This window comes from Mesoplodon densirostris, chromosome 4, assembly GCF_025265405.1.
Source record: "Mesoplodon densirostris isolate mMesDen1 chromosome 4, mMesDen1 primary haplotype, whole genome shotgun sequence".
Classification (NCBI taxonomy): Eukaryota; Metazoa; Chordata; class Mammalia; order Artiodactyla; family Ziphiidae; genus Mesoplodon; species Mesoplodon densirostris.
Window position 1 is genome coordinate 75,533,494 of NC_082664.1, and position 130,545 is coordinate 75,664,038.

General features: G+C 53.0%; 10 protein-coding genes and 1 long non-coding RNA gene across 23 annotated transcripts; 7 read left to right on the forward strand and 4 right to left on the reverse strand.

The window, feature by feature from the left end:
* Positions 1–4,284: 4,284 nt before the first annotated feature.
* Positions 4,285–13,412, reverse strand: NFATC4 (nuclear factor of activated T cells 4). Its single transcript, XM_060096374.1, has 10 exons — positions 13,195–13,412; positions 11,002–12,097; positions 9,486–9,648; positions 8,688–8,887; positions 8,221–8,393; positions 7,602–7,742; positions 6,626–6,681; positions 6,218–6,344; positions 5,441–6,022; positions 4,285–4,707 (listed from the first exon to the last, which is right to left on the reverse strand). Exons 1-10 carry the CDS (start codon positions 13,292–13,294, stop codon positions 4,640–4,642), a joined length of 2,706 nt encoding a protein of 901 aa, XP_059952357.1. The 5' UTR covers positions 13,295–13,412; the 3' UTR covers positions 4,285–4,639.
* A 16,686-nt stretch (positions 13,413–30,098) lies between these two features.
* Positions 30,099–32,245, forward strand: RIPK3 (receptor interacting serine/threonine kinase 3). The gene is given in 7 exon segments (XM_060096066.1): positions 30,099–30,255; positions 30,491–30,544; positions 30,546–30,624; positions 30,760–31,074; positions 31,575–31,720; positions 31,842–32,058; positions 32,108–32,245. Coding segments are annotated over 7 exon segments (969 nt in total). The 5' UTR covers positions 30,099–30,235.
* Positions 32,246–32,966: 721 nt separating this feature from the next.
* On the forward strand, positions 32,967–34,202 carry LOC132488335 (uncharacterized). Its single transcript, XR_009531736.1, has 3 exons — positions 32,967–33,062; positions 33,206–33,266; positions 33,823–34,202. It is a non-coding gene; the product is annotated as an uncharacterized LOC132488335 (long non-coding RNA).
* A 944-nt stretch (positions 34,203–35,146) lies between these two features.
* Positions 35,147–50,698, forward strand: ADCY4 (adenylate cyclase 4). 8 transcript variants are annotated; one of them, XM_060096376.1, is made up of 26 exons: positions 35,147–35,246; positions 35,532–35,736; positions 37,407–37,604; positions 37,718–37,879; positions 38,490–38,639; positions 39,081–39,229; positions 39,306–39,417; positions 40,143–40,270; positions 40,406–40,564; positions 40,819–40,951; positions 41,137–41,310; positions 43,844–43,887; positions 44,023–44,109; positions 44,288–44,357; positions 44,682–44,779; positions 45,451–45,535; positions 45,642–45,779; positions 46,426–46,536; positions 46,801–46,985; positions 47,177–47,270; positions 47,741–47,899; positions 49,177–49,323; positions 49,621–49,728; positions 49,846–49,960; positions 50,282–50,406; positions 50,491–50,698. In XM_060096376.1, the coding sequence occupies exons 2-26, from the start codon at positions 35,578–35,580 to the stop codon at positions 50,641–50,643; spliced, it is 3,243 nt and encodes a 1,080-aa protein (XP_059952359.1). In that variant the 5' UTR covers positions 35,147–35,246; positions 35,532–35,577; the 3' UTR covers positions 50,644–50,698. The 8 variants fall into 8 exon arrangements, 7 of the variants coding, with proteins under 7 accessions (XP_059952359.1, XP_059952361.1, XP_059952360.1 ...); XM_060096378.1 differs by having other exon boundaries at positions 47,186–47,270; XM_060096377.1 differs by having other exon boundaries at positions 35,551–35,736.
* Positions 50,699–53,585: 2,887 nt separating this feature from the next.
* Positions 53,586–55,674, reverse strand: LTB4R (leukotriene B4 receptor). The gene is given in 6 exon segments (XM_060098197.1): positions 53,586–53,806; positions 53,808–53,970; positions 53,973–54,392; positions 54,395–54,712; positions 54,715–54,787; positions 55,408–55,674. Coding segments are annotated over 5 exon segments (1,044 nt in total). The 5' UTR covers positions 54,779–54,787; positions 55,408–55,674; the 3' UTR covers positions 53,586–53,727.
* Positions 55,675–58,910: 3,236 nt separating this feature from the next.
* LTB4R2 (leukotriene B4 receptor 2) lies at positions 58,911–59,984 on the reverse strand. Its single transcript, XM_060098198.1, has one exon. It carries the CDS (start codon positions 59,982–59,984, stop codon positions 58,911–58,913), a length of 1,074 nt encoding a protein of 357 aa, XP_059954181.1.
* A 2,547-nt stretch (positions 59,985–62,531) lies between these two features.
* On the forward strand, positions 62,532–65,037 carry CIDEB (cell death inducing DFFA like effector b). 2 transcript variants are annotated; one of them, XM_060098199.1, is made up of 5 exons: positions 62,532–62,587; positions 62,904–63,048; positions 64,176–64,325; positions 64,564–64,754; positions 64,905–65,037. In XM_060098199.1, the coding sequence occupies exons 1-5, from the start codon at positions 62,547–62,549 to the stop codon at positions 65,035–65,037; spliced, it is 660 nt and encodes a 219-aa protein (XP_059954182.1). In that variant the 5' UTR covers positions 62,532–62,546. The 2 variants fall into 2 exon arrangements, with proteins under 2 accessions (XP_059954182.1, XP_059954183.1); XM_060098200.1 differs by lacking the exon at positions 64,176–64,325 and having other exon boundaries at positions 62,547–62,587.
* Positions 65,038–65,439: 402 nt separating this feature from the next.
* Positions 65,440–71,612, reverse strand: NOP9 (NOP9 nucleolar protein). Its single transcript, XM_060096383.1, has 10 exons — positions 71,278–71,612; positions 70,611–71,063; positions 69,435–69,545; positions 69,046–69,187; positions 68,108–68,300; positions 67,331–67,471; positions 66,795–66,920; positions 66,393–66,629; positions 66,074–66,179; positions 65,440–65,723 (listed from the first exon to the last, which is right to left on the reverse strand). The coding sequence occupies exons 1-10, from the start codon at positions 71,522–71,524 to the stop codon at positions 65,566–65,568; spliced, it is 1,914 nt and encodes a 637-aa protein (XP_059952366.1). The 5' UTR covers positions 71,525–71,612; the 3' UTR covers positions 65,440–65,565.
* Positions 71,613–71,672: 60 nt separating this feature from the next.
* On the forward strand, positions 71,673–79,700 carry DHRS1 (dehydrogenase/reductase 1). Its single transcript, XM_060098201.1, has 9 exons — positions 71,673–71,951; positions 72,423–72,596; positions 73,791–73,934; positions 74,077–74,156; positions 77,519–77,651; positions 77,963–78,109; positions 78,649–78,718; positions 79,048–79,128; positions 79,312–79,700. The coding sequence occupies exons 2-9, from the start codon at positions 72,447–72,449 to the stop codon at positions 79,446–79,448; spliced, it is 942 nt and encodes a 313-aa protein (XP_059954184.1). The 5' UTR covers positions 71,673–71,951; positions 72,423–72,446; the 3' UTR covers positions 79,449–79,700.
* A 17,007-nt stretch (positions 79,701–96,707) lies between these two features.
* Positions 96,708–102,562, forward strand: RABGGTA (Rab geranylgeranyltransferase subunit alpha). Of its 5 annotated transcripts, none has more exons than XM_060098206.1 (17): positions 96,708–96,780; positions 97,095–97,149; positions 97,332–97,442; positions 97,822–97,946; positions 98,139–98,377; positions 98,586–98,789; positions 99,102–99,185; positions 99,274–99,356; positions 99,446–99,547; positions 99,650–99,755; positions 99,849–99,900; positions 100,072–100,160; positions 100,291–100,379; positions 100,472–100,588; positions 101,223–101,336; positions 101,591–101,678; positions 102,346–102,562. In XM_060098206.1, exons 2-17 carry the CDS (start codon positions 97,147–97,149, stop codon positions 102,492–102,494), a joined length of 1,755 nt encoding a protein of 584 aa, XP_059954189.1. In that variant the 5' UTR covers positions 96,708–96,780; positions 97,095–97,146; the 3' UTR covers positions 102,495–102,562. The 5 variants fall into 5 exon arrangements, with proteins under 5 accessions (XP_059954189.1, XP_059954186.1, XP_059954191.1 ...); XM_060098203.1 differs by having other exon boundaries at positions 102,354–102,562; XM_060098208.1 differs by having other exon boundaries at positions 98,139–98,326.
* Positions 102,563–105,298: 2,736 nt separating this feature from the next.
* On the forward strand, positions 105,299–118,993 carry TGM1 (transglutaminase 1). The gene is made up of 15 exons (XM_060098202.1): positions 105,299–105,317; positions 105,992–106,297; positions 106,446–106,634; positions 107,613–107,861; positions 108,257–108,375; positions 108,483–108,590; positions 109,015–109,189; positions 109,562–109,700; positions 109,827–109,930; positions 112,505–112,593; positions 113,105–113,258; positions 113,366–113,647; positions 113,784–113,944; positions 114,278–114,414; positions 118,780–118,993. The coding sequence occupies exons 1-15, from the start codon at positions 105,299–105,301 to the stop codon at positions 118,991–118,993; spliced, it is 2,445 nt and encodes an 814-aa protein (XP_059954185.1).
* Positions 118,994–130,545: the final 11,552 nt, after the last annotated feature.

Genomic DNA, 130,545 nt, shown 5'->3' on the forward strand with positions numbered 1-130,545 from the left:
TATAGATCTATCTATATAGATATTTATATAGCTCTATTATATATTCTATAATATTATATATATATAATATTATGTAGATATAGACATGGATATAGATATATGTAAAATGAGCGTGAGTTCATACTGATATCCCCAACCTGAATCAGGCACCACAGGGTTTCTCCTAGCCTTCCAACCCACACCATGATAACCAACCCCTGCTTTCTCTGACAGTGAGAAACGTACCTCACTACAATTTATTTACTTACTGTTCAACACTAGTATATAGGTTAAGTAGCTTCAGAATCATTAACCTGTAACAAATTTACCAACTATTATCTGTACATATGATTCCTTTTGTCTTTAGCCTTACAGTACCCAGTCAAAACATTGTTTCCCCAAATTACTGATTTTAGCTCCTTCCCATCCACCACCACCTTTTCCATATATATTCATAATACATTTAGATTCATATATTACACTTTGCATTCTATCCTAGGATTGAATGACTCTTTAAAAATTTGTATATAATTAATTTCCATCTGTGTAGAGTTCTATAGATTTTGACAGTGGCACAGAGTCATGTATTCACCACCGTGAGATCACACAAAACAGTTCCATCACCCTGAAAATTCCCATGTGCTATCCCTTTGCAGTCAACTACTCCATGTTCTCTAAGCATTCCCCCTGCAACCACTGATCTGTTTTGTGTCTCTACCACTGTGCCTCTTCCAGAATGTCATGTAAATAGAACCACACAAAATGTAGCCACTTGAGTCTGGCTTCTTTCACTTAACAAAGCGCATTTAATATTTATTTATATTGTTGCATGAATCAATATTTCATAAATTTTTATTGCTACATAGTATTCCACTGCTTGGATGTACTACAGTTAATCTGTTCACCTACTGAAAAACATCTTGGTTGTTTCCAGTTTGGGTTGATTATGAATAAAACTGCTATAAACATTTGGGAACAGGTTTTTGTGTGGACATAATTTTTTATTCACCAGGGTCAATATGTAGGGGAGAGATTGCTGGTGGTATCACATGGCAAGTCTATGCTTAATGTTATAAGGAATAGTCAAACTGTTGATATGTCCTTAAGTCTCTTATAGTTTAGAGGTTCCTTCCCCATCTCCTATTTTTTCCCTTTTCTTTTCTTGGGATGTTTTGTGGAAGCAACCAGATGCTGAGGCCACTAAAACCAGCTCCCAAAAAAGCACCAAACCCCTGCGCACTTCCCACATCTGGAGTTTCCAGGAGGTACATGAGATGCCACTCCTCTGCAGCCTTCTTCCCGACACTTAGAAAGTCTGGCAGGGGGGTGCACCGAGGCATCACAGAACTGCTCCAGGCAGAGCCCAAATCCACCTGGAAGGCTACCCACTGTGCCCTCCCCATGTGTCTTAGAGGTCCAGAGATCCAGCCAGAGAAGGAGACTCAAAAGTTCTGGGGCAGCTGCTCCTGCACCAGAGCTCCAGGCTGCCCCAAGACCATCTCAGATTGTCCATGCAGCAAGACAGAGCCAAGGAGAGGGGAGAGGTGATCTGCAATGTCAGGAATGTGTGTGCCTTTCCCCTCCCTTAAGTACACTTTTCCAGGTGACCTTCCACCCAGAGCAGCCCAGACTAGATCTATGAGAAGGGGGCAGGGAGCTGTTTCAGAGCCTGGAGTGGGAAGGAATGACCCTTAATTGACAGATGACTCTAGTTCTCAAACTTTCCTGGGCCGGAGAATCACCTAAGGCAGCGGTTCCCAACCTTTTTGGCACCAGGGACCAGTTTCATGGCAGACAATTTTTCTATGGCTGGGGGCAGAGGCGGGTGGTTCAGGCAGTGAGCAAGTGATGGGGAGCGGCAGATGAAGCTACGCTCACTCGCCTGCCTGTCGACTGCTCACCTCCTGCTGTGTGTCCCGGTTCCTAATAGGACATGAACTGGTAGCAGTCCACGGCCTGGGGGTTGGGGACCCCTGACCTAGGGTGCTGTTTAAAATGCAGAAACCTAGGCCTGCCCCCAGAGAATACAATTGAGTAGGTCAGGGGTTGCCTAGAAATCTGTATTAAAAACAAAAACAAACAATAAAATAAAATAAAACCAAAAAACCTCCCTAATGACTCAAATGCAAGTAATCTTCAGACCACACTTTGAGAGACCGTGGGCAAGAAAGTCTGTTCTGGCACCAACCGAAGATCCAGCCTCCTTCTCTTCCCTCTCCCAACTCCAGCCTCAGGGAGCTGGATGTCTGTAGGAACCTGGGAAGAGACAATGACCTTGGGAGTTGACCCACCCCCCTCAGGATTCTAATGGGAAGAGGGATTAGGCTTGTGAAGTATGGGTCCAGAGGGCAGAACAATGTGCTGGCAGAGCAGTCACAGGGAAGCAGATGGAAGCTCTACCCAAGGAAGAACGGTAAGGCAAATCTATCGTATCAATCCCAGCTCAAGCCCTACCATCAAATGGGAAAGTGCCCATTATCCTCGGATAACTAAGCTTCCTAGCATGGCTACAGGGCCCCTCAGAACCCAGCCCCTGCTTCCCACTCTGGTCCCCACTCACAGCCCCCCCACTTCCAGAACTTCACCAGTCCCACGAGTGTGCCGAGCCCTCGATCTGCTGGCCCTCCCTGTTTGCCTCTCTCCTCCAGGACACGGCCCATCTGGTGGCTCTGCCTGGCCTGGCCTTCCCCTACCCTCAGCCCAGTCAGTTCCCAGCCATGCTTCAGACCCCAGTCTAGAAGTCGCCCCTGAAGTTCCCTCCGACCCCCACAGCTGGATGCGGTGCCCCTGTGCTCTGCGCCTTCCGCTCCCCATATTACAATCGTTTACTCCCCCTGCCCAACACCTGACATACTATCTGTACAAGAAACATTTACTGAGTCGAACTGTTGAGTTATAATGTGTGTTTACTTACTGTCACCCCATGAGGCTCTGAGGTCCTCCAGGATGCACTGGCTGGCACTTAGTAGCTGCTCAATAAATGCCTGGCAATGAATGAGTGGCAGTGCTATGGCAGACAGTGAAACGTTCTGCCCTGGGAGGCAGCGAGTCCCCATCACTATAGCTTTTTATTCACAGAGGCTGACTCGCCGCCTGTCAGAGATCTTGGAGGGGGAGCTGAAGGGTGCTGGCCAGGACACGTGTGCCCTGGGTCCCTCCTGCTGTGGGGGATGACTTTAGTCCTGCTGGAGGGTACCTTTGAGAAGCAGCTATGGCCCAGTGAGCCAATCACCTGATATCAGTCTGGTTCGCAGCAGTTTGTGTTCAGGAAGATAAAGGAAATTCATTGCAAAGCAGCAGTGTCAAGACCAGGGGTCATTCTGGTTCTCCTGTCCTCCATTCCAGAGCCAGCTTCTGTCACACCCACAGCTGAACACACGGGCACTTGCCAGGCCTGTCTAGACACACTGGACATACCAGCCTTGAGGTGAGGCAAGTCTCCCGAGTACTAACACCCAGAATATCTTTGGGGTATGGCCCCCTGCAGGTGGGCCAGTGGTACTCAGTGCCTGCTGTATGCCAGGCTCTCCCCAACCCACTGGGGACTTGGCCCCTTAGGCAGTCAAGACATAGGGCAAACCAGGTTTCCAGGCTGGGCCTGTCAGTGGTGATATGTGGGTATACCTGTGGGAAAGGCCGGAGCTCAGGCAATGTCAGGGCATCTGGGGAGCTGCTTGGCTTCCTGCAGTCTACCTCTGAAACATAGATCTTTCCAGAATGTCTTCGCAGACCCCAAAGGTTGGAGAATCCAGAGTGTGGATGGACCCATGCCAGCCCTCCCTCATCTCCTACCCTGCTCCAGGGAGATAAGCTTCAAGGGCTTGACCTCCATGGGTTAGGATATCTGAGGGTGGGCTGGGGGCAGGAGCCCAGGAGTGCAGCGTTCAACCTGCTATTGATTAGCTGTGTGACATAGGGCAAGCCCCCTTCCCTCTCTGAGCCATAGAGTCCTCCTCTGTAAATGAGGAAGAGGGACTAGACTGGTGTTTCCTGACCTTGGCTATGAATCAGAATCATCTTGGTGGTAGCAAGAGAAAGTAACTTGAAAATACACAGATTTTCCCAAAGCTCCTAAAGGAAACTAAATCCCCAGGGAGGAGAGGTCTACAAACCCTGGCTCCCGACCTGACCCCAGTTAGGGAGCCTCTGGGACCCTTCAAACCCTCCCCACCCCCTTGCACTGATACTCTTTGGGATGCAATCTTCCCAGCCACATCCCATCCCTTTCCAGGTTCTAAGCCTCCTCTGGCCAGGGCTAGAGTAGGCTGCCCCATCTCTCTCTCCAAAGAGTTTTGGAGCCTGAAACACTAGTCAGCGAGCAGTTTATTACCCATCAACCTGGCCCCAGCCTCCCAGCACCGTGGTCTGTACACAATCTAGACACGGCCTTCACTCCCGGCAGTCCTCCAGTCCTCGCTCCCAGTCCCCACCCAGGGTCCACCCCCATCCCAGGCCTCCACATTGCCCCGCCCCCAGCCCTCCAAGGCAGCACCAGGCCCCAGGGGCCACACCTCAACTAGGGGAGGGAAGGGAGGGCAGGGGAGAGCGGGCAAGAAACTGGGGAAAGAGGAACCAGATTGGCCCCCAAGCCTCTGGAACCGCCACCCCAGGATGAAGGGCAAGTGGGCAGGGCAGGGGGGCGTGGGGGCCAGGCGATGGTTCAGGCGGGAGGCTCTTCTCCAGGAGGTGCAGGGAAGCCACTCAGGTCTCGGCCAATGATCTCACTCACTGTAAAGGAGGGGCAGTTGAGAGACTGGGCAAGGGGCAGGTCGCCTCCTTTTCCAGAGACCCCCAATCCATTCCAGGCAGGCCTCCGTCTAGGATGCCTCCAGGCTCCTCCTGCACTGGCTTCTCTACCACTGGGCCTCAGTTTCCCCACTGTGTCCTGACCCCTCCTCTCAATCAAATCTTGCTGAACTCCATCCACGTGGGTTCTCAGGCCCCCGTGCAGCCCCTTCCTGCTGGCTTGGCCTGCAGCGTCAGGGCAATCACTGTCAGCAGGGCCGGAGGTGGGTGTAGCCAGTGGGAGGAAAGAGAGGCGAAATAGGAAGGCTCCTCATCACCAATCCAGACCACTGTCACCAGGTTTAGGGGGAAGCTGAGGCAAGGGAAAACGTGCTTGGCTGGGACACCAGCAAGCCACTGCCCCTCTCTGAAATTCACTGCCTGGATCTGCAAATTGAGGGAGCTAGATTGAATGATCTTGCAAGTACTTCTAGCCCTGAGATTTTGTGATCTGGGGCCAAGGGCCAAGGCAGCAGAAAGGTTAGGCAGGTACTCTGTGCCCCCTTCAGAATTCAACTGGCCACACGCACCAAGCACTGGCCTCCTTAGGCCCTCCAGCTGGCCCTGAGGGACCACGGAGGCCCAACCTCTGGGAAGCCAAGCTCCAGCCCTCAGCAAACATGCAGAGCAATCTCTTGCACACACTCACACTCGCAGCCCCTGGTCCCACACCCACCTTCCTCCAGCGTGATACCCTGGATAGGGACACTGTCTCGGAAGCTGCTGCCGTAGCCACCCCTGGACTTCTCCTGCTCCGGAGCCCCCTCCCCAGGGCCATAGCTTGGCCCTACCTCATTGTATCCCTCAGCAGGTGGGGGGTGAACACTGCTCTGGGGAGTGAAGGGGCCTTCAAGTGGTGGGGATGAAGGCAGTGGAGGACGGAAGGGGGCTGGAGGAGGGAACGGCAGCCCCAGGGGAAAGGGGGAGCCCCGTCCTCCATAGGGGTCACTAGGGAAGGGCCGGGGAAGGAATGAGACTGGAGGTGGGCGGGCGCAACCTGTGGTACCCCCAGTCTCAGGGAACATCCGCGGGCCAGGTCTGTAGGATGGCGGGGGCCCCGTCTGGGGGTACAGAGGGGGCGTGCCATAGCTGAAGCCTTCTGACAGGTAAGGAGTTTCATAAGCAGGGTCTTCATGGGGATAGGAGGGGTAGGGGGGCCTGGGTGGTGAGAAGTCCATGTCAGAGCCAAAGTGGGGGCCCGATGCTGAAGGGAAGCCCCGGAGAGATGCGTCCGGTAGAGGCTCCTCCTTGAAGATCACTGGGCGGATGGGAAGGAGGACACGCTGGTGAGAGGGCTGGCAGTCTCCCCGCCGCACACTCTCCAACCCTAGGTCTCTTCTATCCCTAGGTCTCATCCCTCCCTTGACCCCTCACCATGGGGCACTGCATCCCTGTGCCCCTGCATCGGTCCCCACGTCCGTATCCCCCCGCCATGGGCTGTTCCAGAGCGCACCAGGCAGGAACTTGAAACTCTGGGTAGGACTGCGCTTCCTCCGCCCGTTGGAGACGTAAAAGTAGACCTGGACTGGCCGGGACACCCGCTTGTTGCTGTACTCAGGGATGGTCAGGGTCAGCGTCACCTGGGGAAGAGCAGAGGATGAGGCAGGGGGCCCTCAGGGATCTAGGTTCAGCCCAGCCCTTCCGAGTACCCTAACTCCACCTCCTGGCTTTTTCCATTTACAAAGGAGCAAAGTTCATTTCCTAGAGGTGTCCCTGCTTCCAGAGTGGCCAGGTTGCCTCCTCTAGAAAAGAACAGATAGCTGCTGGAGTCCACTCCCAAGCGCAAGGGAGCCGGCTGAGAATCTCCTGACTTCTCCCACCCCACTCTCACCCACAGGGGGGACCCTAGTAACACGGGTACCTCATTGCTCTGCAACCGGTTCACTGTGGCCTCCTCCTCCCACTGCAGCTTTCCGTCTGTGCAGGAAGAACAGGGAGCTCCAGCCCAGCCGCACGGCCCCTACCCCTTGCCCCGTGCCCAGGCCTCTGCCATTTCCCCTCCTGCTGGAGCCAAGGCCAGACTCAGAAGGTCCTGACAAGGCCTAGCTCACAGAGGAGCCCGCTGCATGTTTACTCAACCGAATAGGATAGGCAGGGTTTAAAATGGTCTCCAAGATCTAGAGCCACAAGCTGAGGCCAAGAGAAATGGCAGGGCCGGTCCAGGGACCAGAAACAACTCTGGAACCCTCTCACGCAACCCTAAACATTCCCTCCCATGACAGAGCTGGAAAGAAGTTCAAGGGTAGGAAAGGATCTCAGCTTGAAGGGAGGCTATGAGACCCCAAGTCTCATGACCCAGAACCTCTAACTCTGCTCTGATATGGTCCTAGGGCGCTAAACTTGAGGATAGGGCTGGGGCTTTGGGTGGGCAAGGTTGGGGAGAGCAGAGGTCTCAGGTTGGTGAGTATACCTGGGTCCCTCAGTCTTCCCTTCTCCACCCCGGCAGCTCTATTCTGGGGCACCTCACAGCCTCCTGTAATCATAGCTGTGCTGCCAGTCCCATAACTCAGGAGGGGCTCAGGGTCCACCTGTGAGGGTATAAGTCACCTCTTCCCTTCTCATCTTCCCCAGCCACATGGGGGTAAATTAGCTCAAAGCTGACTCCTCAATAAAAGAATGTATATTTCTTACATTTATTTGCCATCCTGAGCATTTCAGATGACTAGGGTACGCATGGGAAGGAGACAGTATAACAGGATGGGCAGTCTATCTGCCCCATTTTACAGATAAGGAAATTGAGGCGCAACTTGCTAGTTTAGAGACAGTGCCAGAGATCATTCACCCTCCCGTTCCAAGCTCTTCCTGCCTGCCCGCCCCCCCTCCCCATAGATACTCACCAGGGCCCCTCTCGATGAACACCACCTTGGAGTCTGGCAGGAAGTTGGAGCCAGTCAGCACTAGTTCCTCCCCTCCGGTCACGGAGCAGGCACTGGGGCTGTAGGCCTCCACCTGGGGCAGCTCCTGAGCTGAGCGCTGGGCTGCAGAGCAGTGCAGGAAAGGCCTGGCTGGCTGGTATGGAGAGGACAGCCTCCTGTGCCCCAACCCTCCCTCGAATAACTGTCACAGGGCCCTGGAGGAGCCCTCCTCAGAAGCAGACACACAAGAAAAACAATGGTCTCCCTGGGGTCACACAGACCATGTAAGGAACTGCTCCTGGGCAGAAAGAGAGAGATGAACAGGGTAGGCCTAAGAGCTATGCAAACAAATACATGGGGGATACCCAGGGGCAGATGGAGGACAGGGTTGCTCTGGTCCAACCCAGAGGCACAATCTGCAGCAGGGGCAAAGTAGAACACTTCCCCCAGCCCATCCATGATAGAAATAAGGGCTGGGTCCTTTACAGGTGTCCCCAGGACCAGCAGGGCACCGCACATTCTGCAGAGGAGATGGGCAGACAGACACACAGACAAGAAGTTAGCCAGAGACAGAGAGATGCTACAGGGCTTCTTTGCTCACAGCACTCGATGGGCACCGATGCTGTCTGCACCGAGATGACCTTCCCGCTGCCTTGGGGCACGTGTACCCTGAATACCAGCCGCACGCGTGTGTTCTTGCGCCCGATGTCCGTCTCACCCTTCCGCAGCTCAATGTCTGAATTCCGAAGCTTCAGGATTCCGGCACAGTCAATGCTGAAGCCAAGAATGGAAGGCAAGCCCTCCCAGCTGATGCCAGAATCACCCTCCATCCAAAGCCCTAAATGACCTTCTCTGGGAGACTATGGGGGGGCTATCTGAACCCAGAGGTGGCCTCTCCAGAGTGCTCCCCAGCCCCAAAGTCCTCTTCGAGATGGTGAGAACGCCTGACACCTCCTAGGGATGATGTCTAACTCTTCTGGGGAGAGGAAGAGTGGACCTAGCTTAGACCCCATGGAAAATGCTAGTCCTCAAGCCCGAAGAATAAAGGGAAGTGGAGTGGGAACCTACTTGGCTGCCATGTTGTTCTCAGGAAGCAGGGTCATCTCCAGCACCTTGGTACCACTGACTACAGCTTCGTAGCTGGCCGTGGCCACCATCTTGCCTGTGATACGGTGCACCTGATAGAAAGCGTGAGGTCGCAGGTTCCTCTCATCTGCCGTGCCGATGAACATCTGTAGGGTCAGTGGCTTCTCACTGTAGCCTAGGAGCTGGCAGAGGGAGACAAAGGCCACCCAGTTGAAATCCCCACTGTCTCATCCTTCATCCATCCCTAAGTTTTCAGTCCTCCCCTGGAGAGGAGTGAAAGATAAAGGATATCCTGGAAGGGATTTCCAGGGGGGGGAATGGGCACTAGTTTCTCCACCAGTTGTGGCGAAAACGTGGCCTGGAGTTCACAGTGTTATTCTTGGAATGAGGCCCAAACTGGGCTGGGCAAAGGGGAAAATCTTCCAAGGGAGACTGGCCCAACTCAACAGAGACAACCTAACTCCCAGTGAACTTTGGCCTCAGCCTGACCCCTCCCCCACATCTGGCAGGCCACCATTTTCCAGAGTAGACATAAGGCTGGTGTCCCAAGGGATGAGTGGAGCGGGGGTGGAGGGACAGAGGAGTAGAAAGTACATCCGGGTCCTTGAAGTGCACCCTTCCTCCCCCAACACCAGTCCCTCCCCCAGGCCGCCTGCAGGGTCATCGCTGAGAGGGAGTGTGGGAAAGGGCAGTGCCATGGGTCTGCACAGCTGGAGCCCATCTGCAGGGATCTGGGACTGGAGAGGAGAGAGGCTACCAGGCCTGGCTTCTGCCCCTTACCTTGACAATGGGGTGACCACCAGGGGCAGCTTTGACAGCTCCCCGGCTGCCCTCTGTCTCATAGTGGGCCCGGTGGTGGGCTCTGGGCTGCACCTCGATCCTCAGCTCCAGCTGCTCATACTGGCTGGGCAGAGGCCAGTCCAGCGGGGGGAGGGCAGAGGTCCTGGACAGAGACAGAGAGAAGAGCAGTGATCACCCGCAGCCTCACACCCCAATCAGGGCAGCCCTGGGTCCCAGCTCCCCAGGATGTGAGGGAGGAAGCGGCGGTGGGTATGGGAGAAAGAAAATTATAGCCGAAGTAAAACAGTCCACAAGTCCAGAAGCAGGGGAGATGGGGGACAGACCCCTCAGAGCCCCTTGAGATGAGGGTATATAAATGGGCACCAGGACTGAGACTCCCTTCTTCCCAGCTCTGAACACAGGGTCTGGATAAAGAGGAACCCCAAGCCCAGTTTAACCCCCAAGCCTGGATAGGAAGAGTCAAGTAAAGAAGCACAACTTCAGGGACTTCCCTGGTGGTCCAGTGGTTAGGACTCTGCCCTTCCACTGCAGGGGTCATGGGTTTGATCCCTGGTCAGGGAACTAAGATCCCACATTTAAAAAAAAAAAAAAAGAAGAAGAAGAAGAAGCACAACTTCAGACCAGAAAAGGTCTCAGAAATTAACCCCTTTGTTAATTTGTTAAACCCAAATAAAGAAACTGAGTGTAGAACGTAGAGGGCTCAGCAAGCCAGCAACTGACAGAGCCGGGACTAAGCACATCCATTCCCAGGCCAGCGCCCTTTCCACTAGCTGGGGCTGAACAGATGGGTTCCAGAGAGCTGGGGGTTACGGATCTGCAACTTTCCTGTAGTGAGCGCCCAGATACCCTAGGCCAGGGAGTCTCAACCGGTAATTGCCCCCAGGTGATACTTGGCAATGTCTGGAAACAACTAAGGGAAACTTTCCTGGATGGAGCCAGCTTGATCTGACATCCACGGTTTAGGATTATTGAAATGGACAAGGTTCTTTGAGGGTGAAAGGTGTAGAAGAACAGCAAGAACTACTTGGTTTAACATGAATTCTTTGACTTGCAAATACATGTGACTTTATTCAAATCTAGCAGGTATACTTTTAAGCCACAAGTCAGGCCCTAGAAATCGAGTTAGAGAAGGGAGGCTTCCTGCTGCCCATTGTAGGGCTGAAATCCAGCCCATGTTCCAGCACCGAGCTGGGGGTGGAGGACACCCTAGAGGAATTCTTCCTTTACCCACATGGTCCTTCTGGGGCTGGAGGGGCTTTTTCTAATTGATCCACAGGGAGTGACTGTCCTTTTGCAAATCATCTGTCCAAAGGGGGTGCGTTTTTAAAATTCTCCTTAAAACTGAGTAGTTTACCAGCAGCCAAGCTGGTAGCAGATTCTCTTTTGAAATGCCAAGGACACAGAACTAGGACCTTTCTTCAAACCCATCCCCTGGCCCTCCTGCTCCCTGGGTGAGATGACTGGAGACAGCAGTGATGTCAGACACAACCCTCACCTGAAGATGGGGCTGTGTCCCCCAGTCCGGGCCTTGGACCAAGCCAGTGGGGAAGGCACCGCCAGGTAGTCCATGCCGGCAGCCTCCTTCCGAGGACCCCCGGGAGGAGCCCCGGCCTCCTCTACTCCCGAAGGCAGCTTCCCATTGCACGGGGCAGGCTCCTCAGACCGAGGCAGGGCCACCGCCTGCTCGCTGGAAGTCCTCCGGGTCTTCTGGGGGATGCTCTCGGCTGGTGGGGCCCCCGTGTACTCAAAGGGGCCAGGGGAGCCCGGGTCCCGGACCAGAGGCAATGGGGGTGCTGGAGGTGGCTCAGGCCCCTCCTCCCCTAGGCTGCCTCGGCGGGACAGAGCTGGGGAGGCCGAAGATGGGGTTCCCGAGCTGGAATAGCGCCGCTTGCCACATGGAGAGGCAGGTCGTGGGGAAGCTGGGGTGGGCCCAGGAGCGCTGAGGAGTAGCCAGCTATCCTCTGGACCCCGGCCTCCAGGGCTCGGACCATACAGGCTCCAGGGGTCATCGGGGGTCCATGGCCTAGGGGAGGCCCGGGGTGAGGGCAGTGGGGAGCCCAGGCCAAAGCGGGAGGCCGCCTCATTTAGCTCAGACTCCACCTCGTCACAGGCTGCATACAAGGCTGCCTCGTCAGAGGCATCTGAGAAGAAGCTCCAGGAAGACAGGCTGCTGCTGCCAGGGCTCGGGCTGAAGAAGGGACCCCCGCCCTGGCCCCCTGCCTCTCGGTAGCCTCCAAAGCCTTCTGGTGGAGGGTAATCCCTGGGGGAGCCTTCCCCCCAGGCATCTGGGTTGTCCTCCAGCGCAGCTGGCGGGTCGGGAGTGGGAGAGATAGAGGTGATGCGGATGCTGGGACACTCAAGAACACGGCCTCCCCCAGCCCCCCCGGAACTCCCTCCCGGCCCCCCCAGCCTCACTGACCGGGCTGGCTGGCTCTCCCAAGTGCCAGGTGAGGGGGCCGGGCGGGGTGGTGGGGAGTGCATGCCAGGCCGAGGGGGTGGGGGCCGGGGAATGCCAATAGGGGCAGCGCCATAGGGAGGGGGCTCCCCCAGGCCCAGACGGCAGCATGGTGGGGTGTCCTCTGAGTCCAGTTCTGTCAAAATGGGAAGGGAAGGAGACAGAGAGAGGGATGTCACAGGAGTTGGGGAGAGAGAGAAGCAGGTGAGATGTCTAGGTTCCTTGAGCGGGCAACCTCCCAAGTCTGGTATGCTGCCCCCTCCTCAGCAAAGAGAGGTCTCTGAGATGCCCTTCAGAGCCACAAAGACAAAAGCAAAGTTGGCCTTGGGAAGGTGGAGGAGATGGAGCCAGACGTGTCAGGTCTTTTCCTACGCAGCGAACCTCACACTCTGAGCTCCTGGCCCTGGGACCTGGGGTACCAGACGGGGCGGGTCTCAAGGTAAGGGAGGCGGGTCGAGAGGGGCTGGAGCTGGGCCTGGAGGCGTGTTTAAGGAAGCATTGGGCTGAGCTGGGGGCGACTCACACATGAACCCAATTAGCAGCGGTTCCCAAACCCCCAAACGGCGCTGGCAGGAGCCCCAGTTGCCATCGCAACGGTGGCCAGGGGAAGGGGGGCTCCAGGGCTGTGATGACAAGGGAAGGTGGCTCCTCCCTCACTCCCCCCAATCTGGGGGCGGGGGTGCAGCGGAGGGGTGCCGCGCGCCGGCCGGGCGAGGGAGGGGGTGGCGCGGGCTGCGCGGATTCCGTGCGAGCGGCGGCCGCCGCCCCCGGCTCAATCCCCGCCATCTGCCTCTCATTGCGGCCAGACGGGGGAGGGGGAGGGGCGCCCCGGCTGGGCCTGAGAGCGCCCCCAGCCCCTGGCGTCCCGTCTGCGGGCCCAGGGCTCGGTCCCCAAGGGGCAAGCTCCGGAGCCCAATCTCCCCTTTCCCTGGCAGCGCCCGGGGCTCTCGGGACCGCTGTTCCCGCCCGCCCCGCATCCCAGTGACAGCCCAGCCGAGAGGCGGCGCGCAGCCAACGGCACCCCCCCACCCCCACCCCAGTCACGACCTAAAAAGGAGAAAGTGGTGCCGGGTCCCCAGCCTCACCTCCGCAGACCCCCGAGCCCCGCACCTCTCCGCAACCGCTGAGCCCCTCATCTCTCACCCCAGGCTCTCTGCCCGAAAGTCCCCAGACTCAGGATCCCTGCGCCCTTCCCTCACGGACCCCAAGACCCCTTCCCAGCTCCGCACTGACCTTCCCCCGACCCCCCCGCGCCCAGCGGGGGGGCCTCCTTTTCCTCCCCGAACACCAGCTTAAATTCCAGCTCCTCATCCTCGCAGCTTGCTGCCCCCATGGATCCGGCCAGAGCCCCCAGGTCCCGGTCTGGGTGGGAGGGGGGATCTCAGGAGGCTGCAGTATCTTGACCCGTGGCTCCCGCCCTCCCTTCTCTGAGACGCCCCCCCCTCCGCCACTGCCGCCTCCCTCCGGACGCCCCCTCGTTATTATAGAAACTTTTCCAAACTTTTTTCCCCAAACTTCTTCAAAGTGCCCCCCCAGCCTGTCTCTGATTGGCTGCCCGGGATGCTCCAGCCCCTCCTCCAGGGATGAGATGGGAAAACCACGCGCCCCTTGTCCCCCCCCGTCCCTCCCTCCCTCCCTCCCTCCCTCTCTCCCCTCTCTCCAGTCCCTCCTCCTCAAAAAAAAAAAAAAAAAAAAAAAAAAAAGAACAAAACTGAATTGGAAAACGGTCTCTCAAGCGTGGTAAGACCATAATGATGCCTATTGGCCCACAGTTGTGACAATCATTTCCCCGCAGGGAGCACTACCACCACAATCCCCAACTTAGTCTAAGTTCAGGGGCTCCGGGTCCGAGAGCCTTAAAGGGGCCACATCCTGGGCCCACAGTGTAGAGGGCCCAGGGAAGACACTTTCTGAAGAATTGTGCAGACAGAAACTAGCAAGGAAGGACAACCTCTCCTCCCCTTTTCCTCCAAGCCTAAGGCCAGCCAGGCTCTGGGGTGCAGAATGGCTCCAGGCTGCTCTGAAGAGGAGAAGTCCATTCCTTTGAAGACCCTAGCCTAAGGCCGCTCTGCCTAGGCCTTCTGGAAGCCTTTGACCTGCCGAATCAGGCCCTCCACCGGTCATCTCTCCCCCTCCCCCCAAAATGAAGAACATTTAGCGGTCTTGGGTCACTGTTCAAAGGTCCACGGCTCCTGATGGGCGAGGATCCAGGCCGGACTTTACCGCTGCCCTAGTCTCAGCCGCCCAGAGGGGCCATTAATTAGCCCCTTAGGGAAGTCGGCTCCCTCCTCCCTAGAACCGTAGTCTGGAATGAATCTCAGATCCGATGGCAACCCGCTCCAGCTCTCCTGATAATCCTGACCAGGTTTACCAGAGCCCCGCAGCCCAGCGACCTTGTGGGCCCCAGGGTTGGACACCTGTCACCTGTGCGGGAGGAGGAAGAAAGACTCGGACTGGAATTTCTAGGAAGGGCAGGCATGGTGGGGCCCTGTCGTGTGAGAGAGATTTAGATCGAGATTAGTTACTTGGACGCCGGACTGGAGTGGGGGGTGGGGGGTGGGGGGTGGGGGGTGGGAGGTGGGAGGCGGGTACCATTCCCCCTAGCAGACCGTAGGCTACAAACCTGTCTAACAAGCTGCAGCTATCTTTAATCTAAATCCCTCCGGCTCAGGGCCGCACCCCCAGCGGCGCCCCAGCCCTGCATCTAAAGGGTTAAGCGACGGCCCTCGGGTCAGACGTTTACAAACACTCCGCAGCCGGGGTGGGACCGCGCCCGTTACTCTAATGAGAAACAGGCTCGGCGGGGCCGGGAAAGAGGGGAGGGCTGGCCCGGCCCGGCCGGCCCGAGCTCCGCTGCGGCCGATGCGGCTCCCCTCCCTTCCCTCCCACCCTTCCTCTGGCCCGCCCTGGGGACCCCCCCAGCCCCGGGGGACCCCAGTGACGTGCGGAGCTGCCCCGGCGGCGAGCCCAGGGCCCAGACGCCGGAGGGGCGGGGAGAAGAAGCCAGGCGGGCGGGGAGGGAAGAATGTTCCGAGGCCGAGCGGGGAGGCGGCCTGGTTTGATTTTTTTCTTTTCTTTTCTTTTTTTTCCCCCTTCGGTTGGTCTCCTCAGGTTACATTTCCCTTCCAGCTTCATCTCGGAAATAAAGGAAGGAGAGACCCACGGGGAGGGAGAGCGAGGAACATCCTGAAACGTCCGGCCAGCCTCCACCTAAGAGGCGGGCAGAGGAACTTGGGAAGCGGAGGCGAGAAGGGCAGGGGTAGAGACCTCGACCCCGCTCCAGCCCCTGATCCCACACACGCCGCCCCCGCCCTGCCCGCCTCCGCAGCACAAGCAGACGTGCACATTCTTTTCAAATGTCATATTTCCTTTGATCCTGGGCAGCGTTTCTCCATGTGTCTGGCTCAGCTCCTGCCCAGCCTGCCGCTCCCCCCTCTCACCCCACTTTGTGTATTTTCCTGGAGGTCCCTCCCCGTCCTCCCAGCATCTGGAAGGCCCTGAAGGCTGGCGTTGGCGCACATTCCCCTGGCGACTCTGGCCTCGCCTTCCAGTGACTCAATTTCCCCTCTGCCGGTGGGGGCCGGGGGTGCGGGCGGAGAAAAGAGTTGTTGAGCGTAAATGTGGTATGAACGAGCTTACAGGCTGCTCAGAGCGCCAAGCTTCCCTCGGTGGGGAGTAGAAGGGGGATCCCCATGACTCTGAAAACCCTCGGATCTGTCTCGGCTGCAGCAGAGGGATGGAATTTATGACTTCTGCAACATCCTGCCAGGGGAAGAGTGGATGGTTGTAGGTTTCGTTTGCCCTACACATCTGCCCCCTGGCGACTACAAAGACTCAGCCGCCCTCCCTCCCGCAGGTCCGATTTCTCGCCCGTCAGCCCTTTGTCCTCGCTCGGCTGCCCCCTAGCGCACACACCTGAACACAGCTCCGCTTTCTCACCTTGTGTTCGTGGAGCGCTTTGACTTATGCTCTCCACTTTCACAAGCATGATTCAACGCCTTGGAGGTGGACTTTCTTTTTATTTCTTTTTTTTTTCTTTTCAGTTACACAAAATACCGTCTCCTTGTAAACGATTCAAGCCATACAAAAATATATAGTAAGCTTCGATTGCTACTCCGCCATTTTGTACAAATTTTTTAATCTATATACGTACACATGCCTGCTCTTTCTGTGTACTTCAGACCATGCTGCAAGCATATTTCTTGACTTTTTGTTTTTTTCGCAGTTAACAAATGGCTTGGAGAGCTTTTCCTGTCAATACATGTGCATCTGAAAATAGTAATAAAATCATCCAACTCTTTATTTGAGGTTAGTGACAGAGCTAGGTCTGGAACCCAGGTTTCCTGGGTCCTTGTCCAGTGCTAATTCCACTATACCACATTATACGTAGGAATCTGTCTTAGGGTGGGCTTTCCCCCAAAAATCAGAGCCTGAAAAAAGAATGAGATGCAGGTAGTTTATTGCGGAGAGCAATCACAAGGGACAAAAGTGGGGGGCTGGAAAGAGTGAAAGGGGAAAGTCCAAGGGTGTGATGTGGAGCTGGTTACCACCCTGAGCAACTGGAACATTGTCCCCCCTGGGCACCTTCTGTGGAGCCATACAGAATGTGATTCAAGAGATGGGATATTTGTCTGCTTGCCCTCACCCCCAATTGTCAAGAGTTGCCCCTTGTGTGTTAATTCCCTCACTCTTCCAGTCTTACACGAGGGTCAGAAAACTGTAGGTGTCCCACAAGGCTGCAGCAAAGAAGCCCCTGGGCAAGATGCAAAAAAGATAGGAGCTGTGCCTGTGAGTAGGTCCTGTCAGGTGACATGGACAAGCAGTTGGTTGCCACAGTAATAGCTGGAGTAAAAAGATGGATGGAGAGTAAGTGAAGCAATTAAAATGTGTCCTATACAACAGGGATCCCCAACCCCCTCCCCCGGTACCAGTCCTCGGCCTGTTAGGAACCGGGCCGCACAGCAGGAGGTGAGCGGCAGGTGAGCGTGCATAACTTCATCTGTATTTACAGCGGCTTCCCGTCGCTCGCATTATCGCCTGAGCTCCGCCTCCTGTCAGCATTACGGTGAGTTGTATAATTATTTCATTATATATTACAATGTAATAATAATAGAAATAAAGGGCACAATAAATATAATGCGCTTGAATCATCCGAAACCATCATCCCCCCACCCACCGCGTCCGTGGAGAATTGTCTTACACGAAACCGGTCCCTGTCACCAAAAAGGTTGGGGACCAATGCTATACAAGATCATTCAGTCAAACAAAAAATATGTATTGAGGAACCTCTATGTTCAGAGGCATTTCTAGGCATTGGGTACCTATATTTATAAACCATACTCCCAAGAATTGCCAGTTATTATCAGGCTGGAGATACATTTTGTACTTGACATCTCCCTCTTCCTTGCCCCCTAACTGTACAGAACTGTTTTATTCATAGAGTATCTATTTACCTATGTATCTATCTATATCTATATCTATATCTATATCTATATCTATCTACCTATCTATCTCCTTCCTTTGCATTCCCTTCATTGCCATTCCAGTTTAGACCTTGATTTTTTCTTAGACTCTCAATAACTGTATCTAACACCAATGGCATACTTTACACATTTGACAACAGAAGCATATCATTTTTAAACTCTTCTCTATAACAAAAAAATAATTTCAGTATTAATCATGATATGAAAAATAATAGCCAGAAAAAATGGAAAGAGTAATAATTTTCTTTTATTGACTTCCTATGCTCATATGTCTAACAAGGCCAGTAAATACATAGATAGATAGATAGATAGATAAAACAGTAAAAGACAGGAAAAGGCAACAGATTAATAATTGCAATTATTTCATATACTTTTATTTTAAATACAAAGGGAAAACATATACTTACATATTGGTCTGTCATAGAAATGAATTATAACATTACAATTTCTGTTCCAAGTCTTAATTTTTGCAAATTTGTCAGTGACTTTGTCAAAATTGATCTTCACATATGGACAGTATAGCCAGATTTGTTGATCTATCTCACTTATGGTTGATCAAAGGAAACTTTTTAATAATCTTAATTTGTTATTGAGATATAATCCACATTCTATAAAATTCACTCTTTTGAAGTGTACAACTCCGTGTACAGCTCCTACCTTTTTAGTATATTCACAAGGTTGTGCAACTATCACCATATCTAATTCCAGGATATTTTCATCACCCCAAAAAGAAATGCCTTACCTGTTAGTAGTCACTCCCCATTCTCCCCTTCCCTTTCTCCCTAGAAACCACTAATGCACTTTCTGTCTCTAGATTTGCCTATTCTGGACATTTCATGTAAACAGAATCACATAATGTTGCCTTTTGTGTCCGGCTTCTTCCACTTAGCATAAGGTTTTCAAAGTTCATCCATTGGTAATACGCATCAGTACATCATTCATTTTTATGACTAAATATTGATTTTAATTTAAAAATTTTCTCCACAGAAAGCAATATATATATTTAGAAAAAAATCTAAGGAAAAGATTGGCACAATTCGTTAAAAATCCCATTTCACAATAAATTCCAAAAATTACAATATGTCTTTGTTTCTCCAGGGTTGAAGCTAACAGCTTTCAGATGTCTCCTTCACTGAAAAATTTTAAACACAAAAACTTCAAGTTTTTACATAATGTAATAGTTTCTATTACTGCATAACAAATCACTTCCAAAACTTTGTGGCTTCAGAACACAATGATCATTTATTATCTCTCATGGTTTCTGTGAGTAAGAAATTCAGCAGTGAGGAAGGCTCCTATCTGCTCCACAATGTCTGGTGAGGGACTTGAAGGCTAGGAGCTAGAATTGTCACAGGTCTAGCTGTTGACATTGACTGGTGGCTGAGACTAGCTAGAGCAATTGGCTGTACCACATACATATGACTGTTCCTTGTGGCTTGGGATTCCTTACAAAATGGCAACTTTGAGAGAGAGCTCCAGGTAGAAACTACATCATTTTCATGACCTAGTCTTGAAAGTCACAAGCCCCTGGCCAGAATCAAGGGGTGAGAACAGAGACCCCAACTCTAGGTGGAAGAAATATCAGTTACATTGCAAGAAGAGCATGCAGAATGTGATAAACACATACACATGGTCATCTTTAGAAAATAAAATCTGTCACAGTCTAGTCATAACAATACACATCCTTCCCACACTCATCCCCTCCCCATAAGACCTTCAAGTCTCATCCCATCTTGGCACCAAGCTCAGGCACAAGGGCCCAGATCTCATCACCTAAATCCTGGACCTCAAGCCTGAGGAAATGCTGTGTAACCAACCACCCCAAAACTTAGTGGTTCCTTCCAGTTACATGTTATCTAATTGGGGGATAAAATGTAAATGTGAAATGCTACATGCTAATAAAATAGTTTAACAATAACTGGTAATTCAGGAGATGTAACAAAGCAATTCTATCAATAAGAGATGACTGGTTGGAAGCAACAGAAACTGGCTCCATATAACTTAAGCAAAAGAGGAACGTTTTGACAGGAGAGATCACAGAACTAAAAGAAAAGGAGAATCAGGCTTCAGGAAGGATGGGCATGTAGGAGCTAGACAGTAGTAGTTCTGGGGAGCTAGACACGAGGACCTGAGGCACAGTCTCTTCACGGTCCTGGACATTTTCAGTTCCTGGTGTGTACCAAGTCCTTCCCACTTCCAGGATTTTGCAGTTACTGTTTCTCCTACCTGGATGTCTCTTGACACACAACCTTCTTTGCCAAACTTCTATTAATCTCTAGATCTCAGCTATAATCTCACTTCTACTAATCTCTAGATCTCAGCTATAATCTCATAGCATTCTCTTTTTTTTTTTTTTTTTTTTTTTTCTTTTTGCGGTATGCGGGCCTCTCACTGTTGTGGCTTCTCCCGTTGCGGAGCACAGGCTCCGGACGCGCAGACCCAGCGGCCATGGCTCACGGGCCCAGCCGCTCCGCGGCATATGGGATCCTCCCAGACCGGGGCACGAACCCGTATCCCCTGCATCGGCAGGCGGACTCTTAACCACTGCGCCACCAGGGAGGCCCTCATAGCATTCTCATAGCAGTCATAACACATCTCCCAACTGTAATAATATAACTGTGTAAACACTGTTTAATGTCTGTGTACCCCGCTAGAGTATAAATTCTCTGAAAGGAACCTTGGCTGTCTAATTATCTACCAAAATCTTTTTTTTTTTACATTTCGTATATTTAATAAACACTAGTGGAAATAAATGAAAACCAATCAAATGAGAACAAGCAAAAGCTATTTGTTCAGAGCTTCCTCCAGCAAGGGAGTCAGCCACCCTCACTTGCATTTTGGCAGAGACTCAAAGTCAGGTAAAGGAGTAGGGAAGCTTTATTGTGGAAAAAAAGAAAGGCTTTGGGTATGACCTGATTGGAAGCTATTGGTATGGGGAAGCTGTAGGTGGGCTAACTGAAGGCAGGGCCTCCTATGTGATTGGTTAAAGATGCATTGTTTGGCTTTCTCTAGTTGGTCCTAGTTTGGAAGCAGGAACAAAACTTAGGGAAGCTGTCACTTATTAATCAAGATCTAGCTGTGTGGAGAAGATTGTTACAGGACTTAATTTTTGGCTCCCTAGGCTGGTTGCTAGAGATAGTGGTCTGAATTCCTGCAAGCCTGACATATATAGTAGGCTGGCTTCCTAGGCTGGTTACTGTAGATAATGGTCTGGGGAGTTGCTGTAGATTACAGGTCAGAGTTCTATTGTTATATGTGGTCTGGCCATTGTCCATTTGTATATTTAATCTCTCACATTTATTGAACATCTATTATGTGCCGTCACCATGCTAAGCTCTGGGATACAGAGATTGATAGAAAATATTTGTTGACCGATTGAAGAGTTGGTAAGAGATAGTGTTTTAATAACTAGGTGCATCTGTTAGAATTAGGTTTGGTTGGGTATGACATAAAAACCTGAAATATCAGTGGCTTAAATAAGATAGAAGTTTATTTCTCTCTCATATAAAGGCTCTACAGGTAAAAATTCAAGGTGTAGTATGTCAACGTCACAACTATGAGACTCCCAACTCCTTCCATCTTGCTGCTCCACCATCATTAGCATCCCACTTCATGGAAGACGGCTGCTCAAGGTACAGCCATCACATTCACTTTTAAACCAACAGGAAAACAAAGAGCAGAAGAATACACACCACTTCCTCCGCACTCCATTTATATTTACTTCCAATTGTCCAGAATTTAGTCACATGGTCACATATAGGTATAAGGGAGGCTGGGAAGTGTATTTATTCCAAGTGGACATATATTCACCTGAAAATATCAGGTTCTATTACTAAAGAAGATGGGAAGAAAGACTATTGGGGTCAATTAGCAGCCTCTGCAAACTAGAGAAATGGGACGTAGGGATTATCCATAAAATTCAGTTACTCATATTTCCTCTAATATGAGATATTCTTGGGCTTCCCTGGTGGCGCAGTGGTTGAGACTGCCTGCCAATGCAGGGGACACGGGTTCGAACCCTGCTCTGGGAGGATCCCGCATGCCACGGAGCAACTGGGCCCGTGAGCCACAACTACTGAGCCTGCGCATCTGGAGCCTGTGCTCCGCAACAAGAGAGGCCACGGCAGTGAGAGGCCCGTGCACCACAATGAAGAGTGGCCCCCGCTCACCGCAACTAGAGAAAGCCTTTGCACAGAAACGAAGACCCAACACAGCCAAAAATTAATTAATTAATTAATTAATTAATTAAGATACTCTTGACTTAACATGTAATTATTCTCATTATATATTATACAGAATGAATCAAGTTCTTTTCATAGTTAAGAAGAAGCAGCTTGGGTCTTCCCTGGCGGTACAGTGATTAAGATACCATGCTCCCAATGCAGGGGGCACTGGTTCGATCCCAGTTCAGGGAACTAAGATCCTGCATGCTGCACAGTGCGGCCAAAGATTTTAAAAAATAAATTAAAAAAAGATTTTTTAAAAAGAAGCAGTGGGGGCTTCCCTGGTGGCGCAGTGGTTGAGGGTCCGCCTGCTGATGCAGGGGACACGGGTTCGTGCCCCGGTCTGGGAGGATCCCGTGTACCGCGGAGTGGCTGGGCCCATGAGCTGTGGCCGCTGAGCCTGCGCGTCCGGAGCCTGTGCTCCGCAACGGGAGAGGCCACAACAGTGAGAGGCCCGTGTACCACAAAAAAAAAAAAGAAAAGAAAAGAAGCAGTGGGACTTCCCTGGTGGTGCAGTGGTTAAGAATCCACCTGCCAATGCAGGGGACACAGGTTCGAGCCCTGGTCTGGGAAGATCCCACATGCCACGGAGCAACTAAGCCCGTGCACCCAATGACTGATCCTGAGCTCTAGAGCCTGCAGGTCACAACTGCTGAGCCCACGTACCACAACTACTGAAGCCTGCGCACCTAGAGCCTGTGCTCCGCAACAAGAGAAGCCACCTCAATGAGAGGCCCAAGCACCACAACGAAGAGTAGCCCCCGCTCACCGCAACTAGAGAAAGCCTGCACGCAGCAATGAAGACCGAGCATAGCCAAAAATAAATAAATAAAATAAATAAATTTATCTAAATAAAAAAGAAGCAGCTTCATGACAGTCATGGTTATCCTATTTTAGGAATGCTGTCCACGACATCTACAGCAGCTATTCGGAGTCCTCACTCTGTTACCAGGGATACTTTTTTCTCAGGTCTCAGCAACAACTATGCTTCTCCTGAATCATCAGGCAAAAGTATAATTACCATATGATCCAGCAATCCCACTCCTGGGCATATATCCAGACAAAACTCTAAATTGAGGGCCTCCCTGGTGGCGCAGTGGTTAAGAGTCCGCCTGCCGATGCAGGGGATACGGGTTCGTGCCCCGGTCTGGGAGGATCCCATATGCCGCGGAGCGGCTGGGCCCGTGAGCCATGGCCGCTGGGCCTGCGCGTCCGGAGCCTGTGCTCCGCAACGGGAGAGGCCACAACAGTGAGAGGCCCGCATACCGCAAAAAGAAAAAAAAAAAAAAAAAAAACTCTAAATTGAAAAGATACATGCACCCCTATGTTCATAGCAGCACGATTCACAATAGTCAAAACATGGAAACAACCTAAATGTCCATGTCAGAGGAATGGATAAGAAGATGTGGTACATATATACAATAGAATACTACTCAGCTATAAAAATGAATGAAATAATGCCATTTACAGCAACATGGATGCCACTAGAGATTATCATACTAAGTGAAGTAAGTCAGAAAGAGAAAGACAAATACCACATGATATCACTTATATGTGGAATCTAAAATATGGCACAAACAAACCTATCTACAAAACAGAAATAGACTCACAGACATAGAGATCAGAATTGTGGTTGCCAAGGGGGAGGAGGAGAGGGAGAGGGATGGACTGGGAGTTTGGGGTTGGTAGATGCAAACTATTACATTTAGAATGGATAAACAACGAGGTCCTACTATATAGCACAAGGAATTATATCCAATCTCCTGGGATAAACCATAATGGAAAAGAATATTAAAAAAAAGAACTTCTCTGTGTGTATAACTGAGTCACTTTGCCGTAAGCAGAGATTGCCACAACATGGTAAATAATACTTTAATTTAAAAAAAAATAGGTGAAGATATGGAGTAATGTTGAAGAGATAGGAAGGAAAGTAATTTCTGTCTGCTCAGAAAAGTAGGAAGGAGAGAGGTAGTATAGTATAGTGGGAAGAACACAGATTTGGAGTCAGATTGATAGACCTGGGCTAGATTTAGGCTTCACCATTTCAGAGTTGTCTTTGGGAAAACTCCTTAATCTTTGTGTCAATTTCCTCATGTATAAAACGGGGGAACTAGTATCTACTTAAGGTTAGTGGCTGGATAGAAGTGTATGATGCATAATTACAGTGCCTGGCACATAATAGACACTCAAAAGATAGTAAGTAAAGCAATTTCCTGAGTTGGAAAAATTAAATGAGACTTGGTCATGGATCAGGTCCTATGAGAGGTGGGAAATACATTCCCTTTCTGATATTTCATTGTTAGTGTAAAGAAATGCAACTGATTTCTGAATGTTAGTCTTGCATCCTGCTACTTTGCTGAATTCATTTATTAGATCTAGTAGTTTTTGTGTGGAGTCCTTAGGGTTTTCTAAATATAGTATCATGTCATCTGTGTATAATGACAATTTTACTTCTTCCCTTCCTATTTGGATACCTTTTTTTTTTCTGATTGCTGTGGCTAGGACTTCCAATACTATGGGGTTTTGGGGGGGGGGTTGGGGGGAGTTTCTTTTATTTTTGGTTGCATTGTGTCTTTGTTGCTGTGCGCGGGCTTTCTCCAGTTGCAGCGAGAGGGGGCTACTCCTCATTGTGGTCCGCGGGCTTCTCATTGCGGTGGCTTCTCTTGTTGTGGGGCACGGGCTCTAGGCGTATGGACTCCAGTAGTTGTGGCACATGGGCTCAGTAGTTGTGGCTCGTGGGCTTAGTTGCTCTGCGGCATGTGGGATCTTCTCAGACCAGAGATCGAACCTGTGTCCCCTGCATTGGCAGGCAGATTCTTAACCACTGCGCCACCAGGGAAGTCCCCAATACAATGTTGAATAGAAGTGGTGAGAGTGGACATCCTTGTCTTGTTCCAGATTTTAGTGGGAAGGCTTTCAGCTTTTCACTGTTGACTATTATATTGGCTGTGGGTTTGTCGAAAACAGCTTATACTATGTTGAGGTATGTTACCTCTATACCCACTTTGGTAAGAGTTTTTATCATGAATCGATGTTGAATTTTGTCAAATGCTTTTTCTGCATCTATTGAGATGATTATGTGGTTTTTGACTTTTCTTTTGTTTATATGGTGTATTACATTGATTGATTTGCATATGTTGAAACATCCTTGTGAACTTGGGATGAATCCCACTTGGTCATGTTGTATGATCTTTTTTATGTGTTGTTGGGTTCAATTTGCTAATATTTTGTTGACAATTTTTGCATCTATATTCATCAAAGATAGTGACCTGTAATTTTCTTTTTTGGTAGTATCTTTGTCTGGTTTTGGTATCAGTGTGATGGTGGCTTCATAGAATATCTTTGAGAGTGTTCCCTCTTCAATCTTTTGGAAGAGTTTGAGAAGAATCAGTATAAGTTCTTCGTATGTTTGGTAGAATTTGCCTGTGAAGCATTCTGGTCCTGGACTTTTGTTTATAGGGAATTTTTAAATCACAGATTCTATTTCACTTCTAGTGGCTGGCCTATTCAAATTATCTGTTTCTTCTTGATTCAGTTTTGGTGGGCCGTATATTTCTAGAAAGTCATCCATTTCTTCTAGGTTGTCAAATTTTTTGGCATATAATTGTTCACAGTATTCTTTTTTTTTTTTGTATTTCTGTAGTATCAGTTGAGATTTCTCCTTTTTCATTTCTTATTTTGTTTATTTGGGTTCTCTCTCTTTTCTTCTACTTTTTAAAAAATATTTATTTATTTATTTGGCTGTGCCGGGTCTTAGTTGCAGCACATGCGATCCTCGTTGCACAAATAGTTGTTTTTTTTTTCTTTTTAATCTGTATACTGGCTAATTTAAGTGGTTTACTTTCCAGTTATGATTTTCTCCTTCCTATATCTTCTTGCTTCTTTTCTATATAAAGAAGACCTTTCAATATTTCTTTTAGGAGAGGTTTAGTATTGCTGAATTCTTTTAGTTTTTGCTTGTCTGAGAAATTCTTTATTTCTCCTCATATTCTAAATGATAATAGTGCTGGGTAGAGTATTCTAGGTTGCAGATTTTTCCTTTTCAAGACTTTGAATATATTTTGCCACTCTCTTCTGGCCTGCAGTGTTTCTGTAGAGAAGTCAGCTGAAAGCCTTATGGGGGTTCCCTTGTAATTAACTCTTTGTTTTTATCTTGCTGCCTTTAGAATCCACTCTTTATCTTTAATTTTTGCCATTTTTATTATAATATGTCTTGGTGTAGGTCTGTTTGGGTTCATCTTGTGTAGGACCCTCTGTGGTGGATAGTTCCGTGTGAGCTCAGACTCACCCAATGCTGGTGGGAATGTAAAATGGTACAACCATGCTGGCAAAATGTTTGGCAGTTTCTTCAAAAGTTAAATATATACCTATCATATGATTGAGCATTCCACTCCTAGATATTTATTCAAGAGAATTGAAAACATAGGTCCATACAAAGATGTGTACATGACATGTATGTTTGTAATAGCCAAAAATTATTGTCCATGAACAGGCAAAGTGATGAAGAAATTGTGGTACAATGAAGTACTGCTTGGCAATAAAAAGGAATAAACTACTTATGCACACAACAATATAGGTGAATCTCAAAATAATCACATTAAGTGAAAGAGGTCAGACAAAAAAGAATACATGCTATGTGATTCCATTTATATAAAATAGAAAATGCCAACCAATCACAAAGTGACGGAAAGCAGATTAGTGGTTACCAGGAAAGGGGAAATAGCATAGAAAGGCAGAGTGAAAGATTGAAAAGGGGCACAAGGAAGTTTCTGGTGTAATAAATATGTTCATTACCTTAATTGTAGTGATGGTTTCACCGACATATACATATGTCAAAACTCATCACATTGTACGCCTTAAATATGTGCAGTTTACTGAATGTCAGCTCTACTTCAATAACACTGTTCAAATATTTAGCTTAAAAAAGCTGATAGTCTTACTTGATTGATTCAAAGTCCTGCTTCCAGATTCTTTCAAAGGCCCTCATCCATAAAAGAAAGCAGCTGAAGGAGCATAGATCTGGGTTTAAAACCCCACTGTGCCACAAAGTTTTTGTATAACCTCAGGCTGGTTACTTAACCTCTCACAGCCTCTCAGTTTCTTTATCCATAAAATGGGACTAATAATTATCTGCCTCACAGGTTTGTTGCTAAAATTTGAATGAGATAAGAGATGAGAGAGCCATAGGTGCCCATATACATGATTCCCCATCTCTGAGAGAGTTAGATTCATTTCTGTTCACTTCTTTTCCCCTCCTTTCTTCTTTCTTTCCAGTCAGGGAGGGATCCTAGTCACAAAGACATTCAGAGGATAAACAATGAGGAGGAAACAGGGCAGAGGGCTTAGATTGTGTTCCCCTGAAAATAGCGCCTGAGACCAGAACTTGAGACTTCCTGGAGAGTGGTCCCAAGGGTCAGGAGGGACGGAGCAGAAAATGTGAGTCAGGGTAGGAGAAAATGCCCGCAAAAGGTACCTACTGAGCTAGCTCCTGTTGTGGAGCTCAGTCTAGCCAGAGGCCCTCGGAAGAACTGTAGAACACACCCCAGAATTGACCCTTTGAAAGAAAGGAGGCTGGGGCACTGACCCATGTCCTCCACTGAGAGGGTCACCCCCAGGGCATTAACTCTCCTCTCCTCTCACCACAGTTCTGTCAACTGAGGGAGAAAAACAGAGACAGGCCTCTTGGATGGGGCACTGGCAGGGTCGTGGGGCCATCCACCGCAGCGGCAGCTCAGATCAAAGGCGGCCTGAGAATGTATGGCAGGGAGCACCAAAAGCAGCCGCCTCAGGCCCAAAGCCCATCTTTGGGTCAACCATGTGACCTTCTCAACCTTAGACAACCTTACAGCCAAGAAGCTAGAGACTCAGGATTAAAGCCCGAACTCCTCTAGACCACAGGCAGGGACGCAACTGACCTCCTCAATCGCTCCCTCGGGACACTTGTCTGCAAGAGAGGAGTGAGAATACCTGATGGGTGAGTCATTAGAGGAGCCCTGGGAGGAAAGGGTGGGGCTGGGAATTTACCAGAAGGAAAAGCTAGCTATTTCACTGAGCAGCAGTGAAATCATTTTTCTCTGCTCTACCTATAGTGAATTAGAAATGTTCCTCAGATTGGAAATGCAATAATGTTGATTGTATTAATGTCTGTCACTTATTAAGCACATAACATGTGCCTGGAAATGTGCTGTATTATTTTATTTCATCCTCACACCAGCCCAGCCCTGTAGGTACTATAATTAACTGAAGCTCAGAGAAGTTGAGTAACTTGGCAAATGTCAAAGAGCTAGTAACTTGCAGAAGCGCAATTGAATCCCAGGTAGCCTGATCTGAGAGCCTGGACCTTTGACCATTAGGCTATAGTCAACTCCCTATGAGAGAGACAGAGAGAGACAGAGAGAGACAGAGACAGAGAGAGAGAGAGAAGGGGAAGAGAGGGAGGAGAACATCCAGCTGGGAAAACTGCCTTACCGGGATGAGAGGGGCTAGGAGAGCACAGAAATTAGATCATCAACATTAACTAGACACAGTAAGTGAAGAGAGAAGGACTCCACACTGATAGTAGAAGGTGCATTATGGTTGTTGTATGTGTGTGGACACTTGTCATTGATGGCTGCTCAAAATCTTTTTAGTCCCTTCATGCTAAGGTAGAAAAAAAAGAAGTTACCCTTTCCAGTCTCCCTTGCCTCGAGTGTGCAGACAGGCAACTTAGGTTCTGCCAGTGGGACACCACTGGGAAACCGGTGTGTGAAGAAACAGATGATAAACAGGGATTCCATTTGCTGGGGCAGGTGGCCCTAGACAGTATGGTTCTTTGCGAAAGCATCAGTCCCTCCACTTTGCTAAGGAAAAACAAGTGAAAAGAGACTTTCGACCTGCTTGGAACACTAAAGGAGAAGAGCATGCCCTGGGCACTGGAGAGGGCTCCCCAAAAAAGAATCCAAGAGGGCTTCCCTGGTGGCGCAGTGGTTGAGAGTCCGCCTGCCGATGCAGGGGACGCGGGTCCGTGCCCCGGTCCAGGAGGATCCCACATGCCGTGGAGCGGCTGGGCCCGTGAGCCGTGGCCGCTGAGCCTGCGCGTCCGGAGCCTGTGCTCCGCAACGGGAGGGGCCACAACAGTGAGAGGCCCGCGTACCGCAAAAAAAAAAAAAGTTTTCGTTGTTCATTTATTAGTTCAATTCAACAAATATTTACTGGGTACCTACCATGTACCAGCTTTCAAAGAGACTACAGTCTAAGAATTCCCTAAATAGGTTGAAAATAGCATGGACTGACTCCACAAGAATCCATGATGTGGATCCTGGAGTTCCAGGTGCTCGAGAAACCACAGTTAACTGCTGGCCACTTTTGCTCCAACTAGCAGGGCCCATGGACCACTGGACAGAATGGAAAGTTCACACCAAGGTGAGCACCCTCCGGTGAGCCCTGGCCCATGACCCATGAACCACAGGGTTGGGTCTCCCCAAAAAGAACCGAGTGCCTAAGGCTGGCTATATCTAATTCCACAACCTCCAGCCATGGTCAGGCCTTGGGCAGGTAAAATATGGACACCTTCTGTCTACCCTGAATCCTTAAGGCTCCCCTTGCTCCTGAGTTCTCCAGGGCCCTTGTCCAGAGTAAATGCTTGGCAAGAACATTTGTTAACCAGAGAAGTTGCATGGAGGATTTGCCGTTGGGGGAGAGGGCAGAGAGGCTCTGAGGTGTTTCCACTGCAGTATACACCACAATATCAGCAAAACTCTGGCTGGCCCAATTCGCCTAGCTGACCACAACACCCTGGGAGTGGGTCTTGGTCTTGCCAGCAGACAAATCACTACCAAGGGCAGGAATGCAGACTGTTGGTTGCTTCACACCTACCCCAGCCACCTCCCCCACCAGCTGAAGCCTATGTGAAAATAGCAAAGCTTGATGGTTCAGAGCCAGGCTTGGAGGTCAGTTCCACACACGCTTGGGCCAGGTACTTACACTATCCGTGCTTCCGCTTCCTCACCTATAAAGAAGTAACAAAAGCAGTACCTATCTCCTTAGGGTTGATGTGAGAATTACCGTAAGCTAATCTATAATATGTACCTCCTACACGGTGAGCTTTAGACACGTGTTAGCTGTGATCTTAAGGCAGCTGGGGGAGAGCGGAAGCGTAGGACCATAATGTCCTCCTCAGCAACATCTCCCCCAATCCTCACCATCCCAGGCTTGGCGGTGGAGCTGGGAATCCGGTGGGAGAAGGGAGAGACAGCAGCTTAGAAGGCGGTTGACTGTGGGTTCCCAGAAGGTAAGGACTCCTTCCGTGGCGCCCTGCATACCCAGTGACAGTGAACCTGGCCGTGGCACCCGAGGAACAGCACTAGCTTCCGTTCGGCACCCCACCGGCACCCCCTTCCCCCCGCCCCTGAGGGCGGGACTGCAGAGGCTTCCGTCAAAGAAGGAAGTGGTCCAGGCAGTGTAGAGAAAGCAACCCGGGAAGCGGAATCCGTGCAGTGGCCTGGAGACTGACCCCTCTCCCGGCCCCCAACCCCTCTTCCATGCGTGCGGGCTCGCAACTTCCAGAAGCTGCTCGCACCTTCCAGCCTGATGTCTTGTGTTAAGTTATGGTGAGTGGAGAGTGAGCTATGGTTCCGCAGGCCCCCCCCCCACACACACACACACGGCACCCACGGACTTGCTCACAGAACGTGCCAAGGCCAGGGCACAGTGGGGCTCACGGGGGAGGCTGGGGATTGAACTGACCAACACGAGCTGAGTCACGGGGCTTGGGGGGTGGGGCGGTGCGGGGAGCCGCGCGGCCTTGGGGCCCTGGCCAGCGGGTGATGAGGCCCCCTCTCTCAGACACAGCGGTACCTCAGCCCCGCTGGTGCCCATCGAGGAAGTGGAGAACCCCGAGTGCAGGATTTGGCGCTGTCTTCCGGGCACAGCACAGGACTTGGGGTTTGGAAGTGGCGGTGAAGATCGTGAACTCGTGAGTGCCCCGAGCCGCTTGCGGCGGGTGTCTGGTCTGGGAGGCTGGGCAGAGGAGGAGGGGCCGCTGCGTGGCAGGGCCTGAGTGCGCAAGGGAAGGAACTTCCCAGGAGGGAGCTCGGCTCCAACCTGCGCCTGAGTGCCGGCTGGCGATATCCAGGGAGGTGAAGGCCATGGCAAGCCTGTTTAACAATCATGTGCTGCCCCTGCTGGGGGTCACAAAGAAACTGGAGGGGGAGTACGTGTCTGGGCCGGCTCTGGTGACTCAATTCATAGAGAACGGTTCCCTGGCGGTGCTGCTACAGCCCCAGTGCCCAAGGCCGGGGCCGCTCCTCTGCCGCCTGCTGCAGGAGCTGGTGCTCGGGATGTGCTCCCTGCACAGCCAGAACCCCATGCTTCTACACCGGGACCTCAAGCCCCCCAACGTCCTATTGGACTCAGAGCTGCATGCCAAGGTCAGCGCATCCATTACACAGCCCAGCCCCTGGACGAGGTCCTGCCCCAGAGCTGCTCCAGCCCCACCCACTGGACAGAGGACCTGCTGCAGCCCTGTCTTCTGAATACCATCAGCATCTCCCTCTGGACACAGGGCTGCCCAAGTGTCAGGAATCATCCAGGAGCTTTAGCCCCTGCCATACCAGGTGATAGAGGCCTTGGCCAACATGGTCAGTTCCATGGGTCCACCCCACAGGGCCCTCCAAAGACCCGTGGCTGACCTAGTCCAGGAGACTCAGACCTTGACCCAGCCCCATGGAGCGGGGACCCAGACCTCCAACCAGGAGCCCCACTGGTCCTACCATTCCGCTGACCCTCAACATCCCTTTTACAAGGCTGGGATCATAATATCTGTGCAGGCACAGAAGGGCCCGCACCTTCTGTGGGGGAGAGGAAAGGATTCTGGAGGCTGCTAGGCCCTGTCCATCTCTGTCTATCTCCTCCTTATCTCCTTTTGCAGCTGGCAGATTTGGGCCTGTCCGCGTTTCTGGGAGGCTCACAGTCAGGGACAGGATCTGGGGAGTCAGGGAGCACCCCAGCTTACTTGACCCCGGAACTGTTGGCTGATATAAACTGGAAGGCCTCCATGGCCAGTGATGTCTACAGGTAAGGTACTCCAAACATACATCCCCAATTTCTACACCTCTCTGGGTCCTTCTAAGGGATCGTATATGGAAAGGAGTCTCGTCAGCAGTTGGGTCAGGCCTCAGCTTTTTGTCTCCTGCAGCTTCGGGATCCTAATGTGGGCAGTGCGAGCCAGAAGAGAAGCTGAGAGTAAAACTCTAGGCAGACTCTGGGATCCTTCACCTCAGGTGCCCCCTCCCCCAAACCCCCAATCCCGAAGCCCTCCTCTTCCTGCTTCTTCCTCCTTCTTTACCTGCTCAGGCGGCCCTACCCCTCCCTCACATCTCCTACACTCCCTGCCCCTTTCCGTGATGGTGCAGGTGGCCTTCATACTCTGAATGCCTTCTCCTCACACCCACACCCCAGTAGTGGGCCATAAATCACTGCTGCGGGAAGCAGTGTGTGAGAGGCAGATCCGGCCTGCATTGACTGAGCTGCCCCAGTCTGGCCCTGAGATCCTGGCTTGGAAGTACTGAAGGATTTAATGCAGCACTGCTGGAGCCATGAGCCCCAGAAGAGGCCCTCCTTCCAAGGTGCGCTGGCCACTTAGCTGGCAGTTGAGGTAGGCCTGGATCTGTCAGCAGGGGCTTTTCACTGGAAAAGAAGTTTTGCTCACCTGCCACCCACTCTGCCTTCTCTCCAGAATGCCGACCAAACACCCAGAAAGTCCTCGATCTGGTAAAGAAAGGAGATGAATCTGGTAAAAAGATGAATGCTGCAGTCTCCTCAGTGAGTGGCCAACGCCCTCACCCCACCTAGCAGCTGGGCAGGATGGCACAACGTGGCTCCCTTGACCACCCAATGACTCCCCACTGACCACTGTTCTCTAAGCCTTGACTCTTGTCCCCAGTGTCCCTGCCCCATCCTTGAGTTCCCAGGCAACAGATATGAACCAAGAGACTCCTCCCTTGGGTTTGCTCTGGCTCTCCCACCTCCATGCCCAGCCAGCTCCCCATCCTTGCAGGTAAAGGAGTTCCTGTCTGAGCACAGGGGCAGCAGCAGGTTGTTGTCTGTCCTCAAGCCAGGCCCGGAAAGTACAGAAATGGATGGCCCTGGGGCGACCACAGGAAGCCATGATTCCATGGTCTCTGAAATGATGAACCTGAATCTGGAGGGGTACGACAGGTCTGTTCCTGAAAAATGTACAAACCTTTCTGAGAGCATCAGGGCCCAGAGAGGGCAGGTTCAGCCTGCCTGGACAGCAGAGACCTCTTCAGATTCAACAGCCTGACCTCCTCAAAATCCAGAGACCTTATCTGTCAGAAACCAGAAGCCCAGCCCCACCTCAGCTTGGACCCCAGGTCCTGGACCCCAAGGGTATCAGGTGAGACATTGGTAGGACTAGGGGATGCACTAGGACTCCTGTGAATCCTGTCCCCTTGCTAGGGGAGACTTGGGGCTGAGGGGGTCTGCAGTAGGGGGACAAGGCCCAGGACAGGGGCCCTGAGAGCCCTGTGTTGTTTGCAGGGGGCTGAGAGACGTGACACCAACTGGCCTCCCAGGGCGCCAGGGCCAAATCCAGTACCAGGTACCCACGCCCCACTCCTTCCTCCTTCCTTTCCCCTGCTCAATTCTTCCACCAGCTTCTTCCTCAAGACCAAATATAGATCCAGGGTACTTGGGGAGGGGAATGAGAAAGGGCTAGAGGCCACCTAACCCAACTTTCTCATTTTATAAATGAAGAAACTGACATCCACTGAGGTCACACAGCAAAGCCTGGATTTGCCCCTGAGCCTTCTGACTTTCCCCAACACCAGCTCTCTGAACCCCTGAATTCCATTCCATGGTTGCCATGTATGCCCAGAGGGTTTCCCATCAGAAAAGACCCAAATATCAGAGTCTCAGATGTTAGTTGCCACTCGTATTGAGCTTCTGCAAACCCAATTCTGAAGGTGCAGCCTGAAGAGCAAGGCTGAAGGTACACCTTGACCCAGTCACTGGCAGGCCCGGAGACCCCACACTTGCATTTCCCCAGGGTGAACGGGAGGTGCCACTGCCTCTCCACCCTGCGGCTCCTCCTCACTTTGAGTCTAGAGTCTAGAGAGCGCTTAACCCTCCCACCATCATCACTCTTTTTCTTAAAGGGCCACGGTTTCCTACCATACTTCATAGCCAAGGGGTACAGATTGGAAACAACAACCATATGATTATACAAGGAAGAACTGCCTCATCCGTTCAGGGCCTGGCATCTCGGGGCATGGATAGGGGCCCCCAGCGCACCCCCCAAGGAATAGGTTCGAAAGAAGGACGGCAAGAACCCGAAGCCTGGAGTGGGCCACGGGGCTGGTATCATAATAGCAGGAATTGAAGCAGCTTCTAAACTGCCTCCTGGACTTGAGGCAGCTAGCCTAGACTTTCTCTGAGGGCCATCAGGCCTGCACCCGAACTGTCTTTGTGGCCCCAGGAGTCAATAAATGTGGAATTTTAACCAAAGCACCACGAACGAGGCTAAAGCTTCAGCCAGGGGCAGGAAGGGACGTGGATTAGAGGCGGGGGAGCTGACATCGAGGGAGTAGAAGGCACTTCGGTGTCTGGCTAGGGCGGGAAGGGGGATGCTGAGGGCTGTAGGTGGGCAGAGTTGTGGCACACAAGGTCAGGGCCCAGCTGGCGGCGGCAGGAAGGAATCCTGGAGGTCTGGCTCCTGGGCAGCTCTAATCTCAGGGCAGAACACTTCCTGTAGAGCAGGCCCAGACCCCACCCTAAACCAAACCCTGAGGACAGAGGCTGTGGTCCTGCCACCACCTTTTCTCTGGGCTGTGGAGACTTGGCAGTGGAGTCCTGGGGAGGGGGCTCGCCATGGGAGTTCGCAGACCCCAGCACTTCTTTGCCCTGCATGATGCCCCTAGTCTCTCGTAGGTCAGCCCCCATTCTACCACCTCCCTCTGCTGCATACACCCATGCACACATTGCTTCCGTGGAGGCACTGGAACCCTTTGATTCTCAGCTGGTGTCTGGGAGTGGACAGTGACGGCTCCACAAAGCTACACGCAGATGGGCCCCTCCCCTGGAGCTGGACACCACTGGAGTGTGGACCACTCAGATACGGCCACAGCGCTGCCATCTAGGCTGGAGGAGCAGGGAGTGATCGCCTCCCATCCTGACCTAGAGCCTAGCCCCTGTATGGCACCATCTTCTTCCCTGCATCCCTGCCAGCCTTCGCTCCAGCCCACCCTCAGTCTCCCCACATCCAAGGTTCTGAACCCATTTTGACATTTGACGCTTGGCTCAGCCCACCCCACCCCTTGCGTCTCCCCCGTGGTCTGCATTCCTCTTCCTTGAGGGGACAGATGTGGGGAGGCTGTGGAGTTAGCAGAGACAATCAGAGTGGGGGAGGAGGCCTGCGGAGTCCGGCTAGGGCACAGGAAGGGCCGGGCTGTCCCACCGGGGAAGTGGGAGGGCGCCGAGGCGCCGGGAGGGAAGTGCCTGTTGCCCGGGGCTCAGAGCTAATAGCCTAGCAGCCAGTGTGACTCCGAAACCTGCCCTGGGGTTAGCCCGTTCAGCTGCGGCAGTGAGTTGGGGGAAAGGGGGTAGCCGGGGCTCCTTTGCTTCAACCCTGTGCCCCAGGCTTTTGCTAGAGCACCTCTGCAGTCTGGGTTTGAGGAAGGAGGAGCACAAGATTGAGCAGTCCCTTCACTGCCAACTGGGAGAAGGCAGGGAGGCCACAGGGAGTGCCTGGGAGGAGGTGGGATAGCGAGGTTGGGAGGTCCGGGCGCAAGTGGCTTGGACCTGGTGAGAACGGCACAGCTGGGGCTGGCTGGGGCCTCAGACAGTAACCCACCCTGGCCCTCCTCAGCCCCAGGGGTCACCCCCAGGCGGTGTAGCTCTGGGCAGGGGAGACCATGGCCCGCCTCTTCAGTCCCCGGCCGCCTCCCAGCGAAGACCTCTTCTACGAGACCTACTACAGCCTGAGCCAGCAGTACCCACTGCTGCTACTGCTGCTGGTGATTGTGCTCGTCGGGCTCTTGGCACTGCTCGCTGTTGCCTGGGCCAGCGGCAGGGTGAGTGGGGGGGGGGGCAGGCAGGGAGTGGGGCTCTGGTGCAGGGTGCCTCATCAGGGACAGCGGGAGGGTCACTGCCTCAGGGGCATTTTCAGGGTTGGGACTTGTGGGTCTTCTTTTCTTTTCTTTTGTTTCGGCCGCGCCTTGCAGCATGTGGGATCTTAGTTCCTGACCAGGGATCAAACCCACGGTCCCTTCATCGGAAGCACGGAGTCTTAACCACTGGACACCACCAGGGTAGTCCCACGTGGATCTTCTTTTCAATGTGCTTTCTTGGCTGGGACCCGGGAACCAAGTGCTAGACCTTGCTAGGAACTGCAGTGACCCTGCACAAGTCACTCTGCCTCTCTGGGCCACAGTCTCCGGGTCTGCACAAGGAGATAGCTGAGCCCTCGATGCTTCTAATTTCTCTGCGGGTACTGACAGACCTCAGACCTTACAAGCTTCTGTGATCTACTGGTCCTAGAATAAATCCAACACCGGAATTTCCAGTTTTCCGGCGGTGCGGGGGGGATTACACTGGGCCCCATGGGAATCTGCTTCCTGGTTTTCTTTCCCTCTTAGGGGCCATAGGACAGTTGTACCCACAGAGTCCCAGAAGACACTTTACATCCCGCTCTCATTTAGTTCCGAAATGAACCCGTTTCCAGTTTCTTTTGTGGGGGGAAAGGGTATCTTCAATTCCACTTCTGGAAGTATCCTGCTCCAAGTTTTCTTTTCATATTTCGGAGGCAAGGTGGGAAAACCACTGGATGTGACCAATCCTTGCCCATCCTCCTCCAAGTCCAGGAAGAGGTGGGGACAGACGGTGGAGACCGGGGTGGGAGTTGGGGGCTTCTATGCCTTGAGGTGATGGCGAGATCCAGCTCCCAGGCAGGCGAGGGAGGTTCTGGGCGCCCCCCTGCCCAAGCTCTGCTCAGGGGGGCCGGGGGGGGGCGGGGCCTGAAACTCTGAGCCTTGGCCCCTGGCAGGGAATCTCCCCAGCAAATTGGCCAGATTTGGATACACTCATGCCTAAGTGCCTTCTGTGAGCTGGAATTTCTCACTTGCTTTGGGATCCCAGGTTGGGGTGGAAGGGGTGCTTTAGTTCCGAGAAAACTGAGTCTCAGAAAGCTCCTGGATTCACAAATGGCCAATATAAAGTTGGAGCCAGGTCTTCTGGGTAGATGGCCCAAGGTTCAGTCCCCCTGCAGCATGCCAGTGAGAGTAGGTTGAATCACAGGGGACTGCTGACTCTCCTAGCACAGGGAGATCAGGTCGGTGCTTTGTGACCACCTAGAGGGGTGGGATAGGGAAGGTGGGAGGGAGACGCAAGAGGGAGGGGATATGGGGATATATGTATGCATATGGCTGACTCACTTTGTTATACAGCAGAAACTAACACAACATTGTAAAGCAGTTATACTCCAATAAAGATGTTAAAAAAGAAAAAAGAGAGAGAGGGAGGAGGCAGCATCTTAAACTCAAAAAGAAAAAAAAACAGATTATCAGCAATTTCATGTGGTTCAACCTAATATGAATGGCAAGTGAAGGTGCCCTACCTGCTCTTCTTACTTGGGTTTGAAACAGTTTTCAGAACGGGTCTGAGGGACTGCCCACTCCTCCTCTCCTTGGACAAGCTCCCCAAACTCCACACCCCAATCTTGCCTCATGTACCCCCTCCCCCGCAGGAGCTGGCCTCAGACCCGGGCTTCCTGACCACTATGCTGTGCGGGCTGGGCGGCTTCTCGCTGCTGCTGGGCCTGGCTTCCCGCGAGCAGCGACTGCAGCGCTGGACGCGTCCCCTGTCGGGCCTCGTGTGGGCAGCGCTGCTCGCGCTAGGCCACGGCTTCCTCTTCACCGGGGGCGTGGTGAGCGCCTGGGACCAGGTGAGGCAGGCCAAGCAGTGGGGAGGGGACTCCCGGGCCTCCAACGCGCACCCAGGCCCCGAGGAGCAGCGCAGCAGTGTAAGCGTGCAACTTCCCGTGCCCGTCTCCCCCAGGTGTCCTTTTTCCTTTTTGTCATCTTCACCGTGTATGCCATGTTGCCCTTGGGCATGCGGGATGCCGCCGCCGCGGGTCTCGCCTCTTCACTCTCACACCTGCTGGTCCTCGGACTGTATCTTGGGCCTCAGCCGGACTCACAGCCCGCGCTGCTGCCGCAGGTGAGCACGCACGGAGCACAGGTTGAGTCCGCTGGGCGCTACTTGATACCTCTGGGCATTCACCAACCGTTTGATGAGCTGTGACTCCAAGGCAGGGCGCAACGCTGGGCGCAGGGTACAAACACAGACCCCGACCTTGCCCTCGTGGAGCTGGTACAGAGCGCAGCGCGATGCCTGCAAACACCAGAAGAGGGCTCTGGGCCCACGGGGAAGGGAGTTCGCCAGGGGACTGGGGTGGTGGGGACAGATGTGGATGACGGAACCATCACAGAGAATGTAAAAATTGGAGCTTGAGTCGTGTTGTGCTGCGGCGCGGGTGGGGATGGTGGAGTAGTATTCCCAGCAGAGGAAACGTACGTGCAAAGGTTTCTAGACCTAAGAGGCCGTGTTGGTGCAGGAGCCAAGAGTCTGCTTGGAGCGGGGTGGGGGGGGAGTGGGGGGGGGAGAAGTGCCCCCTATGGGTCCCACAGTGTGGCACCCGTTGCCTCGAAATACTTCAGTCTCTTAACTGCAGAGTCCTCCTCAGCCCTCTCAGAGACCAATCCAGCTACACACAGTAGCCCCCCGACCCCGGGGTCCAGCGCCCTCTGAGACTGACCCTTCCCCACAGCTGGCGGCAAACGCGGTGTTGTTCCTGTGCGGGAACGTGGCCGGAGCATACCACAAGGCGCTGATGGAGCGCGCGCTGCGCGCCACGTTCCGGGAGGCGCTTAGTTCCCTGCACTCCCGCCGGAGACTCGACACCGAGAAGAAGCACCAGGTCCGCTGGGCCCGGGAGGCCGGGAGGGACAGGGGCTCGGAGAGGGGAGTTGTTCAGATCACACAACCTGGCTCTGGAAGCTGAATGACTTTGGCAGGGTCGCTTGACCCTCTGTTTCCTACTTTGTAAAATGTGGCTATCGCCCACCTTGGAAGGCCGGCCGTGAGGCTCAAGCAAACTGAAGCTTGTGAAAGCATTTTAGAACATTGTGATACTAAACGAAGGGCTCTAACTCCGGTGTTGGTGCTGGAAGTTCAGTCCCTAAAGGTGATCAGTGCAGGGCAGGGGTGGAGCCAGGCTGTAGGTGGTGGGGAGGACCTGGGCCAGCGCCCTGGGAACACCTCTGGGGCTGGGGAAGTCTGTGGGCTCCTAAGGGTTTGGGGGGCTGAGGCTCCTGATTTTAGGGGTAGGAGTGTTGGTGCTCATAGTCACCTCCCCCAGGAACACCTTCTCTTGTCCATCCTTCCTGCCTACCTGGCCCGAGAGATGAAGGCGGAGATCATGGCACGGCTACAGGCTGGACAGGGGTCGCGGCCAGAGAGCACCAACAACTTCCACAGCCTCTATGTCAAGAGGCACCAGGGAGTGAGGTATGAGGAAGGATGGCAGATGGGAGGGAATGTGGGCTGAGACCCCAGCCCCACTGATGCAGTCTGCCCTGCCCAGCGTGCTGTATGCTGACATCGTGGGCTTCACGCGGCTGGCCAGTGAGTGCTCCCCTAAGGAGTTGGTGCTCATGCTCAACGAGCTCTTTGGCAAGTTCGACCAGATCGCCAAGGTCAGAGCGGGCTTCCTTCCCCACCTTCAAACTCCCCACCCTGGAGAGCGCCTTCCGAGGGAAAATCCTGACTTATAAGATCCCAGTCCCACTTCCAAGTCCATGTGGGCTCCCAGATACTCCACTGCAGGTAGGAAACCCTCTCAAATATCCCCAGGTATGGAACTGCTCACTGCACACCTCAAACCTGGAGAGACCTTTCGACATCCTCACAGATGCCCCAAACACAACACCCCCAAACAGGCTCTGAGCCCCAGCATAGGTGTCTCTGGACACTGCAACCAAATCTAGATAGATTTTTCTGATGCACTAACATTAGGAGGCCCTTCCAAGGGAAATCTCTGCCCTCTGCATCTTCAGCCCAGCTACCTTCTCAGTCCCCAGGGATGCCCCTAAGCAACTTAATCTTGGGTGTCCCCCCCAAAAAAACCCTCAATCCTGAGATGACTTTGATATGCTCAAATCTGGATACACGCTACACATGCCAAAGCTGGAGAGAGCCACAGACATCCCAACCTTTCAGAAGCCCTTCTGAGAAAGACACCCACATAGGAGACCTCAGCCAGCCCCGTATCAAGTTAAGAGAGTCCCTAGATCTGACCCAGACAGTCCCAACCTCAGAAGTTCTTCAGGAATACCACATTTGTTCCCACTTTTCCCAACTCCCTCCTGCCTCCTTTGACCACTAGCCAGGTGACCCCTCCCCCTGTACACCCTTCCTCCAGGAGCATGAATGCATGCGGATCAAGATCCTGGGAGACTGTTACTACTGTGTCTCCGGGCTGCCGCTCTCGCTGCCAGACCACGCCATCAACTGCGTGCGCATGGGGCTGGACATGTGCCGGGCCATCAGGTCAGCTCGGGTGTGCAGGATGGATGTGGGGTGGGGGCAGGTAGGGTAGTAAAAGTCATCCCGGAGAGAGGGAGGGGTGCTGCCTGGGTAGGGCTGAAGGCAGCACTCAGGCTGTTCTCCACACACTCTGCTCAGGAAACTTCGGGCAGCCACCGGCGTGGATATCAACATGCGTGTGGGTGTGCACTCGGGCAGCGTGCTCTGTGGGGTCATCGGGCTGCAGAAATGGCAGTATGATGTCTGGTCCCATGACGTCACTCTGGCCAACCACATGGAGGCGAGTGGAGTGCCAGGGTGAGAGCTGGGGCTCCAGCAGGCTATAGCAAGAGCCCAATCAGGGCTTCCACATGCCTGGTTTTCATAGTTCTTTAAAATGGGCACGTTCCCAAGTAGGGCTCAGAGAGATCCTGGGGTACAGGGAGGGGAGCTGGGAGACACCTCCTGTAGCACAGGGCCTTGCTTGAAGTCAGACCTCCAGGAAGGATCCTCGAAAGAAATGAGAGATTTGGAAGCCCTCCCTTCTGATTCCCACCGCCCCCTCCTTCCAGACGAGTACATATCACAGGGGCTACGCTGGCGCTGCTGGCAGGGGCTTACGCTGTGGAGGATGCAGCCATGGAACACGGGGACCCATACCTTCGGGAGCTAGGGGAGCCCACCTACCTTGTCATCGATCCCCGGGTAAGACCCCAGCCTGGGCCCCATGGGCTGGCCCACCCTAACCATCCACAGCCAATGGGCCTGATGAGACTGAGCTCCTATGTCCTGAAGTGTGTATCGTGGGAGAGGGGACACAAGCCTTTAAGGGGTGTGGGGAGAACGGGGAAGGGTCTGTGATCTTGACTTTCAGCCCTCATGTGCCCCAGGCTGAGGAGGAGGATGAGAAGGGCACTGCAGGCGGGTTGCTGTCCTCTCTTGAGGGCCCCAAGATGCGTCCATCACTGCTGATGACCCGCTACCTGGAGTCCTGGGGTGCAGCCAAGCCTTTCGCCCACCTGAGCCATGTGGAGAGCCCTGTGTCCACCTCCACCCCTCTCCCGGTACGTGCACCTCCTTCATGAGCCCAACACTTACGTAAACCCACCCCCATTGCCCACTTCCAGCCCCTCCCACCCCCACCACCAGTGAGTCACTTGACATCACAAGGTCCTGAACTTTCTGGTCACCCTAGTTACTGGTTCAGGACCTTCCTTGCCTTCTTTCCAGAGAAAGGGCAAAGATGACTGCCCTCTGAGCTCAGCTCAGAGTCGACCCAAGATCCCACAGACACCATGTCCCTTGCTCCCCAGCCTCTACTCAGGAAAGCCCCTTCCCCTGGTACCATACTTCCTCCTCACTCTGAGGCCAGTGGTGCACACCTGTTCCCACCAGGAAGTGTCTCTGTTTAGCTCAGTCCTACGACTGCACGCTCTCTCCTTCAGTCCCCTCTGGGACCGGGAAGGCGGGGCCAATCGCTTGTTGCCCCTACTCTCCAACACTTGTACACAAATAAAATGAGGTGACAGTGAAAATCTCTCATAGCCTTGAAGAAGAAAATCACCAGGAGTGGGCGGGAGTGGGGAGGGAGAGAGGGCAGCCGGCCTACCCCTCTGCTGGGGGAAGTTAGGGCAGGGCCAGTTACTGGCTGATCTATGCATAGCACTTCAAGGTAGTCAGTGATTCACCAGCTGCTGGAGGAGCCTGGATCTCCTCCACCAGCCGACTCTTGAGGTTGGTACTTGATGACAAGCGGCCAGAACCCCCTCATGCAGGGACCCAGGCCATGTCCCTAAAGGCTTGCCCTGGGATTACATTCCTCAGCCTGTTCTCCTCCATTTTACCCGATCTGCCCAAAACCTGTTCAGCATTCCCAACCACCTATCCACAGATCTTCCCAGAATCTTCTCTACTAGGTAAACCTGCTTGAATCTATGGGGTGACTACAGAGTACCCTTTCTGTGTCCCATCCCCACTCTTCTCCCATCCAGCAGGAAAGCAGGCCAGAGATCAGTGGGCAACAGTGGGGAGTGGGGAGGGGGCGGACCTTGGCAGCAGTGGCTCAGTGGCCGAGCGCTTCATTTCAAGCCTCAGCATGGGGGAGGGGAGCAGTCAGAGGGCTAAGCTGGCAGGATGGAGAGGAAGGAAGAGCCCAAGACCCAGCTGACTGTTGCAGGATGAGACCTCCCAGTGGGGGTGGGGTACAAAGGGGTTTGCCGGGAGCCCAGGGGCTGTAAGACAGTATTGGATACAATCCCCGTGGCGGGGAAGCCCCCCAGAACCCATGCCGGAACTCCCCAACCCCCCACTGGCATGCAGGCTAAGAAGTTCAGGGCAGAGTGGGAATCCCTTGCTCTAAGGTATCTCCTGAGGCAGGACCTCACCAGCCCAGAGACTCCCTTCTCAGCCCCTGATATCCCAGGGTCTCATTCAAATGTTAGGAATCCTGAGAATCACACTTAGCCTACTATTAAACAATGCAGAACTTTGGGGTCGTGGGGTGCTATTTGTGTGGTGGCTACCATCCATCCGTTCATTCCTTCCTTCCACAATCTTTGAGCACCTACTATGTTGCAGGCACTAGGTTAGTTCTTGAGAAGAGAGAAATGAATAAGACGTTTTCCCTGCCTCCAGCTAACTTATAGGCATGGGGCCCCGGATGGGGGGCGCAGGTAGGTAGTCTGATAAAAGTGAGGATCAGGCATAGATGCATAGATGGCCCCACGCCTAGAACATACCTCTCAGTCGCTCTCTGTCTCTCCCTCTCTGCTCCTCTCACATACACGAGGTTTTGGTTTGGGGGATGATGTGGCCCCCTGTGACCCTGCTTCCTTCACATGAGCCAGGCGAGTGGGGAAGGACGGTCACCATACATCTTCGCCCCCTTCCTTGGCGCTTGTCTTCACCTGCTTGCGTGCTCCTTCTCACATCTCTGCACACATTGCGTATTCCTTTTGGTGCAGAAGAGAGTGACTGTAACCAGGTTTGTTTCTCTTCCTCTTTCCCTTTCTTCTCCATGTTCGTTTCCCTCCCTCACCACCTCCCAGCTCAGCCTGACCATCACGAAAGGGCAGAGGAGATTCAGAGTGTTCTGCATTGCCATTCCAGTTTCAACCAACAGGGATTTTTTGGCATGGGGTGATGGGCAAGTCACTGCCTTTGGAATCTGTTGCAGTCCTTAGGGAAGATGAGACAAGGAATCAACAGCCACTCATGCCTACAGAGGATCCAGGGTTGCCTCCTAAGCAATAGAAACTATGAGGAAATCAGAGAGTATAGAGACTCTGGGAGTCCAAAGAGTCAGGAGGAAGCTTGAAGAAGTAAATACGGTTCGAACCTTCCCTTGAGGGTAGGTGGGATTTGGTAGAGATGGAGATAGAAATGGAGATATACAGGGAGAGATAGATATATATAGAGAGAGAGGCAAGGGAAGCAGCCAGGTCAAATGCTTCATTAGAGGCAAGGGAAGCAGCCAGGTCAAATGCTCAAGTCAAGGCCGGGTGTAGGTAATGGAATGCCTCACTGCAGAGAGGCTCCACCATGGTTGAGGACGCTCACCATCTTTCATCTTCCCCCATCCTTGTGTTCTCCCTGCAGGAGAAGGCCCTGTCTTCCTTCAGCCCCCATTGGAGCCTAGACCGGTGAGGAGGCCTGAACAACTTTGACAGTGGGGCTGTCCCAGTGACCTACCTCCATCCTCCCTGGGGGGCTTCTCCTGCTTTGCCCAGATGCTTTTGAGGATCTCCCTGGTGACAGGCTGGGCTCTCACTGTGCAGGAGCCGTACCCCCCGGGGACTAGATGATGAACTAGACACCGGGGATGCCAAGTTCTTCCAAGTCATCGAACAGCTCAACTCTCAGAAGTACGGAGAGCAGGAGAGGGCTGGGAGGGCTGGAGGCCTGGGCTCATGTGGTAGAGGAGGGGTGGTAGGACCTGGAAGGAAGGGAGAGCCTTCCCAGCCCTAGCCCTTCGACTCACCTGACCACGCCCTCCTCCCTGCCCCTTCCTCTTCCGGGCTTACTGCCCCCACCCTCCACCAGACAGTGGAAACAGTCAGAGGACTTCAACCCATTGACACTGTACTTCAGAGAGAAGGAGATGGAGAAAGAGGTAGACTGGGGGGATGTCACCATAGGACTTCCCAACCTCAGTTCCTCCACCCTGGGGAGGGAGCAGGCCCTGTGGTCCCACCTCCCCTCCCCAGGTCGGCCCAGTTTGTGACCCTGGCGGGTGAAGGGCTCATACCCATCTATTGAATTACTGGGTGGTGATGGGAGGGAGGAGGGCAGCTCCTTGGGGAACAGGTAGAGGCTACCTGGGGTGGAACTGGAGGGGGGGCAGTGAGGCTGGGGGCCCAATCCTTGCCTGGGACTGACACCTTCAAGGTGATGAGCAGCACTGGTGCCCTGTCTCCACCGACCCCCTCCCTTCCAGTATCGGCTCTCTGCACTCCCCGCCTTTAAATACTATGCAGCCTGCACCTTCCTGGTTTTTTTCTCCAACTTCATCATCCAGATGCTGGTGACAAACAGGTGAGGGACCCCTAGGCAAGGGAAGCCCTGATTCTCAAAAACTGAACCCCTGGCTCTTCCAGACCCCTGGCCCACACTTTCTTCCCTTGCCCACTTCCGCTCGGCTCAGGGCACTGAGCCACAGAGGAAATGGAAATATGTGGTCTGGGGAACTGGTAATCATAGCCCTCATCTTACTATCTTACATCCAGTGGACTTTCTATGTACCCCAAGCATTTTCACATACCTGTCTTTCAATTCTAACAACAGTCCCATGAAGGACGTTTTGTTCCCATTGAGAAGTCCAAATCTCACAGCAAATGAGCTTAGAGAGTAGATCCTCACTCCCAGTTCACTGCTAGGAGGGGTGAGGACTCATTCAAAACTCAGCCAGATGAAAGAGCTTTGGCCTGAAAGCGCAGAGACCAGTCTGATGCAGCCTCAGCCACTCTTGTGAGTCCCCTGTCCCCTTCCAATATTGTCCCTACATTATCCCAGTACTGTCCTTGACCCCTCAGCTTTCCCAGATCATCAGCATGTAATGCCTTTCATCAGCCTAGACCTCATCGGCAGCCGGTTCAGATCCCCAGGACCGCTTTTCCCCATGTCTCCCAACCAGACTGAACGGCACCCTCCTAGCGCACAGAAAGCCTCTTCTGGCTCTTTAAGGCCTCGCTCTTGTCTCTCTTTAGGCCCCCAGCTCTGACCATCACCTATAGCATCACCTTCCTCCTCTTCTTCCTCCTCCTCTTCGTCTGCTTCTCAGAGCACCTGACGGTGAGGTGGGCTTGGGGGCAGAGTGGCGAGCTGGGGCCCTGACCACGACTTGGCCTGCAGTGGGCGCCCCAGCCCCACGGCTAAGACTCCCATGCTCCTTCCACAGAAGTGTGTCTTGAAAGGCCCCAAGATGCTGCACTGGCTGCCCACACTGTCTGTCCTAGTGGCCACCCGGCCCGGACTGCGAGTTGCCCTGGGCACCGCTACCATCCTGCTTGTCTTCTCCATGGCCATTACCAGCCTGGTGAGAGAGAGGGGGCCCTATGCACCCCCATTAGGGCATGCTGGACCTGCCAGAGCCTGAAAGAAGACCCCTGGATTTGGGAGGACTGCTGGACTAAAGCCAGGGGATGCTGGAAATGTCGGACAAGTATAAAAGAAAATTATAGTCGCCCACAACCTACCACCTGGGCATAATCATTGTTAATAACACTTCGGTGGATATCCTTCCTATCTTTTTTCTATGTATGCAGACCTTCCTTACTTACCTTACTCACTATGATTTTGTAAGCTGAGTTTGGCTGATTTTTCAGAACTTAGAATCGTTCCTAGAATTCTATCCCTGAAAAGCACCTTAGGAATCATCCCCTATCCAAGTTACAGAAGCAGAAGCTGGGGCCCAGAGAGGTTAAGTGGCTGGCAAAAGATCACACAGTGGATCCATGACAGACTAGAGCTCAGGACACCCACTCTCCCAATCCCTGCCCACCCTGGCCCCTGCCAGCGAGGACCCCAGCGCTGAGGCTCCCTCACCAACCAGAGATAGCAGGCTCCGCCCCTTTGGAGGAGTCTGGCCACAACTCATCCCTGGGTCAGCTGCAACCTGGCACAAGCCACCACTGTGCCCAAGGAACTGCCTGCCCGCCTCAGCTCCTTGTCTCCTTCTGCAGGTCTTCTTACCGGCAGCATCAAACTGCCCTTTCTGGGCTCCCAATGTGTCCTCCACGGCTTCCAACCTCTCCTGGGAGCTCCCTGGGTCCCTGCCTCTCATCAGCGTCCCCGTGAGTATCCCTCACAGCCCTGAATCTCCTTCTCCAGAGCCTTCCTCCGCCCCTCCCCCACCCCTTAGTTGAAGAACTCTTCATCCTGTGGACTGGGACAGATATAAGTCACACTTGGTGTGTGTGTGTGTGTTTGTGGCCGACACCCTCTGCCCTCCTGATAGGACTGGACCCTGGGAGGGGCAGGACAGGAGCCCTGGGGTGTCCCCTGCCCCTGCCCGAGGGACATGCCCCACCTCCTGACTGCCCTGCCCGGGCCCCCAGTACTCCATGCACTGCTGCGTGCTGGGGTTCCTCTCCTGCTCCCTCTTCCTGCACATGAGCTTCGAGCTGAAGCTGCTGCTGCTGCTGCTGTGGCTGGCAGCCTGCTGCTCCCTCTTCCTGCACTCCCACGCCTGGCTGTCCGACTGTCTCATCGCCCGCCTCTATCTGGGCACCTTGGACTCCAGGTGCGCACGGCCGCTGCACAGTGGGGCACAGGCTGCGATGGGACAGAGCAGAACTGTTTTCATCTCTTTGTCTGAACCACCCACAGGGCAAAAGGAGAGGGAGGCCGAGGGCTACGTGGGCACCAGTGCGGGAGGTTGGGGGGGAGAGGCCATCGAGAAGGGGCAGGGCAAAGGGACGCCCTGATCTGTAGCCTCCTCAGGCCAGGAGTGCTGAAGGAGCCTAAACTGATGGGAGCAATCTCCTTCTTCATCTTCTTCTTCACCCTCCTGGTCCTGGCTCGGCAGGTAAGTCTCCCAGCTCAGCCCTCCAGGGCCTCCCTAGGAAGGGTGAGGCGGAGTCCCCATGTGTGTGACTTGGTCTTTCCCTTATTCTCGTATTGCCTTTCCCTTATTCTCACCTCTCCAGGGTGGAGTCCAAATGGGTGTCCATTAGAAGCTTCTAAGTGAACCTTCCTGCTCCCTTTCTTTCTCCTTCACTCCCCGAGGGGAGCGCCCTCAAATTCTCCCCTCCCTTCCTCCCTCCCACCCCAATCTAGGAGAATCATGCTTAAGAAAATATCTGCTGCCACTACTGTCCTTGCTAGTTTGAATCTAGATTCAAGGCAGTCTCCCAAGGGATAGTTGCACCTTAATTCTTTTCTCTAAACTGGGGGTAGGGGATGGTTTTAAGCGTCATGGAGTGAGGGGTGGACACTTAGGAGCTGGGGCTCCCCCTGTACTGTCTCTTCCCGTGGCCCCCTGGTGACCCTCCCCAGAATGAGTATTACTGCCGCCTGGACTTCCTGTGGAAGAAGAAGCTGAGGCAAGAGCAGGAGGAGACAGAGACGATGGAAAACCTGACTCGACTGCTCTTGGAGAATGTGCTCCCCGCGCATGTAGCCCCCCAGTTCATCGGCCAGAATCGGCGCAACGAGGTGACTCCCCACCCCCAGCTCCTGAGCCCCAGACGATGAAAGTCTTGGCTTGGCCCATCCTCTCTGGACTCCTGTACCATGGGTTGGGTGGCTGCCCGAGCCCTGGTGCCTCTCAGGTGGCTCCATTTTCACAAGATCTTAGGCTCTGTCTTTGGTGAGCACGGAATCTCTGCCGCCCAAGTTCTTACTTGGAAGGAGTGTCCTCTCTAATGGCCACTCTCTACACTTCAGAAGCCTCATCGCATGTCGATGGGAATTGTGTGAAGGACACAGTCCACCCATCTCTGTAGCCCTGCATTATCCAGTATGGTAGCCGTTGGCCTTGTGTGGCCATTTAAATTTAAATTAATGAAAATAGAAAATTCACTTCCTCGGTCACACTGGCCACATTTCAAGTGTTCAACAGCTGCTCGTGGCTAGTGGCCGCCATACTGGGCGGCACATATAATAGGCGTTTCCATCACCACAGAAACTTCGGTTGAATGATGCTGCTCTAGATCCTCAAATATCTTGCTACAGTCAGAGGATCAGAAGGTCACTCACATATCCACACCATCTTCTCTGTACCACCACCACCTCACACTGTCTGCTGTGGAAATGCTCTTGGCCTGTATCAAGAGGGTGTTAAAAGAAATGGCTCAGGGGCTATGTCGCAGCCTTGTGCCTCACCACATGCTCTCTGCTCTCAAGATCAGTAGTAGCTCTGCTTCTCCTGGTTTCTTCTCTTATAGACACTGGAAATCTGGTAACTGATCCTGTTTCTGTCTTCTCATTGGCTACTAGGAAGCTCAGAGCCAGAATCTAGGATTAATGAGGATTCCCCCTTTCCCTATTACTGCTCTTTTTTTTTTTTTTTTTTTGAGTTTGAACAGCAAAATCCTTTCCTCAAAGCTCTGGAGGCTATTATTGCTTCATTTTATCTTCCAAACTGTAGCTATCTTTGTAAGCTGACTTAACTGACTTAACACTTTTCAGCAATAAGATAGGATACACAGATAATTCCCATGGACATGATCCCAGTTCCAAAAGAGACTCCCTTCACGTTGCTGTGAGGTTATCTTGACTCTAAACCTCTGTCTCTCCTGGAATTGCAATGATACCCAATCTTTAACTCTTGAGTCACATCCCTGGGGTAACCTGGCCCTACCCCTCTCCTTCCTTCCCGATCCTTCTTAAACCAAGGCGGAGGAGTGTGGACACAGGGAGGAGGACCCATGTAGACCCAGAAGGGGGAAGAATGTGGCATAGCCCCTTACCCCAACCTCCTGCCCTCCCAGGACCTCTACCACCAGTCCTACGAGTGTGTTTGTGTCCTCTTCGCCTCAGTCCCAGACTTTAAGGAGTTTTACTCTGAATCCAGCATCAACCATGAGGGGCTAGAGTGTCTGCGGCTGCTCAATGAGATAATTGCTGATTTTGATGAGGTGACAACTTGAAAGGTCTCCCCAGACCCTATGACCTGGATTCTAGAATTTCCCATTTCCCACCAGTCCCTCCTTCCACTTCGCTCTCCCAGCCATGAGGCCCATCCTCCCTCCCCAGTCCTCCTGCTTCTCCTCTGATCCCCCAGCTCTGCCCTCCCCAGCAACTCTGCCCACTACCAACTCTCCTCCTGCCACCATCCCTGACCCCACAACTGGTCCTTTAGCTTCCAAAATCCTGGGGCTGGGCTTCTGGGAGAGAGCAAGAGAGACTGGGGACACAGCCTCCTTTCCGTACAGCTGCTCTCCAAGCCCAAGTTCAGTGGGGTGGAGAAAATCAAAACTATCTGCAGCACCTACATGGCAGCTACAGGCTTGAACGCCACCTCTGGACAGGACGCACAGCAGGTACAGCGTCCCTTCATTTCCTACTAACCCTCGTCCGGGCTCTCATTGGTGGGCCCATAAGTGGGCCTTATCCCTGTGACCTCATTGATCCATCCCGGTGGGCCGGCCCTTTGCCAGGATGCGGAGCAAAGCTGCAGCCACCTTGGCACCATGGTAGAGTTTGCCGTGGCCCTTGGGTCTAAGCTGGACATCATCAACAAGCACTCATTCAACAACTTCCGCTTGCGTGTGGGTGAGGACCCTCCCTTGCTGGGACAGTCTGGGACCTCCTCCTCACTTTCCCAAGCTCTCCCTCTCCTGAATCCTTTGTTAGCTGCTCCCCAGCTCACCCCGGGAGCCCCCTCCAGACTCACCCCTTGGGATGGAGCATGAAGCTGCTGGGCCAGAAGCTATGAGATCCATCCAATTCTTTCCCTAAGCCGCACTCCTCCAGCCCCTCCTCCTTTCTTCCAAGGCCCCTGGGCTCTTCACCCTAGTTCCTTGAGCTTCATCTTCTCCTCCGCTTCCTCGAAATCCCCCCCTCAGGGCCCCTCTTTACCGTACCTCTTGTCAGGGTTAAACCACGGACCTGTAGTGGCCGGAGTGATTGGGGCCCAGAAACCACAATATGACATCTGGGGCAACACGGTGAACGTGGCCAGCAGAATGGAAAGTACAGGCGTCCTGGGCAAGATCCAAGTGAGGGAGCCACATTGGAGGCATGGGGGCAGGGGGATGGGGATAGGGCCACTCCCACATTCCCTCACCCCCCTCCAATTGCAGGTGACCGAAGAGACAGCCTGCGCCCTGCAATCCTTAGGCTACACCTGCTACAGCCGGGGCATCATCAAGGTCAAAGGCAAAGGGCAGCTCTGCACCTACTTCCTGAACACAGATTTGACACGAACTGGACCTCCCTCGGCCACCCTAGGCTGAGAACCCCACACCCTCCTCCCACCTATAAGATCCTCAATAAAGATACTCTGGTATGTCTGGGTTAGAACTGATGTCAGAAGCTACTAGTGTATCTTCTCCTCTCCTCTCAGTAGTATGGCTTCTTCTCAGGCCAAACTGAGTGTTTGTGTGCATGCAAGTGTGAGCATGAGTGTGTTAAAAAGGAGTGATTCTTTCTCACAAGCTCAGCAAGACGACTGTCTCAGCCTTCCTGCCTGCCTGCCAACGTGGTTCCAGTGTTTTGTGCCCTTGGAAGCAGAAAGGATTTTATCCACATGACTCAAAACAAAGACTTGTCCTTTCCTGCTCCCCATCCACAAATACTGGAAAGAATCTCCAGTAAAATGTCATTTGATCTTTATTCATTCAACAAACACTAAATAAGCACCTGTTATGTGCTTACTATGTAGCATGGGCGGGAGGCCTGGGAAATAATCTATTAGGTCCTTCCCTGTTTTTTTTGTTGTTGTTTTTTGGGTTTTTTTAAAATTAATTTATTTATTTATGGCTGTGCTGGCTCTTCGTTTCTGTGCGAGGGCTTTCTCTAGTTGCGGCAAGTGGGGGCCACTCCTCATCGCAGTGCGCAGGCCTCTGACTATCGCGGCCTTTCTTGTTGCGGAGCACAGGCTCCAGACGCGCAGACTCAGTAATTGTGGCTCACGGGGCTAGCCGCTCCGCGGCATGTGGGATCCTCCCAGACCAGGGCTCGAACCCATGTCCCCTGCATAGGCAGGCAGATTCTCAACCACTGCACCACCAGGGAAGCCCCTCCTCCCTGTTTTGGCTGCTGTTCTCAAACAGGCCCACCATTCTTTCTAGCAAGGACCTGTAGACAGACAGTTTGAGGGTCTCCTGTTCTCAGGTCCCTCAGATTCCCCCCTGCTTCCTTTTGCATCCTTCTGCACAGTTGCCGATATTCCGTGGGTCTTGAAGCATCCAGGGCTCATTCCCACTTGCTCATATTTTTGGGTCCATGGGAGATATCTTGACACCCTAAGTTTGTTGCAGATGTTGCACGTGGATTTGGGGGTTTTCTCCTAGTTGTCTTTCTTTTTTTATAGGAGACATTCAAAAAGTACACTGCTGCTACCATCTTCTATTTTTTTTAAAACGAATATCGTATATTTTTATTTTATTTATTTATTTATTTATTTTTAATTTTGGGCTGCATTGGGTCTTCATTGCTGCGCGCAGGCTTTCTCTAGTTGTGGCGAGCGGGGGCTACTCTTTGTTGCAGTGCGCGGGCTTCTCATTGCGGTGGCTTCTCTTGTGGAGCACGGGCTCTAGGCGCACGGGCTTCAGTCCGTGTGGCACATGGGCTCAGTAGTTGTGGTTCGCGGGCTGTAGAGCGCAGGCTCAGTAGTTGTGGCGCACAGGCTTAGTTGCTCCGCAGCATGTGGGATCTTCCTGGACCAGGGCTCGAACCCGTATCCACTGCATTGGCAGGCGGATTCTTAACCACTGAGCCACCAGGGAAGCCCCTACCATCTTCTTAAAACGCTGTCGGAACAGAGCCAGTCCAAGACTCTCCAAGGCAACGGTCATCCCTAGGAAAGAATCACTCAACCTTCTCACTTCTGCAAAATCTTCATTTCCTAAGGGTGACCACACCACAGAGGGCCCTCAGCTCCAGCCTGCACCAGAGCGTATTAGGGGCTGGCAGAATGCTGATGCGCAGAATTCTAGGGGATAAGATCTGATGACTTGGTTCTCAAGTGAGGCCTCCTTGGGAGACACAGGGAAGGAAAGCAATCCCCTAGGACATCTCCCACTGAGAGGACAAAGATTACTGGTAGGAAGTTGGAGCCCTGCTAATAAAGATACCCATCAAATATACCCTGAGAAAACCATAATTCAAAAAGAGTCATGTACCAAAATGTTCATTGCAGCTCTATTTACAATAGCCAGGAGATGGAAACAACCTAAGTGTCCATCATCGGATGAATGGATAAAGAAGATGTGGCACATATATACAATGGAATATTACTCAGCCATAAAAGGAAACAAAATTGAGCTATTTGTAATGAGGTGGATAGACCTAGAGTTTGTCATACAGAGTGAAGTAAGTCAGAAAGAGAAAGACAAATACTGTATGCTAACACATATATATGGAATTTAAGAAAAAAAAATGTCATGAAGAGCCTAGGGGTAAGAAAGGAATAAAGACACAGACCTACTAGAGAATGGACTTGAGGACACCGGGAGGGGGAAGTGTAAGCTGTGACAAAGCGAGAGAGAGGCATGGACATATATACACTACCAAACATAAAATAGATAGCTAGTGGGAAGCAGCCGCATAGCACAGGGAGATCAGCTCGGTGCTTTGTGACCACCTAGAGGGGTGGGATAGGGAGGGTGGGAGGGAGGGAGACGTAAGAGGGAAGAGATATGGGAACAGATGTATATGTATAACCGATTCACTCTGTTATAAAGCAGAAACTAACACACCATTGTAAAGCAATTATACTCCAATAAAGATATATAAAAAAAAAAAGGTACCCATCACAGCCTTCAGGGCAGACACCTCACAGCAGTGCTAAGTGTTCTCAGAAGGTTCGCTAAGTCAGGGAGTGAAGGTCCGCTGAGTCGGGGAGTCTGGAGTGATGAGCCCACATGGGTGGCCTTCCTTGGCCAGCTCCTTCAGGGGACTGCAGCCCTGTGTTGTTCTTAGTATGAGCTGCAGGCCACCTGCCTCAGAAGCAGGGAGGGAAGAAGGTCTGATTTCTATGTCTGTGTCTCTTCCAAAACTGAAAATCATGGGAAACTAAAGGATGTGCCTCTCAGCTATTGAGAAGGACACCCATAAGGGCAACCAGGAGCACCCCAGTCCACCATAATACACATGCCCCACACACAGGGTTGACGCAATTTCAGACTTCAGTTTTAATAGCCAAGCTGCTCGTGGGGGCCAGGCTCCCATTCTGCCCTGACTTGCCCTTCCCCTCCCTCTCTTCCGCTCCACCCGCCACCTGGGTAAGAGGAGGTTGAAGAATTGGGTCAGGCCAGCGTGGGCGTATTCCCCCAGGAGGAAAGCGAGCATCCTTACGCTGCCACCACCCTGCAGGCCTAGTTGACTTCGCTTCGCTAGAGAGGGTTGGTGGAGACAGTGAGGCTCTCGGCGGGGCCAGGTTCGGGAGAGGCGGGGGGCCAGGTTGCCCCCGCGGCGGCTGCTGGACGCCTCGGAGCCGGTGCCCTCCAACAGCTTGGCAACGAAGTCCATGCCAGCCGAGAGCAGCAGGCCGCCGGCAGCGCATGCGTACAGCACAGGGTTCACGCTGCTGCTCAGGAAGGCCAGCGTTATGAGCGCTTGCGGGCCAGGTGCAGCCGCTGACTCTCGGGCCGGGACCCCACTGTCTTGCCCGCCAGCACGCGGACCACCTCGGCCAGGTTCACCACATGGTAGGGCAGCCAGAAGGCAGCGGAGGCCAGGATGATAAAGGCTAGCAGGCGGCCGGTGCAGCGGCTGCGGCGGAAGCGCCGGACCCGCAGCCGGCGCCAGATGTCGGAGTAGCTGGCCACCACGGCCCGGAAGGGCAGCAGGAAGCCGGTGACAACCTCGAAGAACAGACGGAAAGCCCTATGTGCTTCGCTGGGGTACTTCGGGAAGCAGACCAGGCTCCTATTGTCTGGTCCCAACGTCACCTTGCGGTACAAGATGACGGGTGTGGCCAGCAGGACAGACACCACCCAGACGCCTGCTAGTGCCCGCCAGGCAACTGTCTTGGTGCGAGTTTCTGGGACACAGAGGGGAGGGCCACCGCCAGCGAGCGGTCCAAGCTCATGACCGTGATAAGCAGGACGCTGGCATACATGCTGACTCCGCAGACATAGTGGAACAGGCGGCAGCCAGCCAGTCCAAAAGTCCAGGTGCCTTGGGCCGTGTAGTAGAGGAAAAAGGGGGCAGTGAGCAATATGGTCAAGTCGGCCAGGGCCAAGTGTAGCACCAGCAGGGCAGTGACAGAGCCCTTCCGCATCTCTACCAGGATGCTCCACACCACAAAGCTGTTGCCGGGCGGCCCCACAGCCAGTGCCACTGACAGTACGATGATAACAGCAGAGAGATGAACATGCCACCTGGGGAGGAGGGTGCTTCAGGAGATGCAGTGTTCATGGCCATTGCAAGGACCTGGAGAGCGAGGGCGGACACGCACATGAGGGAAGGGACAAGGGTTTCCTGACACCCTGGACACACCTAGCCTGTGTATTCTACTCTGTCTCCAAGATCACCAGCATCAGATGCACCTCTGCAGTATACTGCCCTCATCACTGCCAACTGACCTGTCTTAAGGGGATCTGGTTGAGTAGAAAGACTAATTTCCTAACTGAGCCACAGGGCCCCTTCCTGCCCACAGACCCAATTGCAAAATATATGGCAACAGCAGAAGCAGTATTTCCAGACCCTTCAGCCTCCTTCCCTCAGGAGACCCTGAAACCCAGAACCAAAGTGGGGACTTTCCTTACCAATGCCGCACCCCTCAAAAGGCTAGCTCCTTTTCCCCCCGCCAGGCCCTCAGCCCTTCAGTCCCACTGACCTCTTCCAACCACCTACCCACTCGCCCCAGAGATTCCCGGGGCCCACCAAGAATAACAGGGATGGGGAGGATTTCGTGGATAGGAGACAAGACTAAGTCCTTCCAAGTCATTTTACCACTGGTCAGGCTTTCTCTGGAAATTCCTTTGGACCTTCTCTTATGGCTTCACCCCCCCCCCACCTCCCCCCGCCTCCCCTACTCCCAGGAAACTTACTTAAGGCTTTGCCGAGCCCTGGTTGGAAGCTGGTGTCAATCCCAGGGTGAGAACAGAGTGGTGTAGCCTATCCCCAGATCTGTCCCAGTGCCAGGGGCCTGGCCTGGGGTCCAGGTTCTATCAGCTAAGTCAGCCAGAGAGAAAGTACCACAGAGTAGGGGAGGGAGAAGACACATCTTCCTGAGGGTGGGGTAAGAACTCCTACCGCCTCCCTTCACTAGATGAGGTGGAATATTCTTCATGTTCCAGAAGAGCCCAGCTGGGAGGAGGACTCCTCAGAGGTGGGGCCAGAAGAGAAGAGCCCCGGAAGGGGCAGTGAGAGAGGAAAGAGGGATGAGGGGGTGAGTAGGCTGGGGTGTGGCCTCAGATGCAGGTCTAGACTGAAGAATTGAACAGAGTAATAAATTGCATCATACAGGAGAAGGAGGGAAGGAAGCCAGAGAGGGAAAATGGACTCAGACTGAGAGGTCAGAATGTTGGGTATCTTTATATTTTCTGTGAGCGATGTCAATTTTTAGATTAAGAGGAAGTGTAGGTTGATGCTGTGGCTAGGTCCTGGGTTTGGGTCAGGTGACGTCAAAGAGGGCAGCATTCTGTGTTTGGCTTGAATTCAAGCCATGACCGGGATTTGGGGGAGAGGACCCTCTTCCAGCACCCCTATCCCTCTCCTCACTTAAAAGAACGAGTTCCATTCTAGGTCAATCTCCATTCTCTTTGGTAGAAGTCAAAGTCCAAATGGTCTCTCTAGTATCACACAGAATGACAATTTCTTCCCCTTCCCGAACCACTTGCCTTGTGTTTGCCCATGTGGCTACCCTGCCACATGAATTTGGACCCAGGATCTGGGCATTGGACAAGGAAGTCAGCACCACCTCTTCCCTACCTTCCCACAGCTGACTGTTTTGTCCCACCTTAGACACACCGAGAGAGCAGAGGTGAGCACAGGGGAGCAGACATGAGGGAGTGAGGGCAGTGATGCCTTATGCCTGCCCTGCCAAGAGGGGAAACCAGGAGGGTGGAAAGGGAAACAGCCCCAGAAGGGTCATTCTTCTGGCTCCCTGGAAGGAGGACAGTCTCCTCTTCTTGAACTCTCCTGTGAAGCTAAGAACCAAAAAGTCTTATCTTCCATCTGACCATGAGCCTTCCTGCTTCCCTCCCAACTCTGCCTCTTCTCAGGAAAGATGCACAGTGTAATGGTGGTCATTGAGGTCCCTTATCCCCTGTAGTGCCCCTACCTTTCCTGCTTTGAGAAAAGCCAGAGCAGAGTTGACCCAGCAGTTATCAGGCAGAGGATATGGCGAAAAGAAACGGGCTGAAACTGCAGCAAGAACTGAAGACAGAGTTGAGGAAGGGCTTTCTGACCACAGAGGGTGTGTGAGAAGGGGAGTGTGTAACAGAAGCTGGGGAGCCTCTGCCCTGGTGCGCGAGGACAGGAAGAAGCCCATGAAGTTGTTGTTTGGGGATAGAAGCTTCCGGCTCAGAGCTCCAGGGTCAACCAGAGGTCCCTTCTGACAGGAACTCTGTTGTCTTTGCCTCCTCTCCCAAACTGCTCCCCACCTCCATTTCTCTCAATGGCCTGTCTTCCTCTGCCCTAGACTAGACACTCTAGGCATACTCTCTGTCCCCCAGGTCCGGAGCTTCATCCCAACCCATTTTGGTGGCCCTGATGTGACCCTGAGAACTGGATTTCCTTTGCTCTCTCTCTTGGCCTCTGCCTGGGTGGTGTGAACAGTCACAAAGCAGAACCGGGTTGATGGTCAGGGTGACCTCTCAGGTAAACAACCATCTAAGTTTGCCAGAGACTGAGGGGGCTGGGACAAGAGACTCAGTGCTAAAACTGAGAAAGTCCTGGGCAAATGGGGATGGGTTGGTCACCATGGTGAGCACATGTGTGTGCACAGGGACATCCCCTAAAAAGGACCCCATCCTACATCCCCAAACTCAAAAGTGTCAGGATCCAGAACAATTTTGAGACCTAGAGATAGACAGATTCCAAAAGATAGGGGCTGAGAAGTACTGGGGGAGATGAGGAACAGCTAGCAGTCTTGGAGGGAGTCAAGACTAGGCAGAGAGGAAAAAGAGAGAAAGGAGAGGTGGCACCTCCCTGAAAAATTCCTCCTGTCTTCCAGATATCCACACCACTCCCCATACCCCTCATCCCCAGCCCCCAGAGGGTCCCTGGGTGAGTGAATGCCTGTTCCTGGGCTCCTTTTTGAGTCAGGTGACCTTTGCAGGGAGAGTTAGATTCAAAGAAGGTAAGTCTCAGACTCCCACGGCCCCTCCCCCACTGTACCAACCACAAGACAGACAAGAAAACTTTCCTTTCAAACCCCACAGATTGACTTTCCCCTTCCACAGCCAGTTTCCTCTCCACTCAGCTCTAACAGACCCCAAAGAATGGACCCCATCACCACCCCTCATCCAAGCACTCATACCTTTCCTTCCTCTTTCTCTCTTTATTTCCAGAGTGGTTCTATGGGTTGGCTTGGGGGAACCAGGCCACCTGGGCTGGGGAGGACAGGTCATGATGCCACCGAAGGCTGGCATTGCCCAGCCTTGGCCCGACCCAGCAGGGAACTAGGTGACTTCGGTATCACTCAGGTATGATGAACCACTGGAGGGAGAATGCTTAAGCCATCGTGTAACTGTTGCCAAAATCTTGGCTCCCTGTCCACCAATGCCGAATAGACATACGGAGACAAAGTCTGGAGGAAATAGAAAAGAGTGGCTTTATTCCTTTGGCCAGGCAAGAGGGAAACACAGCAGGCTAGCACCTCAAGAACTGTGCCCCCCTTCTCCTGGGGGATTACAGAGGGTCTTATAGGGGGAACTTGCAGTCCAGGGTAAGTGATAAGGATCAAAGTGGTGAAGGTTTTGCATTCTTCTTCTTCTTGCAATATTTTAAAACAGCCACAGCTAGCAAAAGGCAGCCGGGTCTGGTGTCCCTGAAGTTATCAGCCCGTGACCTTCTTTTAATGCTGCGAGAGAGTGTAGGGGGAGAAGAATGCCAGGTGCAGAGTATAATTCCTATGGAATCGGAGAGTAATTAGCTTTGTTTAGCTTTGTGAAGGACAAGTCTAGCAGTAACAGCTAAAGAGTAACCAAGATTGCTTAACTCTTTCAGGCCTGTTTATGCTGTTTCCCAAGCCTGTTCATTGTTTGCTTATTTTCCTTGCTTATCAGAAAAGTCTCATTTCTATTTTTGCTGCAACATAATGACCACCCAGTGTATTTCACAATAGCTATTGGCAACAAGTAAGCAGCTCTGGCACCTGGGCACATGCCAACCTGCAAGTACATGATACTCCTTAACACTGACCATCACCACTCATAGTCCCTCAGTTTGAGGAAACTGAGCCTGCCCCAGATGTATGATAATTCTGCCCAGACAGATCCAAACTATGGTCAGAGAAGGATCCCCAAACCGCCCAGAGTGGTTCCCTGAGTTCTGGGAGGCGATGGAAGGGGATAGGGGAGAGCAGGCCCGGTTGTAGGGTTTGACGTCAAGGGTCTAATCCCTGACTGTCCTCCGCCCCGCCCCCAGGGTCTCCATTGCCACGGCCCTGCCCAAGCACTTTGTGCTGAGGGGTAGCTCGGAGCTCCATGGTCCCCACACTAGAGTGGCCGCCCCATCGGGCCTCTCCGGAGCCCTCAAAGAGCCGCGTGAGGAAGCGGGGACCCGCCCGGGGCAGTAGATCCCCGGCGGTGAAGAGGTAGAGCAGCGGGTTGACGCTGGAGCTGAAGAAGGCCAGAGCCGTGGTGCCGGCTCGCGCCGCCTGGCCCGCCCCGCCCAGCCTCGCCAAGGCTCCTTCGGGCGGAGCCAGCGCGGCGAGCGCCTGCAGCACGTTGACAGTGTGGTAGGGGGCCCAGAGCAAGCCGAAGGCCAGCACGATGGCGCCCACCAGCCGGCCCACCCGCGCCCCGTGCCGCCTGGCGCCCCAGCGGGTGCCCCGCAGCCGCGCCAGCGTCACGCCGTAGCAGCCGAGCACCAGCCCGAAGGGCAGCACGAAGGCGGTCAGGGTCTCCAGGCTCAGGTGGGCGGCGGCGTAGGCGGGCGACGGGTGGCACAGCTGGCACACGCGGTCCGCCCGGAGGTGGCGGTAGACGGCGGCCGGGCTGGCGAGCACCAGGGCGGCCAGCCAGACGGCCAGCAGCAGGCGGCGGGCCAGGGCCGGGCTGCGCAGCCGGGGCGCCAGGAAGGGGCGGGTGACGGCGAGGCAGCGCTGCAGGCTGAGCAGGCTGGTGAGCAGCACGCTGGCGTACATGCTGAGCGCGCACACGTAGTACACGGCCTTGCAGCCCGCCTGGCCCAGCGGCCAGGCCTGCCGGGTCAGGAAGGTCACGAAGAGCGGCGTGAGCAGCAGCACCGAGCCGTCGGCTAGCGCCAGGTGCAGCACGAGCGTGGCCGCCAGCGGTCGCCCCCCTGAGGGCCGCCAGCCCGCCAAGCTCCACACCACGAAGCCGTTGCCAGGCAGCCCCAGCAGCGCCGCCAGCAGCAGGAAGGCCGTGCCTGTGACCCGCGAGGTCTTCGAGCTCAGCAGCGTCTCGTTCCCCGGGGGACTGTAGCAGCCCGACATCCCTAGGCGCCTACGGGAGGCTGGAAAGAGCCATGGAGCGCTTTCAGGTGGGGCAAAAGTCCACGTTACTCCTGGTGCTAGTGAGAAGGGACTGTGCCTCCCTCACTCCTCTGCAGCCTGCCTCTCTTCTGTCTGGGAGCTTCTGTCTCTTCCTCCAGGACCCCAGCCCCAGCTCAAACACTGCTTCCTGGAACCCAAACCCCCTGCTCTGGGTCAGCCGACCTCCCCAGTCCTGACTCCCAGGCTGTCACTGCCTCCACCTTCCACCCTCCTAACCTGGCCTCTCCTTCTTCGTCCAGCCCCGTTGCCTATACCTCAGGGCAAAAGTGAGTGGAAGGGAGTATGGTCTCATGGGCAGATCTACTTACCCAGCTGGGAGCGAGCAGGGTTGGGGGCCCTCCAGGGGCTTGGGGAAGCCCAAAGGCAAAGGGGCAGTGGGCCAGGTGCCTAATCCTGTCCTGTGCCTGTCAGGTTGGCAGAGGGTGAGGCGCAAACAAGGAGGGACAAGGTGGGGCTCCTCTCGGGCCTTTCCTGGGGCCCCTCCCTCACCCTGCTGCTTCCCATCACTGACACGTCCAGGCGTGTGAGAGCCCGCCTCCCCAGGAAACAGCATAAGCTGAAGGGGTGCAGATAAGTTTCCCTGGTCGTGTGGTTGAGTAGGGACACTGCCGGATCCTGCCCCTGGGTCCTGCTTCTGCGCTCATCCCTCCCCACCCCCTGCCCCCCACCCTCTGGTCCCAATCCTCCCACCCTGCAGCTCTTATGCTGTCTGGCCGCTCTTGCCTGCACTCAGCAGAGAAGGCGACCCAACTCCTCATTCCCCCAGCTGCTCTACCTTTGCCTGTTTTCAGACTCCTGACCCTGCTGAGCCCCCTTTTTCCTCAGCTTCCTACCTACCCCTCTCACCTCTTGCCTTGGACCCTGCCCCAGTCATTCCGCCCTCACAGCTCTCAGTGGGCTGTCAATGACACCTTTCAGTGTAAAGCATGGGCTAAGTTCCAGGCGGAATGGGAGATGCATGGAGGTGTGAGGGGCTTATAGCCTGGTTGAGGAGTCCTAACTCACAACCATGAAGAGGCCACCCTGCCAGGCTGCACCAGGATACAACGCAAGGAAAAAGGAAAGGGCGCAGTGTAGAGACTTATTTCTGTAGGTCGTGAGGTTGGGCAAAGCTTGGAAAGGAAGAAATTTGGTAGATTGATGAAATTTAGGGAAAGGGAAAAAGGCTTCTGCCCAGTCAACAGCCAGAAGGGGGTTCCTTGGGAGCCAGGACACCAGTCTTGTCTCAGTTTGGGTTCCCTCCAGAGCAGAGCCTGAGTCGAGGGCATGGGTAATCTTGTATTTGGGGGGTCAGGTCGGGAAGCAGGAGTGAGGGAGCAGGGGAAGAGAGGGAAGAGGAAAGCCAGTAAGAGTGTGTTATTGAGTTCCAATATTCAGTGGGCATCAGGAACCTCTGAGTGCACAAAATAACTTCCAGAAAGACAGAAGATGGGCGTTTATGGCCAGCTCACATTCCCCATTGTTTGAGGGTTGTCCTAGAGGCATTAATGCCCTTATACACACTTGCAGCCTATACTTGTCAGGGGGCTGAGTGGGCTGTTACAGCTTCAGGTAAGACTCCTGGGCAGGAAATCAGAGAGACTTATGCCCATGTGAGGGATTCACTGAGAGTGAGAGTCTGAGCTTCCTCACAACTGTTCATCACAACTGCAGCTGAAATCAGAGATGGGACGCGGGGCACCGAATGCTAAAGTCCTGATGCCATCAAAGGACCCATCCCCTCTTCCTCCATCCACATCTCCTTCATGCCTATAAAGTGGCCAATGGAGAAAGGTGAGAGAATGACTAATCCAGTGCAGCTGAAGCAGGCGGTTCTTCTGAAGAGAAGTGTTGAGCCAGCCCCTCCCCTAGCCCACAGAGGGAAGAGCATGAAAGCAGGAAGGCCAGGGTCCCAGACAGGATCCTGGTGATTCTGGATCCATGGATCAGGACCCATCGTCCCCTCGCACCCCACCCAGGCACACTGCCTGGAGGAGTCCTATTTTCTCCAAGCCCTGCCCATCCTCAGCATGGCCTCCCTGTTCCTAAAGCTGCAGTTCATGGCTTTTTCAGTAGATGGCAGCACATACAGAGCAAATCACATAACCAGCTTCACACAGATTGGGAGCCAGAAGAAATTGGCCCTAGAAATTACTTCGATATAAAGAAACACACCGGAGATCACATTCCATCCAATTACATAGTTCCCATTTACCCTCACATCACACGCTGCCACCAGAGACACACACACAATCTTCCATGGCTTTTGCTGGACATATCTGGGCCTCCATCCTTCCTCCACGACCCCACTTGGCCCTTCCCCTCCTCCTTCCCCTTGGACTTTGCCCTTCTCACTGGCCAGGCAGGGGGTCCAGAGTCCAGGCTTGACTCATACGCCACCTCACCGGGGCTGAGATCCCAGCTCCGTAACAGAAAACACCACCACTTCAGCTCCAACCCCGCCGAGAACCACCGAGCCCAGAACTCCCGGGAGAGGCAACTCTCCTGCTCCTTCCCTCCACCATGGAGTACCTCTCTGCCCTGGACCCCAGCGGCCTGCTCCGGTGATTTCTAAACCCCCTCTCCAGTCTCCAGCTCTGGGGATATAGGCAGGATGACAAAGCTGCTTTTAGACCCTAAAAAACTTTCGAATTTTTACCCCTTCCCCTCCCTGCCCCTTTTCACAGTGGGCTTGTCCAGCTCCTGAACCGCCACCCGCCCCAGTCCGTGGTCTTTCCCTCTCTCCCTGAGCTACTTTAATCTGCACACCTAGATCCCTCCCTCCCAACTTCCCTAGCGCTCCAGCTACCCCACGCCCATCACCCCTGCTGCACTCACCAAACCCCTCACTCCTTCTTGACCTTTCTTCCCACCTACCAGGTCAGTAACCAGTATGAGCTCCGAATTGGGCCGTAGGGTCTGGACCTCGGCTCCACCACCCCGGCGACCTTTCCGCGTCTGTGATCACAAGCGGGCCACCCGGAAAGGCCTTACAGCTGCCACCCGCCGGGAACTGCTAGACAAGGTGAGTGGGCCACGTCCCTGGGTTCCAAGAGCAGGGGCAGCCAAGGGGCTAGGGAAGAGTGTGAGCTTGGAATAATGAGCAGGAAGGGCTGCGGCTACATGGCTGCCGCTCCCTCTGAGGGCTAAGAGCAGGGGGGTGAGCCCAGTAGCTTCTGCTGCATTTGAGTCAATTCACTTTTTTTTCCCCCAAGGAGTGGGCTTTTCTTTGGGGGCGGGAAAGTAGTAGACAGGGTTGGGATAGATTTCAGAAATCAGTATGGAACTGCAATTTGTATGACAGATCAAATTCAAACCCTGATTCTGCCGCTTCCTAGTGTCAAAACTTGGGAAGTTAGCCTATCAAAACCTCAGTTTCTTCATCTGTAAAAAGGGAACAATAATACAACTACCTCCTAGGGCTGCTGAAAGGAGTAAAACAGAATAATCTATGTAAAGTGCTACATAGATACTTGACACTAGTGAAGACTCAAAAAGGTTAAAAGTCATTATTACTGAAAATAGTTCTGTGAGGGTCGGGGAGAGTGAGGTGGGACACTGGAGATAAGACCCCATCGTGACAGGCCCCATCAGCATAATGCCTCTATCCATTCAAGAGAAACTGGCTAGGGGCTTCCCTGGTGGCGCAGTGGTTGAGAGTCCGCCTGCCGATGCAGGGGACACGGGTTCGTGCCCCGGTCCGGGAAGATCCCACGTGCCGCGGAGCGGCTGGGCCCGTAAGCCATGGCCGCTGAGCCTGCGCGTGCGGAGCCTGTGCTCCGCAACGGGAGAGGCCACAACAGTGAGAGGCCCGCGTACCGCAAAAAAAAAAAAAAAAAAAAAGAGAGAAATTGGCTAGCTTTTCAATTCCTAACCAGTAGGCATGGCTTGGAGGGAAGCTGAGAGAGATGACAGTGACATGGTAGGAGCAAAGCAGGAACAAATAGGAAAAGGACAGCCCCTAGTGAGGGTCCCCCAGCAACTAAAGAATACCGTGAGCTAGAGCCATTAGAAGGGATGGCAAAGCACCAGGAAGGGGAGTTGGGATATCAGTCAGCATCTAGGGTCAACCGTTGGGTGCTGGGCAGCTGGACAGGGAAGGGGCATGGAATAAGCTCTGCCCCTTCCCTCCTACTTCTTGCCACTGGGCAGGCACTGGACACTCTGATGCTGAGTGGAGTGCTAACACTTGTGCTGGAGGAGGATGGGACCACAGTGGAGAGCGAGGACTTCTTCCAGCTGTTGGAGGATGACACATGCCTGATGGTGCTGGAGTTGGGACAGAGCTGGAGCCCCAGCAGGGTGAGAGGCCCACACTGGGGCTGCTTAGGCCACTGACCCTTTCTGTCTCTCCCAAGCCTCTTCTGCTGCCTGACCCTGATCTTGGGGGCAGAGGTGACGGGAGAGGTGAGGAGTTGTCAAGGACTCCTTATAGTGGACCAACAGTCCAGGCAAGGGTGGGTCTGTCCCAGTGCTGACGGGGATTAGTGGTGGGTGTCAGTATGTGAGGGTCCATTGCTCCGATGGGGGGGCCCTACAGAGTGGGGTGCTGTCGTATGGCCTGGGCCGAGAGAAGCCCAAGCACAGCAAGGACATCGCCCGCATCACCTTTGACGTGTACAAGCAAAACCCTCGAGACCTCTTTGGCAGCCTGAACGTCAAAGCCACGTTCTACGGGCTCTACTCCATGAGCTGTGACATTCAAGGACTCGGCCCAAAGAAAATACTCAGGTCAGAGACCAACACGTCACACTTCCCCACCCATACAGCTGCACTCCCTTACCCTGCTAGCTCTCCCCTGTGGAAAACGCCCAGACCCCAGCCTGTGGCTTCCTCCCAGGCTCCCCCACCCCGTGACTTCCTCTTGTCTCTGCACTTCAGGGAGCTCCTCCGATGGGCCTCCGCACTGCTGCAAGGCCTGGGCCACATGCTGCTGGGAATTTCCTCCACCCTTCGTCATGCAGTGGAAGGGACTGAGCGGTGGCAGCGGCAGGGTCGCCTCCAACCCTACTGAGAAGGGGCTCTTGAGCTTCTGCCCCTAGACTCATTCCAAGAGACTGTGAGAGCATCAAGTTTGGGGCCTACACACAATGCAGACTCACTAGCTCGCCTGTTTTCTCCAGTCTTCTGATCCCATAGTGACAGGCCCATCAGCCTAACGCCTTCCACCCCAGCCTATACCCACTGCTGAAGAATACTATCCATTCCTAGCCATCTTTCCAGCCTCCCACTTACCCTGAAAGGCCACAGCCTGTCCACAGGCATCTGGATCCCACCCTGATTGCTGCTACATCTAGAGGTCCTTACCACTCCCCTCCTGTCCCTAAGCTCCCCAGTGCCCTGAAGAGAGCCCTCTCTAACTTTACCTTGGGATCTCTATTTCTTTGTACCCTTCCCCCCAAAAATAACAAAGGTGTTTCCAATAAAAATATAAAAATGTTTATCAATAAGACTTTTGACTCCAATTTAAACTAGGAACAGGACAGGATAGATACTCCGTTTCCCCCTGCCCCACGAACACCCAGTCCCAGATCCAAAGGCCTTAGTCTTCAAGTATTGAGTTCAAGGCCCGCCTCCGCTTGGCCACCGCCCCCTGCTGCTGTTCCCAAGCCTCTCGCCGCTTCAGGAAGGTAGTCAGGGCCACGTTCCGAGCTACGTGGTGGCCAAAAGGGTCCCTTATCAGCTCCTGGTTCCGCGGCCCTGCAAAGGGAACCATTCATGTTCAGTATCACCATGCAGTCACCCACCCATCCTTGAAGAGACTCTACTTGGGGTGAAGGTCCCTCCATTTTTTGTGGAACCCTGGGTCTGCCTCAGGATAGAGTTAACACCTCACTGTCCAAAGAAGAGAAGTCAGGAGGAGGGGTGGGAGCACAGGGCTGCACAGTCTGCAGAGTGGCAGGGGAGAACAGACTGCCAAGAACCCATGGCCAAGACCACCCTTTGGAACTGAAGTCCCTGCTTAATTTAGGTCCATTCCCAGCCACCCAGCTCTTTAGAGTGAGGAAAGGGAACATTTGGAAAGGTCAAAGATCGGTGCTGGTACTCACCCAGCTCAGCAGCAATTTCCTTCCGGGCCCCCAAGGCTGCCCCACTCCAGATGGCATCAAGCACACGGCTGCCGTGGCGACTACAGGCCAGAGCCACATATTGTCCCTGCATTGAGACAAGCGAGGTAGGGCCCTCTAGGGCAGTTCACACAAGTGTGTTGGGTGGGGGTGGGCATGAGGGCTGAAGTTAAGAGGCTGAGTTGAAGCAGTCTAGGAACTACATATCCTCTCTGTGACTCTGAAGCCCAGTTCTGGGGGAAGCTCACATTCTCCAAATGGAGGATGGCAGAGGAATCAAAGCAGAAGCCAGAAATCTAACCTTTAGGGTCTTCAGCACCCGGCGGCACTGCTTGCGTGTCACAGAGGGGCTGGTCAGGACAGCATCAAGCACGTGGGAACCAGCAGGGCTTTGGGCCAGAGTCAGAAGCTGTGGTCCTGTCAAGGCGCCCAAACTTCGAAGTATAAGACCAGAACTGGAGAAGTGCAGCAGATGCTGGAGCAGTAGAGACCCAAGGACTGTCACTTCCCCCAGGTCCCTGGCGGTGGCCATTTCTACCTGGAAGGACAGAGACAGGGAATTAGGAGGCAGCCACCAAACTGCCACCTTCACTTGGATGAAGCCAGAGATCTCACCACCCTCACCTCCGTGGTGAGGGGCTTCCTAAGCCCTGGGAGGCCTGATCCCCAGTTAGTCACAGGTTTGGCCTCTCCCCTACCTCACCTGGTGCTCCGCGGGCACTGCCCCCTCCTCCTCCGCCAGTCCATAGTACACCTCATAAGTCATCAAAGTGGCAAAGAGAGGCACACAGGCCACTTGCCGGGAAGAGGGCTCTGCACAGTGGAACGCCTAGAAAGGAAGACAAAACATGAAACTGAGAACTAACCTCAACTAATTGATCCCTAACCTCGACTTCCCAGACAGGGGAAAGCATTCAGGACAGATGAGAATGCCTAACTCCACAAGAACATAAGCTGCATGCGGACAGGATCTCATCTGCCTTGCTGTATCCACAGCCTCCATATATGTAACAGGGGCCGAATAAATATTTATTCCTTAAAACTTCTCTCTCTGTCCTGGGAGACAATTTTCATTCCAGGGCCATGAGATGGTTTTGGCTTCATTTCCCCCTGTATCTGTGAACTCCCTGGGCACTAGACCTCTTGGGTCCACAGATACAACGACTGAAGATTAGCTAAGTCCTAGCAGGCAGAATTTGAACTGAGGGCATAAATGGGTTGCGGGTAACCACCACTCACCTCCAACAACAGCTTCAGGACCTGGGCTTGGTGGATTCCAACTCTGTGGCAGGCCCCGACCAGGGCAATGACTACCCCTGAGTGACCCTGAGCCAGCACAGCTTCCAGGGCAGGGCTTAGCTCCTCAAACACGGGGGACAGCTGAGGGGAGACATGGGTTAACGAATCTGGCATTCTGGTAACAGTGGGCTGAGTTATTCAGAGAAATCTTCCTGCCAAAAACAACTAAAAATGCTAGATAAAACATAAAAGCATTGCCAATACCAGGACTTTGGTTTGGATGGATAAGGAAGGTCCAGAACAAAGGGGCAGTCTTAGAGGTGCGGCCTCCCATGGGGAGGGGATTATAAATGGCCATACTCTCAGGATAAGGGAGGACTAGAATTAAACCTCCCCTTCTACCCTAGATCTCAACCCATGAGATCCCAGGGAAGCATGCCTTGGCACTAAGCAGCAAAGGAAATGAGCAGCTAAGACAGCAGCTCCAGTGCTCATATGGATTTGTAGCCAAGTACCCAGAGACTGAGCAAGCCACGGAAGCTCAGGCTGAGAACTTGAATTACACCAGTCTCCTGCTGGCATTGGCACCTGAGAGAAGCCAAAGCAAATCCTTTCTGGGAAGAAGGCACCTTCACCCTAAGCTCTGGGAAGCCTCCAGGAATAACCTCTCAAGGGGAACGGCCAGCACACTGTTGAAAATACAGAAGCAGGCATACAATAAAGCAAGTCCCAATGAACAAGAACTAAAAGAAACACTCATCCAAGTTCCTGACTCACCAGCTCAGGAGTGGTGATAGCATCCAGGAAACGCTGCAAAGGGAAGTTAGCAATAGGATGTGCAGCCAGGGTCTGCAGCTGTCCTTGGAGGTGACCCTCAAAGAGGCTCTGGAGCCTTGAGGGCTCCGACACCAGCAGCACCTGCTCCAGGAGTCTGGAGCTCGTCTGGTCACGCAGAAATAGCAGTAGGGGACTGGGGACAAGGAGAGGGTGATCAGGTAGTCTTCACTTCACTTCATCCAAAATAACCACATCACTGGACTTACCATGGTGACCATTTTGAAGTGTACTGAAATGGCAAATCATCACGTCGTGTGACAAACGAATACAGTGTTGTATGTCAATTATACTTCACAAACAAACAAACTTATAGGAAAAGAGGTCAGATTTGTGTTGACCAGAGGCAGGGGCCCTCGGGGTAGGGGGAATTGGCGGAAAGCGGTCAAAGGTACAAACTCCCACTTATAAGATAAATACTAAGGATGTAATGTATAACATGATAAATATAACTAACACTATTGTATGTTTTACATGAAAGTTGTTAAGAGTTCCCATCACAAGGAATAAAAAATTTTTCCTATTTCTTTAATTTTGTATGTAAATGAGATGATGGATGTTCACTAAACTTATTGTGGTCATTGTTTTGTGAGGTAACTCAGTCAAATCATGCTGCACACCTTAAACTTACATAGTGCTATATGTCAATTATATGTCAATAAAACTGGACAAAAAAATAACACGCCTATATACATGTATTTCATATATATACCTCATATATATATATATCATATATATATTTCATATATATACATATGTACACACATACATACACAGAATGAAAACCTTTGTCTTTTAAAACAAACAAACAAAATACCCATATCATGTCATTCATTTCACACAGTCCACCACCTTGGTCAATCCTGCGGCCCTGTCCATACCTGCCATCTGCTGAGGAATTGCGGCTACTCAAGTAGCCCATCACAGCATTGCAGAGGTGGGCACAAAACTGGGGCAGCTTGCGGTGTAAGATCTGTAAGGCTACTTGAAGGCAGAAGCTGGAGATCTTGTCAGTGATAAACACTGTGGGGGAGGGCAGAAATAATAAAAGCGGCTTTCCCAAAATCCAGACAACCTATAAAACCTCAGAAATCAGGCAACAAGGTTCAAGGGACTGTGGACACAAATGGTCTACATAGGGCCTTTAAAACATCAAACCAGACAAGATTTGAAAACAAGAGGGATAAGACTGATCAAAATAAGAGCCTTGTTTGATGATAAGCACCTCCAAAAAAGAAGATCCTAGATTTCCTCTTATTTCCCTCCTTACCAGCAATGTCCTTCAGAAAGCAGGAGCTCAGGTTCTGAAGACAATTCAAGAAGGTTTCAGGGACCTTGAAATCGGTTGCCTTACATTCCCGAGATGGGGCCCTTTGTGCTTCTGAAGGAAGATCAAGAACGTATGCAGTGGTGAGATCACAAACTGCCATCCAGGAGCAAGAATAATTCCGTAGTTGAACAAGGATTCGGCTTGGAGATGCAGAACACATACAACTCAGTTGGTACAACTGAATGTCTTGTCTCATCTGGATGACTGAACTGAGACTACATTTCCGTTTAAATTTTTCTAAGAAACTTCAACCAGCTCCCCCATGGTCCATAGGAGATAGTCCAAACTCCTCAATCAGGAATTCAAGGTGTTCCAAAATCGGGCCTCACCTAAACTCACTAACTTATTTCCCAATGTTTTTCAAAATGTAGGTCCGCTGCCTATGAGTGTATTACGAAATCAATCTAGTGGGTCTCAACAAGCTTTTTTGTTTTTGGCCGCACTGCGTGGCCTGCGGGATCTTATTTCCCCAACCAGGGATCAAACCCACACCCCCTGAAGTGAAAGCACAGATTCTTAATCACTGGACCGCCAGGGAAGTCCTAAGCATTTTTTTAAATGTAACACACAAAATAAAATGAAAAAGGAGGGAACTCCCTGGCAGTCCAGTGGTTAGGGCTCCAAGCTTCCACTGCACGGGGCACAGGTTTGATGCCTGGTCGAGGAACTAAGATCCCACAGGCTGCGTGTGGCTCAGCAAAAAAAAAAAAGGCGGGGGGGGGGGGGAGAAAATATCAGAGTGGGTTGCATGTAGTAAGGGTATTGTTTCCTGACCTTCTGCTTGAATCCAGCATGTGTATATATACACATACGTATGTCGAGTCATGCTTAAAAAACTTTTCCATACTGTGAGTTCTAAAAAAAGGTTTGAAACGCAATGCTCAAGTGAATCATCTCTTCCACTTGCCCCCATTCTTCTAACAGCTGTTCCCTAAACACACCTATGCATCCTCACCTCTGGGCCTCTACGCACACTAATCTTTGGCCTGCTATCCCTGACCTAATTTCTCTGCTAATTCTTCAAGGTCATGAAGAAATCTTCTGCTTATTCTCTCCTTCTGAACTTCCTAAACTCTCCTTCCCTCTGAGTCCATATCCCTTTCTTGTAATACTTACCAGGTAACTGGGAGCCACGGTGCCTGGCCCTCTCAGACTCCAGAAGAGTCCCTCCCAAAACCTGCAGCAAAGTTCTGACCATGAAGCTGCTATGTGTGTCTCCACAGTAGAAAAGAAAATCATCACACACCTCAGCGGCTAGTCCCAGGCCCAGCTCCTCCAGGGTCTCCAAAGGACCATCCTTCCCATCCTCCTCCTCCTCCTCCTCCTCCTCCTCTGCAGGGCTCCCTAGCAATCGAGGCAGCTGCAGCAACGCAGTCTGCAATACATGGACCCCACATCGATGACAGGCCACAAAGCGCAAGTTGGGCCGCAGAGCAGCCCATACTCGACACAGCGGTTTCAGGGGACTGAACCCCAACAGTTCCTGCAGCATCTCACTACCAGCCCTGTCTGTGGCCAAGGCTAGGGCCTGAGCCTCCACTTCTTTCAAAACATTGTGCACCATCAGTTCTGGAAAAACAAGAAAAGACATATATTAAAGAGAAGGAGAGGAGGCTAAGGTTATGTTCCATCGCTTAACCAAGGGGTGGGGAGGGAGGAAGGGGATATAGGAGATGAAACTAAGTCCTCACACCCTGGGGACCCACAAAAATGTCCTTACCGGTCCTGGATATTATGCCCAACTAAGTGCCTCCCTTGATCCCACCCCGAAGTTGCTCCCTACCTCGTTCTTCTCCCGTCTCGGAGACCTCTTTCAGCGCGGATAGCGCCCGGCGGAAATACCCCAGAGCTTCTGGGCTCAGGTGAGGGTGCGCATCCGGAGCCGGCTCTGAGCGCCCATCCGGAGGCGGGCAGGGTTGTCGCTGGCGGCCTGGTGGGGGGCGACCCGAGCCCTTGGCTCCGCGCCCTCTTTTGCCGCCAGCTGGGAACCGGCGCCCCGCCTGATGGGGGGAACGCGGACCCAGCCCCATGAGTGTTTCGGAGCCTCTCCGTCCGCAAAAACCTCCTTAGCCGCAGGGAGAACCACACGCACTCGCGTGCAGGCCGGGGCCGGGCAGAGTTTAGTCACGCCCGCGCGCTCAGGGCGCAGCATTACACGTCATAGCCCCGCGACTGCCGCTCCGGGGTGGGCGTGGCTGAGTCTCAGGATCTCCCAGCTCTCGCTCGCCAGTCCTGGCCCCCACCGGTAGTTGCCCCCGACCCGCGGGGTACTCTTTGATCCTCCCCTCCGCGTCGCCAGCGGAAACTGGGTCAGAACGCGGACTTCCACCCCAGCCTCGTACTCTGACCCCGTCGTTGTCACCTTGTCCCGCTCCCGTGGCTAGAATTAAAGTCCTCGACTTCGAGAACTTTGCGAGCGAGGCGGCGCGCGAACTCCAGCAGCAGCACAGGTGGCAGGTAAGGGGCGCGAGCTCCCTCCACTTCGGGCTCGGGGTCCCTTGGCCTCGCGCCCACCCCCGACCCGGAAGTCTCAACTCCGGACCAACGGCCAGAGCTCCAGAGAGCTCAGGACTCCGCGTGGACACGCTGGGAGGGACCGCCCACTACAGTCCCCCACCCAGTCAACCCCCCTCAGAAAGTCTCAGTAGGTGGCCCTCCTGGACAGCCCCACTTCTTCACTCCTTGGCCTCCCAAAAGGGACAACCAGCCATGTCCTGGGGCCTGCACTAGTTATCCCCCTTATTCACTCCTTGGCCTCCCAAAAGTGACAACCAGCCTTGTCCTGGGCCCTGCACTGGTTATCCCCCTCTGAAACTTCTCTCCCATCAAAGGATCTCAACCTTGGCTCCCCTTCCTATCACTGTCAAGGTCCCCCCTCTGCATATACAGTCTGCAGGCTTCCCTCAGAGCAAGTCCTTGCTTCCACAGATTTAACCCCTTCGCTCGTGAGTCATGCCAGCTCCCATGAAGGGCCAAGTGTGCGTGGTTACTGGTGCTTCCAGGGGTATTGGCCGGGGCATCGCTTTGCAGCTCTGCCAAGCAGGTGCCACAGTTTACATCACTGGCCGCAATCTGGACACGCTGCAGGCCACTGCTCAGGAGGTGAGTGCTTCTTCTGGGATCCCAGGGGCAGAAACCACCTCAGGGAGCCTTTCCCATTAACCACTCCTCTTAATCCCTTACCTGAAACCAAAATATTCCTCAGTAAACATGAACATTTTTACTCAAAGTGGGATAAGTAAACCCCATAAGTAATTTCAGATCAGGTCATATTTTGCCACCAAGTGAATTTTATGAAGAAACTTGCTGTTTGAGACCTTCAGGGATTTTGGAGTTGCATCTTAAGAGTTGTGGACCTGTGCTTTTTCTCTGTTTTTGTTAAGACGTTATTGACTTGTACATTTTCACTTGACTTTTCTACTGAATTTCAGTTAAATAAATACTGGGGTGTGTTTGATATGCTAGGCACTGGGTGAAGCACTGGGGTTACCAAGATTAGTAAGACATAACTTCTGCTTTTAAAAGAGAGTCCAGCAGGAAGTCTAAGGCAGAAACGGATCATTTCAATGTAATGTGAATATAGTAAGTGATGAAAGTAATTAATATGAATATGGTAAGTGCTAAGTGTGCCCAGAATGCACTGGGAATATGGGTGAGCAGTTAGGCAGGGAGGTCAGAGGGTGGGACCCAGAGCATGGCTCTGGAGAATATGATGACTGTTCTTGAATAAGGTATTCTTTTTCTGAAGTTGGAGGATGGGGGCACATTTGTAGAGGGTGAGGCAGAACAGGAAGTAGAGATAGTTCATGTCTGAGAGCTTAGATTTCTCGTTTACCAGGCAGAAGTGTTGGTGGAGTGAGGGTAAGAGGGCTGTGAATTTAAGTTGAGATTCCACATGAGTGGTGAAGAGTGGGAGCTAAGGGCACATGAAATGCAAATGACCAATAATGAGGAAAAAGATAGATACACATTTCTCAAGAGCAGCCTCCAAGCCTTATTTGTCCCTCACCCTCCACATGCAGAGTACAATGCCTTGCACATGGTAGGCCTCAGTAAATGTCTATAGATTTTAAACCTGGGATCCCCATCCACCTTGCTCTACAATGACAGGACCTAGCATTCCTGAAACTCCTCAAACAGGCACCAGAGGGCAGTATTCCCCACCATGTTCCCTCAGCTGCTGGCTGTGAGTCCCATGATTGCCTTCTCAGCTCCGACGCTGGGAGTTGAGGGGAGTTGTGTTATGTCTCATACTATGTTCGACGGGAAGCTCATATCCTCTCTAACCCTCTCCAGGCACAATCCCGAGGGGGCCGGTGTGTGCCCGTGGTGTGTGATTCAAGCCAGGAGAGTGAAGTGCGAAGCCTGTTTGAGCAGGTGGATCGAGAACAGCAGGGGCGTCTGGATGTGCTGGTCAACAACGCCTATGCTGGGGTCCAGGTGCTCTTTGAACTTTGACTCCAGCTCCACACTCCTGACCTTTCCCTCTGACCTGAGTCCTCATCCCCACCGTTATCCCTTCCATTATCCAGCCCCTTCCTGCCTTCAAAGCATCCTATTCACCACTCTCCCTGTCTTCCAGGCGATCCTGAACAACACTAAAAAGGCATTCTGGGAAAGCCCCGCCTCCATCTGGGATGATATCAACAACGTCGGACTCAGGTAGGTGCCTCCCCTGCCACCCCGCTAAGGGCCTGGGCTCCCCTCACTCACTCAACCAAGCTGAGGGCCCAGACGTTCTCCCACGTGCCCTCTCCTTTTCCCTCTGACCTTGTTTCTTTCTTCTCCCTTCTGTCCCATTTGTCCACTAACCTCTAAAGAAGTTTAATCCAGGTGAATCTGTACCTAAGAATGTCAACTTTTGCCTTGTTTCTGTCAGTAATTTTCATCTGAATTTGCCCTTGCCCTCCCTCCTGCCTCATTTTCTGCCCATCTAAATGCATGACCCAGAAGGGAGCCTCTTTCCCTCAGAAAAGCATGCCACCTGTAGTCAGTATTTCCGAAGATGGCTAGGGGAAGAAATTGTTTTGTTTTGGATCAGAAGAAGGTTAGTAAGGAAGAGTGAGTGCCAGCTATCTTAGCCTTTCCCTCCTCACTCCAGACCCACAGGCAAGGGTACTCCCAAGTCCAAGTTGGGAGGGCAGGGGTGTCATGGGGTTACACATACATCTGGCAAAGGAGTGAGATGAAACACTGCGTTTATAGAGTTCACCCAGCATGACATACATCAGTTAGGTCTGTGTTTATTGTTGGAAAGAGGGTACCCTCTCAGAAACTACACTGCATGGGTGTGATCAGCCACCTGTGGGAGTCACCAAGAGATTATATGCAAATCTACTTCTAAAGCGTCTAAGGACACTCACGGCTTCTAGTGGCAACCCCAGGGAAGCAGGATTAGAATCCACTTGTCATTTCCCAAGTGAAATAAACGTTGTGAGGACAGAGGGGGATGGTCAGCCAACAATCAAGAAAAGAAAACCCGGACTTCCCTGGTGGTCCAGTGGTTAAGACTCCACCCTTCCACTGCAGGGGGCGTGGGTTCAATCCCTGGTTGGGGAACTAAGATCCCACGTGCCGCATGGCGTGGCCAAAAAAAAAAAAAAAAAGAAAAGAAAACCCAAAGAGCTAGAAATTGGCAACACCCATATCCTTAGCCCTCCAAAGAGGAGGGCCTTCCACACTCTCATCTCCTGCTGGTCAGGGTTTTGAGCCTGTGAAACAAAGGCCTGGACCCCAGCCCTGGAGCCCTGATGAATTCTCCAAGGTGAAGGTCACTCTGTGAGCCTCCTGGAAGTGCACCAACACCTCCTTTCACCTCCCACACACACATTCACACTTACTGTGCCTTTCCTCTGCATTGCCTGAGGCCGGGCTTCCTTTTGATACCATACTCTACTTGTTTTCACTTGGAGGGTCCTGTTTCCCATGCGAAAGAAATTTCTTTCTGATTACCAAGTATGTGTGTGTTATTTTTTAAAAAATATACTGTGAAGACCAGTACAATCTTATTCCCCTAGTCACCACCGCTTCCTCTTTTGCCTGAGATATAGCTACTGTTAATAGCCTAGTATATATTCTACCATTCATTTAAATATTCCACTAGGAAGAGATACCATAATTTGTTTATCTAACCCTTATATGTTGCAACAGTGGAAAAAAATTAGGTCAAAACATATGACTTCTTAAAGATTTTAATAAGCATTATCAAACTGTCCTCTCAAAAGACCCCACCAATTTATAATCTCACAACAGTGAAGGAGGATATCTGTTTCCCCATGTCCTCAATCATACTAGACAATATCAGGCCACGAGGTCAGGCAAGTTTCGCCATTCTAATAGGCCAAAGATATCTGAAGGTGTTTTTTAATTTACACTTCTCTATTATTTGTGAAGTTGGGCTTTTCTTTTCACTTTTTATTGGTTCTTGATTCTTTTGTGAGATGTGTTACTAAGTTATTCTTTTCACATCAATTTATAAGAGATCTTTGTACAAGATCTTTAGATTCCTTTGATGTGTGTTTTATAAGTATCTTTCTCAATTTATTACTCATTGTTTGCATGTATGCTCTCCTCAGCTATGTATACTTAATTGTGTACACATGTATGTATTTGTACATCTTTCTCTCTATATATATGTTTTACTGTTAAGAAGTCACATTTCTATCTAGGTGTGATACTGAAACAAGTTTTCCCTACCTCAAGTTTATGAACACATTGTCATGCTTTCTTTTAGTGCTTTTGTGCACTCATTTTTTTATATTCAAATATTTTGGGAATGCATTTTAAAACAATAAATGAGGTAGAGAACCAATCCCACCCACTAAATAACTGACCAGTTGTTCCAAATCCATTTATTGTGTGGTCCATCTCGCCTCGTTGGTTTGAAATGTTCTGTTTGTAATTCGCTGAATTCTCCTTTACACTTGGATTAATTATTGAGTATTTTTTTTCATTGACTTACTTACGTATTGTTATGCCAGTCCTGCATTTTTTTTTTTTTTTTTTTTTTTTTTTTGCGGTTCGCGGGCCTCTCGCTGTTGTGGCCTCTCCCATTGCGGAGCACAGACTCCAGACACGCAGGCTCAGCGGCCATGGCTTACGGGCCTAGCTGCTCCGCAGCATGTGGGATCTTCCCAGACGGGGGCACAAACCCGTGTCCCCTGCATCGGCAGGCGGACTCTCAACCACTGCGCCACCAGGGAAGCCCTGCATTTTTTTAACTACTATGTCATTGTACATTTTAACGCAGGTTGGCTGGGTGAGGGGAGCATATCCCCCTCACCCACACGATATTACTCTTCCTTTTTCAGAATTTTCCTGGCTATTCTTACACATTTATTCTCATTGAGCTTCAGATTGTTTTGTTGATTTCTCCAGAAGTCTTATTGAGATATAACTCAAATTGACTGAATCTGTGGATTAGTTTAAGTAGAACTGATGTTTTACATGTTGATTCTTCTAAACAAATTATGTCTGTACTTGTTCTTTTATATTAAGCAGAACTTTATAGTTTTTCCTTGTAGATCCTATACATTTATTATGTTTTATCCCCTGAGCTATTTTAGCTTTGTTATTGCTATCGTGACAGAGTGCTTTTCTTCCATTACAGTCTTCTAAAGATTGCCGTTTCTTTTTTTTTTTTTTTTTTTGCGGTACGCGGGCCTCTCACTGCTGTGGCCTCTCCCGTTGCGGAGCACAGGCCCCGGACGCACAGGCTCAGCGGCCATGGCTCACGGGCCCAGCCGCTCCGCGGCATGTGGGATCTTCCACGGACCGGGGCACAAACCCGCATCCCCTGCATCGGCAGGCGGACTCCCAACCACTGCACCACCAGGGAAGCCCAAGATTGCTGTTTCTTAACCTTCGGTGGTTAATATTACCTGTGTCCCTCTCAGAATGTGGCCTCAAGCCCTTGATTTACCAGGTTTGCGGCCTTCTCCTGGATCAGAAGCCATTAGGGGGCAGAAGAAACTTCCCGAGACAGCCCTGAACGTGGTTCGTTCCTTCTTTGCCCCACCTTCTAGAGGCCACTACTTGTGCTCTGTGTATGGGGCACGGCTGATGGTACCAGCTGGCCGGGGGCTCATCGTGGTCATCTCCTCCATTGGTGGACTGCAGTATATCTTCAACGTCCCCTATGGCGTGGGCAAAGCTGCGGTGAGGACCCACTGGCACAGGGCTTGGGGACAGTCGTGGTACCCATAGCTCAGGAGAGACAGTCCCCGGTAGTAAGAGTGGTGAGGCTGACTGACCCTCACCTCTTCCTCTGCCCCTGCATGGATGGTTCCTTTGCCTGGGCTCCTCTCAGCTGGCCAGCCTAGGCAGTGCACTGGGGAAGGTGGACAGCTGAGACAGGGCTCCTGGGAAGGCCAGGGGGTTGGGGCATCCTCGGTGGAAGCAGGGAAGGCAGGGGGGGAGGTGACGTGACCAGGTGCCCTGGCTCCACCTGGCCTTCTGTCCCTCTGCAGTGCGACAGGCTGGCTGCTGACTGTGCCCGGGAGCTGCGGCGCCACGGGGTCAGCTACGTGTCGCTTTGGCCAGGGTTGGTGCAGACAGAACTGCTGAAGGAGCACATGATGAAGGAGGAGAACACTGCTGATCCCCTTGTTGAGCAGGTTGGCAAGGGGAGGGTGAGGGTGGCAGAAAATGTGGGGATCAGCCGCTCCATCCCCAACCGCAAGACAGTAACAACAGAGTAAATACCCAGGTGCTTGTCGCGGCAGGTGCAGGGCTGAGCACTGACACACGTTATGTCCTTTTCTCCTGTAAGGGAGACGGTGTCTCCATTTCACAGACGGGGAAACTGAAACTCAGGGCGGCTAAGAAACTTGCTCAAGGTCACATGTGCCATAAGTGGAAAGATTATCCAGCTCCAAAGCCCATGCCCTTGACCTCTGCTCTGAACTAATCTAGAAGGCCCAGACATAATTGGCAACGCCACATCCTTCCACTTAGGAAAGGCAGTGGGTCCTGGTACTGAGGTACAGGACTCACTGGATGTGGGGAGGAATTATTCCCATACCTTCTGAGATGCTGAGTCCCGCAGGTGCAGTGATGAGGGCCTCTGTCTCCTGGACAGAAGCTGAAAGCAGGGAAGGGACTTGGGCAGTGCTCTTGGAAATTAACCCTTCACTTCTCCACCCCTGTGTTTCAGTTCAAATTTCGTTTCTCATCTGCGGAGACCACAGAAATGAGTGGCAAATGTGTGGTGGCCTTGGCAACAGGTGAAGAGGTTGGGGGAAGCTGGTAGCAGGAGAGGGCCTGGAGGATCTGCAGGGTGGTGGCAGCCAGTTCAGGGTCCCAAGCCAGGAATACGCCCTTCTTTTCTCTGGTGTCTGGAGCCCCAAAGGGTCTGATGCCCAGTTTGAGGTGTGGGAGCCTCAGGAACTGGATCCTGGGAGACATGGCCAAGAGCCAGAGGCCCAGGAACCTTCCTAGAAACAGAAACAAGTCTGGGTCCCTAAGCCTGTCTCGGTAGTGCCCTGTGCCATTGGGCCCAAGCCTTGTCACCGTGGGCCACACCCGGGTGTCTCAGCTGTCTGTGTGCCCACAGACCCCAATATCCTGAGCCTAAGCGGGAAGGTACTGCCATCCTGTGACCTGGCGCGGCGCTACGGCCTGCAGGACGTTGATGGTAAGAGCTCTGGCCCAGCAGCCAGCCTGGACCTCTCTTCCTTCTGTTCCCGGCTCACCCCTTCTCCCACTCTCTCTCCCTGTTCCTTCCTCCCTCACCTTCCATTCAGTCTCCTCAGCCGGGGTGGGGGTGTCTGAGGAGTGGGAAGCAAGGGTCTAATCCTTCTTTTCCTGTGGTCCGCAGGCCGCCCCGTCCAGGACTATTTGTCTTTGAGCTCCGCTCTCTCCCATGTCTCCAGCCTGGGCTGGCTGGCCTCCTACTTGCCTGGCTTCCTCCGAGTGCCCAAGTGGATTATGACCCTCTATGCTAGCAAGTTCTAACCCTCCTGGCCTGACACAGTTCTGCTTCCCTTTGGGCTGAGTGGTTGGCCTATCTCAGTGGAACAAAGCCGCCTTTCCCGCCCACCTACTGCATACCCTTGATCTGAAGAGAAGGCCTCTGCCGTGTGCCCTGGTTGAGCCCTAGGGGCCTTTATAGGTCCTTCTTCAGGTCTTCCTTGCCCCTGCATTTTACTTTTTGCCTTAATATTGAAAAATGTTCTGGGGGCTAATAAAGGTCTCGTTTCTCCCTCGGCTTATTTTCAAGTGCTGATTCTATGCTCAGGAAAGTATTAAGTACTTGAGAGAAAGACCTAATGGTATGCAAAATGTGTAGGTTCTCAAGGATCTCTATCCCCAGCACAAGCCCCTTTACTCCACATCTGTTCCTCCTCTTCCCTGTAGAGCTGCCCATCTCAGGAGCACCTGCCCTTTGGCTCCCATGCCCCAGCTGGGGAGCAGGGTCCCTCCACAGCCAGAAGCAGGCACATCCCAGTCCCTCACTGCTTTCCCACCCCCTCATTCCGCCATCTCTTCAGGGATGCCTGCTGCCTTCTAGCTGGGCCTGATCCCTGGTTGAGGCCCAATCCAGGAACAGCAGACTCCTTGGTGTTTACAATTTCCTGGAATTTGGGAGGAAAGTATTATCCAGATCCAAGTGAGAGGCAGAAGAGTCGTTGATGGCACCGACACACTCACATCCTCCCTCCTGGAATGGCGCCACCTGAACTGCTTTCTGAAGAACTGACTGCAAGAACCCTTTAGGGCTGCCTTTCCTGCTTGGGGCAGGGGAATCTGTCCCAGCCCGAGGCAAGGCAACAGGGTGTGTATTCCAAAGAGGAGCTGAGGGCCACTCTGAGGGCACCTTCCCACCAGCAGCCTCGATGGCCATCAAGGTAACTGGATGGCTGCTGTAAATCAGAGTGGCATAGATACTTTCTAATCTTCAAAAAAGGCAGGGTGAGAGCTGAGGCTTCCCAAGGCTCCCCATAGAGTCTGCAGAAGCTGTGACCTTCCTGTGGCTTTTGGGGGGCCGCCCCCCGGTTCCTATTCCAGTGGGTGCTGGGGTGGCTCACTGGCTGGTGAGAGCTGGTTGTGTGCATCTCTTCCAACCCTGCAGTCAGTGACTTGACAGCGGTTGCTTGAATTCAGCTATGGTGCTAGTATGTAGCGCACAGGAGTCCCCAGCTGCTGCTGCCAATCAGGGCATTTTTTAAGAGAGAGCCAGCTTCTCAGCGTGTGACTAGAACTGCATACTTAAATTCCACCATTTGCCCAGGCACCCCATTCAGATCGCAGTGATCAGATTTCCTCACCACCCACTCACCACCCTAAATTCCCCTAAGATTAGTGAGGGGCAGCAGCAGTTGCCTATATGCTTTAAGAAGAAGGACAAGAACCTCAGGATCTCCTCCAGCCTTCCATACCCATCTTTAAAAACCATCATTGGAACAGATCCTTTCGTGAGGGCCTTGTTCCCTGAACGCCACAAGGTATCGTGGGAAGAACATGGGCTTCAAAGTCATACGAATCTGTGCACAAATCCTAACTTCACCACTTTGGAAAGTAAGTGAAATAACACATACGCACCAAGCAATATGTAGCCACTAAAGTTGTCAATTCTTCCTCTTAACAAACATTTAAGAGTATGCTGTGCACCAGGCACCATTCTTGGCTTTGGGAGAGCAGAGAACAAGACAGACCAGGCTCCAACCCACAGAGGACTTTCCTTCAGCCCTGGAAGACCTTAGAAGTCAGCTAGACCTTCGACTTACCTTAGGAAGTGAGTGAACTGGGTCCCCAAGAGTCTACACTAACGCAGAGTTCAGCCTCAGCCCTGGTTATCTCAAGAAGCTGGAGGGAGCCGTGTTCTTTTTTTTTTTTTTTTGCGGTACGCGGGCCTCTCACTGTTGTGGCCTCTCCCACCGCGGAGCACAGGCTCCGGACGTGCAGGCTCAGCAGCCATGGCTCACGAGCCCCGCCGCTCCACGGCATGTGGGATCTTCCCGGACCGGGGCACGAACCCGTGTCCCCTGCATCGGCAGGCGGACTCTCAACCACTGCGCCACCAGGGAAGCCCGGAGCCGTGTTCTTTAAAAGACACCACACTGCCTCCCTCCAACAAGACTTAATTAATCTTAGAAACATAAACAGTGGAGTAGAGCTCTGAGAGACTGAAACATGGACAGTGAGTGTTGATAGGAGGCAGAAGAGATTCAAGATCTGAGAAACCCAATAGCAGAGAGTCTTGGGACATTTGGGGGATTAGTATTCATTCAGAAAATATTTATTTGACACCTGCATTCTGCCCCGCACCACACTAGGCACCAGGGAAGACTAGTTCAATTTGGTGAGATGGGTGCTATAGTAAGTTTACACAGTACCCTGACAGTACAGGAGGGAGCAACTGGCTCCATTAGGAGAGTGAAGGAAGTGACACTGACCAGAGACTTAAAGAATGGGAAGAGAGGGGCTTCCCTGGTGGCGCAGTGGTTGAGAGTTCGCCTGCCGATGCAGGGGACATGGGTTCGTGCCCCGGTCCGGGAAGATCCCACGTGCCGCGGAGCGGCTGGGCCCGTGAGCCATGGCCGCTGAGCCTGCGTGTCCGGAGCCTGTGCTCCGCAACGGGAGAGGCCACGACAGTGAGAGGCCCGCGTACCGCAAAAAAAAAAAAAAATGGGAAGAGAGAAGGTGGGAGAGGGGGTCGTTTTTTCTAACTAAAAAAAAAAAAAAGACAGGTACCGAGACACAAAATGGTGCAGGACAGCTAGAAGTTGGTATGACGTAAGTGTAGATGTGGTATGGGATAAGTTTCCAGGGAGAAAGGAGATGAGTCAAGATCAGTGATTAATATTTAAATTGTGGGCAGTAGGTTTCCACCCGAGGGATTCATCTTAGACGCTGAGTGACTATTAAGGAAGTGCTCCCAGGGGAGCTGGGTGGAGGGAGAGAAGCCAAGCAAGAGCTCCAGTTCAGCTGTGGAGGGTGGCTTCCCTCAGAGCCCAGGGGAAAGCACTGGAGTGTAAGGCCTCAGGGTAGCCGTACCTGGGACAAGGGAGCCAGGCTTTCATTCCCCACCACCACCACTGAGCAGTCACCAGTCACACTTTGGCCCAGGTGGGGCCAGGCAGGGCAAAGCAGCTCCAGGAGGTCAAGGGCAGCCTTCCAAGAGGAGCTGCAGGTGTTGACCTTGAAAACACATTGAAGGGGGTGTCATGCACAAAAATGGAAAAGGGCATCCGAGGGGATCTGGGCAGAGCACTAACACTGTGAGCTACAGGAAGGTTTAAGCAAGAGAGGAGTGTGCACTGATTTGTATTTGAGGAAGCTCACTGGGGCTGAGGTGTGGGGAGGATGGACCAGAGGGAGGACAGGCAGGCATCAGAAGAGCTGCCCAGACGCTGGCCAATATCCCGGGATGTGATGGCAGCGGAGGTGTGGGAGGCACAGTCAATAGGCAGGACCTGTAGGAAGGGAGGTGGGGCTGGTGCAGGACTGCCGTGCTGTTACCGCTGGCATGGGGGCCATGAAAGCAGCAGCAGGCACAGAGAAAGAAAGAATGTGCCGGAGTTGTGAAGAAAATCAGCCATGGTGAGACACAGGGGCTGGCTGAGATACAGCCCCTACCCCTACCAGAGCAAATCTAGGGACTTGGCCGGTCCCCAGAAGATGCTTAATCCCCTAAGGGAGCCCAGGGAAGGATGGAGAAGAGATTTTTGATTAGCATTTTAAAATTTACATTTCTAAAAGGTGACACTCACATGGGTCAGAATCCAAAAGGTATATAAAGGTGTACAGTGAGAAGTCTCCCCTCCTATCCCTGCTTACTAGTGCCCAGTCCCAACCCAGAGGCAGCCAGCAGAACCATATTCGTGGGTAGCCATAGGGAAAGCCCACGCCTGTACAAGCAAAGAGCTAAGCATATTTCAGAGAAGAGATTTGACTGCGTGCAAATCTTGGCCTCTCTTTCTCCAGCTAAGGGGTTGTATTTTCCAGTCTCTGAGGCCTATTCTGGCCCTTGTGTTCTACACTTCTAAGCAAGGAGCAGCCCTGGCCCAGAGGCCCCACCCCTTCTCATGTTGTTACGCAGGTGCTCCCATTACCCAAAACTTCCCTACCCCGCCAGCAGGGAGGGTAAGAGAAAGAGCAACTGAGGGCCTAAAGAATGGAGAAAAATGGCTGCAGAGAAGCAGTGGCGGTGCCAAGGAGCCCAGCCTCATCAGCCTGACCAGCCCTGGCCTCCTCAGAAGCGGACCCACACTGCACCTGTGAGATGCACGTCACACCTGAAGTGGATTCCTCTTCCTAGGGCAACTGCCCAAGGGTTAGGCGTGCCAAAGTGAGGCCAACCGTGGAGCTTCTGTTCCCAAGGAGTCCCCAGGGATGTAGCTCTGACCAATTGGCTGACACAAAACAAGGTGATGGAAGCAGGCCTGAACCATGGCATCTCAGATGCCAGCTCCCGGGACAAGTCACGGAGGAGGACTTCCCATTGGCTCCTGAAGGTCCCTTTGGGTGATGTGAGTGACAATGGCGTGAGGATTCAGGCATGGGGAAAGAAGAGCACACACAAGGCCCCAGAGGAGCCCAGCCCAATAGACAAATCAAGATGAGACGGGCGGGCCCAGACCCACCCTTTTTCCCTCCTCCTCCTGGCTCCTACCCACCTATGGCCCCCACTGTCTTGCATATTGCATGAGGTCCCTTCAGCTCCTGGTCTCCCTGTAACTGGGGAGGGCCCCCGCCATGACCTCAGAAGTTGCTTCGCTGCAGCCGGTCCCCCATCCCATCTGGTCCCTGGTCCTCACCCCCTAGGTTGGTCCACACCTCCACACAACCCCTCCTCCCCGGACCTTCGGCCTGTGTCCTCTCCGGCCTCCCATCCTTCCGCTGCTCCTCCTAGCCCGTCGGGGCCCCTCACCTGCCCTTCCCCCTGGGCCCTCCACACAATCTTCTCCCTTCCCTTCCACCTCCCAGTCAGTTGGCTTTTGTTGCAGCCTCCTCCTTGCCCAGCCCTGGGCAGGGAGAGGCAGATGGGCACAGGCAAGCTTTATAAGACAAAGGTCTGGCTCTCAAAGTGCTTTCAGTTATCATCGTGAAACAATTAGACAGCCATGATGAGACCCAGGGTGGGGACTCAAAGGGACGGGAGGGGTGGGCAGCCAGGATGCTCCCTGGACCACAGACAACTCTCGTTCCCTTCAGGTTTCACGTTCCTGGGGGTATTAGAACATCCTTACCCCTGCCTTTCTCTGCAAAACCTCACCTCTGCCTCAGTTCCTGCCTCCAGCAACCAAAGGCATCCTTGTTGCCCATCTCGATCTGTCCTGATTCCCTCTGGGACAGTCACCTTGGCCAGCTCTCCTACACACACACCTTTCTTGGGTGCCCCCACCCAGGGATCATCCACAGAGCTTTATTACCTCCTGTTTAACCAGGCTGGCCTGGCTCATGTTGAGCTGCAGAGGCAGGTCTGAGCAGGGCCTAAGGATGGGCACAGGCGGGACCTTCTCTGGGTGGATGGATGCCACTGCCCTCTGCACAGAGGCACCTGCACCTCTGGGCCAGGGCTGCTCCTTGCTTAGAAGTGTAGAACACAAAGGCCAGGATAGGCCTCAGAGACTGGAAAATACAACCCCTCAGAAGTGGGCCAGCTCCCACCAGGGCCCAGTGCAGGCTCGCTGGGAACAAGGTCAAGGGGTCACAGGCCCTGCCTGGCAACCTGTGTGCCAGAAGAGGAGAGGACCTGGAATCTGGCTGTGCTTAACTTGATAATGCGGGAATCTGGGAAAGAAAAGGACCCTACCTTAAGCCCTTGAAATGGAGGAGCCTGCGAGGAATGCTGGGAAAGAGGCAGAGGGATGAAGTGGGGTCAGCTTTGCGCCATTTCTGTTACAAGTATGAACATATATCCTCCCATCCTCGACAGGCAGGTCTTGGTTCCCCCTTCCTTGGAGAGGTGGTTCCAGAAGAAACAGGCAAAGCTGGAACTCCACGAACAGATACTGCTCCAGCAGCCCTGGAGGGGCTGGTGCAAGAGAAGGAAAGGCAACTGGGCTCCGGGCTTTCGCTGTCACTCTAACACAGCTGAGCCGGCCAGAGACTCGAGGCGCTGTAGGGGCTGAGAGAATTCGTGTTTAATGAGAGCAGCAATGACCTAAACACTCTGCCTATTTCAGACTTCATCTTTTTTTTTTTGCGGTACGCGGGCCTCTCACTGTTGTGGCCTCTCCCATTGCGGAGCACAGGCTCCGGACGCGCAGGCTCAGTGGCCATGGCTCACGGGCCTAGCCACTCTGCGGCATGTGGGATCTTCCCAGACCGGGGCACAAACCCGTGTCCCCTGCATCGGCAGGCAGACTCTCAACCACCGCACCATCAGGGAAGCTCCAGACTTCATCTTTTTCATCTGCCATATGAGGTACATACTCTCTTACAGCTGAGGAGACTGAGGCTTAGGAAAGTTGGGGTACTTGTCCAGAGTTGCAGGTCATTACTGTGAAAGAGTCTGGATTCAACCAAATACATGACTCCAGAGTGTGACCTCTTTCCCCTGCACCATGCTGCCTCTGCTGCTTGTTTTTTTGGTTTATTTTGTTGTTGTTGTTATTGTTAATTTGGTTTTGGAGGAGTTTTTCTTTTTTGCGCAGAGGGTTGGGGATTGGGCAGAACGGTGAAAGCATTCCCAAGTTCACTCAGCCCAAGGACCCCTCTGGCCAAATACAGAGTTGCCCTTCTCTCAATGTGACATTTCCTTTCCTCTGCACGTTTGCTCGAGTTGTTCTGGTCCCTGGCTTGCCACCCGCTCCCCTCAACAGCCCCAGCCCCATTTCCACCTGCCAGAATTCTTCGCATAAGACTCATCTCGGGCTTCCCTGGTGGCGCAGTGGTTAAGAATCCACCTGCCAATGCAGGGGACACGGGTTCGAGCCCTGGTCCGGGAAGATCCCACATGCCGCGGAGCAACTAAGCCCGTGTGCCACAACTACTGAGCCCACGCTCTAGAGCCCGCAAGCCACAACTACTGAAGCCTTCGCGCCCTAGACCCCTGCTCTGCAACAAGAGAAGCCACTGCAATGAGAAGCCCACACACAGTAACGAAGACCCAATGCAGCCAAAAATAAATAAATAAATTTAAAAAGAAAAAAAAACTCATTTCAACCTCCTAGAAACTTCTGCAATTTCTCTTGCCCCTTTTCGGGAACCGATGACATTCACTTGGCTCTTGACTGGTATTAGAGCTGTGGATGTCCTCATCGGGTCCCCTAGATAAGGTGGAAAACCCCCTACCCCACCACAACCCCAGGACAGGAGCTGGGTTTTGGCCCATTCTCCTCCTCCCCCAACACAGATTCACAGAACCTTTGAACCCTGAACTCAGAACAGAATAGTGCTTAGAGTGTCCAAGCCACCCAGGGTGCAGCTGAGCTCACAGGCCCAGTGGGACCCACTGGTGAGGGGCCCACGCTCCCTCCCTGAGGCAGGTGGGCTGACAGCTAATGGCATTGGCTGTGCCCCAGGTCTCACACTCCATGAACTGCAGCCCCACATATTCCTCAGTCCTTGGGCTCAGCCCCACGGGCTACACCTTGATCTCGGGTGTCCTCGGCCTGCAGCAGCTTGAAGCAGGATTTTGGTTCCCCGTCCAGAGACTAGAATCAGGCCGCGGCAGTGAGAACGCTGAATCCTAGCCACTAGACCACCAGGGACGGTGGCCAGTGACAAGACCCCTGGCCTGCTGGCTTTGTAGAAAGGAATTCCCACAAAGATATGGAAAGTAGTGAAACAAGTAAAGTGTTTATTAGGAGGAAAAAAGGGTATATGTGAATAAGACTCACATGGGTGGACTCAGAGAGAGAGTCGCACCCTCGTGGTAGTTTGAATCACTTATACGGGGCATTTCTTCCGGGTTTCCTTTGGCCAATCATCTTGCTTTGTCTGGCTCTGAGTCCATATTTGGTTTATCTCAGGGTCCTCCCATGTGTGCATGCGCATCTCAGCCAAGATGGATTCTAGAGAAGAGGCCTATGGGTAGACTGACATCACCTACTGTGGGGTGATGCACCCTCCCTTTTTGGCCCCCGAGGAGCCTTTCTGCACATGTGTAGTTGGAAAGGTCTCCTTTACCTCGAGAATGAGAAATATGTGGTCTCTTCTCCCATCTGGGCAAGGCTCAGTTCTTCCGTACCCCTGCCGTTACTGTTAAAGTGTCTGCCAGAGGCAAAGTCCAGCTCTTTACCCCGTTCCTGTTGTTGTTTTTATCTGGAAGTGAAATAGGAGGGAAGGGGGCAGGGCACAACATTTAAAAGAATGACATAGCCATAGGACATGTCAAAAACTGGTTAGAACCAACTAGATCCAAGATGGCGGAAGATTTGACTTCCAGTAGACCTTGAGCCTCATTATATGCTCATTGTAATACATTAGCATATGCTAAATGACACACCCACCAGGGCTGTGACAGCTCCAAGGCTGACCATCAAAGATCAAAAAGTGGGCCGTGGCCCAATTCCTGGGAATCTCTGCCCCTTCCCCAAAATAGTTGGAATAATCCTCCTGCTCATTAGCCTATGAAGCTACCCAGCCCATAAAAACTAACCACCCCATATTTCGGGACCTCTCGCCTTCTGAGATGGCCCACACTCTGTCTGTGGAGTGTGTTTCTTCTCTCTAAATAAATCCACTTCTTACCTATCACTTTGTCTCTCACTGACTTCTTTCTGTAAGGAGACATCAAGAACCTGAGCTTCATTAAGTCCTGAAACCAGGTGTGTGATCTCAAAAGACTGTGGGTTCAGGGGCTTCCCTGGTGGCGCAGTGGTTGGGAGCCCGCCTGCCGATGCAGGAGACACGGGTTCGTGCCCCAGTCCGGGAAGATCCCACATGCCACGGAGCAGCTGGGCCCGTGAGCAATGGCCGCTGAGCCTGCGCATCCGGAGCCTGTGTTCTGCAACGGAAGAGGCCACAACAGTGAGAGGCCCGCGTACCGCAAAAAAAAAAAAAAAGAATCCGCCTGCCAATGCAGGAAACACGGGTTAGAGCCCTGGTCCGGGAAGATCCCACATGCCGCGGAGCACCTAAGCCCGTGTGCCACAACTACTGAGCCTGAGCTCTAGAGCCCGTGAGCCACAACTACTGAGCCCGTGTGCCACAACTACTGAAGCCTGTAGCTTAGAGCCCGTGCTCTGCAACAAGAGAAGCCACCGCAGTGAGAAGCCCATGAACCGCAGCTAGAGAAGGCCCGTGTGCAGCAACAGCCCCAGCGCAGCCAAAAATAAAAAGAAATAAAAATAAAAATAAAAGACTGGGGGTTCAAGTCCCAGTCTGGGTTTAGGCTGGATTTGAGTCCCAGCACATGCGTTCAAGTCCCAATCAGAGTTACACGGTTTCAGCAGTGTAAACAGGAGGCTGGTTGTAAATGTCTCACCTGGAGCCCATCTATCTCGTGCCTCAACCTTAGCTCCCTGGACCCTGCTCAGGGGCCTGGGTTCGGGAAGAGGACTGTGTAGCACGGCTGCCAGCTGTGGGAGCGCTAGGGACCTCTGTGGGCCAACCCTGCAAGCTCCCCGAACCTCAACTCCAGGTCCTCCCTGCCCCCACCCTTCAGAACTCAAGCCTGAGTCATGCTGGGTGCAAAGGAGACATGGAGACATAGTGTTGCTTCCGTCATCAGTTCCAGGCGTTCTCCTTCTTTACACTGAGTTCTGAGGCTCCACACCACTCCCTGTCCACCTCCTCCCCACCTCGCCCCAAGCTCCCTGCTCTGGGATCTAAGAGTCCCAGCTCGCCCTCCTAAGCCCCATCCAGCGGGGTGCAGCATGTCTTGCTCTGACCACCATGGCTTACCATTCATTCATTCACTCATTCATTCTTTCCCAGGACCCCTACGAACACCACTAGCTCTATCTCCCTGTTTAATTTTCCTCGGGGCACTTACGACTTGATGAAATCGTCTTGTGTGTGTAATTTGCTTCTACAGGGTCAGCCTCCCCAGCTTGAGTGTAAGCTCTACGAGAGCAGGGACCTTGGCAGTCTTGATCAGTGCCGTGGGGTGAGCTGTATTGGTGCTCAGTGATTACTGCTCAAGGATTGACTGGCTGAATTATGTAAATGTTTGCTGAGCAACCACCATGGGGCAGGCAGGTGAGGAGACGTGATCAAACCAGCCTTCTCGGTAGGTCATGGCAGGAGCAGAAGCAGAGGTGCTGTACGCCCACAGGATGAGCTGAAAGAGGGCAACACAGGCCCTACTTCTGGGGAAGCACAGAGGAGATGTGTGTCCCGAGCCCCAAGCCAGGGCCCCTCCCCCATTCCTGCAGCCCCAGCTCCAAGCTCACTTCCCTGGGAAACCTCACCCACCCCCATAGGAGCTCACCCAGCACCACACACATCTCCCTAAGGGCAGAGCTGTAATTTTACATTTGCTTATAGGATTAGTTGACTGCCTCTCTACACTGTTCCCAACACTCAGAGGGTTCTGTGCGACAGCCTCTCTCAGGACCATAAGCTCCATATGTCCGTGTTTGGCCTCCGTGCCCAGCATGGTGTCCAGCACAGGGGCACTCAGTCACTGTTGAATGAATGAATGGAACAGGGAAGAGGTAAGGGCAGGGTCCTCCCCAAAGCAAGCAGCTCCTCCTTCCTGGGACTGTCTTCTGTCCCCTGCTCTAATCTCCCAGCCAGAGCATCCCTTCCTTCCCTAGGCCCCCACAGTCTCACTTTGTTCCAAGGCCTCTGTTTCTCATGCAGGCCTAGAACCTCAGGACTGCCTACCTCCTGGCACCACTCACAGTGTATACGCCCCAAGTCCAAGGCATACCATGGAGCTGTGCAGCGGAGGCTGCCACCCATGCCTTGCCAGCCAGCGAGCTTCTTGGCCACGTTCCCAGTCCCACCAGTGCTCTGGGCAATGTTGTCAACTTCACCAACCACCGTGCAGTGCAGAGACTCTAGTTCTGGCTCAAGAAGATTTTCCAGCTTTTCAGCCCTGTTTCCTGTTTGCTTTCCCTACATCTCTTCCCCTAGAGATGCCAACCTAAGTCAGCACCTGCCATACCCTGGGGGACACAGGATGCTCTAGCGTGGGGACTTTCCCTCTGGGGCCCTTTTGTCTTTTGGGCTGAGACTTGGGGCCCTGCCCTTCCCTCTGACTGGCCAGTCTGTTCCTTCCTCTTCTCCAGTTATGGGTACCTGGTGGCACTGTTGGCTATCGTGGAATTTCCCCAACCCGGCAGAAGGCACTGGGGAGCAGGAAGGAGAGAAAAAAAATCCAAGCACGAGGACCAAGTACGAAGGACCCCAGGACCCTGGGGAGGTGATGAATATAGAGGATTTTCTTGGGCTTTGAGTCATTCTGGTTCCCTGGGCCATCCCAGGCATCAGATTCCTTCATAACTTTGGGGAACATTCCAGTCCTTGAATGTTCTCTACCCCATTCTCACAAGGTTGTTGACCAACACGTGCTTGATTACCTCCCATGATGGTGAGCTCACCACCACTCATTTAGGCCCATTCCACCTTTGGACAGCTTTAATTATAAGAAAGTCTTCCCCCATAACAAGGCTATATCCATTCACTGGTCTTTGATCTTTGTGCTTAAGATTAACAGAATCAATGTGGCTTCCCTTCCAACTAGGAGCCCTTCAAGAGTTTGAAGACCACTATCATCTGCCCCTTGAGTCCTCTCCCCCAGTTCGATGTTCCCATGTCCTCTCTCTGGTCATGGACTCTCCTCACCATCTTGATTGCTCCCTCTGGACCTTGCTGTTTGTCCCTGTCCCTCTTAAAATGGACCAGACACTCCCAACAGGGTCTGACCATCACAGATTCGGGGCCTCTGCACCCCATCATTCTGGGTCCTAAGGCTCTCTTCGTGCAGCTCAAAGTCAGGTCAGTGCTTCTGGCAAGGAGTCGACTCTTACCAGCCCTATGCCAACCAGAACCTCCCTGTCTGCACACACTGGAGTTATTCCACTGCCCACACATCATGCTCTCGTGCAGAGGATGATTTGAGGACCAAAGAACCAGATTGTACCTCTGTCACTATTCAGTGCCATCTGGTCAAATATGGGCCCTCAAATTATGTTTAGATCCAGATTTCATCATCCAGCATTCCTCCCAACTACATGTTAGCTACCTTCAATTATGAGAATGGCACTGTGTGCTCATCCAACATATCACTGAAAAGTGCCACCACTAGGGACTTCTCTCCAAGTTGACAAACACACGTTAACCACTATTATTTGGAGATGAATATCCTACCAGTTATATCTACTATCCTATCAGCCTACCCACAGTTAACCATTTTTCCCTCAACATATCCTGACATGGAGCTGATGGGTGCAAACGCTCTATGATAATCACTGGGAAACCTGGTTTCCAGCCCTGGCTCTGCCGCCAACGTGTATGTGGTTTCATGTCACCAAGTATCTCTGGGCCGCTGGGAGGTGAACGGGAGCCAGATGATCTGTCGAGCCCTCTCCAGCTCTGATGTCCTGTTCTGTGGTGGTCAAGGTTAGAGAGAAGGTCAGGAAGCTGGGGGAGAGGAGGGTCTATGTTGCAAGAAGTAAGAAATAGGCACTTCTGCTCATGCATGGGGAAACTTCAACCCCACCCTTCCTGCTGGGCAGCAGATGCCAGGCTCTGCTCTTGCCCTTGCAACTCCTTTACTGCAACTTAAGCTGACCCTCAGGCTTCCCAGCATTTGATTTCCTCTCAAGTGCCCGGGGTGCCCCCATCCAAACATCTAACCACTGCTCACTTGATACCCTGCGGAACTATGGGCCCAGGAAGATCCAGACCATCAGGTCTGAGTTCCTCGGAGTGGAACTCCCTCCCCCACCCAGCCCTCCAGCACACCCACCCCAGCTTTCCAGAAGTCTTGTGACACTTCCACACCCCCTCACTCTCCCACACATTCTGGACCTTTGCTGGTTGCAGCAGAACACGGTGGGCAAGCCAGGCAGAGGGAAAGTGAGTAAAAGTGTCTTCTGGAATCAGACAGCCAGGGTCAGTTGGTTGGTTTGTTCAATTTAGAGAAGTAGAAAACTTTACTGTGTGTGTATAAAGGGTGATTTAGTTGTCCTCTGAAGGGCACCCTGCCTCCCAGCGTGAGACCAGGCTCTTATCACTTACAAGCTGTGTGACCTTGGGCAGAATTTCAGTTTCTTCTTATGGCTGTAAAGAATTTAGTCATTATTAAGATTGACTTCAAGGTCACAGAACCTCTCTTCATAGTCTATTTTTTCCTTCACTCCCCCATTGAGGATTCTTTGCCCCACATCCCCAGTCCTGCCCTCACCATGCCTCTACCAGAGCTTGTTTGTGGGTCCCTCATCTCTGCCTCCTGGGGTCCCCGTTTTCTTCTGGGTAGAATTACTACCATGCCCACGCTGACATCTGTTATCTGACTCTAGTTGATTAGTGTTCAATTAGCACAGGATCGAGGTCAGAGGGGACCAAAAAGGGAATAACATTTTCGATAGATTAATCATAAACTTGGTAAGGGAACTCGGTTTTAGGGGGACTTGGTTTCCTCCCAGCTGTGTGACCTTGGGCAAGCAACTTAACCTCTGTGAACCCACTGTACGCATTGGTCCTCACTGTAAAATCATAATACCTACTTCACATGGGTAGTGAGAACATCAAATAGGATGTCTGAGGCTCAGTCGGTACTCGGTTATTACTTGTTCTTTTCTCTACATAGAAGGCAGTAAAATCCCTTCCTCAAATGTCATTCAGATTGTGGCCCTCAGACACCAGCATGGTTCCCACTTATCCCACACAGGAGGCCAAATATAACTCCTGACACCTCCTTTTGCCTTAAAGCAAGAGGCTTGTCTTGTTTCCATTGCTCTTATCTCCAAAGGCACCTGGTTCAGCTTCTGCCTGCCTGCCTGCCAGCTAAGTCTGTCACAACACACGCCTGAAATGCCCTTCCTGTCCTCTTTCCAAAGCCAGGCCCCACCTTCTTGGAGGCAGATTTTGAGACTCACTTCATCCCTTAAGCCTGCTTGACTCAGACTTTCCAGTTTCAGGATTACTAATCACTAAAAAATATTTCATGCCTACTTCAGCCTTCCTCCACCCCCTTTCCTCCGCCCTTAGTGACTATGATGTAAGACTGTACCTGGCAGATCTGCATCTGTGGGCACCTGTGTTCCCAGATATCTGGTTGCACATGTGAGTGGTTATAGAGCAGGAAGCAAGAACAGGTGGTGACCAAAAAAACCCAGCTAAACAAACAAAAAAAGCAGTTGGTGAGGTAAAGAGAGGGCTGCGCTAGATCAGACCCATGTCCACTTGACCACTTACTACATGGGTAGCACTTAGCAAGTTACTCAGCCTTTCTTTCTGAGCCTCTATTTCCTGGCATATTTGTCATGAAAATTAGAAAATTACTACTATAACTATTTACTGAGCCCTTAGTCAGGGCAGGCACTGTCCTAAGCACTTTACATAGACTTTTACATTTAATCTTTACTTCAACCCTAGCAGGTAGGTAACATTATTTTTCCTATGCTACCGTTGAAGGAGTTGAGACACAGAAGAAGGTCAGCACAGAGTTTAAGTGCCTTGCTCAGGTCACATATCTAATAAGTGGCAAAGCCAGGATTTGCACCCAGACAGTCAGACCCCAGAGTCCACGTTCTTTTTTTTTTAATTAATTTATTTAATTTGTTTATTTTTGGACCTGTTGCTGCACGTGGGCCTTCTCTAGTTGCAGTGAGCAGGGGCTACTCTTAGTTGTGGTGCACGGGCTTCTTATTGTGGTGGCTTCTCTTGTTGCAGAGCACAGGCTCTAGGCACGTGGGCTTCAGTAGTTGCAGCATGCAGGCTCAGTAGTTGTGGCACACGGGCTTAGTTGCTCCACAGCATGTGGGATCTTCCCGGACCAGGGCTCAAACCCGTATCCCCTGCATTGGCAGGCAGATTCTTAACCACTGTGCCACCAGGGAAGTCCCAGAGTCCACATTCTTAACCACTCTGCACACTGCTTCCCACGTGTGATCCTGTGTGTGTGCAAAGCTCTTGACAGTGACTGGCATAAAGACAGCCGTCAAATGGTGTAACTATTTCCTCACTGGGACAGTGAGGAAGTACAGGAGGCCAGGACAAGTGTCTCTTTTCCCCTGTAACTTGTTACAGGGCCTCAGAAAAGACAGAATATAGAGTGGGCACTTTACACACATTTCCAGGGCCTGAAAAAGGTGTGGGAGAAATGTAAAAAATTTTAAGCCATATTTTCTTACCCAGATGTGTGTTATAAACATACACATGCCACATGGACACACACTTTTCACAAATACATCACACTCACACATAGACACTCAGTGACCACTTTGATCCCATGAAATCTCCATCAGGAAACCTTCCTAGGCTGGTCCAGGCCTCACAATCTCTCCCATCTGTGAATGCCAACAGCCCTCACCGTTAGGCCCAGCCAAGCCAGCCCTCACTATGCGGTGTTGTACTCATTCAGAAAACTACCCAATAACTACTGAGAACCAGGGCCAAGTATTGGAGAAGCAAGACCAAAAAAAATATTGTTCCGGTCCTCCAGGAACTCTGAATCTCCTAGGTGATGTTAGCATACAAACCAAGACTCACCGTAGGCACAGCGGGATAAGTGCTATCACTAAGAGACTGGGGCATTTTAGAGAGCTTCCTGGAGGTGACACAAGTTAAATTTTAAAGATGAACAGGAGTTATTCTGGCAAAGGAAGAGGTGTGGAGGAAGGAGAGTAAGGAAGTGGGAACAGGTTAATGTGCTTGGGAAACTGCAAGTCATCCTATCAGCTGTAATGAAGAGTTTTTAACAGGGACAGGCAGGACATGAGGCCATAGGGGTAAGCAGGGTCCAAATGCCAAAAGGCCTGATGTGCTGACCTGAGAGATTCAAAGTCTTTCCTGAAAAGATGTCAGGAGCCATGGAAAGGTTTTGGGCAGAGAAACAACATGATCAAATCTGCATTTCAGAAAGATTGATTCAGCAGCACAGAGGTGAACTGATAAAAGAGGGGACAGGGTGGAGATGAGGGAACACTGAAAAGACTTCCAACAATCCCAGGAATAAATGAACTTAAATTCTTAGTGCAGTGGGAACGGAGAGGGTATTTAAGAGATATCAAGGAAAAGTGGGGAGGCCATCCACTAAAATAGGAAACATAAAGGCCAAAGTTTACGCCGGAAGGAGGGGAGACAATGATACCTTTTGACTTTTGGAGTTCGAGGTGTCTCTGGGACACCCAGGTGATACCTAATAGGCTTATGAATATGTGTGTGTCTGCGACTTCCCTGGTGGTCCACTGGGTAAGACTCTGTGCCCCCAGTGCAGGGGGCCAGGGGTTCAGTCCCTGGTGGGGGAGCTAGATCCCACTTGCAGCAACTAACAGCCCTCATGCCCCAACAAAAAATCCCGCATGCCGCAACAAAGATCCAGCGTGCCACAACTAAGACCCTCTGCAGCCTAACTAAATAAATATATTTTTAAAAAATGTTCGTGTCTCTGTGTGTGTGTGTACATTTTTTTCCATTATAAAAGCTTGCAAGACATCTGGGCTGGAGATATAAATTTAAGTGTCATCAGCTTACAGATAGCAATTAAAACCATGAGTGTGGATGAAGTCACCCAGACAAAGTGTGGGCCAGAAGATCTGTGGGCCCAGGACAGAGCTCTGGAGAGCTCCAGCTCCAAGCAGTTGAAGGCTTGGATTTGTAAACATTCTCCCAAGGGAGCAGTGTGTGAAGTGGAAAGGAGTGAGGAAAGGGCCCTGGATACCACCAATATTTAGGGGAAGAGAAGGTAAACAGATGAGAAGAGAGGGGCAAAAGTGCAGGAAAAGCCAGGACGGGGTGTCAAGTCGAGGGAAGTCAGTAACATCAAATGCTGCAGAGGTCAATGGAGGTAAGGAGAGGAAACTCCATCAGTTAGATTTAGCAACTAAGAGGTGGCGAGTGCGGCCAGAGAGAGGTTAGTGGAGCGCAGAGAGGGTGGGCTACCGGCTGTGGGGGAAACCTTTTCAAATGAAACGCAGTTTGAGTAGGTGGCTGGAACTGCACCCCGCGCTGCTCCCCCGCGCGCGCCACAGTCACGCGTGCACACTCTTACACACCAGAGGAATAACAAGGACTTGACGTTCCCGGACAGGGCTCGCAGAGATCCTGCGCAGGCGCCTCCGCAGCCCGCCTGCTCTGCCACGAGCCCCTCCCCAGGCCTGCAGAGGGCGCTGCGTCTCGGAGAGCTGGGGCGTGACGCCGCTCTAGCTAGCGCTAGCGCTCGGGCTCGGTGGTGGGCGCCGCAGCTCCGCGTCCCGGACGCCTCCTCCCAGCACAGGTGGGTTCGCCGGCGGGGGCCAGCAGTGCTTGGGATCCGTGGGGCGGGCGGGTAGCGACAGCCTCTGGGCGCGGAGTAGTCCCCATCACCTAAGTGCTCCAGCTCGGGCCCGGCTTCGGCGGATCGGGCTGTGGACAGGGCTGCACGTGTGCAAGTCCCATTCCGGGTGGGTGCCTTCTGGACGTGCAGTGCCTGTCCCAGAACCCCTTAACACCCCAGGGGTCTCCGCCCCGGCTCGCCCGCGGCTTCCTGGGGACATCTAGGGACGGAGCTACCAGGGGCGGGGCTCCCGTGATTGACACGTCTTTCCCCAGGTTTCACGGGCACCACTTGACCCCTCCCCTGCCCTGAATCTGAGCCAGCACCATGGTGAGAACCCTGAGCCCAGCCCCTCACCTCCGCATGCCCATGCCCTTGCCCTTGCCCTTGCCCCTGCCCCTCGTGGCCTTGCCTCCGTTGCCCGATATAAACCTGGGGCTCCGCAGTGGGGGTTCCGGTGGGTATGCCCCTGCAAGGCAGCCTGCACTCTTGCAACCCGCCCATCCCTATAGCACGGGCGCCTGAAAGTGAAGACATCGGAAGAACAAGCGGAAGCCAAAAGGCTAGAGCGGGAACAGAAGCTGAAGCTATACCAGTCAGCCACCCAGACTGTCTTCCAGAAGGTGGGGCCCTCAGAGGTCGTTCCCCTCCCACAGTGGCTCCCTTAGTATAGCACTGAGGCCAAGAACTGCGCCTTAGAGTCAGGCTGCTTGGATCCATATCTGCGTTCTATCAGGTACTAGCTGTGTGTCCTTGGGCAAGTTACTGAATCTCTTTGGACCTCAGTTTGCCCATCTGTAAAATGGGCCTAACAATTGCACTTACTGCATAAGGCTGTTGTGAAAATTAAATGAGAGAATACATGTAAACCCATAAAGTGCTTTGTATAGTACCTACAGTATAGTATGGCATTCACAGAACAGTCGGTAGTTGCATTTATGTTATTAGTCCTGTAGCAGGAGAAAGATATGATCTCTCTGACCCTGCTGTCTACCTTCTCAGCGCCAGGCTGGAGAGCTGGATGAATCAGTGCTGGAACTGACAAGCCAGATTCTGGGAGCCAACCCTGATTTTGCCACCCTCTGGAATTGTCGCCGAGAGGTGCTCCAGCAGCTGGAGGTCCAGAAGTGCGTAGGGGTTCAGAGCCCCGGGAAGATGGCCCTGGCTCTGCCTCTGCCCTGCCTGGGTCCAGGGCTGGAGGAAGAGTGGGGCAGCCAGGGGCATAGGCAGAGGGCAGTGGAAAGCCGGGTGCAGAAAGACAGGGGTGAGCTGGGATTGGGTGTTGGAGGGTCCTGACCCCTATTCCTCTCTGGGCGCAGGTCCCCCGAGGAGTTGGCCGCTCTGGTGAAGGCAGAACTGGGCTTCCTGGAGAGCTGTCTGAGGGTGAACCCCAAGTCTTACGGTACCTGGCACCACCGCTGCTGGCTGCTGGGCCGCCTACCAGAGCCCAACTGGGCCCGGGAGCTGGAGTTGTGTGCCCGCTTCCTCGAGGTTGATGAGCGGAACTGTATGTGCCTGCAGATTCTGTCCCTACAGCCCTCACCTGCCCCACATTCTGGTACTAGGGCCTCAGTAAGACCCGGAGTGGGGAGGGATGGCCAGGATGGGCCCACTGAGCTGAGGGCAAAAGGGATGATGGAGCCAAATGTATCCTCCATGGAGTGCAGAGAGGTGTTTCTCAGGATCTCCGAGGGAACTCCAGGGGTACCAGCCGGGGAGATTCTCTTGCCCTGCTTCTGAGATGTGCTGTCTGCCCTTCCCCCCAGTTCACTGCTGGGACTACCGGCGGTTTGTGGCTGCACAGGCAGCTGTGCCCCCTGCAGAGGAGCTAGCCTTCACTGACAGCCTCATCACCCGAAACTTCTCCAACTATTCCTCCTGGCATTACCGCTCCTGCCTCTTGCCCCAGCTGCATCCCCAGCCAGACTCTGGCCCCCAGGGGCGCCTCCCTGAGGATGTGCTGCTCAAAGGTTAGCAGAGTCAGGGGTTGCTGGGGAGGACTCTGCAGTGCCGCCCTTCCAACCCTGATGCCTGGGCCTGTTCCTGAACCTGCCACTCGGGAACTTGCCTGGCTCTGGGGGTGCATAAGATCCAGCCCCTGGCTGCAGGGAGCCCGAGTGTCCAATGGGGAAGATAAAACTGAAATGTACAGCCCCTGGGCAAGGCCAGCCTATAGGTGAAACTGCAGGCTGGAGGAACTCCAAGGTGAGGGTGGGATGTTGAGGTGGCCAGGAGCCAAACAGGGTCCTAACCACAACTCCATGCCTCCTTGGCCCCTGCAGAGCTGGAGTTGGTGCAGAATGCCTTCTTCACTGACCCCAATGATCAGAGTGCCTGGTTCTACCATCGTTGGCTCCTGGGACGAGGTGAGCAGTGGGGGAGGAGGCTGGGTGATTAGGGCTTAGAAGGAATGGAAGAATATTTAAGGAGACCTGAGGCTGTGTCTTCCCCCAGCGGATCCCCAGGATGCCCTGCACTGCCTGCACGTGAGCCAGGATGAGGCCTGTCTGACTGTCTCCTTCTCTCGGCCCCTCCTAGTGAGTCCTGCAGCTTTTGCCGGAGAGCATCGTGGATCGTGGGCCTGGGGCTGTTGGAGTGACGGGTCTCTCTTTGTCTCCCATGCCAGGTGGGCTCCAGGACGGAGACCTTGCTACTCATGGTGGACGAGTCACCCCTGGCCGTGACGTGGAGAACCCCAGATGGCAGGAACCGGCCTAGCCACGTCTGGGTATCCCAGGATTGGTGGGCAGAGTGGAGGCTGGGGTAGGGCTGGGCTGGGACTGTCAGGAAAGTGGTGCAGCCGGGCTTTTTCTTAACCCCGTGCTCCCAGCTCTGTGACCTGCCCGCCACCTCTCTCAATGACCAGTTGCCCCAACATACATTTCGTGTCATTTGGACAGCAGGCGGTGCCCAGAAGGAGTGTGTGCTCTTAAAAGGTGACACAGCCCGCACCTCCCCCCTTGGCAGCAGCCCTCATCCCTCTCTTCCTGCCATGGGTGTCCCCTACTACCACCTGCTCTTTCTCACAGGCCGCCAAGAGGGCTGGTGCCGGGACTCCGCCACGGATGAACAGCTCTTCAGGTGACGGTGACAGGGAAGCACACAGACAAGGATGGGGGCTCTGGACTCTGGGCATCAGGCAGCTGGGCAGGAGGCTGGGGGCTTACGCAGTTGATCTCAGACTGGATACTGGGGCTGACTAGTACCCCAGGGCTGGGGCATCATCCTCTCCCCAACCCTGCCCACCCTTAGGTGTGAGCTGTCAGTGGAGAAGTCCACGGTGCTACAGTCCGAGCTTGAATCCTGTAAGGAGCTGCAGGAGCTGGAGCCTGAGAATAAATGTGAGGCCCGCTCCCCTGAGGAGGCCCCTTTCTAGGGTGGTGCCCCTTGGGGAGAGCGGGAAGGGTCTCCAGAGGATGGGAGCAGGGGAGGGTCCAGGAGAGGCCATCCTCTTCCCTGCCCTCTCCCCAGGGTGCCTGCTCACCATCATCTTGCTGATGCGGGCGCTGGACCCCCTGCAGTATGAGAAGGAGACGCTGCAGTACTTCCAGACCCTCAAGGCAAGTCGGGTCCACGGGAACCGGTGAGGGGGAGGCCCAGCGGGCAGGAGGAGGGCAGCTGACATGCATTCTCTGTCCCTTCTCCGTGCCAGGCCGTGGACCCTATGCGGGCAGCGTACCTGGACGACCTGCGAAGCAAGTTCCTGCTGGAGAACAGCGTGCTCAAGATGGAGTACGCGGAGGTGCGCGTGCTGCACCTCGGTCACAAGGTAGGGACTGCACGCGCGCCTTCCCAGCCTTCGCCCTGCTAGCCGGCCTCCCTCTTCCTCAGGACCTGGGCCGGCTTTTATACCCGCTCCCCGGGCCTCAGCCGAGACACTCACCACGCCCCCGGCTTTCCTTCAGTAGCACGTGCCTCTCTGGACATTTCTTCCTCAGCTCATTCCCATGCTTCTCTCCCTGGAGCAGCCCCCAACACCTAAAACCTGAATAGTTTCCAGAGCTTTCTGACGAACCCTCCAGACTCTCTTTTTCCTCTCTAGTCCTTCCCAATCTCCTCAACACGTCACTGCTGCCCACCTTCGCCCCCACCAGCCGATCCCAGACTCACCAGGCCCGCTCGCCCAGTGTCTGTGTTTATCCCAGCGCCCTCCTCCGTCCCCCGTACCTGCCCCGCTCCCACCACTCCACTGGCCACCCAGCCCCAGGGCTCAGGCCTCCCCCGTGTCCTTGACGTGGAGTAGGTACTGCCAGGGGTGCTGAGGCAAGCATCCTATCTACTCCCTCTTCTCCTCAGCTGGGGTCCCCAAGGGCCTGTGTGGGGCACACAGGGCAAGTGCCTGATAAACGATGGCTGAGGACTTTCCCCCACGTCTCGCTGGGTATCTCATCCCCCCTCCTCAGGATCTGACGGTGCTCTGCCATCTGGAGCAGCTGCTCTTGATCACTCACCTGGACCTGTCGCACAATCGTCTCCGAGCCCTGCCCCCTGCCCTGGCTGCCCTGCGCTGCCTCGAGGTAAAGCACTCACTCCTCTGTCACTGTCCTGGGTGGTCCTTTTCCCCTTCCTCCACCTCAGAAGTCTGCCCACCCTACAAAGAGATGCCCAGGTCCTCCCAGACCCCACAGATGACCCCTGCCTTCTCCTCTGTTGCCCAGCCTGACCCCATGCACTGTAAGCTGATCACCCTGGGTTCCCCAGTTGCTTGTACCAATCCCAGGCTGACAGCTGCCTTCCTTGCCTTGTCTTCCCTGCCCTCCCTGCTCCCCAGGTGCTGCAGGCCAATGACAACACTATCGAGTCCCTGGACGGTGTCACTAACCTGCCCCGGCTGCAGGAGCTCTTTCTGTGCAACAACCGTATCCTTCCTTCTGGGTGCCTTTCAGACAGCAGGTAGTGCAAGGTGCCACACCAGGAAGGGACAGACAGCAAGCAGAGTGGTGTGCCCCTGGACATGGAGAGGGGGCTCTGGCTGTCTAAGCTGAGGAGAGAGGGTAGCCTGGCGCTGTATGAGGCTATCATTGACTTGTACTGGTAGAGTTTTCCAGGATGGAAGTAAGTGACTTCCTCAAGCCAGAGTTCACAAACCAGCAGCCTACAGATGTTCTTGGGTAGCGCATCATGTTTTTAAAACCAGGAAGTTTCATATTTTAAAAAAATCTAGAATTCTGGTTCTTCTTTTAAAAATGGAAGTTAAAGCAACCTTTAGCCTGCATTTCCACTTGGCAGCCCTTGGCTATTGGTGGATCACGGGTGCCTCTGCATCCGGGGCTAGCTTTCACCTTGGCCATAGTCTCCACCCCTCCTTCTGGGAGTGTATCCAGTCAGCCTCCTGTGCTTCCTGCCTGGCCCCCGGGGGCTGGTGTTTGCAGTCTAGAGCCTTATGCCCTCCGGGGAAGCGGACAAGGTGCCCACCAAGCAGGCTGCTAGGCAGCAGTCCCTGTTCTTGAGGGAAAGCAGTGATGGGTGCACAGGAGCAGGTGAATCTGGAGGAACCTGCCGAGCTTTCCTTGACTCCTGCCCAAGGCCTCCAGCAGCCTGCAGTGCTCCAGCCTCTTGCCTCCTGCCCCAGGCTGGTCCTCCTCAACCTGCAGGGCAACCCCCTGTGCCAAGCAGTGGGCATCTCGGAGCATCTGGCCGAGCTGCTGCCTTCCGTTCGCAGCAGCCTCACCTAAGAGACTCTGCCCCCGCCCCCTGCCCTTTAACTTATTGGAACTGAATAAACAATGAAGAGGCCCCCAAAGGCTGCTAAGCCGCCGCTGCCACCATCATTACTACTGCTACCTATCTTGGAAAAGAAAGGGAGAGAGTGAGGGTATGTCAGTTCACCCCCTCTACTTTCATTGTATGCTCAGTCCTGCTGTTCCCTGTCATGGAGAACCAAAGCCTCAGAATCTGGGGCAGAATCAGGGCAATGGCTGGATTTGAATCTACATTCTAGTTTGGGGCTGGGCTGGGTCTAAGTTCCAGGCTGGAATCAGATTTGAGTTCATGTTCTGGTTGGGGCTGGACCACAAAGCAGCTGGAAGTCTCTCTGACTGAAAGGGCTCGTAGAAGTTTCTCCCGTGACCTGTGCCCCTTCTAGATGCCCTGTCTGCCCTGGCTCTCCTTCACCACAGCTGAGAAAGCTCTTCCCAGGAGGAGTAGGCCAGGGTGCCCTGGCTCCCCTCTCTTACAGCAACACTGTCAGTCCCCATGAGTAGCATGCTCTGGATAAAGAGCCCTTGGAGGGCTTCCCTGGTGGCGCAGTGGTTGAGAGTCCGCCTGCCGATGCAGGGGACACGGGTTCGTGCCCCGGTCCGGGAAGATCCCACATGCCGTGGAGCGGCTGGGCCCGTGAGCCATGGCCGCTGAGCCTGCGTGTCCAGAGCCTGTGCTCCACAACGGGAGAGGCCACAACAGCGAGAGGCCCGCGTACCGCAAAAAAAAAAAAAAAAAAAAGAGCCCTTGGAAATCCTTGAAATCCTTGATCCCATTTGATCCTCACAAGCTCTCAGGGCTGAGACGATCAGGCCCATAGTACGGATGAGGAAGCTGCTGTTAAGATGCACCCAAGGTTGCTGACCCCAAGTGCTGGAGCCAGAGCTATCTCTGCAACCTGGTCTGGGATTCCAGATTCATATTCTTGCTTCTGGATTGGGCAGAGCCTGGCCCCAGCTCCTGAGATCCCGAGACGGTGTCTTTTCCCATGGTCCCCCTTCCAACACACATACACATACCTTGTCCTGACTTTGAAAGCCCTGAGGCACTTGAGCCTCCCCAGAGGGAGGAAAGGGGAGCGACTCAGGGGTGAGGGCACTGAGTCCAACCTGGCTGGGTGGGGAAAGAGGAAGATTGAAACAAGAGGGAGAGAATGTGACAAGGCATTTTCCTGGTTCCCTGAGAATCTACCTGGACCCACATGTGCTCACACACAACCAGACTCTCAGGGCCCTGCCCCTCCCATATCCATAGTGATACACAGTCCCTCCATGAAGCCCTTTGGCTGACCTGCCTCACACCTGCCCGGAATTTTGATTTCCACTAGTGCATCCTCGGAGTGTGCTGGAGGATGTAGGGACTTAGACCTGGACAGGAAAAGGTCACGGGGTTGTGGAGGGCTCTGTGCCCGGTCCTGGAGCCTCTGTCCCTACTCCCCAAGCCACCTCCCTGCCTGATGCGTCACCAAACTCAGCCTCTCCTCCAGTCAGCTTCCTTGTGTCCCCTTGCCCACCCTGTTTTCACTGTCTTCTGTTCAGTGTCCCACGGACAGAGCTGGGACAACAGCGGGATGGAGGGAAGAGACCCCAGGAACAGGGTCCCAGCCTTCCGGAAGATGTCTGACCTCCTCTTTGCCTTGGAGTTCTCTTGGTGGCCTCCCTGGCGTTTCTCCCAGTGTCAGGGTGAAGTTGGGGCAGGTGCCTGGAGCCGGTTGGTCAGGGTTCCCAGGAAGAATTCCAGGTTGGAGAGCCCTGGCCTCCAGCTCACCAGACATTCATCTAGAGAGAAGGGGGTACTCTCTAGCCTGGGAAGGGGGGCCTTCATTCCCACCTGAGCCTCATAGCAAAGACCTCAGCCTCCTCCAAACCCCTCGGTTTGGGGGGCGGGGGGTGGCGGTTAGAAAACGAGATTGCTTCTACTCTCACCCCCCCTAATCCCCAACCTGGAGGGACACAGGTAGCAGGGGGCAGCTCACTCATGCTGGGGCCTGGGGCCTAGCTAGAGGAAGAAGAAGGGACAGACAGATGGATGGTGGGGGCTGGCTGGTGGAGCCAGTCGGAGGGCCTGGCTGCTGATGTCACCAGTGTGTACCAGCTTGGGATGCTGGGACCTCCCTGGGCAGGACGAGTCCCCGAGCCAGGCCGGTGGGCAGTTTCACAGGGACAGAGGCGGGCAGCCTGAGCTTGGGAAGAGCGAGTCTGCTGGATAGAGTGTGGGTGGACCCTCCCTGCCCCATCGCGCTAGGGAAACTTCCCACACTACAGGGACGATTCTTTCCCCCTCACCCGCACGTGGACACCCACCAAGCCAGGTGCCCCATCCAGAAAGCTGCTCACGGACCCCTCCCAGGAAATGACACTTGTCGCAACCCCCTCCACCGAGGAGAAGGTGCTTCTGATGCACCCAGTTTCGAAGGAGTCAGCATCCCTCGGACGGTTTGATCTCATCAAAGCCTTCCAACTTCAGCCCTGACAGACCTCGCCCCTCCCCCTCCCCAGCCCGGGCCCAACCCCGCCTCCAGTCGGTTCCTGGTTCCTTGAAAGGGGACCGAGGGTGCGGCCTAGCCTCATTTCTCACCCCTACCTCAGAAACCGCCCCCAGAGGCTGGGCTTCTTCCCTCGAGGATGGAGCAACCTCCCTTCCCCTTCTTCCCAGAAGCCGGGCCCCGCCCTCCCCGCCCTCCCCGCCCTCATAAACCACTTACCGGCCCGCCCCACGCTTCCCATTCGTGAGGCGGCGTCAGTCCCGTCCCATCAGTCCAGACCTGTTCCACCCAGAGATGCCAGCACCTTCGTCAGGTGAGGCCCTGGCCAGGTGGGGTGCGAGCCAGCCCGAGCCTGTCGGTCCCAGTGGGGCTGCTCCCCAAACACCGAGACTCTGCACCTGGGAAGCCCGGCTCGGGGCACCTCTGCCCCCGCCCCGCCCCTCCGGGCAGCTCCGCGTGGGTGTTTGTCCAGCCGGAGGGAATGTCAGGAGCCCAAGTCGTGAATGTCACTTGCCTGTGTAATGCAAGGAGCCTTGGGTGGGGGATTCCGCCTAAGAAATGGGTCCTTGAGGCAGGCAGCTCTGGATCTCTAGACTGAGGAGCTGGCAGGTGGAGGGAGCAGGCCCGGGATGGTCTGTGCTGCTGCACCTTGAGGGTGTGATACGTGTCATCTCCTGGGAGGGGTGCGTGAGCAGCTTTCTGGATGGGGCACCTGGCTTGGTGGATGTCCATGTGCGGGTGAGAGGAGAAAGACTCGTCTCTGTAATGTGGGAAGTTTCTCTAGGTGAGTCTGAAAGGAGTCTTTGGGGAAGGTCTCTGGGTGTGTCTGAGGGAATCTCAGGGTGGAGGTCAGATCATCTCAGTCATCTGGCTGGGACTGAATCAGCTCTCTGGATGGAGGGTTTCTGGGTGAGCTGACTGGGGCATCCTGTAGGGGTAAAGGAGGTCTGTGTGAGTGGTCAGAGCCTCCCTGCCTTGTCCACACAGGCACGACGACGGGCAGTCCTCGTTCAGATGTGGGCCGCTGGGGCAGGAACCCCTGGCAGCCCCCCATGACACCTTCTCCAGAGCTGGAGCCAGAGCCAAACAGACGTGCTCGCCAAGGGGGCCGCCCCTTCTGGGCTCGCTGCTGTGGCTGCTGCTCGTGCCAGAATGCAGTAGATGACGACTGGGGGCCTGAGCCCGGCAGAGACCGAGGGTCTGACTCCACGGTTCGAGGGCCCAGCTCCAGCGGTCGAAGACCCGACTCCCGGGTCTGCCCTGTGAACACAGCTAGAGATGGCACCATCCAAGGTGAGGCCCACCTGTCCACGTTTTCTGAGAGCCAAAATGCTTTAATGGGCCTGAGACTCATTCTGGCGTCTCTGGGGGCCTGGGAGGCTAATGATGCAGGGCCGGACTCCCCACGGGGCTTCACTGAACCTGAGCTCTGGCCTTGCAGAGGGAATGCTGGTGGTGACTGGTGTGAATCTGCTGAGTTCACCCTCGGACCAGAATCGCCAAGAGCACCACACGGACGAGTTCGAGTACAATGAGCTGATTATCCGCCGTGGGCAGCCTTTCCACGTGGTCCTCTTCCTGTCTCGTCCCTATGAGTCCTCCGATCATGTCACCCTGGAGCTGCTCATTGGTCGGTGGAGCCCACAGTAGGAGGGGTGAAGGCCCTGGGCAGGGTGGAGTGGGGGTAGGGGGCTGCGTAGCAGGGCATGAGGGTCAAAGGGGCAGCTTTGGGCTCCTCACTCACCCCACTCCTCGCCCCTGCCAGATAAGGCAGGTGCAAGCATGTAAGCATGTCCCCAGGGGTGCCTCAGGGAGGGTCTTGGTGTCCCTGTCTTCCTAAGTTCACGCTCTTCAAGCCTCCAGGGGCATCTGTCTCAAAATTCTTTTTCTTCAGGTGCTTGGCACAGCATCCCCTTCAGTGTTGCTGCCTCTGTGTGTCTTTCTTTCTGGGTCTGCCCTCCTTCCTCAGGGTGTGGCTCCACGCTCTGTCCCACTGTGTCTCTCAGTCTCTCTGTCCCCATGGCCCAGGGCAGGTGCCTCCCTCATTGCATTGCTTGGTGGCTACTGACTGCCTAGGCTGGTGCTTGTGCTGCCGCAGGGGGCCGGCGACCCCTCGTACCCTTTGATGAGGGCCTAGCCTTGCCCACCCCAGCCTGTAATTTCCCAGGTCCCCCCACCACCTCCAGCAAGGATGCCCTGGGCTCTGGCAGCTGCAGCCCCAGGGAGCAGGCAGGGTTGACCTTCAGGAGATGAACTGCCCTTTCACACGGAGCGGGGGCAACTGGACCCAGACAGGGTGGCTCTGTTCCTCCAGCCCAGGTGCTGGAACAGTCAGGCAGGGAGAACGTGACGGTGATCTGGTCTCTTCTAGTCGCCTCTAAGTGTCGAGGGAACAGGTTTGGGATGTTGGACTGGGTCTCTGCCCTGACATGTGGGCAAACACTGGGTGGGGACAGAGCTGCTCTCAAATTGACCCAGGCGATGGTCCAACTCAGGGACACACTCACTGGCTCATACACTTTCTGGGTGGGGCTGCGAGAAGTCCAAGGCACCATCCCCCCGCCTTCAGATAGGCTGCAGCAGCTAATCAATGCTTCCCCCACTCCAGGAAAGAAGCCTGAGGTGGGCAAGGGCACCCATGTGATCATCCCAGTGGGCCAGGGGGGCAGTGGAGGCTGGAAAGCCCAGGTGACCGAGTCCAGCGGGAAGAATCTAAACCTACGGGTCCACACCTCCCCCAATGCCATCATCGGCAAGTTTCAGTTCACGGTCCGCACACGGTCAGAAGCTGGCGAGTTCCAGTTGCCCTTTGACCCCTGCAATGAGATCTACATCCTCTTCAATCCCTGGTGCCCAGGTGAGCCTGCTGGAGTCAGAAGCAAGGCATGGACAGGAGGGGAGGGCAGGTCAGGGCTTCCTTTCCTAGGATCTGGCTACGTGCCTGGGTACCTAGCCCTAGGAGAAGCCAGCCTCCCATTGTCCAGGTGAGGGGACCTGGATCCAGGACCTAGAGAGGTGGCCAGCCCAAGGCCACACAGCCTCAGCTCTCCTGGGGAAGGGCCCTGGCTACAGCCACCCTCCTCTGATTATCTCTGTCATGCTCACTGCATCCTTCCTGGGAGCAGTGCTGTCAGGCTAGAGGCGTTCCTGCTCTTCCTCTGCGGTCATGAGTCCTGCAGAATCAGCCGGGGGGCAGGTGGGACCCAGGGAGAGGGCTGGAGGGGACCAGTCATATATGCTTTGGGAACACAGAGGACATCGTGTATGTGGACCGTGAGGACTGGCGGCAGGAGTACGTGCTTAACGAATGTGGGAGAATTTACTATGGGACCGAAGCACAGATTGGTGAGCGGACCTGGAACTACGGCCAGGTACGGCTGGCTGGGGCCTCATGCACTCAGGGGCACTAGAGGCAGGTGGGGCGGGGTAGGGGAGCAGGTGCTGGCCTAGGGGTCACCTCTGCCCTTCCTCCCTCCAGTTTGACCACGGGGTGCTGGATGCCTGCCTGTACATCCTGGACCGGCGGGGCATGCCATATGGAGGCCGCGGGGACCCCATCAACGTCTGCCGGGTCGTCTCTGCCATGGTGAGCACCCTCGCGTCTCTGAGCCCTACCGTGTGTCTGCCTCCCCTGCTCCACCCCACACTCTTACCCTTCCTGATTCTGTCCCTGCTCTTGCAAAGGGTACCGTGGGAAGTGGTCTCACCCCTCTTCCCTCCCTTGCCTGTCCCCCAACCCTCCCCTTCCTGGCTCCCGTTCCAGCTCTTGTGTAATGTACGGCCAAACCCCAAACTTGGCACACCCAGCGTTCACATTCCTGTGTCAGACCAGGACGGGGGTGGAGTGGGCAGAGAGCTCTGGGAGTGGTGAGAGGGGCTCAGGCTGCTACTGGACCCTGAAGCCTTTAGGGGTGAGGGATGGTTGCAGGGTCAGAGGCTGGGCTGGGGGCCACATGGCAGGCCCTGAGCCTCTCCCCCAACTCTGCCCCACCCCGTCCTGTCCTGGGCAGGTGAACTCCTTGGATGACAATGGCGTCCTGGTTGGGAACTGGTCTGGAGAATATTCCCGCGGCACGAATCCATCAGCGTGGGTGGGCAGTGTGGAGATTCTACTCAGCTACCTACGCACCGGCTTCTCTGTTTCTTACGGCCAGTGCTGGGTTTTCGCCGGTGTGACCACTACAGGTAGTGAAAGGATGGGACAGGAGCGGCCTGGGCCCTACACGAAGGAGGGAGGGAAGCCAGGCTCCGCCTTCACGAGCCCAGCCCAGCTGTGGCTACAGTGTCTGGTAGGCTGGCCTTAATTATCATTAATTAGTGTTAACAACCGAGAGGGGCCTAGAGGAGAGGAGGGAGAAGGGGCAGTTAGGGACAAGGCAAGGTCGGTGGCTTGGATTCCCCTAACCCCCAACACTCCCTGGCTCGGTGCCCTCCTGACCCTAGCGACCCCTGACCCAGTTGCCCCTGTCCCCGTGCTACTCCTGACCTCGTGCCTCACCTGCCACCCACCCCTGCCCTGGCCCAGGGCCCTGAACCCCAACCCTGGTTTCCCCACAGTGCTGCGCTGCCTGGGCCTGGCCACCCGTACCACCACCAACTTCAATTCCGCACATGACACAGACACATCCCTCACCACGGACATCTACTTTGACGAGAACATGAAGCCACTCGAGCACCTGAACAGTGATTCCGTCTGGTGAGGCTGGGGCTGGCCTGCCCTTCCCTGCTGAGGGCTGGTGACCCGAGGCCTGGGCGCCAGGGGATGCCGGGGAGGCCCCGGGGGGTGGGCAGCTCACGGAGCCCTCCGGCCATGTCCATCCAGGAACTTCCACGTGTGGAACGAGTGTTGGATGAAGAGGCCAGATCTGCCCTCAGGCTTCGATGGATGGCAGGTTGTGGACGCCACACCCCAGGAGACCAGCAGTGGTGAGGCGGGGCCCTGCCTGGCTCCTGAACCCCATGTGGGGCCCCTCCCTGTCTCCCCAGCCAGGGGAACAAACTCCAGCGTCCCGGACGGGGCCTTAGAGCCGGGTCCTTTAACCTCGCAGTTCTTCAAACAGACTCATCAGGGCAAATCACCCTGTGGCCCTTCATTTATTTTTACCTTTCTGCGTAACTATTTGCCTAAATTTTATTTATTTGTAAGGATTATTACACTCAGATGGCTCAAAAGTCCAAGGATTCAAGAGAATTCAGTGAGAGGTTTCCCTCCTCTGACAAATCCACTATTCCCACTTGCTTTTTTATTTACATATCCTGGAGGTAATTAATTGAAGGACCCTTTTATTTATATATATTCTTTTAAAGTTTAAAAAGTCATTATTTTAAGTAAAACAAGCTTGGAAGGAAAAAAAAAAGGATAGAATTGTATAGCATAAAGTATACAATTCCCTATCCTCTCTCAGGTGGTTTGTTTCGTTTTGTTTCAAGGAAATTTCTATATCCTACTCCAGACCTGATACGTTGGACCTTCAGGGAATAGACTCTAGGAATCTGTATTTTTTTTTTTTTTCAATACACAGGTCTCTCACTGTTGTGGCCTCTCCCCTTGAGGAGCACAGGTTCTGGACGCGCAGGCTCAGCAGCCATGGCTCACGGGCCCAGCTGCTCCACGGCATGTGGGATCTTCCCGGACCGGGGCACGACCCGTGTCCCCTGCATCGGCAGGCGGACTCTCAACCACTGCGCCACCAGGGAAGCCCCCAGGGATCTGTATTTTTGAAAGTTCTGGTGATGTTGCAGATCAGCTGGGTTTGGGAGGTCCTCTAGGGCACAGAGCGTTAGGTCAGCAGCAGAGCAGACCCAGCCCCCGACTTCCTCTCTTTCAACACATATTCTCGCTTTTACCAAGTTCCTCTCGTGTCTGTTCCACTGCTCCACTGAGTTATACGTACAGTATGATAAAATCAGGGTTCAGATAGGTTCAGAGGAGAAAACAGCTTCTGTAACCCAGTCCAGCCTAAGAAGTAATCACTGACGACATCACCTACTAGTCTCTTTTCCACAATGCACGTTTCTGCAAAAATTAGACCTCCCGTGCTGTTCTCAGACAGGTCCTGCACACCCTTCCCACCTTAACACTCTGGCCCCAGACAGCCCCACCTGCCCCTCCTGTTGCCTCTCCCTCCAACCCCTGCCACCTCTCCCTTCCTCACCCTGGCTCAGATAGCCTTCCCCTAGCCTACGCTCCTCCTCTGGTCTCTGGCCAGACCCCTCCCCCTCAGTCATCTCTATGAACGGTGCCCTGTGAGTTGTACAACCCCAGTGATGCCTGTGATGCTGGAACAGCCTGCAGGACACCGGGAGATCTGAGTTCTGGTCCCCACTCTGGGAAGTGGTGGGCTGGGTGGCAGCCAGGGGCTCTGAGGCCACCCAGACCCGGGCTTGATTCTAGCTTGATCACTTCTTAGATATGTCATCTTGGGCAAGTTCCTTGCACCTTCGGGCTTTGGTGTTCTTGTTTGTAATGTGTGGATGATATATACCATACAGGGTGGTTGGGAGGATCTAATGAGAAGTCATAGTAGACTAGCAGCATGGCTGGAGCTTAGTAGCTACTCAGTTAAGTATTAGCTCCTTGAGCTTCCCTGGTGGCGCAGTGGTTGAGAGTCCACCTGCCAATGCAGGGGACATGGGTTCATGCCCGGTCCAGAAAGATCCCACATGCCGCGGAGCGGTTGGGCCCATGAGCCATGGCCGCTGAGCCTGCGCGTCCGGAGCCTGTGCTCCTCAACGGGAGAAGCCGCAACAGTGAGAGGCCCGCGTACCGCAAAAAAAAAAAAAAAAAAAAAAAAAAGTATTAGCTCCTTCCTTCTCTCTGTATCCAACTGTCTTGGGAGATCCTGGCATCTACTTTGCCTCACTGAGCCTGTCTCCCCATGTGTAAAAGGAGACCGTCGTGTGAGATGTTTTCTAAGACTCTCTCCTGTTGGATGGCCCTCACTTCCTGTTCTGTGTCCTCTCCTGCCAAGCTTCCTCCCTACCAACTCACCTCTTACAGAAAACCCTCCCGAGCACACTGAGGACAGCCTCTGTTTCCCACCAGCTCCCCTCTCACCTCCCCACAGAGAGGACACAGTAGGCTGCAGAGCTGAAGGGTTGTTCTGGATCTTTCTGGAATGGTGACTGATGTCATTGCTCTCCCAGCCGGCAAGCAGAGCCATGGTGGGCTCTGGGTTTGTCTTGATGTAGGATGGCTCTTGACCTCAGGGGGTTACAGACAGCTGACATGCAGCTTCAGCCAGTAGAGGAAGTGTGCCGGCAATTTGGTTAGCAAGGCAGGCCTGTCTCCACGGTTGTCCCTGTCCCCCTATCCCCCACCAAGGACTGAGGCCAAATAGAACGTGCGCACTATTTTGTTTAACCTCCCTGAGTTGGACTGCTGGGAGCTGACCCAAGGCAGTGGGCGCTGGGCCTGGATGGGTGGGCCCAGGATCTGGGGGAGGGGTCCCCCTCAGCCGCCTTGGATCTCTCACCCCCATGCTACCCTCACTCCCCTAGGCATCTTCTGCTGTGGCCCCTGCTCTGTGCAGTCCATCAAGGACGGCCTGGTCTACATGAAGTATGACACGCCCTTCATTTTTGCTGAGGTGAGGCCTGTGTGCCCGGTGCCTTTGTGGGCAGCCTGGGGAGACGAGGGCACTGGCGTTGGCCCTGGGTTCTCTGGTCCTGACCTCACCACCGACCGACTAGCTGTGTGATCTTGAGCAAGTCACCCATTCTATGAGTCTTAGTTTCCCCAACTGTTAAAAGTGGGATAATAATGGCTGCCATGCTTCCTGTGCTCAGGACCAAAAGAAATAATGGGTATGAAGCTGCTCTGTAAGTCGCAGAGTCAGCGAACGAGCGTAAGGGATTACTGTTCTTAATGTTGAATGCATGCTAAGGAGCCTCCCAGACCAGTTTCTTCCCCACTCTCTGGCCTTGTCTGGCTCAGCTTGGAAAGTCTCCCGGTTTGGCTCTTCCAGGAAGCTCCCAACCGTTGGATCTAGCCCTCCATGCAGCTCCTAGGATCCAGGGAAGGCAGCTGGGGGTCAGGCCCACCCTCAGACCCTCTGGCTCACTCACTCCCGGCTCACACCCCACACACGCCCCAAACAGGTGAACAGTGACAAGGTCTACTGGCAGCGGCAATATGACGGCAGCTTCAAGGTCATGTACGTGGAGGAGAAAGCCATCGGCTCGCTCGTCGTCACGAAGGCCGTCGGCTCCAACAATCGGGAAGAGGTCTCCCACATCTATAAGCACCCGGAAGGTACCAGCCCCCCAACCTGGCCAGCTCCGACCATGCCAAGGGTTCCCACCAAGCACTCGCCAATGCCAGCAGCAGTGGTAAGCTCATCGTTGACCCTCAACCCCCAGGCTCAGAAGCAGAGCGGAAGGCAGTGGAGACCGCAGCCGCCCACGGCAGCAAACCCCACGTGTACGCCATCCGGGACTCGGCTGAGGATGTGGCCCTGCAGGTGGAGGCGCAGGACACAGTAATGGGGCGGGACCTGACCATCTGTGTGGTGCTGACCAACTGCAGCAGCAGCCCGCGGACTGTGAAGCTGCACCTGTACCTCTCCGTTACCTTCTATACCGGTGTCTCTGGGTCTGTCTTCAAGGAGAGCAAGAAGGAAGTGGTGCTGGCTCCAGGGGCCTGTAAGTGCTCCTTCCCCAGCCCTGCCCCCTCCCCTCTGCCCCACGGCTGGGCACCCCGGGGCTGGGGACATGGACACCCCAGGATGCCGGGTCTGGGGAAGCTGGCCTCAGTGACACCATGCCTCTTCCCCCCCAGCGGAGCGCATGGCCATGCCCGTGGCCTACAAGGAGTACCGGGTCCACCTCGTGGACCAGGGGGCCATGCTGCTCAACGTCTCAGGCCACGTCAAGGAGAATGGGCAGGTGCTGGCCAAGCAGCACACCTTCCGTCTGCGAACCCCAGACCTCTCCCTCACGGTAGAGCAGCTGGCTGGGGCAGGGGGAAATCGGAGGGCCAGGGGAGGGGGCACTGGGCCAGGAGCCGCGGCAGGAGGAGGTCAGGGACCGGCTCTGGGCCTCTGGGCTTCGGTTTCCTCCTCTGGAAAATCAGATCTCCTGTCCCTGATTCTGTGGTGCCTGCAGCTGGAGAGTGGGTTGGAGTTTCCTGTCTGGCTTTGGGAGAGCCCTCTCTCGGGGGCAGAAACGTGGGGTGAAGGCGGTCTTGATTCGAAGGAGCTCTCCCTCTCTGGGGGAGTGTCTGGTCCTGTGAGTTCGGCCAGGGGCTCTGACGGGGGCCTCTTTTTCTCTCAGTTACTGCAAGCAGCCGTGGTTGGCCAGGAGTGCGAGGTCCAGATTGTCTTCCAGAACCCCCTGCCTGTCACCCTCACCAACGTTATCTTCCGGCTCGAGGGTTCCGGGTTGCAGAGACCCAAGGCCCTCAACGCTGGGTGAGTCTGGCCCTTCCTCCTTCCCCTGCCGCTGCCCTTGCCTGCCTCCTGGCGGCATGAGTCCCAGCTTTGCTTCCTCTCTTGGTTAGGACGGTAAGGTCTGTTGCTTGGGGCCCGCCAGCAGCACCTCCTGACTCAGTTCAGCCCACCCAGCACGTAAAAGGCCTGCTGTGGGCAGTGCTCTGCGGTGTCCCCACCCTGCCTCACCGGCTCGTTAGGGAGCTAAAACCTCACACAGGAATCACTACCAACTCGTCACTACTGTCACCCAGCACTCAGCAGTTGAGCAGGCACTTTCAGGAATATAAGTTCATTTGGAGACCACAAAAACCCCTTAGCGTACATTAGAGATCATCACCTGGGCCATGTGCCCCAGGGCAAGTGACTGATCTCCTGTGCGCCTCAGTTTTCTCACCTGTAAAATAGGGATAACGATAAGCCTGGCTCTGAGGCTCAGAGGAGACCCTGCCCATAAAGCACTCAGCATGGTGCTCGGCACAGCATTAGTGTTCTGTTGGTAGCTGTCCCCCCCTTTACAGATGGGGCAGCTGGTGGCCGCATCTCACAGGGTCTCACAGCTCCTAAGGGGCAGGCTCTGCCCCTCCCGCTTTGGTGAGAGCACAGGCTCTCAAGCTTGTTGCAGGCGTGGTGGCATGAGGGCCGAGCAGCAGTTCCGAAGGCGAGAGCCCTGTGCCTCGGGCCCTCACCCAGCCTGCCGGGGCTGATCCCGAGCCACCTGAGGCTCTGGGCCAGGCCGGTGCCCACAGTCATGTTCCTGGGCCTGTGCTTCCGGCTCTGACACAGACCCACGCATGCAGGAACAGCACAGAGGGAAAGCAGAGAAGGCCAGAGGCTGACTTTTAAGGTCAGCCTTCTGGGGACAGGGGTAGGAATTTTCCTCCTTCGGCAAAGAGCACCCGAGGGAAAGTGACAGCATGCGCTCGGAGGGGCTGGGTGAGGAAGCAGAGGGTCTCTGCCCACCCTGCCCCTCCCTCTCCCCACACACAGCAGGTGGCTCTGCCTGGTGGTGGCTGCCACTTTCGCCAACAGACCAAAACTGAAAAGGTTGCTGTTCTGATCTTTGCCCCAGCCTGGCCCCCTGGATGATGGGACACATCACAAACCAGTGCTCTCCTTCTGTCGCCCTAAAAGGGTCTCTGGCAGCTTAGAGAGTGGAGCTTGGAACTCCCAGACAGCTCACCTGCTTGTGTCTCTCACCTGCAGCTGACAGAGGGAGGTTTGCCTGTTCTGAGGGATTCCCCAGAGCGGGGCTCCCCTCAGCAGCCCCACCAGATCTTTGATTCTTGCCCCTGCCTGGGAATAAGGGAAGGACCGCTGCACTGAGTGATGGAGACCCAGCTCCTCTCTTCAGCTGTGGGGCTTGTCCAAGTCTCCCCCCACTTAAAGGTCCCAGTCTTCCCACCGGTAGGTGAGGGGGTTAGATGGTAGTTTCTCAAGGCAGGTCCTCCTTGGACATCCTGTGGCTCCTCAGCTGCTGCGAGCCCAGGCCAGGGCCACCAGGACAGCTGAGAGCCCTGAGCTCCTGGCTCGGATATATTAGATTCCAAAACGGGCATCACTTCACTCTCATCTGCGCATCCAAGGCTGTGGTATGGCATAAGTTGTGCCACCCAGCCTGCTAAGAGGCCACTTAATAAACGTTCCAGAACTTACCCCTTCAGATGGCTATTGTCACCACCAAAGCAGTCACCAGGGGAAACTGGAAGTCTGCTCCAAATCCTTCTTGGGAATTTCCCCCAGAGCCTGAATCATATTCTCTAGAATGTCCTTAGGGTGGTCTTCTAAGGGGGTGGATTTGACCTTGGGGAAACAGCCTCAAGTCATTTAGAATTAAGCCTAATTAATAAGGTAAGTGAACAAGGTGGGTCATAATGCCCTTTTCAATCAGAACTGAAACTTGGCTGTAAAGGAGGGACAGTGACTTGTCCAGGCGTGCGTGCACGCCCAAGTGGGTGAGTGTGATGTGTGTGTGGTTTTAAATGGCTGTGAAGGAAAATCTGAGAGGAGGTTTTTCAAATGTTCAACAGGGTTGAACCAGTACAGAATTGAAGGACAATTCTAATTTGGATGTCTAAGTTCTGATGTCCTGTCAGGGAGTTGGTTTTATTACCTGCACTCATTTATGGGCACATTCCAACATTAGCAGCTGACGTACTCAGCTTAAACTGGCAAACTGGCGTGCAGCCAAGGTCTCGCCTGACTCTTAAGACCAGGGTAGGAAGAGATCTTGACATCCCTAGCTGGAATCTGGAGAGCATTTTCTCTTGGAAATAATGTTATAAATAAAGGCTAGGCTCTGAAATAGTACAGTTCAATCATAGTATGGGTTAAATAGACTTTTGAAGGCTGATCTGAACCTAAACAACCTTTAACCTGCATCGATGGAAAAGTGAGCACAAATTAAAAGTGCAGATTCGTAACCAGGCAGAGTATAGCCTACCTGCTAAGTTATAGACTTAATTTCTTTCTTTCTTTCTTTTTTTGATAAATTTATTTATTTATGTATGTATTTTTGGCTGCGTTGGGCCTTCGCTGCTGCGCGCGGGCTTTCTCTAGTTGCGGCGCGCGGGGGCCACTCTTCGTTGCGGTGCGCGGGCTTCTCGTTGCGGCGGCTTCTCTTGTTGCAGAGCACAGGCTCTAGGCACACGGGCTTCAGTAGTTGTGGCACATGGGCTCAGTAGTTGTGGCGCACGGGCTTAGTTGCTCCGCGGCATGTGGGATCTTCCCGGACCAGGGCTCGAACCCGTGTCCCCTGCATTGGCAGACGGATTCTTAACCACTGCGCCACCAGGGAAGTCCCTAGACTTAATTTCAAGTTGTATATTATGACAGGAAGTCTAGAAATTAAGTCTATAACCTAACAGGTAGGCTATAGATATCTATCTCCCACCTTCATAGAGCTTGGAGGCACCTTCAAGACCATCTGATCCCCCCCTCATTTTACATTCGCTTCCATTTTACACCAGAAAGTGAGGATGACTGGTATTCTAAACCACACAGTTAACAACGGTAGAAGAAGGAGTACAGAGTGATTCAGGGACGCCCCTTGGAAGCAGGCTCCAAGCTATTTTGCCCCAAGGAGAGCTCATCCTCAATGTTGGGGTGTTGACTCATTCCCTTGGAGGACTGTGGTGTTTGCACAGAGTCTGGCTCCAGAGACGGTCCCCAAGGCAGGCTCAGGTTGAGCAGGGGCCAGAGGTAAAGGTTTAAGGCAGAGGCAGGAAAGGACAGATGCTAACAGGCGTGAGAAGGTGCGATATAAATGCAGTCACAGTCAGTGTGTAAGCACACGTGCAGATTGCTGGAGCTCAGAGAAGGGTGAGATTCATTTTCCTGAGGGCAGGACGTGCTCCAGGGAGCCCTCACTGAGGAGGAGGTGTGAGCTGGGTCTGGAGGCAGCCTGGGGGCAAAGCATGAAGACAGAGGTGAGTTCAGGGAAGGGGAGGAGCTCAGTGGGGCTGGTGGGCAGGAGGAATGGGGGGAGGATGAGGTGGTGCAGGCAGGCAGGGTGACTCAGAGTGAGTCTGTGTGTCAGGTTAGGGAGCTACAGTTTCATCTATCTCATACGCACCGAGGAAGCCAAGCCGGTGAAGGGCTCAGTTTATCTCTGAGTGCTTGGAGAATAGAATGGAAAATGATATGGGAAGCAAGGAGGCCGGTTAGAAGGCTGGTGAAATTGTGATTCCCAGAGGGGTGGTCTGGGACTAGAGGTCCATGGGAAGGAAGAAAATAAAGACACTGTAGTGTGTGTGTGCACACCAGCATGTGTGTTTCTCTCTCACTCACACACATGAATGTGTGTCAATTTAATTTAAAGATGCCAATTGTCTGTTCTTTTTTTTTTAAATAACATCCTGAAATATGATAGTAGCAGAGGATGATTAATTTTCTTCCACCTTATTCCTCGGCAAACCTGAAAGTATTTGGCAATACTGTGTTGAGCCCCAAAGTCTCCCTTTGAAGTTTTCTTGTTCTTGGAAACCCTACAGGGATTGGGGCTGACCTGGTTGGGGCAGGAGCATTGGCCATGGAGAGCGGGGGAGGCAGTGCCTCGGTCTTTGTCCAGATGTTTGTGAGAGCAGGGAGGGAGGAGTCCTGGATGCTGAGATTTCCAGCTCCAGCAGCTGGGTGGGTGGCCACTGATCTAGCCTTGCAGAGGTGGCCTTGGGGTTCAGGCTTTGTTCCGGTCAGTAGGTTAGGTCTTGGGTGTGGAGATTCCAGCTGAGCCCAGAAATGCCTGAAGGGCTCCACCTGCTGCTCCTTCCTTCCTGCCTGCCCCATCAGCCCTTACTCCCCACTCCACCCTCGGTCACCCCAGCCCCATGATCCTATCTCTGCCCACAGGGACATTGAGGGCAACAAGAGAGTGACACTGCGCCAGACGTTCGTGCCTGTGAGACCAGGCTCCCGCCAGCTCATCGCCAGCTTGGACAGCCCACAGCTCTCCCAGGTGCATGGGGTCATCCAGGTGGATGTGGCCCCGGCCGCTGGTGGCAGGGGCTTCTCAGATACTAGAGGCAATGGTAGCTCAGAGGAGACCATCCCTATTGCATCTTGAGGTGGGGCTTAGCCCTGGGCCAGGAGCAATGGGAGTGGAGTCAGATGAGTAAGGGCACTGCCTCAAGACAGGGGCCCACTGCAGAGCGGTTCCCCAGGGCCTCAGGTGCGGAGACCGGGGCATCTGGGGAGGAACCGATCTCATTTGCACAGATGCTAATAAACTGTTTTTCAATGAAGCTGCCATTCTGTCCATCTGTCAGTCTATGCCGAGCCAAGGAGCCCCATGGCCTATGCTGGGGATGCCCTTGGCATTTCTGACGCCCCTAGCTCTGAGAAGCATGGCTGGCATGTCAGCAGTGGTACCACTCAGCAGCTCTTGAGATGGGGCCGCTTGGCATCAGGACAGCCTCCAGCGCTCACCTGCCCAGTCTTCACCTGCTGACCAAAGCCCTCGGAAGCTCCCTGGGCTCAGTGGCACTGCCCCCTCCACAACACCCCCTGTGGGAAAGAAGAACCTAAAGTCCCTTCTGTAGGCACATGTTTGAGGTAGAAATAGGCTGGACTTCTCTCTGAGCAGCAGAAGCCACTTTCTAATATGGATCTTCAAATATCCTTGTCTAAGAATTTTTACAAAAGTAATATGTGTTCAGTGTTGAGCATTAAGAAGATACAGAAAATTATAAAGCAGAAAATAACAATAATCCTCAAGCCCCGCCATGTACAGAAAGTAACTGTTAACGTTGTGTTTCACATGCTGCTTCCCTGCCCCCCCCCACCCCCGACAAATGACCTATGGTGAGCATTTTCCTACAGCATCAAATAGTCTTTGAAAGCATCGTGTTTAGAGACTGGATGGTAGGCTAGGCTTCCAGGCCGCCCTCCTGGCCCTCCTGGATCTCTGGCTGGCCTTCTCAGTTTCCTCAGTTGGTGCCTCCACCTCGGCTCAGACTCCAGTGTTGGGGTGACTCAGGCCTCCGCCCCAGGCTCTCTCTCATCCAGCTACACTCTGTCAAGGTGAGCTCGGCCAGACTCGAGGTTTGGAGGACTGCTGGCTCCCCAAATCGTATATTTTCCTTGAACCTCAAATTTGTATATTTACTGCCTTCTCAATATCTCTACAATGTGGATGTCCAATGTGGATGTCTCAAAGACACCCCAAGTATAACACATCCAAGGTCAAACTCCTGACCTCCCTCCAGCACATATCCTCCTACATCTTCCCCTACCTCAGTAAATGGCACCTCCATCTTTCCAGTTTCTTGGGCCCAAACTCTTGGAGTCACCCTTGACTCCTTTCTTTCTCTCACATCCCACATTCCATCTGTCAGCAGATCTTGCTGGTTCTACTTCCCATTCATAGGTGTCTAGAATCTGACCACTCCTTATCTCCTCTACAACTACCATCCTGCCCGAGCTGCCTTCATCTCTCAGCTGGACTGTTGCACGCCCTTCCTAATCATTTCCCCATTTCCACTCTTGCCCTTTCATACCCTGTTCTTCACACAGCAGCTGGAACGAGCAGGTGAACCAGATCATGTCAATCCTCTGCTCAAAGCCTTCCACTGGGGCTTCCCTGGTGGCGCAGTGGTTGAGAGTCCATCTGCCGATGCAGGGGATGCGGGTTCGCGCCCCGGTCCGGGAAGATCCCACATGCTGTGGAGCGGCTGGGCCCGTGAGCCATGGCCGCTGAGCCTGCGCGTCTGGAGCCTGTGCTCCGCAAAGGGAGAGGCCACAACAGTGAGAGACCCGCGTAGCGCAAAAAACAAACAAAACCTTCCACTGGCTTCCCCCAAAGTCAGAGTCCTTACAGGACTCCGCCCTCCCTCCCCTTCCCCTCCCTCGGCTCAGTCCATCCAGCTCGCTGGCCCCTTCCTACCTGGACAGTGCCAGGCACATTCCTGCTCTAGGGTCTCTGCAGGGCTGCACTCTGCCTGAGGACTTCTTCCCCACATGGCCCCATGGCTCACTCCCTCTTCTCCTTGAAGACTTGCTTAAGTGCCACCATCTTAAGGTCTTCTCTCCCATCCCATTTTAAAATTGCAACACCTTCTATGTTTCCTATCTCCCTTTGTTCTTTCTTTTTCTCCATAGTACATGTTACCATGTGGTGTTCTATACATTAAATTTTTTGTATCATTTATTATCTAATTCTCTCTACCAGTACTGCTCCATCCTAGTCCAAGCCAGCATCCTCCCTCACTTGGATTGAAGCCCCAGTCCTCTCACTAGCCTTTGCCCTTCCCTGTCTATTCTCAACTTGGCAGCCAGAGGGATGTTCTTAAATGTCAGTCAGATCATGTCACCAATCTGCTCACACTCCCCAGTGGCTACTCACTTCTCACAGAATAACAGCCGTGGCTGCTTCACTTTCTTGGTATTTCTCAAAGCCTTGACCTCCTGGCCTTTGGACTAACAGTTTCCCCTGCCTGGAACACTCTTCTTCTGCTATCCATGTGGCAGGCACTCTCCCCTCCTTTGAAGTCTATCCTTGAATATCACTGTCTTAATGCGGCCTTTTCTGGCCACCCTATTTTAAATTGCAACCCACTCCTCTCCTCCTGACCACTTTTCCCTGCTTTATTTTTCTGCATAACACTTATCCACATCCAACATATTCAATATTTTAACAATGCATTTATTCATTGTGTCCCCTCTCCCCCAGGTGGAATATAAACTCCACAAGAGCAGTGATTTTTGTCTGATTTGGTCTCTGTTGTATGCTCAGAATTTAGTGCATAGAAATGCTCACTAAATACTTGCTGAGTGAAGAAGAGTTTGGCACTAATGTATTTATATATAATAACGCCTGTCATCTTCACAACGACCTCATAAGGTCACTGTATTATAATTTCCCCTCTACAGATGAAGAATCTGAGGCAAGGGGCTAGGGATCCCAGCAAAATCATTTAGCACTCTAGAATAGGATTAGAACCTGGGCAGTCTGGCTCCACAGCCTGTATTTTATCTCAGACGGAAAGTGACCCCACAGAGCTCTTAATTCCACCCCCAAACTCCTCTTCCCCTAGTTTTTCCCATCTCACTGTTACTATAATCACCCAGTTGTTCCAACCAAACACCTCCAAGTCACCCTTGATTCCTCCCTCTTCTCTCCTCCAAGATTCACTCCACCAGTATTCCTTACGAGTTCTACGTCCAAACTGTATCTGAATCTGTCATTCTCTCCACCTGCACTGTCACTGCGCTGTCTCCCTGTGGAACTGCCATAGCCTCCTGGTGTGTTTCCACTCTTGTTCCTGAATAATCCAGTTTCTACACAGCCAGTGAGCTTTCTAAGCTCTAAGTTAAATCCTGGTACTCTCCTGCTTAAAACCGGATGAGGCTGGTACTGAACCCAAGTTCAGCTGTTTGCTGCTTGGAAAGCCAATATACAAGAGACAAGTGTTGTTGGGAAGGGTGCGGCTGCTTTATACAGGAGGCCAGCAACCTGGGAAGATGGTGGACTAATGTCCCAAAACCAGTCTCCAAATTGCTGGTTAGGGGACAAAGGTTTTAAAGGGGAGTTTCAGGGGTGTCCAGGAGGGGGGCCTATGTGCAGAAGAGCACAGTCTGCTCCAATAATAATAATAAATAATAAACTGGCTGTGTGGTGTTCTGGTCGGCAACATCTCGATCTTCTACGCTAGGGTCGGTCTGCTCCCATATCTGTAAGCCCAGTCCTTGGAATTCTTAAGCAAGCAAGATTAAGTGTCCCCTAGTCAGCTAGTCATTCTCCGAATAGCTCTAAGACACGCCAGGGTCAGTAAGTAGGAAGGGAAGATGCATGTAAATTTTAAAATCTCTACTGCTCAAAATGGAGCAGCTTATGTTATGGCTACACTTCCAGTGCTTTCCCATCACCCTGGGATCAATGCAAAGTCCTACCCTCATCTATCTGGCCCTGCAGCCCTCTCCGACCTCAACTCCACCACATGCCCCGGCCCTGCTGCCTCAGCCCCACAGTCCTTCTGCTTCTCAAACCCACCAACCTTCTACCTAAGACTTGGCATCTGCCCTTCCTTCTGGAGGAGCACCCTTCCTCCAACTGGCATGGCTGCCCCCCTCATTCGGGTCTCAGCTCAGATGTCACCTCCCCATAGATCTCTTCCCTGTCCGTCAATCCGATGAGTTTGCCGCCTCCCGTCTCTTAAGTATATCACCCTATTTTATTTCGTATCCTACCTAGCACTTACTGTTTAACGTCAGCGTGTCTGTTTATTTATTAAATTCTGTCTCTTTTCTCTCAAAGGTAAGCTCCTTAAGACCTTATCTGTCTTGTTCACACCAGTGACCCAGAACCTAGAACAGGGTCCAGCACAGAGCCGCACAAGAAATGTTTGCTACTTACAAAGTTAAAAGCAACAATTTGCAATGTATAACTTATAATTGTTCCTTGAATTTATGGAGCAAGCCCCAGTAGTTGTACTACGTTTTTGTTTTGTTTTCTTTTGTTTTAATTTTTTAAATTTATTTTTGGCTGCATTGGGTCTTCGTGGCGGTGTGCGGGCTCCTCATTGCAGTGGCTTCTCTTGTTGCGGAGCACGGGCTCTAGGCACGTGGGCTCAGTAGTTGCGGCACGCAGGCCCTAGAGTGGTAGATGTGGTGCAGGGGCTCAGTAGTTGTGGCTCGCGGGCTTAGTTGCTCCGCAGCATGTGGGACCTTCCCAGACCAGGGATCAAACCCATGTCCCCTGCATTGGCACGTGGATTCTTAACCACTGCACCACCAGGGAAGTCCTGGTACTATGTTTTTTTTAATAAAAATGAACAAATGACATGATTTCTTTGATTAATCTCTCATTCCTAGAAATTTAAGTCTTCCCAGAATTTTACTGTTCTTTTCTCTCTCTCTCTTTATTTTTAATTGAGGTATAGTTGATTTGCAATGTTGTGTTAATTTCTGCTGTACAGCAAAGTGATTCATTATACATATATATATATATATATACATTCTTTTTTATATTCTTTTTTTTTTTTTTTTTTTTTGTGGTACACGGACCTCTCACTGTTGTGGCCTCTCCCGCTGCGGAGCACAGGCTCCAGACACGCAGGCTCAGCGGCCATGGCTCACGGGCCCAGCCGCTCCGCGGCACACGGGATCCTCCCGGACCGGGGCATGAACCCGTGTCCCCTGCATCGGCAGGCGGACTCTCAACCACTGCGCCACCAGGGAAGCCCTTTATATTCTTTTCCATTATTGTTTATCACAGGATATTGAATATAGTTCTCTGTGCTATACAGTAGGACCTTGTTGTTTATCCATTCTATATATACTAGTTCACATCTGCTAACCCCAAACTCCCAGTCCATCCCTCACCGACCCCCCAAAGTTTTGCTATTCTAAATAGAGCTGTGATAAATATCCTTGTACAAGCACATAAATCTTTGGGCTTATTTTAAATTATTTCCTTAAAGTAACCCCCCAGAGTGAGAATTATTGTGTAAAGGGGATTGAGCACATTTAAGGTGGTTGATACATTTTATTAAATTAGTTTCCAGAAAGGTTGAGCAATAATGCAACAGTATCTCTTTTTATTGAGCTCCCAGGAAAATGTGAGAGCTTCAGATTTCTAACAACTTTGTAACTTGCTTCATATTTGTTCATTTTACCTTGGTCCCCTGTATATATTAGAGCTCAAAAATGCTTGAAAGCCTCAAAAAGAAAAACAAAACAAAACAACAACAACAAAATGGGAAGGGAATGCTATTCTCCAAACAGCTAGAGGGAAAGAAACAAATATATGTTGAGATCCTACTATGAGTTAAGCTCAAACTGGGTGCTTTATGGAGATCATCTCCTTTAATTCTCTGGGGGTGAGCATCAGAATCCCTGTTGTTCCAGCTTAATTTGTTCTTAGACCTCTGGTTCCCCTCCCCTAGAATGTAAGGGCAAGGTCCTTATCTCTCTTACACTTACTCATTGTGACTTACAGTAGATGCTCATTAAATATCTGTTGAACGGAAAATGAACTAAATTGGAGGGTGATGGGGAGTCTGGGGGCTTAGGGGTGCAGTGGAGGATTGTGTTTTGGAGCATTTGTGGGAAGAATGCACGATGGATAACTAGGCCAGCTCTGGGAAAGAGAGAGATAAATGGGCACTCGGGGAGCTGAGTAATGACCAGCAGGGCAGAGCTCTTACTTGGACTGTACCTCAGAAAACTGTACTAGGGAAACCTATTTAATGCCATTTTCATTTATTTATATGATTATTTCCTTTACATTACAGAGTGCTTTTTTTTTTTTTTTTTACAAAGAGAAGTGTTCTTAGTCTTGGTTTTAAGAAATCCACTAGAGTTGCCGCCTTAGTTGATGCCTTCTGGACAGTGATAAGGCAGTCATTATCTCTGAGTCTTGGTCACCAGTTTTGGTTCTTGTGGGACACCTGGTATACAAAGTTGATCACTAGGAAGGAGGTGGATTCTTTGCATCAGTAGCCCAGGTTTTCCTGAGTGTAAAGACCCAGTATTATCAGTTCCTTCTGCCCCAAGATTTAAAGTTGGGAACATTAGTGTGAACTATGGTAGCTTCAACTGAAGCCCAATAGCAGGGAAGGGAACCATCCCAGCCTTGGAGAACTAGGCTGGATACCAGGGTGCATGAATCCCATGTAGGTGGGTTTGACTTGGCAAAGTCTGGGGCTAATGCTGGAAGCTCCTGCAGCCCCTTAGGCCAGGGAGAAAAGTCTGGACCTGGATGTAGAATCCTGAGAGCTCAAGTACGAATCCCTGTCGTTGGTTTTCTAAGATGACATTCAGTGGGTGGAAGAAGCATGGCAGACCCTGTAGGCAGCAGAGCTCTCCCCAAACAGGCATGGAAGCTGGAAGGTCTGCCCTTTTGGTTACAGTTCTTAGGAAATTCTGGGAAAGGTTAAAAACATCAAAAGGAAGATTTTATCTTCCTGGCAGTAAACCAGGTGGAGTTAATTACAAATTTAAAAGAAAAATTTTATAAGATGTGACTTATAAATGTTTCTCGGATTTATGGATCAGGCTACAGTGGTTGTAATTCATTTTAAATAAAGTTAATTTTTAAAATAATGGCTAGATACAGTTGTTATAAGGTCCACCCTGGAGAGGGATTTTTGTCTACAGCTGGAGCAGAATTTTACAGGAGACTCTGACTGGCAGGGTCCAGCCATAGTAGCAGATAATGAACCCCTTCCTCCACCCATTTAACAAATATTCAATGACATGTGCCAAGCAATGGGCTAAGTGCTAGAACACAGGGCAAACCTAGTTCCTGCCTTACAGAGCTTACAGTCTGAGAAAGGAACAGATGAATTGAATAACTGCACAAGACAAAGGAGAGTACGTACAGAGCTCTGAAGTTTATGGTGAAGGTGTGTGACCTGGCCTGGTGGCGGTGGTTAGGAAAGCTTTACCTGGATAGGTGACGCTGGAGGATAGGTAGGTAGAGATGGAAGGGAAATCACTCCAGGCAAAAGGAATAGCCTGTGCAAAGATCCTGTGGTGGAAGGGCATCTAGAAGAGTAAACAAGACTAAAAGAAGGACAGTGTGGGGAATTCCCTGGTGATCCAGTGGTTAGGGCTCTGTGCTTCCACTGCAGGAGGCACAGGTTCGATCCCTAGTTAGTGAATTAAGATCTGGCATGCCGTGCAGTGCAGCCAAAACAAAACAAGAAGAAGGAGAGGGAGAGGGAGAAGAAGGAGAGGGAGAGGGAGGGGGAGAAGAAGGAGGGGGAGGGACAGGGTAGACGAGGAGGGAGAGGAGGAGGAGGGGGAGGATGGTGTGGCTAAAGCAAGGAGAGCAAGGGACAGAGTGGAGAAGGTGAAGCTGAGAGATGCAGGGCAGAGCCTTGTGGGGCCCCATAGGCCACTTTAAGCCCTTGGAAGGTTTAAGGAATTGGAGGTGACATGATCACGTTGTGTGTTTTGAACAGATTATTCTGCCTGTGGTGTCAAGTAATGGATTGGAGCGGGGCTGGAGTGGATGCAGAGACACAGATTGGAAGACAGTTGTAATATTTTATGCTAGATGGTGATTTGGGCCAGAGTAGTGGTGCTGGAGACAGAGGTGGAAAACTTGGAGAAATATCTAGGAGGGAAAATTCACAGGGCTTGGGGAAGGATGGGATGTGGCTGGGTGGAGGGTGGAAAGGAGCAGTAAAGCTAAACACCAGGTTTCTGGCTCATGGAACAGGACAGATAGGTGGTCCCATCCACTGATACAGGGACTAGTGTCCCTCACCAGAGAAAGGAAACTGTGAGGGAAGGTGAGGCTCAGAGACACCCTTTGTATAGCTCTCTTCTACCTGGAAATTTTCCTTTGGGTGACCTTTGGAGGATCTGGGCTTTGGTTTGAATGAAACTGTTCTCTTACCCCAGGATTCTTCAAGCATAATCTCCAGGCCACTTAAAATCATCTGAGACGTTTATTAAGAATTCAGCTTTCTGGGCCTCCCTGGTGGCGCAAGTGGTTGAGAGTCCGCCTGCCGATGCAGGGGATACGGGTTCGTGCCCCGGTCTGGGAGGATCCCATATGCCGCGGAGCGGCTGGGCCCGTGAGCCATGGCCGCTGAGCCTGCGCGTCCGGAGCCTGCGCGTCCGGAGCCTGTGCTCCGCAATGGGGGAGGCCGCAACAGTGAGAGGCCCGCATACCGAAAAAAAAAAAAAAAAAAAAAAAGAATTCAGCTTTCTGGGCCCCAGAATAAACCTCATGAATCAGAATCCCTGGAGCAGAGGCCAAGAAGTCTGTATTTTAATAAACTCACTAAGGGGTTTGACTCCTAGGCACGCTAATTATTGAGGACGATGACCTTCCATTTTTCTTCTTTCTGTACTTTTTCCATGCTCTCCTTGCCACCACCCTTCTTGGGCCAGGAGTAGCCACGAGTTCCCGATGTTCTAAGCGCCGACCTCTAGTCTTCTTGATCCTTTGAGTTTGAGAAGGTTTGCAAGACAAGGGGCTCCTGGGCCAGGACACGGAGGACCAACAAAGGAGCTGTTCATGTTAGCCATGAACACATGAACCAGAAACTGCATGAAGCACTAGTGACATAACATGTATGAGAAAGAAGCAAGTCCTTCCCTCAAGGGGCTCCCAACAGTGCGGGTGACAGACACGAAAACATTCAAAATACAGTAAATGCATATGTAGTATTTAGTAGGAGCCAGGTACTGTTCTAAGTGCTTTATATCTACTAATTCATTTAATCCTTACAACAACATTGCAAAATAGATTCTGCGTGACAATGGTGGTGATAAAAAGATGTACGGGGGGGCTTCCCTGGTGGCGCAGTGGTTGAGAGTCCGCCTGCCGATGCAGGGGACACGGGTTCGTGCCCCGATCCCGGAAGATCCCACATGCCGCGGAGCGGCTGGGCCCGCGAGCCATGGCCGCGGAGCCTGTGTGTCCGGAGCCTGTGCTCCGCAACGGGAGAGGCCGCAGCAGTGAGAGGCCCGCGTACAGCAAAAAATTCCACTGCAGGGGGCACGGGTTCAATCCCTGGTCAGAAAATGAAGATCCCACACGCCACGCAGTGTGGGAAAAAAAAAAAAAAAAAAGATGTACAGGATGATGCTGAGGAGCCTGGGAAGAGAACATGAGGGGTTTCATGGAGGTAGTTATCAGATGAGCCACAAAAGATGAAAAAAAGTCAAGTCCAAGAGGCAAGAAGGACAGAGGAATCATCCAGTACGTGCAAGGCACAAAGTATGAGACAACACAGCACATTTGGAAAATCCAAGCAGTTTGAAGAGGAGGCATGATAAGTGCAAAGTGGCAAGGAATGTTGATGAAGAGGTAAACTTAGCCAGATCATTAAAAATCCTTTTGCCATATTTTGGAATTTGGACTTTCTTTTGAAAGTAAGAGAGAGCTTTCAGTTAGGGATGGTATGATCAGTTGTGCATTTCACCAGGTTTATGATGAAAGCAACATGGAAAAGAAATTAGGAGTTGGGCTAGAGGTGAGGAAACTAGAGTCTTCTCAATGTGAGAGACAGGGAACCTGAAATAAGATACAGTCAGTGAGAATGAAAAAAAAAAGGGGGGGTAGGTTTAAAAGTTCTGTAGGAAGTAGAATTGATTAGACTTGGTGAGGGATTAGATTTGGAGAAGAGAGAGGACAGAGTTAAGGGTGATTGTCTTGTTTTCTGACTCATGGGTAAAGAAAGGTGCCATGCACAGAAATACAGAGGCCAGGAGAAAGAGCAGAATTTAAAATGGAACATAACTTCCAGTTTTCAGTCTGGCACGTAAGCTTAGAAGTTCTCACTCCTGTCCTTACAAGAAGGACGAACAGAGAATCAAAGACCAAGAGAAAACCTTGAACAAAACTTGAGGGGTAGAAGGGGCGACATCTTACCTATAGAGGAGCAAGGATAAGAATTACTTCGGGGCAGTGGGGGAACTTCCCTAGTGGTGCAGTGGATAAGACTCCATGCTCCCAGCACAGGGGCCCCAGGTTTGATCCCTGGTCAGGGAACTAGATCCCACATGCATGCTGCAACTAGGAGTTCACATGCCACAACTAAGGAGCCCGCCTGCTGCAACTAAGACCTGGAGCAACCAAATAAATATATAAATAAATAAATATTAAAAAAAATAATTACATCGGACTTCTCTTCAGAAACCATGCAAGATGAGAGTGCAGTGAAATGTTTAAAGTGATGAGGGAAAAAAAGCCCACCACCCTAGGCTTTTGTATCCAGCAAAATTATCTCTCAAAAGTGAAGGAGTAATACTTTCTCAAACAAAAATTGAGGGAGTTTGTAGCCAGGAGACCTGACTTGCAAGATATGCTAAAAGAAATTCTTCAGAAAGAAGGAAGGTGACATAGGTCAGAAGCTCAGCTCTACATAAAGGCAGAACTTTAAGGAAAGAATAAATTAAGGTAAAAGTAAAAAGGAAGATAACTAGAATTTCGTAGATGTCCGATTTGGGTACTTTGTAACTTCCAGCTAGATGTCCCAAGGGCAGTCGAATGTGTGGCTCACCTCAGAAGACTGATCTTGAGTGGAGACAGGGAAGGATATAGGAGCCATTATCTCTAAGAAAGGAGATGGCCCAAGCAAAGGGTAGTTTCACTAAATCCCTGTAAGGTAGTCAGAGCAGGTAATTAATTCAGTCAACAAAAAATATACACTGTGTGCCAAGGTTCTGTCCCTGGCAATGGAAATAAGGAGAGACACCAGGAAGGGTGACAAGGAGAAAGACAAGTAAAACGGTCAACTGTATTAGGGGGCTGACTGGAGTAAGCGCATAACAGAAATTCGAAAAAGGAAATCTATTTCATTTATTTTAGAACTACACGATTAAAAAAAAAAAAGGTATCAAACACAGAAAAGCACAAAAATTTCCTGCAGTCTCACCATCTAGAAAAAAAACAGATTAACAATCTGATGTCTTTTCAAACTTTGAATTTTATTTTTTTATTTTTTTTGCGGTACGCGGGCGTCTCACTGTTGTGGCCTCTCCCGTTGGGGAAGCACAGGCTCCGGACGCGCAGGCTCAGCAGCCATGGCTCACGGGCCCAGCCGCTCCGCGGCATGTGGGATCTTCCCGGACCGGGGCACGAACCCGTGTCCCCTGCATCGGCAGGCGGACTCTCAACCACTGCGCCACCAGGGAAGCCCCTGAATTTTATTTTTT

Excerpts from the sequence above, each read along its gene's own strand:
- DHRS1 (XM_060098201.1), top strand. The coding sequence starts at position 72,447 with ATGCCAGCTCCCATGAAGGGCCAAGTGTGCGTGGTTACTGGTGCTTCC. Across the intron at positions 72,597-73,790 it reads TGCAGGCCACTGCTCAGGAG|GCACAATCCCGAGGGGGCCG; the intron begins GTGAGTGCTTCT and ends AACCCTCTCCAG. Across the intron at positions 77,652-77,962 it reads ATGGCGTGGGCAAAGCTGCG|TGCGACAGGCTGGCTGCTGA; the intron begins GTGAGGACCCAC and ends GTCCCTCTGCAG.
- NFATC4 (XM_060096374.1), bottom strand. The coding sequence starts at position 13,294 with ATGGGGGCAGCAAGCTGCGAGGATGAGGAGCTGGAATTTAAGCTGGTG. Across the intron at positions 8,394-8,687 it reads GAGAACAACATGGCAGCCAA|CATTGACTGTGCCGGAATCC; the intron begins GTAGGTTCCCAC and ends TCTTGGCTTCAG. Across the intron at positions 6,345-6,625 it reads ACCGGTTGCAGAGCAATGAG|GTGACGCTGACCCTGACCAT; the intron begins GTACCCGTGTTA and ends GCTCTTCCCCAG.
- NOP9 (XM_060096383.1), bottom strand. The coding sequence starts at position 71,524 with ATGGGGCTGGGTCCGCGTTCCCCCCATCAGGCGGGGCGCCGGTTCCCA. Across the intron at positions 69,188-69,434 it reads CTTTCTGAAGGACATTGCTG|TGTTTATCACTGACAAGATC; the intron begins GTAAGGAGGGAA and ends CCTCCCCCACAG. Across the intron at positions 65,724-66,073 it reads GGAAATTGCTGCTGAGCTGG|GGCCGCGGAACCAGGAGCTG; the intron begins GTGAGTACCAGC and ends TTCCCTTTGCAG.
- TGM1 (XM_060098202.1), top strand. Across the intron at positions 108,376-108,482 it reads GGACCTGGAACTACGGCCAG|TTTGACCACGGGGTGCTGGA; the intron begins GTACGGCTGGCT and ends TCCTCCCTCCAG. Across the intron at positions 113,945-114,277 it reads CCCCAGACCTCTCCCTCACG|TTACTGCAAGCAGCCGTGGT; the intron begins GTAGAGCAGCTG and ends TTTTTCTCTCAG.
- LTB4R2 (XM_060098198.1), bottom strand. The coding sequence starts at position 59,984 with ATGTCGGGCTGCTACAGTCCCCCGGGGAACGAGACGCTGCTGAGCTCG.
- CIDEB (XM_060098199.1), top strand. The coding sequence starts at position 62,547 with ATGGAGTACCTCTCTGCCCTGGACCCCAGCGGCCTGCTCCG. Across the intron at positions 63,049-64,175 it reads GCCGGGAACTGCTAGACAAG|GCACTGGACACTCTGATGCT; the intron begins GTGAGTGGGCCA and ends GCCACTGGGCAG. Across the intron at positions 64,755-64,904 it reads GGCCCAAAGAAAATACTCAG|GGAGCTCCTCCGATGGGCCT; the intron begins GTCAGAGACCAA and ends TCTGCACTTCAG.
- RABGGTA (XM_060098203.1), top strand. Across the intron at positions 99,186-99,273 it reads TCGTTGGCTCCTGGGACGAG|CGGATCCCCAGGATGCCCTG; the intron begins GTGAGCAGTGGG and ends GTCTTCCCCCAG. Across the intron at positions 101,679-102,353 it reads GCTCTTTCTGTGCAACAACC|CAGCCTGCAGTGCTCCAGCC; the intron begins GTATCCTTCCTT and ends CAAGGCCTCCAG.
- ADCY4 (XM_060096376.1), top strand. The coding sequence starts at position 35,578 with ATGGCCCGCCTCTTCAGTCCCCGGCCGCCTCCCAGCGAAGACCTCTTC. Across the intron at positions 40,271-40,405 it reads GACATGTGCCGGGCCATCAG|GAAACTTCGGGCAGCCACCG; the intron begins GTCAGCTCGGGT and ends CACTCTGCTCAG. Across the intron at positions 45,780-46,425 it reads CCATGGCCATTACCAGCCTG|GTCTTCTTACCGGCAGCATC; the intron begins GTGAGAGAGAGG and ends CTCCTTCTGCAG.